General features: G+C 40.9%; 6 protein-coding genes across 9 annotated transcripts; 2 read left to right on the forward strand and 4 right to left on the reverse strand.

Annotated features, from left to right (window-relative positions):
* Positions 1–16,580: 16,580 nt before the first annotated feature.
* On the reverse strand, positions 16,581–20,927 carry LOC308078306 (galactose-specific lectin nattectin-like; the record flags this gene model as incomplete). Its single annotated transcript, XM_080419424.1, has 7 exons — positions 16,581–16,975; positions 17,513–17,624; positions 18,525–18,659; positions 18,892–19,001; positions 19,654–19,765; positions 19,893–19,974; positions 20,875–20,927. The coding sequence occupies 7 exons, from the start codon at positions 20,925–20,927 to the stop codon at positions 16,899–16,901; spliced, it is 681 nt and encodes a 226-aa protein (XP_080275550.1). The 3' UTR covers positions 16,581–16,898.
* Positions 20,928–43,232: 22,305 nt separating this feature from the next.
* LOC308078307 (protein disulfide-isomerase A6-like) lies at positions 43,233–44,240 on the reverse strand (the record flags this gene model as incomplete). Its single annotated transcript, XM_080419425.1, has 1 exon — positions 43,233–44,240. One exon carries the CDS (start codon positions 44,238–44,240, stop codon positions 43,233–43,235), a length of 1,008 nt encoding a protein of 335 aa, XP_080275551.1.
* Positions 44,241–46,858: 2,618 nt separating this feature from the next.
* LOC308078308 (protein disulfide-isomerase A6-like) lies at positions 46,859–48,220 on the reverse strand (the record flags this gene model as incomplete). Its single annotated transcript, XM_080419426.1, has 1 exon — positions 46,859–48,220. One exon carries the CDS (start codon positions 48,218–48,220, stop codon positions 46,859–46,861), a length of 1,362 nt encoding a protein of 453 aa, XP_080275552.1.
* Positions 48,221–50,500: 2,280 nt separating this feature from the next.
* On the forward strand, positions 50,501–68,093 carry cUnh2orf42 (chromosome Un C2orf42 homolog). Of its 3 annotated transcripts, none has more exons than XM_080419078.1 (14): positions 50,501–50,638; positions 53,081–53,289; positions 53,970–54,163; positions 54,971–55,106; positions 56,074–56,311; positions 56,817–57,056; positions 59,047–59,245; positions 60,518–60,640; positions 62,323–62,502; positions 63,485–63,589; positions 65,245–65,352; positions 65,898–65,998; positions 66,626–66,815; positions 67,321–68,093. In XM_080419078.1, exons 2-14 carry the CDS (start codon positions 53,132–53,134, stop codon positions 67,584–67,586), a joined length of 2,238 nt encoding a protein of 745 aa, XP_080275204.1. In that variant the 5' UTR covers positions 50,501–50,638; positions 53,081–53,131; the 3' UTR covers positions 67,587–68,093. The 3 variants fall into 3 exon arrangements, with proteins under 3 accessions (XP_080275204.1, XP_080275206.1, XP_080275205.1); XM_080419080.1 differs by having other exon boundaries at positions 66,626–66,811; positions 67,321–67,503; XM_080419079.1 differs by having other exon boundaries at positions 50,512–50,638; positions 53,084–53,289.
* Positions 68,094–73,261: 5,168 nt separating this feature from the next.
* LOC308078411 (butyrophilin-like protein 10) lies at positions 73,262–82,455 on the forward strand. Its single transcript, XM_080419564.1, has 5 exons — positions 73,262–73,388; positions 77,843–78,184; positions 79,321–79,602; positions 81,172–81,317; positions 81,465–82,455. The coding sequence occupies exons 2-5, from the start codon at positions 77,944–77,946 to the stop codon at positions 81,552–81,554; spliced, it is 759 nt and encodes a 252-aa protein (XP_080275690.1). The 5' UTR covers positions 73,262–73,388; positions 77,843–77,943; the 3' UTR covers positions 81,555–82,455.
* A 2,502-nt stretch (positions 82,456–84,957) lies between these two features.
* Positions 84,958–107,491, reverse strand: LOC308078343 (GRAM domain-containing protein 2B-like). 2 transcript variants are annotated; one of them, XM_080419469.1, is made up of 14 exons: positions 107,301–107,491; positions 104,172–104,330; positions 99,860–99,947; positions 99,581–99,650; positions 99,055–99,158; positions 98,379–98,474; positions 97,307–97,378; positions 95,597–95,680; positions 94,045–94,156; positions 92,985–93,080; positions 90,213–90,291; positions 89,429–89,518; positions 88,399–88,483; positions 84,958–87,461 (listed from the first exon to the last, which is right to left on the reverse strand). In XM_080419469.1, the coding sequence occupies exons 1-14, from the start codon at positions 107,411–107,413 to the stop codon at positions 87,423–87,425; spliced, it is 1,287 nt and encodes a 428-aa protein (XP_080275595.1). In that variant the 5' UTR covers positions 107,414–107,491; the 3' UTR covers positions 84,958–87,422. The 2 variants fall into 2 exon arrangements, with proteins under 2 accessions (XP_080275595.1, XP_080275594.1); XM_080419468.1 differs by having other exon boundaries at positions 89,414–89,518.
* Between the last annotated feature and the right edge of the window lie 10,821 nt (positions 107,492–118,312).

Raw genomic sequence — 118,312 nt, forward strand, 5'->3', positions numbered from 1 at the left:
TGTATATTTATTGAAGTGCACTACTCTCAGCCTAATCAATTGTATCTGAAGAGATCATTCACAACCCGTGATTTAAAAATTAGTAATAGTCAAATATATAATATCTGACCGTTACAACACTACATCTCTGAGTCAAATATTGTACTTTTACTCCACTACAATTATTTGAAAACTTTAGTTATTACTTTGTAGATTTTGATTGTAGATTTTGATCATTATTACAAACATACATTAACCACTTCAGCCCTATATACATTTCGGCAATTTGAAATGCGTCGCAATGCGACCCATTGTATGCGACTCATTATGAGCTTGTAGATATTGTCAAAAGATTTGTATATTTGAAAACTTGAAATGGGACATTCTGCACAATGATTACTTTTACTTTTGGCACTTTAAGTACATTCTGATGCCTGAATACTTTTGTACTTTTACCCAAGTACATTTTGAATTCCGGACTTTTACTTGTAACGGAGTATTTCTATATTGCAGTATTGATACTTTTACTTAAGTAAAAAATGTGAGTACTTTTTCCACCACTGAACGTCGCACTATGTGACTTTGTTGCATTGACTCTGTATGTAATTGTGCCGCTCGAACAAATATTTTATCTTTCTGTGGGAACGCGCCTTCAGAGTTACAGACCTGTAAGGGTCCATTTGGTTCCATTTGTACACTCTCACAGTTACAGGCCTGTAAGGGTCTGTGACGGTGACCAGGTTGTCACATTTGACTTGCCAGTTCTTTATTAGAATAATGGCACCTTTTACTCTCTCTTAAATAAATAGTTCGCATTAAACTCACAACAATAAAAATATCAATTGCACAATAAAGTGCGGTGCGTAATTATTGTGAGAATAATTAGAATCAATACTGCAACGACTACGCCACCTTTTTGTATGCGAGGTAAGGTCCTCTATAACACTTTATTTTATTTTCAGGCTATTCACAGGTTCGAGTTTACCCAGGTAAGTGTAAAACACTTTTGAATGAGAACAACACTTGTAAAATATCCCTTGAGAAGACTGGACAGAAACAGGTTTGTATAAAAAGGTAAGTTAAAGGTAGGGTAAGTGATTTTCTTTGGTTATAATAAGTGTTAAATAGCTCTATATTCTGATAGTACTCATTGCTATAGAGTGTTTGTTCAGTAAAAGGAGTCTCCTTGTCTCTCCAGCTCTTTATAAAACAGAAAATGCATTTTCGTTTCAGTTTCATTTCCAATTTTATCCAATCAGGATAGAGAACTCAATCAGGATATAGATTAAACAAGTGAAATTGGAAGTGATGACACTAAGAAATGAGCAGGCAAAATTGGAACTGGAACACTATAAAAATTAAGCTTAAAAATGGGTACTTTCTCCTGATTGGCTGAGATTTTGACACCTACCGGAACATTTATTTTCTATTTATTAAAGAGCTGGAGAGACGGGGAGACTCCTGTTACTGAACAAACACTCTATAGCAATGATTACTATCAGAATATAGTGCTTTAGCCTTTTAACAAAACACTTTTTGTTTTAACCAAAAAATATCACTTACCCTACCTTTAACTTTATTTGTCCTAATACAGCGGCATATGTGCCATAAAACCATTCAAAACATAAACACAAAATAACACTATACTAATAAAACCCTCAACCTCCTATGGCGCCCACTAACTAACTAAAATCCACAAACACAGGTCACTTCCAACAATAAAGGCAATAAGTCACAGGGCTTGTGCAAAATATAGCAAATAAATATAGCAATAAGAGTGTCTACTACTACTGAACCAGTAAAGTGACAGTGCTAATTTAAAGTGCTAATACTCATCACGGTTCACATGCAAGAGGTGGGAATGTCCATATATGGGTGTAAGGAAAGGGGTTAGGCCAGGAATCTCCGTCTCTTCTTTTCTTCGTGTGCGCCGTCTGCAATCATAGAAACTAGAACCAGTTCATCTGTTCAAAGTAGCTTGCATTTGAGGTTTAGGACCGTGGTTTTATAGAGATAACGTTGCATAGAAAGTTTACTTACTCGCGAGCCAGACAGTGAGTGTGAAGAGCGCGCAACGTTTATCGCCACTGGCCGTCTCCTCTGCTCCTTGGTTCCGTTCGTCTCACTGTTCCTCCCCGTCACTCGTCTGTCGCTGCGGCTTCTTGTCACTGGGAAGCGGGCACGTCTCAGCTCACCGTCCGCTGCTTGTGGCTGGCGTGTCTCGCTATATCACTTATTCCCCACCTCTGCTCCGTGGCTTCTCCTGCGCTGTGCACAACCTGTTCCCTTGGCTGTCACACTCACACTGCCCCTGTGTGCCTGTTCTCCTGTCTTTTCCTGTCTTTTCCTGTCTTTCATTTAAGTGGCCCGCGCTCACTTTTGTACCGGGTGGACCAGACCCTACTCCGTTCTCATTCGCTTCTCAGACAGCGTGACCTGGGGACATTGGCTGCATGACATTGACCGTGGCACTCCAGCCAGCCAATCATAGAGTTCAATGTCAAGTGGCTCAGGGACCGTGGGACAATACATGGCCATGTTAAAACATGCAGTGGGAAATTACAAGGAATACATTTAAGATGATGGTTGGTTAAGTGCATTATACAGGTTTTACGCATCAATAAAATAATTCAGAAAAATATTGCACCACTCATTTTTGACCCTGTCACAGGTCCATTTGGTTCCATTTGTATACTTTCAGAGTTATAGACCTGTAAGGGTCCATTTGGTTCCTAACTATCAATAATTTAGCTGGGGACCCCCTGGAACCCCCTCAAGGACCCCTGGGGTTGTTCCCAGGCCCCATGTTCAGAACCACTAGTCTATGTTTTATCTAAATGAAACCAGCTCGACTTGCGACAATGAAATCCTAAATATTGACGTTCATGAGTCAATCAGAGTAAGCTTGTAATACACCAACTGTCCTTGAAAAGGTCCAGTTAAAAATATCTAAGACAGTGGTTGCAGAACGCAAACCCAAGAATATTAGTGAACTGAAGGCCACTACACATGAGGTATGGGCTAAAATGCCACAGGAATGCTGCCAGTGCCAGAAGCTGATTCCTGGCTGTGAATCATATTTGCAGCAGGTCCTAATTGCAAAAGGGTGTACTACGAAGTATTAAAGACACTTGTCATGAACAGTTTGAATAATTCTGACACTGCAATAGTCATTAAAAAATGACATTTTGTGTTGAACATGTTGTGTTGTTTATTTCAGACAGTTGACAGTTTGTGAAGATTGCCAATAAACCAGATTTTCAGTGGTGTTTGAATAATTCCGGGTGCAACCGTATATAGTGCAAATACAATCGGACCAAGGACCGAACCCTGTGGCACACCCCGGTCCCCCACAGGAAAGGGGGACAGACTCTTAAGTGGGCTCACAGCCACTGAGAATTGTGTACCAATTCCAGGAAACTTCCAGTGACCCACCCGTTCTCTAAGCCTGTCAATTAAGACCATTGGATACTTTTAAAAGAGTACTACTGTCTCAGTAGAATGTTTTTAGCGCGGCTGGATCTCTTAATTGATCCCTTGGAAATTCGAAGGGGCTGTGCATTGAGTTGATTGATAGGGCCATAAAAGTGTCACCTTGTTAGCGCTCTCTCTAATCAATGAATGCATCACAGACAGCAATCAATTTGATACCTGTCAGAGAAGGGAGGGGGGAGGGGGGAGTGTGTGTGTTCAAACACAGATCTGCGAAGTTACCTAGTATCCCTTTAAGTTATTTGAAGCAAGAATTGTGCCAATCCTGTAGCAAACAATAAAGACCTCTGCAGGTCAAAAGTTGAATTAAAAGTGAACAGAAAAATACAAGAAGCAGATATCTAATTTTAATACATACTGCATGTCCTTGTAACATCATAGCACATCACTGATGAACATGTGAAATTATATGGCTGTCAGTTGAAGGTACATACGTCAGTAAGCACAATAACCTGTTTTGACAAAGAACAATACAAAGTGCACAAATAAATAAATGTTAAATTCAACTGCATCACATTGCTGTACACGTGGTTCCCTAACAATGGCTAGGGTCCCATTTTTCGGGCACGCAATCATTTGTATGGGTCATGACTCGCGAGTAAATATCCCTTGTAATGGTTATTTAAAAAATAAAAGAAAAACTATAGTTTGTATTATGTTTTAAAAAAAAAGAAAATCGGAAAATTAAAAAATGGCAAAAGGCAAAACAAAAATCTGAAATAAATCACAAACAAGATAAATGTAAAAACAAAAAGAGCTTTTAAGAAATAGTTAATAGCAAATCTACAAGCTCACAGCGTGTAACATTGTTACGCGTTTTGAGCTTGTAGATCTGCTATTTTCACAAGTTCATGATTTTTTATTTTATTTTATGGATACCGGGCAGATACCATCTTTTGGGTCTCAGCTGAAAACGTTTTGAAACCAGTGCTGCACAGAAGTGCTATTGTGTTCTTATTAGGACAAATGTAACAGAATGTTAAGCTTATATATTCAAATTATTCACCATGGAACATACTAAGTATTTATGTACCTTAGTCAAAATGGGTTTAAAAAAGTGACCCATGCATCACATATAAATGCAGCAAACATGTATGTAAACATACTATACATACACTTACACACACACACACACACACACACACACACACACACACACACACACACACACACACACACACTTATGTTTGCTTAAGTAAAAGTATCAATACTGTAATGTAGAAGTACTCTGTTATAAGTACAAGTCCGGAATTAAAGGTTTACTTGATTAAAAGTACAAAAGTATTGGTATCAAAATGTACTTAAAGTACCAAAAGCAAAAGTACTAAAATGCTTGAAAATAGCAGATCTACAAGCTCACAACTTGTCGCATCGCGACACGTTGTGAGCTCGTAGATCTCTAAAGTAACTAAAGTTTTCAAATAATTGTAGTGGTGTAAAAGTACAATATTTGCCTCCGAGATGTAGTGGAGTAGATGTAAAAGTATCGAAAATGGGAAATACTCCAGTAAAGTAAAAGTACTTCAAAATTTGACTTAAGTACAGTACTTGAGTAGATGTACTTAGTTACTTTACACCACTGATAAAAGGAAGAGTGAATATGAAAGGCTGAGTCTTTGTTTTCTGTCTCTACAAAATATTATGCAGTGTATGTCATTGAAGTACCAACACCTCGGATTGCGAGGCATTGTGAGCTTGCGGATCTGCTATTTTCAAAATGTTTCGCCTCTTACATTGTTTGACAATTTGGCCAATGTTTGACCAGTTTGTATCTAGTTTGTTGATTATTATTATATTATTACTTTGATGCAGTAATGGTCTTTTTTTCTTCTTTTTTTGTATTAAAAGTCCATAATCAGAATCAGAATCAGTTTTATTGTCACATCACAGGTTTACAAGGTAAAAAAGTGGGTGAAATTAGTTTTTGTACATCATTCCCATCGCAACGTTAATTCCATAGAAAGAAGAGGGGGGGGGAGAAGAAGAGGGGTGGGGGGCAAGTGGGAAGGAGATCAAAACAAGAGAACAACAGAAGGCCAGACAAGTTATCTACATATTTACAAAGTACCTGAGATAATAAAAACTAAGGTGCCTGAGCATAGCAGCAATGTATGTATACTGTGCATGATATATACTTATACTGTGCATGATATACTTATGGACGTTAAGGTGCTTCGGGAAAAAAAGAGCACAATAAAAAGACCAAAAAAAGTCAGTGCGTTATACACTTCACTGTCATCTGGATATACCCCTGTGGGTCTCGACCCACAGGTTGAGAAGATGTGCAGAAACATCCATGGAGATGCAGCCATTAATTTTTCAGAATCAGAATCAGAATCAGGTTTATTGTCACATCACAGGTTTACAATGGTAAAAAAGTGGGTGAAATTCGTTTTTGTACATCATTCCCATCGGAACGTTAATTTCCATAGAAAGAAGAGGGGGGGAGGAAGGAGAAGAGGAGTGGGGGGCAAGTGGGAAGGAGATCAAACAAGAGAACAACAGAAGGCCAAACAAGTTATCTACATATTTACAAAGTACCTGAGATAAAGAAAAAAAACTAAGGTGCCTGAGCATAGCAGCAATGTATGTATCCTGTGCATGATATATACTGGACGTTAAGGTGCAGAGAAAAAGAGCACAATAAAAAAAGACAAAAAAGTCAGTGCGTTATAGATGGGATTAAGGTGCAAAAGGTCAGTACGTGTCCACCTAAGGTGGACTGACCCTGGTATAATTCACAATTAGCTCCATGAGGGAGAGCAACAAAAAGGTCATTTGTACCTGGTGTAGTCCACAGGTATGTCCCAGGGGGAGCCTAGTCCAAGTCATTTGTCCCTGGTATAATCCAGGTGTGTTCAGGAAGAGCCAGAAAAGTCTGCGACCAGCTGGACAGTACCGTCTGTTGTCAGGCTGCTGAACAAGGCTCATGCCTCATTCAGCATTCTGACAGCAGCCGGATTAAAACTGCAACAGAACCTGGTGGTGGAACTCTCTGATACTCTCTGATACTGCGGTATAGGGCCCCTTGCCCGGCCGCGGTCGTTGTAGGGTTTTGAACAGTTTGTGACTTGGGTGGTGCTTGTCCTTGATGATGCGCTTGGCTTTGACCACGCACCGCTTTTTGTACAGTTCCTGGAGCGCTGGGAGCTCGCCTCCCATTATTCGCTCTGCCGATCGCACTACTCGCTGTAGGCTGATCTTTTCTCGGGCAGTGCAGTTCCCATACCAGGCCTTGACACAGCCTGTTAGGACGCCTTCAACCGAACTTTTGTAATACAGCCTGAGGATGCGATGTCCTACTCCGAGCTTAATTTTTGAAATGATGCTGGTTGAATCTAAGTTGTGAATGGACGGACACCATGGGCTAACCATAGTTTCCCCCAACTACAAGTAGGATAGGTCAGCAGAATTTAGTTAGGGCAGTGGTTCCCAAATTTAGGGGGGGTCCCCAAATTATTTTGGGGGTCCCCAGATAATTAGCTTAATGTGCAATATTGTTTTCTCACTCAACAGTACAAACAAACAAACCAACATACAGTATACGTGTATACAGGGTATCTGCACATTTCTAAAGTTACAATTTAATGGCTTTGAAGACCTTTTTAATACCAAATTGGCCAAGTGGTCAAACATGTCAAATATATAAGTAAGAAAGAGGCAAACTGAAAATAGCCGAAAATAAATTGGGTTGCGGCCTGAAAAGTTTGGGTTAGGGCATATCCCCCATAGTCTGTTCATTTCACCATTTATAACCAAATGGACCCAAATGGTCCATTTTGGTTTCATTTGGAAACTACAGATTTTACAATGGAAGCTACCATTGTTTTATGTTATCTGTTGTACCATGTTGAGAGAAGCTATACCCAGAATGATTAAGTCAACATTTATGGTTTACAAGGACACTTCGACACATAGACTGGGTGCTTCTGTATGACATTTGAAGGTGCTAATAAAGATTTAAGTCTGAAAAGCTTGGTCGCAATAGTCCGCCTGTTCTGTTACCGTTTTCATTCAAATCTCTGTTATAAAAATGTCAGTAAATAGAGCTTCACACAAGTCTTTTAGTCGGGGTAGAGTTGAGGATAACTGATACTGTTTTCTAATTGTCCAGTTTCATCTCCTAATTTATGCTGCTCTCTCAAACAGTTTAGTTTTTGTTGCTGATGTATAATCAATATAATATGATGACCTCTCAGCAGAGCGTCCCAGGTGTTATTAAACTCTAAAACTGTTCCAGTTTACCTTCTAAACTCTGTTTCATCTTGTAGTGAAGCATTCAACCACCACAAGGTGGGGCTACAGTACTTCTATTATTTCAATAATACCTGCTAATAAGGTCCATGCTCAGAGAATAATACTTAACATGCATGATTCAATGATTATTAATGTGTTTATAATGCAGTATAGACATCATCATCATCATCTGTATACATTTTATTTGTCATATAAAACATGCAGCTCAGTGCTTTACATTAAATAGATGAGAGGCAAAAACAGATTAAAAGGAAGCAAACAAGAATAATGAAGAGCTCATCATGGCTAACATTCTAAACCAGTTTCACACTGGCATCCCATGGCATCCCAGTTCTCTTTCTTTTCTTTCTTTTCGTCAATGTTTTCAAAATCTACATTTTACCCCAAAAATGTGAATTTATAGAACTTAAAAAAAATTAATAGATGTACAATAAATGCACGAGTGAGCTTGTAGATCTCGATTTATCTTTTGCAGTGGTGGAAAAAGTACTCAAATGTTTTACTCAAGTAAAAGTATCAATACTGTAATGTAGAAATACGTTACAAGTAAAAGTCTGGAATTCAAAATGTATTTGAGTAAAAGTACAAAAGTATTGGTATCAAAATATACTTAAGGTACTAAAGTAAAAGTACTCATTATACAGACATGTTTTCAAATCGTCTGAAAATAGCAGATCTACAAGCTCACAATGTGTCGCATCGCGACGCATTGATAGCGATCTGCTATGTTCAAATGGCCGAAATGTATATAGGGCTGAAGTGGTTAATGTTTGTTTTGTAATAATAATCAAAATCTACAAAGTATCTATAACTAAAGTGTTCAAATAATTGTAGCGGAGTAAAAGTACAATATTTGCCTCTGAGATGTAGTGAAGTATAAGTAAAAGTATAGACAATTGTAATTACTCCATTAAAGTAAAAGTACCTCTAAATTGTACTTATGTACAGTACTTGAGTAAATGTACTTAGTTAATTTACACCAATGATCTTTTGAATTACCTATTCATAAATTAGGGCTTAAAGGGATACTTCACTTTAGGGCCGGGGACACATTTAAAAAAAATATTAAAAATAAATGAAAAAAGTTATGGAAAATTCATGGCCCCCTCACACATTAGGGGCCATGAATTTTCCATAACTTTTTTCATTTATTTTTAATATTTTTTTTAAATGTGTCCCCGGCCCGAAAGTGAAGTATCCCTTTAAGTGGTTAATAATAAATAAATACATGAATAAAAATAAAATGTCTGAAAACTGTGAAATAGATGCATAATAACTGACACTTCATTAATCTACATCAAACATTAAAATGGAAATATTAGATTCATATTAGGCTCCCCCTTTAACTAAATAATGAAAATATGAATTGTAATGCAACATCTACAGTACCAAACACACAAACTACCACATCGTCACCTTCTTAAAATAATGGCCTACTTAATGTTTTGAGGAACATTATATTTTTTGCCTAAATCAGCATATTGAAAAGTATAATGGCGTATGTCAAGAGTGTGACCTAAGCCATTTTATGTTGCCCAAGTCAAAGACAATGTGGACTTGCCAATGGTTGTGAGTTTCGTGCCTTGGCCGTTTGGCATAGCCCTCTATATTGCCGAGTTTCGTAAAAAGCGTATGCACGGTTGGGCCAGAACTGCAAAAAGTAGCGGAAAAAGAGTAAGAATAGTAATAGCGAAAGTGTAGAGATGCAATAAGGGTCCACGGCCCTTTGGCCATGGCCCCTTAATAATAGCAAAAGTGTAGAGATGCAATAAGGGTCCACGGCCCTTTGGCCATGGCCCCTTAATAATTAAAGCTGCAAGCAGTGATGACCGGGCCCTCGATGCTCTGTCTATGATACAAGCCTGTATGGCAATCAGCTGAAAAGTTAGGCTAAATTGCTTAAGCAAATTCAGCCTGTCCCTATTGGCTGTCAAAGTGTACTTAGGTTTTCAATGCTGGGAACCGGAGTTATGGCTGTTTAAAGCCCAGCCAATAGGAACACAGAGGGGGTGGGGCTTAAGCAATTTCAGCCTGTCCCTATTGGCCGTCTAAGTGTACTCAGCAAATTGTGTAGGTATTCGATGCTGGGAACCGGTGTTATGGCTGTTTAAAGCCCAACGAATAGGAAGACAGAGGGGGCGGGGCTTCAGTAATTACAGCTCGTCCCTATTGATGGTCTAAGTCCACATACCAAATGTGTACTTTGTAGCATGCTGCGAACTCGAGTTATGGCTGTTTAAAGGCCAGCCAATAGGAAGACAGAGGGGGCTGGGCTTCTGAAATTACAGCTCGTCTCTATTGGTGGTCTTAGTCCATATACCAAATTTGTACTCGGTAGCATGCTGCGAACAAAAGTTATGGCTGTTTAAAGCCCAGCCAATAGGAATTGTAGATCGGCTATTTTCACTTTCTGTTTGGCGTTGAAGTTTGACGCTTCGCCACGGTCACGCCGTTTTACGAAAACTCAAACTTTTGATAACTTTTCATCTGTAACGTCTTTTGTGTACTCTGAGAATTTGAGGCGGATCCGATAATCTTTTTCGTAAGTCGGGACATGATACAAGTGTGTACCAATTTGCATGCATGTAGGTGAAACCGTATTGTCGGGCTTGAAGCACAAACTTTTGTAGGGGGCACTATTAAGCCATTAGGCCACACCCCCCTCTTTTTTTTTTATACGTACTTTTTTGCCACTGGTAATGTGTGTGCAATGTTGCGTAACTTTTGGAGTACACATTGCCCCTCAAAAACGCAATTAATTATCGGGAAAATAATAATAATCATTGCAGTTTCAATAGGGCTTCGCACTACTGTGCAGTGCTCGGGCCCTAATTAAAGCTGCAAGCAGTGATGACCGGGCCCTCGACATTATGTCTACGATAAAAGCCTGTATGGCAATCAGCTGAAAAGTTAGGCTAAATTGCTTAAGCAAATTCAGCCTGTCCCTATTGGCCGTCAAAGTGTACCTAGGAAGTTTTGTAGGTTTTCGATGCTGGGAACCGGAGTTATGGCTGTTTAAAGCCCAGCCAATAGGAACACAGAGGGGGCGGCGCTTCAGACATGACAGATCGTCCCTATTGGTGTTCTAAGTCCACATACCAAATTTATACTCTGTAGCATGCTGCGAACTCGAGTTATGGCTGTTTAAAGGCCAGCCAATAGGAAGACAGAGGGGGCTTCAGAAATTACATATCGTCCCTATTGGTGGTCTAAGTCCAAATACCAAATTTGTACTCGGTAGCATGCTGCGAACTCGAGTTATGACTGTTTAAAGGCCAGCCAAAAGGAAGACAGAGGGGGCGGGGCCTCAGAAATTACAGATCGTCCCTATTGGTGGTCTTAGTCCACATACCAAATTTGGACGGTAGCATGCTGCAAACCAAAGTTATGGCTGCTTAAAGCCCAGCTAATAGGAATTGTAGATCGGCTATTTTCACTTCCTGTCTGCCGTTGAAGTTGGACGATTTTTATACATGTAGGTGAAACCGTATTGTCGGGCTTGAAGCATAAACTTTTGTAGGGGGCGCTATTGAGCCATTAGGCCACGGCCCTTTTTGAGACGGTTTAAATACGTAATTTTTCACCACTAGTAATGTGTGTGCAATGTTAGATGTTTTGGAGTACGTATTACCCCTCAAAAACGCGATTCATTTGTGCAAAGAATAATAATAATAATCATTGCAGTTTCAATAGGGCTTCGCACTACTGTGCAGTGCTCGGGCCCTAATAAACAAAAGTATTGTAATGCTGGTGCTATGTTGTTCCTATGCCTCATATTATATATTATTTCACTATTTAGCTGTGAGTCATGTTGACATATAGTTAGTGTTACAAACTAAGTGATTCTCTTATATTCTTTATGTAATCTCACCTTGCTACCGGAATTAGGTGGATGTGGGGGTGGTTACATGTCGATGTCTCTGGCCGGAGATACAGTTTTTCCAGTTCATTGTGACGCTCACTGGCTTTGGTGTGGACCTACGTTCCTCTGCACCGGAGCTAGAGCGCACTGAAAACTGTGTAATAGTTATTGCCATTCTGACAAGTAAAGAGATCTTGAATGTTTCTTCCTCCTGCACGTAGACACTAAAGTTATCACTAAAGTTAGCTTGCATAATGCAGTGTCCATACTGAAATATGAACGTTATTACCTCAGAGCTAATTATAGAATTGAACGAGCAGATCGACCATTGTGTGTCTCATTATACATTTTCATGGCTACCGGCACAAAAGACAGTCTGAGCCCATTGTACTTCCCCTTGGGGTAGATGAAACTATCATTTCCCCTCCTGCAACATTGCCCCACAATCTCCATGTCGAGGGGGTGTGAGTTTGTTGTCAATGAAGGGATGTGTGTTTTCAATGAGTCTAACATTCATTAGAAGGACAATATCATTCACTAGAAGCAGGGACGTGTGTTTTCAATTGTTAACATGGTTAACATGGAGTTGAATGGGCAAATATAGGAAGGAGGCATGTGCACACAATCTATGGTGCACACAAAAGCCCAAGCACAGTAGATGTGAAAATTACCCCACAAGTGTTTTAAAGTGAAATACACCTTTACCACTCAATTCTTCATAACAAGCTAAATTCTGAACATTATGAATTAAAGATACAAAATGAATACTGGAAGTAACAATAATGTCTCTCTCAGATAAGCCCGAGATGTGTGGACTAGGGACTTGGACTCGAGACACGACTTGAACTCAAGTCACAAATTTGAAGATTTTAACTCGACTTGATCAACAAAAAAAACTTGACTTTGCCATTAATGCCCAATGACTTGTTGTGACTAGACTCGTCTTGAGTCCCAATGACTTGTGACTTTTCCTCGACATGCAAAATGACATTGTACGACCTCTGATAAGCCCTATGATTACATAAACATGAATATTTCCTGGGAAGACTGTTGAAGTGAAAATAAATGATAACTCAACTTTGGTCCATTTTTGGATTGCAAAATGCAATACTGTGCAACATCAACATAACAATATCAACTAGAAAAAGTGCTCCCACAGGCAGTTATAGGTAAAAACACGAATCGGGCTGTTACAGCGCCACCATGAGGCTGATTAGAAAAATCTCAACTGGGATTTCTTCCTCGGCCTAGTGGGAATGTGCGTGCAAAGTTTCACGGAAATTGCATGCTGTGTTAATAATTTGAGGCATTTTGTTCAAAACGAAGTAGTCCTGCAAACTTTGGAAGCCATTTTTAGCCAATCAGGATGTAATATGAAAAATCTGAAAGACGTGTTTTGTTTAATGACTATAGAGATACTGTGTACCGATTTGCGTGATGTTTGGACAAAATATGTAGGAGTACTGTGAAAAAATTTGTTTTGCAAAAAGTGGCCTCCTGGTGGCGCTATATCAGGGCCATGTGAAAAAAATGGGGCAGAGGTTCTGAATTGGCATCCAGGAAGTGTGTGTGCACAGTTTCGTTGCGATCAAGACAACGGTGAGGGAGATTAGCTGTCCACAGACGGACGGACGGACGGACGGACGGACGGACGGACGGACGGACGGACGGACGGACGGACAGGGGGTAAAACATACCCTCTCGCCATGCCTTTCGGCCTGGCGGAGACAATAACAAAGCTAAAGATATTAGATATAAAGCCCTATGAGGAATTACTACAGCTGGGGGGTAGCTTAGTGTGTGGATTATTATAGAATGTGCTATAAAACATAACCATGTAAACACATACCTTGTTTACATTGTACAATATTGGTTTGAGCAATCTGTACAGTAGGGGTCTTCAACAGGGGGTCCGGGACCCCTAAGGGGTCCTCAGAGTTTACAGGGTGTCCACCAAATATTTGTGTGATAGGGAACATTAACCGAAAATAGCTGATCTACAAGCTCACAACGCCTCGGTGTTGTGAGCTATTTTCTGAGAGTTGGTGGAGAGGGAAAAAGAGCAGACCAAGTACAGAGCCAACTGTCAAGTTGACTAAATATTGAGGGTTTAAAAGGTCTGAAAATACACATTGGCATGAATCCAACATATTAATATAAATGTGTGATGACGTGTGTCAAAAAAGTCTATGAAGCTATCTATAAAATGTATAAAAAGGTTTAATCTGCAACACAATTACAATATGTAGTGGGGGTCCCTGCTTCATCTCTCTCTCATCTAGGTGGTCCTTGGCCAGAAAAACGTTGAAGATCCCTGCTGTACAGGAAGAAGCTCTTCTTGAGAGCTGAGCCCTGTTTGAGACCCTTCAAACACTTGCCACTCCACATCTTCGCTAACTATGTGGTTGGTGTTGTCTGCCTCCATCTGTAACAGTGGTCTTCAACGTTTTTTTCTGACCAAGGACCCCTTAGCTGAGAGAGGGAAGAAGCAGGGACCCCCCACTACATATTGGATTCATTTTATTGTGTATTTTCAGACATTTAACGACTCTCAATACTTTGTAAACTTGACCTTTGACTCGGTACTTGGTCTGCTCTTTTTTTCCCTGTACACCAAACCTCTTCGCTGAAAATAGCCGATCTACAAGCACACTGCGCGTCTGCGGCGCATTGTGAGCTTGTGTGTTTGTGTGTGCGTGCGTGCGTGCGTGCGTGCCTGCCTGCCTGCCTGCCTGCGTGCGTGCGTGCGTGCATGCGTGCGTGCGTGCGTGCGTGCGTGCGTGCGTGCGTGCGTGCGTGCGTGCGTGCGTGCGTGCGTGCGTGCGTGCGTGCGTGTGCGTGCGTGTGTGTGTGTTGACGTCATAGTATTGAATTTCAAATAATAGCTTTTGGTCTTCAGATACAAGTTGTATTCCTTTGGAGGGAACAGTAACCTGAAGGACAGTGAATGGCCGAAATGTATATACTGTAGGGCTGAAGTGGTTACTGTATGTTTTGTGATAATAATCGAAATCGAAAAAGTAACTAGTAACTAAAGTTTTCAAATAATTTGCAGTGGTGTAAAAGTATAATATTTGCCTCTGAGATGTAGTGGAGTAGAAGTAAAAGTACTGAAAATTGGAAATACTCCAGTTAAATAAAAGATACCTAAAAATTGTACTTTACTACAGTACTTGAGTAAATACTTAGTTATTTTACACCACTGTGAAGACATGATTCCTATATTGTGTATTACACAACTTGGTTGGATGCTTGATTCTGATTGGTCAATCAGCGAATTCAGCAGTCTGTTACTTTTGAATAATGACCGCTGAACTCAATAACAGACCGTTGTCGAATCTCTAATCTAGACTCTCTAATGTAGACTCATCAATCTGTGTCGCTTGATGTCTGTGCCATATCCAACATGGCAGCTATGTTAACAAACACACAGGTCATTTACAGGTAAATAGCTTACAAGAATGTTTTTTAAAACATTTGAAGCGAGAAATAGACAAAGCCGTAACCACATAATTCTATTTTATCCACACTTCCCGTTGTTTTCCGAAGCGACTGGTTGCACCTGGCAAAAATTAAAGGAATAGTTCACCCCAAATATTGCTTATTTTCTATCAATTACACACCCCATGAAGCCTTGAATTCATGGAGATGTTTTAGTTTTTGATGCATTCCTGAGCCAATAATTTGATGACCGGGTGTATTTCCAGTAGGAGACTCAAAGAGACTACTTTGAGTGTCCCACCGGATCCATTAGCATCTTTCCACCGTAATCAAATTATTGGCTTAAGAATGTGACAAAAACAAAAAAATCTCCATGAATTCAATGCTTCATGGGGTGTGTAATTGATAGAAAATAAGTATTTTATTTTGGTGAACTACTCCATTAAGGGAATAAGCCTACTTGTATTACCTTAAGCATGAAATCTTTTGTTTTTGTTATTACTTGTGGGTCAATGTATTCATTTCTTTATAGCCGTGTCATAAGCGGTTTATTTCTCAATAGTGACCTGCTCCCCATTGATAATCAATTGCAAATTTACCTGAGTTGGCTACTGTACTTCATTATTATTATTTGTTAACATTTTTGCAAGCTGATATCTTTCACTCTACTACATTTAATATCAATTAGAAATATGTTTTTTCCACTATATTTCTAGGTAGTGACTTTTGGGACCCAAACTAATATATTGTATATTCATATAGAATACAATGTCCTATTTGTACCTATATGTACCTCATAATTTGTACTTTTGGATACTTTTCAAGTTTTCAGTTTACTTGAGTGTATACTTTGTCCACCACTGGTTGTGTGTACTACTATTTTTCATCATAGTAATATCATATAGTAGCTAGTGTCAAAAAGTGTGCTCCTCAGAGCACACTTTTGGTCTATGACCCTCTACAGATCTGGTCAATATAAATTACCATTGAGCAGATCTGTAGAGGGCGCAGTGGAGTAAATAAAATAGTTCCCGTTGGCTTACACATTTTATTTTCTGCTCCAAAAAATTCTGCCCTATTTTACAGAGAAGGTGGGGTGCTGAAAGGCTTCCCACCTCCAAGAATAGACTTTCAACAACACAAAACAGACTCTGTTTTGGTGAGTAGCAAAGTGGTTTTGTTGAGGAATGCACCTTTAAATGCATGTCCTCTTCCCAACTGAGGTGACTTTCGCTTCCCCCCTCCAACGCTGACCAGCGTGACTAAAGTGGAGTGATTAAGCGACTACAAAGGTATTTTATATTTTGGTGGGACCTTGCACCTTGAGACATGGAGGAGGGTCCATTTGGTTCCATATGTACAGTCTCCGAGTTATGGGGGTCTGTGGCCCAATGCATACCAAACAAGGGATTCTTGACTTTAAAAGCACTGGAATAGACCTTCTAGCAGAATCCAGTACAACAATGTACAGGACTTCAAAATTGTAGATTCACTATGAATGACTCAGCCTGAATTATTTCATGTATTTAAATGTTTTTTTTAATGATTTTATTGATGCAGGTAAAGACGTTCCAGTAAGCAGCTTACATCAAACCATTTGTTCCATTCACGTTCGTCTCATTATCACCACAAGACCAGATGTCGCTGTTAATGTCACCACAACATCTGTTAATGTCACTTGTCTCTTCATTCCTTCAGTAGGGTTACATGATAGCAAAGTAGTAGCAGTATATTGGACATGAGTATATTTTTAGATATAGGAGTCACACACACACGCGCACACACACGCACAAACACACAGACAGACGTGCAATAATGTGTAATAGTGTGTAATTGTGCGTGCATGTGTGTGTAATCTCCATGTTATTCACTGGGCTTCAGCTTGTTTTTTGCAGACGGAGGCACGTCTTGCCACACAAGCTTCATCGTCCCAAAGGTGGTCACCTGTTATATAAATGCAAAGATAAAGTTGAGCATTAAAATTGTTTACACACCACATTAAGTTATTATAATATATCTCTATTTCTCTATTATATTGAGTTGTTACTTAAAGGCGTTATTAGTGATATGATATGAGTGATATTTTGTTGAAAGGTTAAAGGTTAAGGTTGATGGGGTTGCCAAAAACATTCCCTCATAATATGGGGTCGTTGTATAAAAAAGTTTGAGAACCCCTGCTCTAAAGCAAATATTACCATCAGAATATAGAGCTATTCAACATGTATACAAAAAAGGATAAATATATATATATATATATATATATATATATATATATATATATATATATATATATATATATATATATATATATATATATATATATATAATATATATATATATGTATTTATTATTGTTATTATTGTTATTATTCGTATTATTATTATTATTATTATTATTATTATTATTATTATTATTATTATTATTATTATTATTATTTTTTTTTTTTTTTTTTTTTTTTTTATTCAGATTGTTGAGACTTACGTGACCAGTTCACAGCCATGCAGTGCTGTCTTCCTTGATAGTTGTTAGGTTCTCCCCTGGCCCAGTCAGTGAAGGTCATTGGGCGACCGTCACTCCACAGCCAAACACCCTCCTAGATGACAATATAATAATAATAATAAATCAATTCAATAGAACATGTCACCATTTAGAGTTCTCAACCGGCCTGAAACGTAAAAACATCCATGAATGGACCGTAAATATAAAGACTCACCAGTCATTACTAGGCTACTGCAAAGATCCAATCAGAACTTCAACAGTGCATGGTTTCCACATTGTAAAAAAGTGAACTTGAGCGAGCCCACTACTTATAATCCATTCATTCATCGGTTTGTTTTGCACAACAATCACGCACCTTTCTAGTCGTTATTATTATCAAAAGAATAATGACTCAAGTGAAGTAAAAGTAGTCTCATATGTAAAAGAATTAGAGTAGACACTTTCTTACTCTTGTAATAAAGTGTCTAGTGAAAAGTCTACTCACTGAGTTACTTCATAAGATCTGAGTTATTGTTTAAATAATCAGAATGTAATTGAAATTAGTAAAATATAAAGTTCTTGTCCAATAGAAGTAAACAAAATTGTCTTTCTGGGTGAATTAAAGGTAGGGTAAGTGATTTTCTTTGGCTAAAATAAGTGTCAAATAGCTCTATATTCAGCAAAATAAAAGCAAAAATTGAATTATTATTATATATTATTAAAAATATAAAAATATATAATAATAATTCAATTTTTGCTTTTACTCCATTACATTTCTAATAGTAAAAGTAAAAAATAAAATAAAAAAATAAGAAATCCTTCAGAAATACAGTATACTTCAAAACATTACTTAAGAAAATGCAACTGAGTAAATATAACTAATTAAGTCTCCCTCTGACAATGTCAGGACAATAGATACCATGTTGTGTTGTATAGTAGGTGTATGTTGACATTCAGGTATAGTATCGGTGTAATAGGAGGTAAAGTTTCATCAAACAGTGTATTGTTACTGTACCTTTGTTGCATCGTAGCCTCCAACCCACGTGAGAGGCCTTTTACCACTTGTGGAACGGATCAGGTCTTGAATGAATGTGAACTCTGCTTTGTTCTGTATGGATGCAAGGTTTCCCCCCTGAGACAAACACCTTTTCTACAGATCAGTATAAACAGAAGACAAGAATGACTATTAGTCAAATAGAATAAATAGATGGAGAGACAGACAGACAGACAGACTGACTGACTATCTGACTGACTGACTGACTGACTGACTGACTGACTGACTGACTGACTGACTGACTGACTGACTGACTGACTGACTGACTGACTGACTGACTGACTGACAGTTTCATGTATTTCAGAATATGTTTGTTCATTCTTATTACCTCTGCATCAGCCCAAGCCATCGTAGTTCTTTCAAATTTGTAACAGTTACCAAACAAGTCATTCCATCCATTTGGGCATCTTGCCCATCTCTTAACGACCACATGCTCTCCTGAAAAGACAACGGACACTTGAAGTCAACTGTTTGAAAGCAGCAACAACAACAACAACAGCAACAATAGCAATTAATTCCTAGTCCATAAATGCATTTCCACACACTGTCAATGACTACATATCCCATAGAACCACGGTATTGCATATCACGGTATATTGCATACTGTATACCGCGTTGCCACCCATCCGAGCTATGGGACCGTAACCGTGACTACATGATCTATGGCGTTGCCATCCATCCGATCTATTCTCACTACAGATCCTGTGGTGAAAATGCTGGGGTGAAAATGCTAATAAACAACATAATAAATATGGGGAAAAGTTACAAATAAACGTCCTCACTCCATGATATGCCAATGATCAGCACCCATGTGCAAGTTCAGATAGTTTGGTCAACCTATCTGAGTAGAAAAATGGATGACAACGAACGGATGGATGGCCCTTGCTCTCTCGCTCTCTCTCTCTCTCTCTCTCTCTCACACACACACACACACACACACACACACACACACACACACACACACACACACACACACACACACACACACACACACACACACACACACACACACACACACACACACACACACACACACACACACACACACACATACACATACACATACACACACACACACACACACACACACCTGCAGCAGGAGCAGCAGCAGTCAGAGCCATCACAGCACCTAGAAGTAGAGACACGCTCAGCACCCTCTTGTTCATGATGATGATGAAGATGACGAAGAAGAAGATGATTTCCTTCAGTAAAAGAAACAGACATGTTAGAGATACTTTTGAAAGTCAGAGGAGAGGAGAGGAGAGGAGAGGAGAGGAGAGGAGAGGAGAGGAGAGGAGAGGAGAGGAGAGGAGAGGAGAGGAGTCAAACCTTCAGTAGAATGATGTGTTGTGGTTCTTCCTGTGTTGAAGTGTTGAATATCAGAAACAGCAGCTCTTGTTGCTTATATACACTTCATGTGGGTGTGAAATTGGACACACTTTCACAAGATCAGAATACAGAGGGAATGCAGATGAGCAGGACATGTCAATTATATCCCTGGTGATTCTAACCATGAGAACATTTGGCATGCGTGACTTAAAACCTGCCAAGAGTTTATATGCAAAACCTACTTATTATCTTGATGGAAAACCCCACTCTGCCATTAGTTCCTTGTCACCATTATGGAACATTATGGAGTTGGAGGGAGTTATGTTTTTAAGTCAGTGAATAAAGAGTATGATGTGGACTGGATATAAACATAAACCTTGGTTCCATGACTGGATCTGATTATGCTGTAGTAAGTTTAGTAGAATGTGTTTTACATTTTCATGACAATCATATTTCTCTTAATGTGATGGCCATATAGTTTGGAATTTATTTTGATAGCATTTAACCACTCAAGTCCTGTATACCTTTGTCTATGATGAATAATGAAAAGGCCAATCTACGTACAAGCTCATGAGTCCTGTAGATTGACTTGTTTAACTTTTTGAATGAAAAGAAAATAATATTATTAAATGTTTTTTTCAAACAGTGGTGCCGTGAAACAAGGTGTGCTCGCCAAGGACAAAATGCCTGCAAAAAGTATTTTTGTGTTGTTGTTGTTGTTGTTGTTGTTGTTGTTGTTGTTGTTGTTGTTGTTGTTGTTGTTGTATTGCAGTAGTAATGTGTGGTTGTCACAAAATCCCAGGTACACCTGGTCTTGTAAATGTAAAATGGTGCAAAAATGATCCAAAGTGCTTTACATTAATCCATTCACACACTGAAGGCAGAGGAAACCACGAAAGGCACCAAACTGCTCATCTGGAGCAGTTAGGGGTTCAGTGCCTTGCTCAAGGACGCTTCGACACTAACACAGGGGGAATCATACCGTGATCGTTCCGGGTTCTCAAGCGGCCACTCTACCCCCTGAGCCACTCCCATCCCCGACTTATGTCGCGACACACCATGGGAACCACTGCTCTATACCAAACGTACTTTGTTCTATTCTATGGGCACACCTTAAACCTATCATTAGGCATTGAAAAATAAAAGCGAAATAAAAGCATTTTAAATTATTTTAAAAAATTGTGAAAAGAACGCGTTCCATCCTCCTCTCCTCTCCTCTCCTCTCCTCTGCTCTCCTCTCCTCTCCTCCCCTCTCCTCTCCTCTCCTCTCCTCTCCTCTCCTCTCCTCTCCTCTCCTCTCCTCTCCTCTCTTCTCCTCTCCGCACACAAACAGGCCTGCACAATCACGCACACTACTATGTGTCTGCATTATGAGCAAATGTGCAGTGTGCTGTAGCGATATACCATATCGTGCTGCCGTTTGCCGACCATGTGGCAGGCAGCCCCCTATTCTGATGGCAGACCATTGAAGAACGTTTGTGCCAAGTTTGGTGCGAATTGCAGCAACAGGAAAATTAGGGAAAATCTCAAAATGTCAATACAGTAATGCATTGATATTAAAAATAAATTGAACTTTGTAATATGTACTTTTGAACACTTACAGAAAGTTTAAAAGCTGGTACTTTTGAACACTTTTTTTTCAAAAGGTTAAAGCTCTATTATTCTGATAGTAATCATTGCTAAATAGTGTTCAGTAACAGGGGTCTTCAGGTAGGTGACAAAATTCCAGCCAATCAGGAGAGTGTACCCATTTATCAGCATTTAAAAAAAATAGTATTCCAGTTCCATTGAATCTGGAACTGCTAATTTTTTTTGTGTCATCAATTCCAATTTCACTTGTTTAATCTGTATCCTGTCTGAGTTCTCTGTCCTGATTGGATGAAATTGGCATCCCGACCGGAAAATGTATTTTCTATTTAATGAAGAGCTGGAGAGACATGGAGACTCCTGTATGAACAAACACTCTATAGCAATGACAATGTAATAAAATAAATGATTAATAATTTGGGGTATTTCATTGCAGGACAAAAGTTTAACACAAAACATATGTCCGTCAAAAGCAGAGAAAATAGCTGATCTAGAAGCTCACAACACGCCTCATCAAAATGTTTTGTTACTAGGTAACAAAGGAACTAAAAGAATGGGGGTTTAAATGTGAAAATACCAAAATACCAACAAGGAAATAAGTCCAGGTTTTGCATAATATACAATCAGCTCCTGGAAGGTTTTCAAATATGTCAAATGTCTACAAAGCTTGTAGATCGGCTATTTTTGCTACTTTTGTGTGACAGAAAGTATGGCATTAATTTACAAAAAAAAATATATATACGGAGATAGGAGCTTTCTGCCCAACAGTATATGCAATGTGGCCCTCGGAGTGAGTGTTGAAATATAGTGGCCCTCTCTATCATCAAAGTTGCCCACCCCTGCATTAAACTATTGTGACACTGCATTCAATTAAAATCCTGGCATTCATTCATTAATCACTCATCATGTACAAATCTTTTTTGTCTCGAGTTTCCTTGTTCCAGTGTTCCATTGGCATTTTATCCTTAACGTATCTGTGAGAAGCATTTGACATGTAATTATTACGTCTAATAAATCAAATCAAATCAAATGTTGCTTGTAGTGTGTGTCTTTGTTTCCATCGTTACACTCACATGCCTTGGACTTCCTCATCAACAGAGAATGCCTGATCACCTTAATGGAATCCACAACTACAGTATAGAAGCTACCTTGCCAAATCAAACAAATGGTTTAGCTTGTAGAACTTGATCTCCTCCTGTCCTCAAGACAAGTAACACTGTCCTTTGAAAAGCCAGCAATCTCTATAATAGCAATATGATGTGTAATACGCACCCACTCACCTTTGCAGCTAAGCAGCCCTTTTGCGATGGAAGCACTGTCTGGCCTACTGATGAGACGCAATTATTATTATCCAAAAATAATTTGGATTTTCATTTGGGGTGGTTAAGTGGCTCAGTAGTTAATGCACACATATTTGTGTACACACATGTCACATGAAATCATTGTGTGTGTGTGTGTGTGTATGTGTGCGTGCGTGCGTCCATCTGGTACCCCAATAAACATGACTCTTACTGCCTACACCATGGACAGTATCAGACCATAGAGTCCATGGCCCATAAATTAAACGGTTGTAATGTTTACAAAGGACTGTACATAGCAAGGCATGACAGAATTGTTGACATTATTACCAAAGATGTGTCACCCATGTTTGATTCCTCTGTTGTGTTTTACAAAAACTCTGTGCATGAAAAGAGGCATTAATGGGCAACTTTGGGCAATTGCAGTTGATCAGTAAACCCGCAGTTTGCTGGTGTTTTTGCACGTCATTGGAAATTTACAGTTGAAAATGTTTACTGTGAAATTTGTCTATATACATTTGGAAATCAGTGATTTACCGTTCCTCTGCCAGACAAAGACCCAGCAGGAGACTGGCCATTTCCTTTGACATTCAAATTCACTCTTTGTTTAAAGAGGGGGTCTCTCTCTCCCTCTCCCTCTCCCTCTCTCCATTGCCAAAGCAAAAATGGAACAAAACAAAAATATAAATTTCTATATTTTTGTTAAGGGCTTAAAAAAGGGCTTAATTTGGCAATGACGGCTAATTAGAAACAGTTGTATGATACAAAACAAGTCTTTATTTTGATTTGAACTAGAGAAAAATAAGACAATACAGTATAGTGCAGTACAGTATAGTACAGGAATGACATGCATACTTACTGGAACCTCATTTAGTCTAAATCTCAACCACTGTGCATAGTGGTATAACTACTGACACTTTCTCTTTGGTCTGGCTTAACTGCACAGTTGTGGCACTGTAAACACATCTGTTTGCAATTCTTGCAATGGGTAGAAATGACGGTGCACTATCTGTCTGTGTGCCTTGCAAATCCCATATCTCTACAGGCTTCCCAAAGAAATATCTGTCTGGATGAGGATGTAGCCACTTTACCTTTGCAACAACATGCTGATGAGTAGAAGCCTGTGACTTAACATTGACTATCAGAAACCTTTTCACAATCCCAGGGCGCAACTCAGCAGTTGGGTCCAACAGTGGTACCTCAAAGCTTGAGTTGCTAGAACACCACTTGGCAGAAATGCATGCAGACATGTCAGCCCTGCTATTAACAGAAAATGTCACTCCAAGGCTTCTAACTCTAGTGCACATCTGTACCAAACTACCTACATGTGAGACTAAACTGTGACTCTCTCTCTCTCTCTCTCTCTTTAAACAATCTAAATCTACAAAGTCATTTAACTATGGTCTTTTGAAAAGATCACATTGCAACGCTTAGTGAGCTAAAAAACTAAAGTTTTCAATTGATTGCAATGTAGTAAAAAGTGAATAAGAACATTTCCCATATCTGTTCACATCAAACAAATTTCTAAATGCCAAAGCTATTCGCTGCCTGCTTGTTCAGGGGATACATTGAATCTTGGCCATCAGGTCAGAATTTGTGTCAGATCCTATCTAGGTGAGACACGACCTTTGACACGATCCAAATGTCTCAATAGAAGAGCAGGGAGACAACATTCGACCACCCCAATGGTATAAGTTATATTGTATGAACATACTCTACCATACAGATTGGACCTTACATAAAAAAAAGTGACATGTGCCACTTTAAGTCAAAGCATATCAGTATACTCCTGGTCAAATCCACACTAAATCTGTGGCAAAAATAGCCAGTGTTCAAGATCACAATTAACGCATTGCAAACGCCCTACTTCTTCATACTACAGCGTCACACAAAAGCATCAAATGCTACTTTTGTTATTTTTTAAATAGAATCCTGAAAACTAACTGTTTTGGACACAAGTTTTTCAGAAAAACCCAATGCCCAGCCTGCAGGACCTGTGGGAAGACACTCAAAGACAGACAGGGGAGTAGGCTAAGCGAGCTTGCTTGAGGTGTGAAGGGGGATGGTGTGTGTGTGTGTGTGTGTGTGTGTGTGTGTGTGTGTGTGTGTGTGTGTGTGTGTGTGTGTGTGTGTGTGTGTGTGTGTGTGTGTGTGTGTGTGTGTGTGTGTGTGTGTGACAGAGAGAGAGAGACGGGTGATCATTTAGAAAGTCGAATATTTACAGCAGCACAGGTTATGTTGATAAAGGCTGGTGATGTTTGCTTTTATGCATTATTACACACTTAACTTAAGACAGGCAAGCCCATTGTATTTAGTATTCAGTTAGTATTTTATTGTTATTTATTTATCGTTTATTTGGTCAGGCATTTCTTAGGACGGCTAAAGGTCCTTATTTGGGCCCTTCCAGGACCCCATTGAGTCCCTTTGTTCACCAAATTCAAATCAGGAAAGGAGCCAAGCAGAGAGGAGTGAAAACTAAGAAAGTAAGTGGATTTACATGCTGTAGGCTACAGATCTCTTTAAAATGTAGATTATTGTGCATTCCTCTGTTTGATTTTGATTGAATACTTTATTAGCAGTTTGCTAAAAAAGCAAAGTAGCCTACAGTTCAATACAAGGTCTGCTTAGAGGATTTTAAACCCCAAAAAGCCTATGGCTTGTTTACATCAAGCTAAACACAAGCTAAACTTTATTTTCATGCTGTTTTATGCTGCTCAGTTTGGGTATTCTTCTTGCTTGTCTTGGTTGAATTATTATAGTATGCTAGCTAAGCTATTAGCTGAAACTTTTACATGTGCTACAACATATTTATTGATTTGTTTTATTTTATCAAGTAGGTAATTATGTTAGCCTTTCACATACAGTTCAAAAGCTTAAATGCTAGGTTTTGATGGAGGCTTTGAACAGTTCGGGGGTGGGGTGGAGGCGTCTGCACTCTGAAAATAAAAAAATAAAATAATATACATGTGATCAGTGATGTAAAGTAACTAAGTACCTTGACTCAAGTACTGTACTTCAGTAAAATGTTGAGGTATTTTTACTTTACTGGAGTAGTTCCAATTTTCAATACTTACTTCTAACCCACTACATCTCAGAGTCAAATATTGTACTTTTACTCTACTATTATTTGAAAACTTACTATAAACTCTACTATAAATTATTACATTATAAAACATACATTAACCACTTCAGCCCTATTTTATACATAGGCTATTTGAAAATAGCAGATCTACAAGCTCACAACGCATTGTGAGCTTGTAGATCTGCTATTTTCATTTTACTTAAGTAAAATATCTGAGTACTTCTTCCACCACTGCCGGTGATAAGCTTAGACTTTTACAGGGGTCAGTCACCTGTAGGTTCTCTTTTAGAGCGGTTTTGAATAGATATGGAATTGTGTTTTTTGTGTAGATAAACAACTAAATAAATCCTAATTGTATTTTCCTTGTATTTTCACCATCGTCTGGACCAGCCAGAGAATGCTGACCAGAAGATGATGATGAATGCCGCAATGAAGAGCTGACAGAGAAGATTGAGGGTAAGTTATATGGAACTGTTTGTAAGATGTTTTTTGTTTTACATTATGTGTTCCTGTAATAATGGTAATTTATTACATAATTTAATTGCTATTCTATTCTATATTTTACAGTTGATGACCACCAGGACTGCATGTCTGGAGACTGATGGAGAAAGGGTAGTGTGGCAGCATGAACTAATGTCAGATGAAGAGGACGGCATCGTAGATGGACGGGCGGTGTGGATTGTTTCATCTCCACCCGAGAGAGATGAGGAGCTTTCTGCTTTATGCCAGGTGCTTCAGGAGAGGAAAGACAACCGAAGAGATCCGCGTTCCCTTCATCACCCCCGCGTGCAGCGAGACACACTGGGACAGAACAGCTCCTTTTTAGCTCTCTTACACAGTAACTGTTAAGGTGTTCAGTTTGGTGGAGGGACTCCAAAGAGAAGCAGAGAGGCCGTTCAGCGAGACACTGCATGAGAGACAGAACTACAATTTCTTTTTGTTATTATTGTCCCCTTTGTGGGAGTTTTGTACAACTTCTGGGGGTCCCTGGAAAAAAACATTTTGAGATGGGGATTTTTTTTTACTGTTTTATATTTGTAGAATCCCTACAAACTGAAGATTGTAGAAGATCTACAATCTCACAGCGTGGCACTCAGTGCCACACTATGAGCTTGTAGATCTGCTATTTTTGAATAGCCAAAGTATAAAATAATGGTTAGTGATTACACTGATGCGTTCAAAGATTTTTCCAAATAAATAGCAGATCTACAAGCTCACAGCGCTGCACTCAGTACCACGCTATGAGCTTGTAGATCTGCTATTTTTGAATAGCCAAAGTATACTGTATACTGTTTTTATTTATCAATAAACACAATATACCTGACTGAGATTGTTGCCTATTTGTTTTCAGAATTATGTGTGTGTGTGTGGTATATAACTAACTAAATACATAAATAAATAAAAATATATATATACATAAATAAATATATATATAAATAAAAAAAGGGGGGGGGGCACCACCCCCCCCTAGATCCCTAGGAGGGGGGTCACCTTGTGAGCCCCCCCCCCCCCCTCACAATGTGACCCCCAAAATAAGGGATGCCCACCTAGGTCACAGCCAATTATAGGTGGCTTATTGCACATGCTAAGTATCATTCGAGATAGGGAGGAGGGGGGCCCCAAATTGTGGAAATCCAGGTTAGGGCTGAAGGTGTGATTTTCTGGCAGCAGCCCCAGCAGGGGGTCACGCATACTTAATTTGGTACGATACCAGTCTTTACTGACTCAGAAAACTTTGAGTTTTCCGAGTGGTTTAGCTCATGTAAATACAGGAATTTTCACTGAATTTACATCTAATTTTCATCTGTTTTCATAGCCGGAAACCTTGTTTTTTGCGCAGTTACTACTGCAAAATTTGTGTTGTTGTTGTTGTTGTATTGCAGTAGTAATGTGTGGTTGTCACAAAATCCCAGGTACACCTGGTCATGTAAATGTAAAATGGTGCAAAAATGATCCAAAGTGCTTTACATTAATCCATTCACACACTGAAGGCAGAGGAAACCACGCAAGGCACCAAACTGCTCATCAGGAGCAGTTAGGGGTTCAGTGCCTTGCTCAAGGACGCTTCGACACTAACACAGGGGGAATCATACCGTGATCGTTCCGGGTTCTCAAGCGGCCACTCTACCCCCTGAGCCACTCCCATCCCCGACTTATGTCGCGACACACCATGGGAACCACTGCTCTATACCAAACGTACTTTGTTCTATTCCATGGGCACACCTTATACCTATCATTAGGCATTGAAAATAAAAGCGAAATAAAAGCATTTTAAATTATTTTTAAAAATTGTGAAAAGAACGCGTTCCATCCTCCTCTCCTCTCCTCTCCTCTCCTCTCCTCTCTTCTCCTCTCCACACACAAACAGGCCTGCACAATCACGCACACTACTTTGTGTCTGCATTATGAAAAAATGTGCAGTGTGCTGTAGCGATATACCATACAGCCTGTGTGCTGTTTGCCGACCATGTGGCAGGCAGCCCCCTATTCTGATGGCAGACCATTGAAGAACGTTTGTGCCAAGTTTGGTGCGAATTGCAGCAACAGGAAAATTAGGGAAAATCTCAAAATGTCAATACAGTAATGTATTGATATTAAAAATAAATTGAACTTTGTAATATGTACTTTTGAACACTTACAGAAAGTTTAAAAGCTGGTACTTTTGAACACTTTTTTTTCAAAAGGTTAAAGCTCTATTATTCTGATAGTAATCATTGCTAAATAGTGTTCAGTAACAGGGGTCTTCAGGTAGGTGACAAAATTCCAGCCAATCAGGAGAGTGTACCCATTTATCAGCATTTAAAAAAAATAGTATTCCAGTTCCATTGAATCTGGAACTGCTAATTTTTTTTGTGTCATCAATTCCAATTTCACTTGTTTAGTCTGTATCCTGTCTGAGTTCTCTGTCCTGATTGGATGAAATTGGCATCCCGACCGGAAAATGTATTTTCTATTTAATAAAGAGATGGAGAGACATGGAGACTCCTGTTACTGAACAAACACTCTATAGCAATGACAATGTAATAAAATAAATGATTAATAATTTGGGGTATTTCATTGCAGGACAAAAGTTTAACACAAAACATATGTCCGTCAAAAGCAGAGAAAATAGCCGATCTAGAAGCTCACAACACGTCTCATCAAAATGTTTTGTTACTAGGTAACAAAGGAACTAAAATAATGGGGGTTTAAATGTGAAAATACCAACAAGGAAATAAGTCCAGGTTTTGCATAATATACAATCAGCTCCTGGAAGGTTTTCAAATATGTCAAATGTTATCACACGTCGCACTGCGACACATTTTGAGCTTGTAGATCGGCTATTTTTGCTACTTTTGTGTGACAGAAAGTATGGCATTAATTTACAAAAAAATATATACGGAGATAAGAGCTTTCCCAACAGTATATGCAATGTGGCCCTCGGAGTGAGTGTTGAAATATAGTGGCCCTCTCTATCATCAAAGTTGCCCACCCCTGCATTAAACTATTGTGACACTGCATTCATTTAAAATCCTGGCATTCATTCATTAATCACTCATCATGTACAAATCTTTTTTGTCTCGAGTTTCCTTGTTCCAGTGTTCCATTGGCATTTTATCCTTAACGTTTCTGTGAGAAGCATTTGACATGTAATTATTACGTCTAATAAATCAAATCAAATCAAATGTTGCTTGTAGTGTGTGTCTTTGTTTCCATCGTTACACTCACATGCCTTGGACTTCCTCATCAACAGAGAATGCCTGATCACCTTAATGGAATCCACAACTACAGTATAGAAGCTACCTTGCCAAATCAAACAAATGGTTTAGCTTGTAGAACTTGATCTCCTTCTGTCCTCAAGACAAGTAACACTGTCCTTTGAAAAGCCAGCAATCTCTATAATAGCAATATGATGTGTAATACGCACCCACTCACCTTTGCAGAAGCAGCCCTTTTGCGATGGAAACACTGTCTGTAGGCCTACTGATGAGACGCAATTATTATTATCCAAAAATAATTTGGATTTTCATTTGGGGTGGTTAAGTGGCTCAGTAGTTAATGCACACATATTTGTGTACACACATGTCACATGAAATCATTGTGTGTGTGTGTGTGTGTGTGTGTGCGTGCGTGCGTGCGTGCGTCCATCTGGTACCCCAATAGAGCACCGAAGTCCTGACGTGACTCGTTCATCCCCAGGTTTGCGGAAGTAATTTCTCTATGGAGAATAACATTGGGTCATCTTAGAATCGTCTCATATAAGAATTGTGGTCCAAAAATAAACACCGCGTGTCGGCGTTATTGTCAGGGAGGGGGTTCTGTATCGTTTATGATAGTCAGTCACTTATATTTGATACAGTCTGTTTCTGGCGAAAATGTAACTAATTTGGCGGAAGTAACATTAGCGTTTTTTCACCGTCAGTTGATGCTTCATATCCATAAGAGTCAACACGCCGGGGTCATTTGTTTATTTTTGGAACACAGTTCTTATTTGACGCGATATTAAATACGTCTATGGGATTCAGAACGGGGGTGGAAAACTGCGAACCAGGTAGACAAACAAAGGATGTGTAAATGACGTCAGACTTCGGCGGTCTATAAACATGACTCTTACTGCCTACACCATGGACAGTATCAGACCATAGAGTCCATGGCCCATATATTAAACGGTTGTAATGTTTACAGAGGACTGTACATAGCAAGGCATGACAGAATTGTTGACATTATTACCAAAGATGTGTCACCCATGTTTGATTCCTCTGTTGTGTTTTACAGAAACTCCCTGCGTGCGTGCGTGCGTGCGTGTGTGTGTGACTCCCATATCTAGCCTACAGTATGACCTGCAAAGCCAAAGTGAAAATAATCAAACTGATCAAACGTCTTTAAAGGGATAGTTCACCCCCAAAAATACTTTTTTCCTATGGATTAGTCACCCCATGACCGGCAGCGGTTCCGGTAGGAGACACAAAGAGTCTCCTTTGTGTCTCCTACCGTCTACTGGTCATCAAATTATTGGTTTAGGAATGCGACAAAAACTAAAAAATATCCATGAATTCAAGTCTCCATGGGGTGACTAATCCATAGAAAAAAAGTATTTTTGTGGGTGAACTATCCCTTTAAAGTGTTCAAATTTTTCAGTCAAAAAGATTATCAGTTTATCAGTGATATTGCAATAATTGTACATCTGTTCATGAGGTAATTGTTTATCCCCCAAAATCAAGACTGATTTGAGCTTTGAGAAAAATTCATAAGTCATATTGTGCCCAAAAATGCAGTTACTTTGGCACTTTGGCTTTTTAGGAATGAAGAGACAAGTGACATTAACAGCAGATGGACAGTGACTCTCTGGTGTTGTGGTGATAATGAGAGGAACATGGATGGAATAGATGGCTGGATTTAAGCAGCACAGAACTAGCTTTAATGTAGCCTACTTGCATCAATGAAAGAACAAATAAATCATCGCTGAGATATAATTCAGTCTGAGTCATTCAGAGCGGACCTCTGCTTTTATGCTGGTCCACTGTCATGTCCACCTACAACAACATTTTTAAGGCACAATGCACATTTTCACACGAGGCACGGCAGCGTAACTTTTCATGGGAAAACACCGGGAAAACACCACCAAGGTAATAAGTCAAGGTTTAGCATACAGTAAGCCTATAAGCTCTTGGAAGGTTTTCAAATATGTCAGATGTCATCATGGTTCGAAACACGAGGGAGAACATTGAACATGCACATTTCCTGCTCATCTGCATTCTCTCTGCATCTTGATTAAAGTCCAAACATTTCCACACCCACATAAAGGCCCTCATTTATCAAAGTGGTGTAGACCAAATAATGGGCGGCGAGATCAGAGCAATTTTCGGCATTTATCAATCTATCGTGACTTTGACATCAGCGTACGGTTCGCTCAGATCAAACGTCAGGTCTGACGGACTTTGGCTGCACCTGTTGGTTCCATCGTAGACCTGCGGAGCAGCATTGTCTGACCGACTGATAGGCATCTGGACACATATATCCACTCCAAAATGTCTAACACACTAATAATCCCTGTGAAAATATAATATTTTATAAAGACATAGGCTACATCATGGACACACATGTACGCCTTTTTTATTTCTAAGTGACAATGACAAGCAATTAAAATCTAACATAATTTGCAAGTTTACAAGTTAGGTGCTTAATCATTCACTAATTTAAACAAACTACTTTAACAGTCATTCAGACAATTCAGACAAGAGTGCAGATCTGGCTGCATTGGCTATTTGAAAACGGCAGATCTACAAGCTCACAACGCGTGCGTTGTGAGTTTATAGATCTGCTATTTTCAAAATATACAAGCGCTGGGTTAAGGATATAAACCCGCCAGGCTAGTTATTGTATTGTGTTGTGTTGTATAATTGTGATCTGGATGTCCCTGAGTCTGAAATAAAGATTTAATTGAATTGATATCTCTCATTAACGTGGCATCACGGCAGCGCGGGATTCACAGGGAATACATGATTGCTTTATTTTAGTGTAAGTAGAACACACTGCACAAGGCGCTTGGTAATGGGTTAAATTAATATATAAACGTATTCCATTCATGAAGATGTGACTGGTGTCATTCATGTGCTACTTGACAAAGATTGTACCGTCACAGAATACATGGTAATCCCACTGGCAAAGACTGCTGTTTCCACAGTGTTCCAAAATGCACACGCAGGTTGGGCTGGAAAGTAGTGCGCGCGCGCGTGGGTGTGCGTGTGCAATTAATGTTTTACAGTGTGTGTGTCCTCTTTGGCCCTAGGTGGTGCTTCAAATCATAAGCCAGATCATATAGGCCTACAACTAAGAAGATTAAAATAGAAGGTGAGTCTGAGAATGGAGAAACAGGAATTGAGTCAGGACAATGAATGCCACCGCTGGCAGCTCAGGAGGGCCTGTAAAAGGAAGTGTGACCATGAAAGGGTGAGTCTTTGTTTTCTGTCTGTACAAAATATTATACAGTGTATGTCAGTGAGGTAACTTCCTGTTTGTGTATAATTAATATTTGTGATTGTGACAGCCGAACAGGTGGAGGAAGAGGTGATTCTCTATTTTTTTTTATCTCTGCATGTGGGGCTGGCACTGGGTTGTGCAACCACTTGGTAGCCTTGCTGTACCAGGCAGCCCATTATTCAGAGAGTGGCATGTGTTATGGCCTGGCTCTAGGCCACAACAAATAAAGGGGAAATGAGAGAGAGTTTTAACAACAAAAAAAAAGTTTTTATTTACAAAAATCATAATAATAATGATAATGATAAGAAACATGCAACCAAAAAAAAAGGGAAATACATAATTTTGGGTGGTCCTTCACAGGAAAAGGTTTGAGAACCACTGATATATAGCATTTTCAAAAAACTGTCAGGATTTAGAAGACATTTGTAGAATCCCCGGGAGCAAAGATTTGAGTTACAAATGTTTGCTTAAAAAAATAAATATATATATATATATATATATATATATATATATATATATATATATATATATATATATATATATATATATATATATATATATATATATATATATATATATATATATATATATATATATATATATATATATATATATATATATATATATATATATATATATATATAGCCAAAGAAATCTGAAAATGGCGCAGACGCGTTCCCAGTCTTAATGGATTAAACAGACGGGTATGCATTCCCAACAGGCATTGTTCCCATTATTCTTCATTCCATCATTCCAATTGTTCCAGTACCCACCTCACTGGACCCGTGGCAATTTGCATAGTGTTAAAACAGATCAGTAGGCACTCGGGTCAGTCGGGTGGCACAGTGGTAAAGTGCCTGCCCACCACCTGTCTGGGGGTTTGAATCCACCACAGTGTATCCTTCTTTGCCGAACGCCTATACAGTATGAAAAAACCCAGAAGCCGGGCAGGGAGGGTGACATTAAGTCAACATTTATGGTTTACAAGAACACTTCGATACATAGACTGGGTGCACCTGTATGACCTATATGAAGGTGCAAATAAAGATTTAAGTCTGCAAAGCTTGCTGGCAATAGTCTGCTTGTTCTGTTATAAAAATATCAGTAAATAGAGCTTCACACAAGTCTTTTAGTCGGGGTTGAGTTGAGGATAACTGATACTGTTTTCTAATCGTCCAGTTTCATCTTCTAATTTATGCTGCTCTCTCAAACAGTTTTTTGCTGATGTATAATTAATATAATATGATCCTCTCAGCAGAGCGTACCAGGTGTTAAAACTCTCTAAAACTGTTCCAGTTTACCTTCTAAACTCCGTTTCATCTTGTAATGAAGCATTCAACCACCACAAGGTGGGACTAGAGTACTTCTATCATTTCCATAACGCTAATACCTGCTAATAAGGTCCATGATCAGAGAATAATACTTAACGTAATTACATACAAGTAATTATGTGGATTTGTTTTCTTAGTTCATAGCATAGAATTCTATCTACCACTTATAACACCTGTCATGCATGATTAAATGATCATTAATGTGTTTATAATGCAGTATAGACATCATCATCATCATCATCTGTATACATTTTTTTTTGTCATATAAAACATGCAACTCAGTGCTTTACATTAAATAAATGAGAGGCAAAAACAGATTAAAAGGAAGCAAACTAGAATGATAAAAGAGCTCATCATGGCTAACACTCTAAACCAGTTTCACACTGGCATCCCACAGCATCTCACTTCTCTTTCTTTTCTTTCTTTTCGTCAATGTTTTCAAAATCTAAATTTTCCCCCCAAAATGTTCTTTTACAAAAACAATTCCAAACTTTAAATTGAGACTTTTAATAGCGAGCTTGTAAATCTAAATCTATCTTTTGAATAACCTATTCATAAAACAGGGCTTAAGTAAGTAAAATATGAATATGAATTGTAATGCAATGCGTCTACAGTGCATACTGGGTAGAATTGCAAGGCAAGACAAACCAAACACACAAACTACCACTACCGTCACCTTCTTAAAATAATGGCCTACGCAAAAGTTTTGAGTAACATTATATTTTTGCCTAAAGTAGCTCTTCAAGACACTGGCCACCTTTGGTAAAATCGCCTATATGCTTATTGAAAAGTATAATGGCCTATAGAGTGTGACCTAAGCCATTTTATGTTGCCCAAGTCAAAGACAATGTGGACTTAGGCCATTTGTTTGGCTCAAGTCACATTGTCTTGTGACCAAAAAACAATGTCCTAAGTCTGGAGTAAGGCTTTGGGGTGACTAACTGATTGAAAAAAAAAAAACTATCCCTTTACAGTGTTTGTTGAAGTCTTACTTACTTACTACTTAAAATAATTTGGCCTAAGTCAGGTTTACAATTCCCTATGTCAAAACACAAATTGGCCTACAGTAAGTCATGTAATCCTTTTATGTTACATAACTGACAGACTGTTATTCACATGTGAATATATTGTTATAAACCTTTTGGGTGAAATGATTGTTTCTGGTTGTTTTGGTGACATATGCCATTATTTTAGCAAGGTGCCGACATGCAAGTCCAGCCATCATGTAGCTGTATTAAGGCACCAGCATTGGTACACTCTTTCACAGATCCAGTAGCTAGGATAAGAACACGCTATGTCATTCCATCCCCTTGGAATGCCAGCTTGATAGTAGAAATGAACACAGTCTTCTGTTGTATTGTTGATTCCAGTGTTATCAGGCTGATTATGGCGCCAGTACCTGGAGAAGTAGTGGTGTTTTAACATTTGATATACCATTTAGGAAAATGTATAGCAACGAGGAAATATGTTTAATGTACTTAAAGGGATAGTTCACCCCCAAAATGACTTTCTTTTTATCGATTAGTCACCCCATGGAGACTTGAATTCATGGATATTTCTTTGTTTGTGTCGCATTCCTAAGCGAATAATTTGATGACCGGTAGTGGTTCCGATAGGAGACAGAAATAGTCTCCTTTGTGTCTCCTACCGGAACCGCTGCCTACCGGTCCGCTGGTCATCAAATCAAATCAAACGGGGTGACTAATTGATAGAAAAGAAGAAAAAAAATGGGAGGTGAACTATCCCTTTAAATGTTTGTTGAAGTGAACAAGTCCTACATTGGTGTGGTCAGGTTTGTTCCATCCACCCACTCAAATGATCCTTCTCTCTCTCGGTCCGTCAAACCCAGCCACACTACTTTGTTTACACGTTCAACAAAGTCCTGGACACAAAGACTGGTTACTCATTAAAGAAATACATCGTCGCAGTCGGGAGGCAACCTTGTACTGTATGTCCAAAACCGTTACTTTTGAGGAAATGGAACTTACATTTTCAGAAATAGGGAAAATAGCAGATCTACAAGCTCACAATGCGGCGCATCGCATTGTGAGCTTGTAGTAGATCGGCTATTTTTACTACTTTTTCTTGACACTCTTGTATGACGAAGTAAGGCATTAAATGAAGAAAAAACATACAATGTTGCAATTTGGAGATACAAGGTTTCTGCAACGATATAATAGATGTCTCCACAAAGTGCACCAATGTGCGCGTGTGCACACACACACACACACACACACACACACACACACACACACACAATTTGTATATACTGTACCTGTTTTTCTTTGCTCTTTATGACAATCAGGTCTGATTGCTTGTCTCTACACCACTGTCTGCTCTCCTCCCAGCTTTTCTTCTCAGTGGAGACGTAATAACACAGACCATCACTAAATGTAAATCCATCCGATTCTAACAACAAAACAATTAATGTTTAGCATTTCTTCTCCTCTAATTAATGACAAATGATGAACAATGTGATATCGTCGGTGTCGGGTGGAAACCTCATATGTCCAAAACTGTTACTTTTCAGGATTCAAATTCAAAAGTAGTGTCATAATAATTACCCAAAGTAGCAGATCAACAAGCTCAAAATGCATCGCTTTGCGCCACGTTTCGAGCTTGTGGATCTGCTACTTTTGATCTGCTTTTATGTGATGCTGAAGTATGATCAAGTAGGGTGTTAATTTACGATAAAACACAAAAGGTTAAACTATGGAGATAAGAGGTTTTGCCAATCAGGATGGAATATGAAAAAAAAAATCAGAAGGAACCATCTTGATCACTTGACTATAGAGATAATGTGTACCGATTTGCATGATGTCTGGACAAAATTTGTAGGAGTAATATAGAAAAATCGGCCTCCTGGTGGCGCTATAATAGGGCAATGTTAAAAGGGTGGCATTTGTTCCTCAACGTAGTGCGAATGTGCGTGCAAAGTTTCACCGCAATCGGACGCTGCGTTCATGATTTGCGGCATTTTGTTCAAAACGGGCCACTCCTGCAAACTTTAGATGTCAATCTTAGCCAATCAGGATAGAATATGAAGAACAGTGACGTTCACTGACCACAGAGCCTGGCCTGTTGTAGTCTCTCATAGACTTTCTCCGTCATGAGCTGTAGATCGGCTATTTTTGACAAAGAGGTGTAGGTGAAAAAGAGCAGACAAAGTAAAAATTAAAAGAAAGTTTAATCTGAAACACAATTTTATACAATATAGAGGGGGTCCCTGCTTCCTCTCTCTCGTCCTTGGCCTGGAAAACTGTAAAAGACCCCTGGTATAAAGCAAGGGTTCCCAAACTTTTCAGGCCATGACCCCACAAAATAATGTTATATGACCCCCCACTCTGACAAGCACTTGGAATTGTAGGAGTTGAAGCATTACATTTAGTTTGACACAGATAAATATTGTGAAAATAGCCGATCTACATGCTCACAATTGCAAGGCGTTATAGATCAGCTATTTTCAAAATCTTTCTCTTTCTCAGGTAATATTTGACCATGTTTGACAATTTGGGAACCACTGGTCTAAAGCAGTGGTTCAATCAATCCCATTCCAGTAAGTTGCAATCACTTACTGGAATAGACTTCCACAATATTTAGTATTAATCACCAGCAGAGTTGGTTTTAAGAACAGACTGAGAAGAGATGTAATGCGGAAAGAGATTGTTTTGGAGTGTGTCTAATGTTTGTCAGTTTACTAATATTCGTCATGAGTTATGCCTGCATGGTTCATTTATGTTCTTTTGACCTATTTTGTTGTTGTTTCTGGTTAGTGTTGTTATATTGATACATGCTAAAAAAAATGATTGATTTTGTAGATACTTTTGGTATGCGGTCATGTTTAGGCCTGGCTCAGGGAAAAGGACGCCCCTGCCATGTAATAGTCCACCATGGGCACCGTTGGAGGTGCGACCATCCTTCTGTATGAAATAATGCATAACTTTTTCGTCATTTAGGATAATCGTTTTTGTCTTTGGTATGTGTGTGAATGTACATATTGTATTGGTTCTTTAATTGTTCTTTTATTTTTGCTTGTCATTTTTTCCTTTTTAAATTGCACTGTCATTTTTTTTATTGCACTGTTTGACCCCAGGAAGAATAGTCACTGCTGAGGCAGTCGCATAGGGATCTAAAATAAACAATGATCAAGTATGGGCTAATAGTGTTTGGAAAGTCCCTTGACTTCTGCTGTGGCTAATGTTTGCTTCATAATGGTCTCACGCTGAAAGGACCGTGGGATGTTTTGTTAAAGTTAAAGGAGTAATTCAGCCCCAAAAAAATCGTATTTTCTATCAATTACACACCCAATGAAGCTTTGCTTATACACGTTGCACTGAAGCGAATCGAGTTACTTTTATGCTGCTTAATGCTGAACGTAAAGTGTGAATCTTGTGGTGCTTAAATGCTAGGGTGTGAGGCAAGAGACATTCACTGGCGGAAAGATTATCAAAATAATAGGTGTGGTGAGTCAGATGAAGGAGAAAAACAGAAGGGTTAATGACGTGCATCCTGTACTTGGCCTTGTGAAGGCGGATTACCACACATCACACACAAAACTATTCACAAAGCTGATTCGGACATAAAAGAGGAATCTGACTATACTGTAAATGATTCATAATATATGATTGTAGATCTAATAATGAAATGGATGAGAAGTGATCTGTGATCTGATACTTATAAGAATGATGGAATTACTTGTTGGTTTGTCTTGATTATAGTCTGATGATAGTCAAACATGCAGTGAAAGTTCCTGAGAGGCTACCGCTAATGACGAACGAGCTAACGCTAGTTGCTTGTTTCTCTCCCAGAACCTGGCAACTTGGTGTTGCCATGTTGAGAAACAAGCAACTAGCGTTAGCTCGTTCGTCATTAGCGGTAGCCTCTCAGGAACTTTCACTGCATGTTTGACTATCATCAGACTCCACAATGAGTAGTAGTAGAGAAAAAAATAACTTTGCATCGGTTATAATAGACGAATTTCCCTATGACACGCGCTCCCATTATGACAACGGAGGAGGTTGAAAATATGACGACAGGGGAATATCTGGAAATAAACAATGCCACTGTTTACGTCGGTAGGTGAGTAACGACACATCAAAGATAACACTTAAAATGTCCGGAATTCTCCTTTAATCGTACTTCTGCACTGTTTATTGTTTGCAAACTGCAAACAAGTATTCAATCAATAAAAACATAAGACGCAGATGCACTCAGACAGACGGACAGACAGGCAGGCAGGCAGGCAGGCAGGCAGGCAGGCAGGCAGGCAGGCAGGCAGGCACGCACGCACGCACGCACATCTGAGCTTGTATATCTGCTATTTTTGAATAGTCAAAGAAATCTGAAAATGACACAGATGCGTTCCCGGTCTTAATGGGTTAAACAGACGGGTATGTATTCCCAACAAGCTTTGTTTCCATTATCGTTCATTCCATCATTCCAGTTGTTCCAGTACTCACCTCGCTGGACCCGTGGCAATTTGCTTAGGCCTACTGTTAAAACAGATCAGTTGGCACTCGGGTGGCACAGTGGTAAAGTAGCTTGCCCACAACCGCGGAGTCTGGAGGGGTGAGAAATGAGGAGGGGTGAGAAATATGGGCAGAGTCACTGCCCATATTTCGCCGCAGGCTGAAAACTCACCTCTTCAGGAAACACTACCCTTCCTCTCTGCCTGACCTACTTGTTGTTAACTAGTTGTACGAACGCTTGTTTTCTATTGCTGTATTGTTTATTGGATTATTGGATTGTTTATTGGATCTTGTTTAGTCGATTCACTTATTTGTTTTAGCTCATGCTCATTTGATTTAGCTATTTTGTCTCATCTGTTTAAGGAAATAGGTAGCTGATATATTGCACTTTTACCTTAGCGCTAGGTATACTCTTGGTTGCTTGTTTTTGCAGATAATGCACTAAAGACTTCTGGTGATTAGTAGTTTTCGTTCCCTACCTATGTTGAATACACTTATTGTAAGTCGCTTTGGATAAAAGCGTCTGCTAAATGACTGTAATGTAATGTAATGTAATGTGAGGGGTGATTTAGAACTGTGCGCTGGGTGAGCAACTCAATGCAAGTGGATGGGCGGGGATTTCCGGTGCCCTCTCTATTATTGTTAACTCTATGGTTCTCCTACAGCTACAGGCTGGGGCGGCACCTGTTGGGCGGGAGGAGTTGGACAAAGGCTCTGTCCTCCCCGGTGGGGGCTCCTCACTGGCAGGTGAGCCAGTAGGTTACAACAGCAGTGAGCCAGTGACTACACACAGAAAGGTGTATTGGGAGGAATCAATTGGCATAACGACTATACATTGCATTGGGGAGAAACAGGAGTAAGAAAATTGTGATGAGTTAAAAATTCGGAAACAAAAATGAAAACAATGTGTGGAGGTATTTCTGTGGTCTACACTGGCAGTGTGAACAAGATATTTGGTGCTGATTTGTCCAGCGGTTTGTGAGATTAGCTCCGGAGACACAGACAGACAGACAGACAGACAGACAGACAGACCCTCTTTCAGACGGATAGCCTCCTGCAGAGCCATGTCGTTGAAACCATAAACAAATGAATAACAACAAAAAAAGGAAAAAAAGATCAATCACTTTAGGTTGAACAAGGAAGTATCTGATTTAGTGCATAAGGAGCTTGCACACGCCGCTGTTGTTCGCCTGAAAGCCGTCGCACATAAAATTATGAAAATGAAAATAAATACAACCGCACATTTTGTCAATCTTGTTTACCCTCTGCTTCTGAAACGTTTGTCCATCGTTATTTTTGGGGGGTCCAGATTTGATTTATTGCATTTTTCACATAATCTTGTCTGTATGCAGAGTTTTGAGGATGACTACAGGCTCAAAAATTGCCTAATTCTATGTGACGCTTCAATCCCAATTATAATCATGATTATTGATACAGTAATGATTCTTTTTGTGGAAACTATTATTTTGTTACTCATTGTGCAGGTTGTTCAGGTCACAACTGGTTCTCAATATCTGGTCCAGGTTCCACCACGGGTCTAAACCTTACAGGTCTATAACTGAGAGTGTACAAATGCAACCAAATGGACCCGTGTTACGACCCACTGGGTCTAGGGGAGTAGGAACGCAACAAGGCAAGATGTTTCAAACCAAACTTAGGTTTTTATTACAAGTAAATAGGTTGTGGCATACAATCAGTGCAAACAATTCATAAAGAAGTGCTACCAGTGCAAATAAGTGAGCAGGGCTTGGACAGGAACCAGATCAAAGAAACCAAAAGAACAGCAATAAAAGACAACCTAACTACCTGACTACTCTACTCTTCCCTAATCAAATACAATGTGATGGAACCTGCCCTCTAACTGGTCTAACACAGTGGGATAACAATAGAATGAAATGCTTACTACACTACCTGCCCTGGATCGACTATAAATATGCACTCAGACTTGGTAGCAACTTTCACAAAAGGGGGGTTTAAACTGAACACAAACAAACTGCAAGTTAAGGCTCTATATCTCTCTTTCTACTCCAGTGGGCACGCTGTCACTGTACTCTGTATTGCGTCCCTGAACAGAGACGGTTGGTTTTGAAGAGTTGAGGGATGATGACGAGTGGACGTAGAGTGGTATATGCGCCAATGGAGGAGCTTGGCGTGGAATGCGGAGCTTGGCATGAAGCGTGTCAGCATTGATTGTGGCTGAGTCCTTGATAATGGGCTGGTATTACGTCCCCCTCTGCAGCAGAGCGTGCGGCTGCCCAATTCTGAGATGGTAAGAGAGTTGCATTCTCACCTCACTCTTCTTGAAAAAATCTCTCATTCGAATTTGGGAATAAGAGAGCGCATTCTTTGCAAATGAGCAAGCCTGATGAAAACGCTCTCTGAATTGACTAAAATAGTCCGGTACATTTTCCCCCGAATCTGGACAAGCAGACATGAATTGTTCTTCTAGAACTTTGAGAGGACCTCGAATAGTGTGGCCAAAAACAAGCTCAGCTGGGCTGAACCCCAGTGATTCCTGTAGCGCATCGCATGCCAATACTAATGGTATCCCCTCATCCCAATGTCGCTCAGTTTCCAGACAGCATTTATGCAACATGGACTTTAGCGTTTGGTGCCATCGTTCCAGAGCGCCCTGGCTTTCTGGGTGGTACGCGCTGGAGACCTTGCATGATCTTGAGTGATTTTAAGACCTGATTAAACAATCTGGACTGGAAATTGGTTACATTACATTACATTACAGTCATTTAGCAGACGCTTTTATCCAAAGCGACTTACAATAAGTGCATTCAACATAGGTAGGGAACAAAACTACTAATCTCCAGAAGTCTTAAGTGCATTCTCTTCTAAAAGTAAAACAAGCAACTAAGAGTATACCGAGCGCTAAGGTAAGATTGCAATATATCAGCTACCTACTTTCTTAAACAGATGAGACAAATAGGAAAATCAAATGAGAAATAAGAAAGATCGAATAAACAAGATCCAATAAAACAATAAACCAAAAGTTTGTACAACTAGTTAACAACAAGTGGGCAAGGCGAAGAGGAAGGGTAGTGTTTCCTGAAGAGGTAGATTTTCAGCCTGCGGCAAAAGATGGGCAGTGACTCTGCTATCCTGACATCAGTGGGGAGTTCATTCCACCACAGGGGCCAGAACCGAAAAAAGCTGTGACCGTGTAGATCGGCCAGAAGGACCACTGAGCGACGAGGCATCCAGTAGCCCTGTGGCGGCAGACCGAAGTGGTCGGGCAGGGGTGTAAGCATCGACCATAGCCCGGAGGTAAGAAGGAGCTGTTCCTTTCACTGCCCTATAGGCTAGCACCAGGGTTTTAAACTGGATGCGAGCCACTTCGGGGAGCCAGTGTAGAGAACGGAGAAGGATAGTTGTGTGGGAGAACTTGGGGCGGTTGTACACCAGACGAGCCGCAGCTTTCTGAACAAGCTCCAGAGGTCTGATGGCAGACGCCGGGGCACCAGCATGGAGGGAGTTGCAGTAGTCCAGCCAGGTTCCCTGATCTGCCTGCAAAAATGTTTGTAAACTAAAAATAACAAAAATAGGTCAGTCCCTGCCCTCTGATATTCTCTGCACATCCCTGTCGGAACCCATCCTCATTTGTCTCATAGCTCCACGTTTCTCAGGTCGTATTGTTCCACTAGAGGGAGCTCTCCGTCCTTCCCATCCCAGGCCTCTACTTTGTAGATCTTGGGGATGGTGAATCCTCCGACCGTAGCGGCAGATCCGCGGCCTGCGGACAGATCCCTGAGGAACTCCGTGATGCCACTCTCGCTGAAGGATCCGCGCAGCACGGCCGACTTCATCTTACGGGTGTTGGCGGCAGCCATGACGGGGTAGCCGAACCCGCCCACGCCCAGAGACGACTCCAGGTCCGTCTGGGTTCCCGCCTCGGCCCACAGCCAACCCCACGCCATCTTCTTGTGCTTCTCCGCCATCTTATTCACCAGCTCCAGATAGGCGTTTCTACCGGCGGCGCCGGAGTCCAGGATGTGAGGAAGGACGGCGATGACACAGAGCTGGCGGTCTTCGCAGGTCTTCCTCAAGACGTCTTCGCCCAGGATCTCCAGCAGCTCGGGAGGAGGAGCGTTGTGGGCGAATAGATCCATCGCCTTCGCGACGATGTCGGACCGGGACCGGCCGCCTTGGTAGTCCTCGGGCTCCGCTCCTTTACGGAAGATCTTGATGGTGGGGTATCCGTGGACGACGTAGCGGTCGGCAAGGCCCTGGTGGACCGTGGCGTCCACGGCTCCCAGGCGCACTTTGCCCTTCGTCTGCTCCTTCGCAGCCGTGGCCGCGGCCGCCCACTCGGGCTCCAGGTTCTTGCAGTGTCCGCACCAGGGCGCAAAGAACTCCACCATCCACACGTCGGCGCCGCCCAGCACCAGCTGGTCAAAGTTGCCGTCGGTGAGCTCCACCACGTCCCTCTTGCTGCTTCCACCGCCAGATCTGCCACCACCTCCAGAACCTTTAGATCCTCCAGATTTCCCACCATTGAGCCTGTCCTTCATCACTGTACGGACGGCGTCCCTGATCGCCTGGCTGCCATGTCCGCCTCGTCCGAGCTCAATCACGTCGTCACTGGATGAGAAGAAATCACCGTGGACTGCCATGAGCAGAGCACAGACCCACACACACAGTAAAATGCATCTCATGGTTATTATAGAATAAATGTATAATAAGAAACAATATATGTTGAAATATCACAGTTATTACAAAACCGCAAAGAGTAGCGCAGCACGCTGCTTAAAAAAGACAGCCTGATGATGTCATAGTGACAGACTGTGATGTCATATTGACTGCCAAATATGGTATTTGCCTCTCAAATGACTTCCGGTATAAAATTAAAGGTTTAAAATATTGTATTCAAGTATTTACTGCACTTCCTTTGCTTTCTGATTTGGAAGATTAGCCACGGACACACACACACACACACACACACACGCACACACACACAGTCTGGCACGCATGCACAGCCACACCCACACACACACACACACACACACACACACACACACACACGTGCGCGCGCGCGCACACACACGCGCGCGCGCACACACACACGCGCGCGCGCACGCACGCGTGCCCTGAGGGCTTGTTTCCATTGTGGTCCTATATTCAATTCATCAAGACATACTGTATAAAGACATATAATGAGAAGTAAAAGTACATTTCTAGAAAAACTGTCGGGGGTCATTTCTTTTGGCAAGCTAGAAGACGTCTAGGTCTAGTTGCAAATTGCGGACAGGTGCTATTTCATGGCGGTTTTGAAGGAGGGTAGGTAGGGAGTCACACTTTTTGATGGATGGTGGTGGTAGGGTATTCCACATTTTGATGGCATAATAGTAGAATGAATTCATCCCCATGTTTGTGCCGAATCTGGGGGGAATGAGATCAGTGGAGCTCCCTGAGCGTTTGTGTGCCCTGAGCGTTTCTCACTCTTTTGAAGTAGTTTGACAGGTACATGGGCACTGGTACCCCACTTTGAGAACCAATGGTGTCTATACAATATGAACACATTGGCCTGTGTTCGGGGGAAAGGAAGCCGGGCAGGGAGGGTGACACATGTGTACTCCTACAGCTACAGGCTGGGGTACCACCTGTTGGGCGGGAGGAGTTGGACGAAGGCTCTGTCCTCCCGGTGGGGGCTCCTCACTGGCAGGTGAGCCAGTAGGTTACAACAGCAGTGACAACACACAGAAATGTGTATGGGGAGGAATCAATTGGCAGAGAAACAGGGGTAAAAAAAAGGACACTTGTGATGAGTTAAAAATTATGAAACTAAAATGAAAATAATGTGTGGAGGTATTTCTGTGGTCTATACTGGCAGTGTGCACAAGTTATGTGGTGCTGATTTGTCCAGCGGTTTGTGAGAATAGATTAGGGACCGACAAACAGACAGACCCTCTTAGAGACGGTTAGCCTCCTGCAGAACCATGTCGTTAAAACCATAAACCAAAAAAATAGGAAAAAAATATCAATCACTTTAGGTTGAACAAGGAAGTATCTTATTTAGTGCATAAGAAGCTTGCACATGCCTCTGTTTTGTTCGCTTGAAATCCGCCGTCACACATCAAATTATAAAAATAAAAATAAATACAACCACACATATTGTCAATCTTGTTTACCCTCTGCTTCTGAAACGTTTGTTCATCGTTATTTTTGGAGGGGTTCCAGGTTTGATTTATTGCATTTTTCACATAATCTTGTCTGTATGTTGCAGAGTTTTGAGGATGACTACAGGCTCAAAAATTGCCTAATTCAATGAGACGCTTCAATCCCAATTACAATCATGATGATTATTGATAATGATTCTTTTTGTGGAAAATATATATTATATATATATATATTTTTGTTGCTCATTGTGCAGGTTGTTCAGTTCTCAATATCTGGTCCAAGTTCCACCACGGGTCTAAATGAAACCTTACAGGTCTGTAACTCTGAGAGTGTACAAATGCAACCAAATGGACCCGTTATATTGATTTGATATTTATATCAAACTGGGAGCCCTTTAGAGTAACAAGGTTGACAATGTCGGGATGAGTCTGGATCGGAACCCAGATACGTGCACACACATAGGGTTGGGATCCTTTAGGATTTTAACGATTCCGATTCCTTAACGGTTTCCTTTATCAATTCCAAAAGGGGGTTTCAAATGGACACTCTCAGAGTTATGAAAGTTAGAAATTAAAAGGTTTGAAAACCACCTGTTCTGTATAGTAATTATAGACGTGAAGCCCTGACAGTGTGATGAAACCGTTTCTGGAAACGGTTCCAAATGTGATGGAACCGATTTCGGTTCCTCAATACTGGCCCCCTGAAAGGGGGCTTGAACACCTGCCCTTTAACCCGTCTGTAAAAGGAGCCCTCTCTCCAGATCATTTATTCAGCTTTTACTATGGTGAAAGAAATGCAAATGACCCCTTTCCATGCCGTACCCGAAGGCAGCGTTCAAGAGCATTCCCTTTTCCAAACTCTGCTGAACTTGAATGCAGCATTTTATGTTGAAAGAATTGCCCTCCCTGTGTAGAAATCCATTCTGTGCGCCGCATCTCCAGTAACGGCTTGATTATACTTAGTTGAGTGCTGTGTCACGCACCAAAAATAACCGATCTACAAGCTCACACACAAAAAATGTCCGTCCAAAAGTGCCCTTTAACAAAGGTCAGTCCCACTCCCTGCCCCTCTGACATTCTCTGCACATCCCTGTCGGAACCCATCCCCATTCGTCTCACAGCTCCACGTTGCTCAGGTCGTATTCTTCCACTAGAGGGAGCTCTCCATCCTTCCCGTCCCAGGCCTCTACTTTGTAGATCTTGGGGATGGTGAATCCTCCGACCGTAGCGGCAGATCCGCGGCCCGCGGACAGATCCTTGAGGAACTCCGTGATGCCGCTCTCGCTGAAGGAGCCGTGCAGAACGGCCGACTTCATCTTACGGGTGTTGGCGGCGGCCATGACGGGGTAGCCGAAACCGCCCACGCCCAGAGATGACTCCAGGTCCGTCTGGGCTCCGGCCTCGGCCCACAGCCAACCCCACGCCATCTTCTTGTGCTTCTCCGCCATCTTCTTCACCAGCTCCAGATAGACGTTTCTACCGGCAGCGCCGGAGTCCAGGATGTGAGGAAGAACGGCGATGACACAGAGCTGGCGGTCTTCGCAGGTCTTCCTCAAGACGTCTTCGCCCAGGATCTCCAGCAGCTCGGGAGGAGGAGCATTTTGGGCAAATAGATCCATCGCCTTCGCGATGATGTCGGACCGGGACCGGCCGCCTTGGTAGTCCTCGGGCTCTACCCCTTCACGGAAGATCTTGATGGTGGGATATCCGCGGACGTCGTAGCGGCCGGCGAGGCCCTGGTGGACCGTGGCGTCCACGGCTCCCAGGCGCACTTTGCCTTTCGTCTGCTCCTTCGTGGTGGTGGCCGCGGCCGACCACTCGGGCTCCAGGTTCTTGCAGTGTCCGCACCAGGGCGCAAAGAACTCCACCATCCACACTTCGCCGCCGCCGCCCAGCACCAGCTGGTCAAAGTTGCCGTCGGTGAGCTCCACCACGTCCCTCTTGCTGCTTCCAGATCCGCCGCCAGATCTGCCAGCACCTCCACCAGATCTACCAGGACCGCCGTCAGATCTACTACCACCTCCAGAGCCTTTAGATCCTCCAGATTTCCCACCACTGAGCCTGTCCTTCACCAGGGCTCGGACGGCGCTCAGGGCCGCGTCCACGATAGCCTGGCTCCCTCGTCCGCCTCGGTAATCCTCCGGCTTGCTCTTGTCGGCTCCGAAGACCTTGATGGCAGGGAACCCCTTAACGGCGTACTGTCCACTCAGGTTCTTGTGCTGGTCCGCATCCACGGCCCCCACCTTGACCACGCCCTTCAGGGCGGCGGCCGCTTTCTTCCACTCGGGGGTCAGTTTCTGACAGTGGCCGCACCAAGGAGCGTAGAACTCCACCAGCCACAGGGCGTCGCTGTTTGTCACCTCGCGCTGGAAGTTCGAAGGGTTGAGCTCAATGACGTTGTCACTGGATGAGTAGAAACCGCCGTGGACCGCCGTGAGCAGAGCACAGACCCACACACACAGTAAAATGCATCTCATGGTTATTATAGAATAGATGTATAATAAGAACAGATTTATATCTCAATGTCACAGTTGTTACAAATCCGCACTGAGTAGCACAGCACTCTGCTTAAAAAAAACACAGCCTGATGATGTCATATTGACACACTGTGATGTCATACTGACTGCCAAATGGTATTTGCCTCTCAAATAAATGACTTCCAGTATAAAATTAAAGGTTTAAAAAGGTAAATATTTTATATTCATGGTCTACTTCCTTTGCTTTCTGATTTGTAAGATTAGCCACGGACAGACACACACACACACACACACACACTGGCACGCACGCATGCACACACACACGCGCACGCACGCACGCACGCACGCACGCACGCACGCACGCACGCACGCACGCACGCACGCACGCACACACACACACACACACACACACACACACATACACAGACAGACAGACGCACGCACGCCACGCCCTGAGGGCTTGTTTCCATTGTGGTCCTAATGGTCCTATATTCAATTCATCAAGACATACTGTATAAACACATACAATGAGCAGTAAAAGTACATTTATAGAAAAACAGCGGGAGTCATTTTTTTTGGCAAGCTAGAAGACTTGCCTAGGTCCAGTTGCAAATTGCAGACAGGTGCTCTTTTATGGCGGTTTTGAAGGAGTTTTTGATGGCTGGTGGTGGTAGGGCATTCCACATTTTGGTGGCATAATAGTAGAATGAATTCATCCCCATGTTTGTGCCGAATCTGGGAGGAATGAGGTTTGACAGACCACATGGGCACTGGTCCCTTGATTATCTTACAGACCAGGCCCATTGCAAGTTGCTTTACTCTATCCTCTACCCTGAGCCATCCCACCCTAGCATAATGAGCAGGGGTTAGGTGATAACACTTGTTTTGAGTGCTTCCATAGATTTGTATCATGTTCTGTTGAAAGGTGCAGCCACTAGGTGTGCTAAGCGCTAATAAGCACTTTACACCATTGAGCCTGGACAGTGACTGAATGTGAGCAGATGGAAAATACGAGTTGATTTCACACAAAAGGACTGTTGACTAATTATGATATTCAATTGTGTAAAGTAACTTTTTAAGGTACTTTTATTTAATTTTTTTTACCTTACAGGCGTATTTCCAATTTACAGTACTTTTACTTCTACTCCACTACATCTCAAAGGCAAATATTGTACTAGTTACTTTGCCGATATAAATTATTATATTATAAAACATACATTAACCACTTTAGCCCTATTTTATACATAGGGTATTTGAAAATAGCCGATCTATATAAAAATGGCAGATCTAAAAGCTCACAATGCGTCGCAATGCGTTGTGAGCTTTTAGATATGCCATTTTCTTTTACTTACTTTACTTTTGGTACTTTAAGTATATTTTGATGCCAATACTTTTGTACTTTTACTCAAGTAACGTTTTGAACACAGGCCTTTTACTTGTGTCAGTCAAAGTATTATTTCTACATTGCGGTTACTTTTAGTTAAGTAACAAATGGGAGTATATTCTTCCACCACTGATAAATTATCTGTAACCCTAACCCTAACCTCACAGACATAATGCCTAAACCTAACCTCAAAACCAGTGGGGTAGCAGTGGGAAGTAACTAAGTACATTTACTCAAGTTCTGTACTTAAGTAAAATTTTTTGGTATTTGTATTTTACTTGAGTATTTCCAATTTCCAATACTTTTACTAGTACTCCACTACATCTTGGATCCAAATATTATACTTTTACTCCACTACAATTATTTGATAACTTTTACTTTGTTACAAAACATACATTAACCGCTTCAGCCCTATATATATTTTGTCCATAAAATGTGTCGCGATGCGACGCATTTTGAGCTTGTAGATCTGCTATTTTCAAAAGATTTTTATACATTTGAAATCTTGTGAAATGGGACATTCTGCATAAGTACTCTTACTTTTGTACTTTAAGTATATTTTTATACCAATAATTTTTTACTTTTACTGAAGTAAATGTAGGACTTTTACTAAACAGAGTATTTCTAAATAGCAGTATTGATACTTTTGCTCAAGTAAGAAATGTGAGTATAGGCCTACTCTTTCCACCACTGCTCAAAAAACCCTGTCCGCCAGGGCGAAACACCGACCTGGGAGAGACGTCCATCCCGTTTAATTACAGCCAACAACGTAACGTCTAAAAAGAAAAACACCATTTCCCAGCATTCCGAGTTGCGGAGGTGGACTCCTCCTCTTTCCCCCCACGTGACTACGCCCTTAGCCAATGGCGAGTGTCGTTACAGACGCAGTGCAGTGCGGGGATGTAAGGAGGAATGGCGACGGTCGAGAGGAAGAGAGCAGAGCTGCCTGCCGCTTTGAACGTTGAAACACTGTTCTGATCACATTGTTATTGATCACAGCTTGAAGAAGAAACGCCGGGACAAAGTGACTGAATGTGAGCAGATGGAAAATACTGAGTTGATTTACAGTGGTGTAAAAAAAAAATACTCACATTTTCTTACTTAAGTAAAAGTATCAATACTGCAATGTAGGAATACTCTGTTACAAGTAAAAGTCTGGGATTAAAATGTTTTACCATGAGTAAAAGTACAAAGGTATTGGTGTCAAAATGTACTTAAAGTACCAAAAGTAGGAAGTATTCATTATGCAGAATGTTCCATTTGACAAGGTATCATTATGTATAAAAAATCAATTGAAAATGGCCGATATACTGTGAGCTTGTAGATCTGCTATTTTCAAATGGCCGAAAATGTAGGGCTGAAGTGGTTAATGTCATGTTTTGTAATAATCAAAATCTACAAAGTAACTATAACTACAGTTTTAAAAATAATTGTAGTGGAGTAAAAGTACAATATTTGCCTCTGAGATGTAGTGGAGTAGAAGTAAAAGTACTGAAAATTGGAAATACTCCACTGAAAGTAAAACAAATTCTTCAAAATTGTACTTAAGTACAGTACTTGAGTAAATGTACTTAGTTACTTTACACCACTGAGCCTGGACAGTGACTGTGAATGTGAGCAGATGGAAAATATGAGTTGATTTAACACAAAAGAACTGTTGACACAATTGTAATATTTTTGGTGGTAAAGTTTAGTGTACAACTTATGATAGATGAGCAATCTCAACCTCAAACTATACCCCAAATCACATTTGATTTGCAGGTAAAGATGGGTAAAATATGTTTGTGTAGTAACATACAGGGGGATAGCATGATCAAATAGTGGGATCTTAAAATAGGAAGTTTATTATCAGTGAACGCCAATTAAAAGACATTTAAAAGGAGCATCTATAGTATAAAACACAGTTTGATTTAATGATAACGACATGGGTTCATTGTTTACCTTGCATTCTTTAGTTTCAATGTGCAGACTATATCTTTTGACTGTAGACTATCTTGTTTAGAGCAGTGGTTCCCAGACTTTTTACCACAAGACCCAAAAGAGAACCCCCGGGACCCAGACTAGTGAAAATAGCAGATCTACAAGCTCACAACGTGTCGCATCGCGATTGTAGATCGGCTATTTTCACTACTTTTTAAACTTAATTTTTTTTTTAAATTATTTATGAAATTCCTTTTAAAAATGATAGATTTCTTCATGTATTTTTTTTTTAATCAAATTAAATGTTTTGAAAAAAATATATATGGATATAATAGGATATTTAGGATATTTACTCGCGACCCATACAAATTGGTCCCGACCCACTGTTTGGGAAACAGTGGTTTAGACAGATGCTGTGGGTGAGGTTAACTGTGATCCTATAGTTTACTGAGGCACTATTCTATGTACAGGCATGTGTTTACCTTGCTTATTGTATTAAAGTCACTCTGGTTAAGAGTGTCTGCTAAATGCCTAAATTGTGACAAGCGATGGGCAGCCTCTATGGAATGTTAATTTAATGTGGCAGAAATGTTAGTCTGGACTCATTAATGTTTATTATTGGTCTCCATATATGTTCATGTCTTGGGTATCTCTTTATCTCTTAAAGCTATTTCCATTTTAACTGCAGCTAAAGAAGTTCCCTACTGTTAACGGTTTAATGCCATGTGAGGTTAATTTAAAGGGATAGTTCACCCACAAAATGGCTCGATTAGTCACCCCATGGAAACTTGAATTCATAGATTCATGGATTTTTTTAGTTTTTGTCGCATTCCTAAGCCAATAATTTGATGACCGGCAGCGTTTCCGGTAGGAGACACAAAGAGTCTCCTTTGTGTCTCCTACCGGAAACGCTGCCTACCGGTCCGCTGGTCAATTTCTTTTTGGGGTGAACTGTCCCTTTAAGATGTGAGCCTTATAAGTTAGTCTGGACACTTTAATTTTAATTTTGATCATTGGTCTCCATGTTGTTTTCTCCATTTAAAGTGACTTTAAAGCTCCATATATATCTGATATATTTATATTATTATTATTATTATTATTATTATTATTATTATTACCCTTATTATTATATGTCTTAACTAGTTTTATTTTAACCACTTCATTTAACCCTCTAGACTTATTGAACTGGTCATGAGTTGGCTCTGTACTGCGTTTCTTCAGCCAATCAGGAGAGAGTGCCCAATTATCAGCTTAAATTTTATAGTGTTCCAGTTCACAATTTTGTCTGACTTCCAAATTCACTTGTTTATCCTGTGTCCTGTGTGAGTTCTCTCTCCTGATTGGATGAAATTGGTGTCCCGACCTGAAAATAAATTTTCTGTTTAATCAAGAGCTGGAGGGACAGCGAGACGCCTGTTACTGGACAGACACTAGTCTTTACCAATGAGTACTATCACAATGTAAAGCAATTCAACACTTATTTTAACCAAACAAATATCCCTTATACCTATTATTTTACCCTTTAATGTCAACCATTGGTCTCCATATCCTCACAGCAGTGCCAGGCTCTCAGTGCAGAGGGTTAGACTCCACCAAACATCCCCAGCATGGCGTCCACACAGAGCAGTAGAGACCATAGGAAACAAGCGCACCCCAGCAGCACGGCATCCGCACAGAACAGGGAGTACAGAAAACCAACACACCCCAACAACACGCCGGCCTTCCTGTCCAACCTGGGCAAAGCCACGCTGCGCGGAATCCGCAGGTAAGGCTGTTAGCCCTACAATGGCCGTGGTCATTAACCAGTGGTGTAAAGTAACTAAGTACATTTACTCAAGTACTGTGCGTAAGTACAATTCTGAGGTATTTTTACTTCATCAGCTTCAATTTAATGTAGTACAATTTTGTCTGCTCATTCTGCTCAGTCATCACTTCCAATTGCACTTGTATCCTGTATGAGTTCTCTCTCCTGATTGGATAAAATTGGTATCCCGACCTAAAAATGCATGTTCTGTTTGTTAAAGAGCTGGAGAGACAAGGAGACTTTTTACCGAACAAACACTCTAGCAGTGATTAGATAACTATCACAATATATAGTTATTTAACACTTATTTTAAAGGGATACAAATCTTATTTTCTATCAATTACACAGCCCATGAAGCCTTGAATTCATGGAGATTTTTTTGTTTTCGTCGCATTCCTAAGCCAATAATTTGATGACCGGCGGAAATATGCTAATGTCTCTGGTAGGAGAATCAAAGTTAACACTTTGAGTCTCCTACCGGAGCCACCGCCGGTCATCAAATTATTGGCTTGGGATTGAATGCGACAAAAACTAAAAAATCTGCGATCGATAGAAAAAAAAAGTCATTTTGGGGGTGAACTATCCCTTTAACAAAGGCACTTACCCTACCGTTGACTAAAACCGCGCCCCCCTACCCGCAGGTGTCCCCAGTGTGGCATCTACAATGGCACCAGAGGGCTGAGCTGTAAGAACAAGGCGTGTGGCATCGTCCTCAGAGATGGCAGCAGCTCCGTGGGGGGCAGGGGCAACAGGAAGGCTGCCATAGACGTGGTGAAGGTGGTGATAGATGGAGGTGACAGCGATGGAGAGGGGACGCCCCAGCACAGCGGTTCGGGTGAGCCTGGTACATCAGTGCCTCTCAAACTTCTTTCATGTCAAGGACCCCAAAATTATGTATTATCCTACTCATTCACGTATCCTCGAGAGCCTTCCGTTCCGCCGAGTCGGTGTGATGGCCGGTTGTCCAGCACCGCCGTTCCGACCGCTATATGTGCATGTCCATATAGGGCAGTGGTTCTCAACCTACGTATTATTATGGCCACGGCCCCATCTTTGTGCCAGGGACCCCCATAGAGAAGATTTGTGTTGAACAATTCAAAACCATTCAAGATTTTTCAAAAATAGTAGATGAAGCAATCCGGCTTTGTCGAGCGTCCACACGAACACAATTGGCCCGTGTTCGGGGGAGGGAAGCCAGGCGGGGAGGGTGATATTTGTCATTCAACATACTCCTACGGGCTGGGGCGGCACCTGTCAGCGGGGAGTGTTGGGCGGGAGGAGTAGGACGAAGGCTCTACATCCTCCTGGTGGGGGCTCCTCACTGGCAGGTGAGTCAGTAGGATACAACGGCAGTGACAACACCGACATTTTTTGGGGAGGAATCAATTGGCATAACAACTAAATTGGGGGGGAAAAGGGTTAGAAAATAATTGGCTACTCTAAATATAAAAATAAAAAAATAAAATAAATAGCTTTGTGCCGCGCTGTGAGCTTGTACATCTGCTATTTTTGAGAACCATTGTCTAAACCACTGTTCTAAATCCTAAGACTTTTCTCAAACACATTATGTTGCTATATATATAGCTAAAATGACACAGAAGCTTTCCAGGTTTTAATGGTCCAGTAACATTTTGGGTAACAGGTTCAGGTGGCGTGCAGGTGTTCTCCGTGGTCCAGGCGGCGGGCAGAGGGTCCTCTGCCCCCCAGATGGGTTTTGTGGAGCTGGTTCCTACCGATACTGCCATAGCCACTGGTGATGGAGCTACACTGTTGACCAGGTAGGGGGATGGAACTGTCCCATTGTTTTCTTAAAATGATTATGCTATCGGTTACCTTTTTTTAATGAAAAGAAACATTAAAAAAACATGTTTGATATACATTAAAAAAACAATGAACCTTTAAAGGACCATTTTATACTTTGTCACAAAATGCTGTCGTACAAAGATAGTGAAAATAGCCGATCTACCTTTGAGCTTGTAGATCTGCTATTTTCACAATTTTTGTTAAGTTTTTGAAATGTTTTGAAATTTTGTTTTGCCCTGCCCAAAAAAAAGCCATAACAGATTAACCACTTAAAGCCCACCATCCGTATTCTGGGGAAAACCTTCGCAGAAAATAGCCGATTTTGGAAGCTTGTAGATCAGAAAATAAACTAGCATAGAGCCCTGAGGGACACCGCTCAACAACATATGGCTCGTCGCTCAGTGGTCCTTCTGGCCGATCTACACGGTCACAGATTGTTTCTGTTTTGGCCCCACAGTGGTGGAATGAACTCCCCACTGATGTCAGGACAGCAGAGTCACTGCCCATCTTTCGCCGCAGGCTGAAAACCCACCTCTTCAGGAAACACTACCCTGACCCTTCCACTTAGCCTTGCCTACTTGTTGTCAATTATTTGGATGAGCTCTTGTTTTATTGGATCTTGTTTATTTGATACACTTATTTGTTTTAGCTCTTGCTCATTTGATTTTCCTATTTGTCTCATCTGTTTAAGAAAGTAGGTACAGTAGCTGATATATTGCACGTGCTTGTTTTAGAAGAGAATGCACTTAAGACTTCTGGTGATTAGTAGTTTCCTTAGTAGTTTCCTTGCCTACCTATGTTGAATGCACTTATTGTAAGTCGCTTTGGATAAAAGCGTCTGCTAAATGACTGTAATGTAACTGGTTAATCGATAATTTTATTAAATGATTGATTTATTTGTATAATTCACTAGTTCTAACAGTTGCACCCCTATCTAACCAGGATCAACCTGGGCCGCTGCTTCCTGCCTTCGTGTCAACAGGGCCAGAACTCGCGCCAGAACCCCGCGCGGAGCGCCTCGGCCCCGTCCGCTCAGAGCCACGCCCCCTCGCCGCACGGCCTGCTGTGTGGCCGCGCCCCCTCGCCGGACAGCGTGTGCGCGCACATCAGACGAGCCACGGAGTGTCAGAACCACGCCACGCCTCTGAGCGTGAAGAGCTCCGTACTGGACGCCCTACAGGTAAGGGATCCATCATTTTCTTGGCGACCCGGGATTCGAACCCGGGTCTCCCACGTGGAAATCTTTGAATATATTGTTTTTTTTAAGCAAACATTTGTAACTCAAATTCTGCTTCTGGGGATTCTACAAATGTCTTCTAAATTCTACTAAACAGTAGAAGTACTAACACAAATAACTTGATGTATATCAGTGGTTCTCAAACTTTTTCATGTCAAGAACCCCCAAAATTATATGTATTTGGCCGCGGACGCCCCCATCTCAAAATAGTTTGTTCCAGGGACCCCCTCAGAAGCAAATATTTGAGTTCAAAATGTTGCTTCAAAATATTATATGTATTCAAAGATTTGCATACATTTTCATGATTTTTCAAAAATAATAGAAGATCTACAAGCTCATAGCGCGGCACTTGTTGTATATCTGCTATTTTTGAATAGCCAAAGAAATCTAAAATGACACAGATCCGTTCCCGGATTGAAGGGGTAAAGTGTTGCACCCGTGTCTCCAGGTGTCTCTTCAGACCAGGGCGGAGCTGTGGAGACTGGCCACGGAGTCCTCAGGACCGCTGGTCCAGCGGGTCAGCAAAGACACTCTGGTGGTCAAGTGTCACACCGGCCCCGACCACCCGCTGGGCCTCCTGCATGTCACCGCGGGGGGCGCCACTGAGCCGCCTGAGGCCTCCAAGGCCGAGGCGAAGGGCTCAGAGCTGCCACACATCCAGCAGGCTGGGTTCCACTGCACCTGTCAGGTATACCACACAATAGACCAATTATTTGTTTACCAACATTGAGACTGGATGCACAGGTGATTGTTTCACGCAATCAATTCTCAACCTGTTGTTTTGGGGTGCGCCAAACCCCCTCTTGTGTGTTGGCTGGTGAGGCGCGTAGCCTCACCAGCGAGACTAGCGAGACTAGCGAGAATGTGTTTCATCGCGCGCATACTGGTTGCACGCATACTGGTTCTTATCACTGTGTCGTCGTCTGTTAAGGGGTCTATAGGCTCTATGCACAGCAGCTATTTTGGAAGGAAATTGGGCCTCTTCCTTACTTCCTTCACAGGTGTTACCGATGATACTAATGAAGGCTCTGTTCCATTTCGTGTGGCACAGTGGTTCTCAAACCTTTTAATTTCAAGGACCCCCATAACTCTGAGAGTGTACAAATGGAACCAAATGGACCCTTACCGGTCCATTTGGTTCCATTTCGTACACTCTCAGAGTTACACACCCGTAAGGGGCCATTTGGAACCTCCTCAAGGAACCATGAGGGTCCCTGGACTCCAATTTGAGACCCACTGGTGTAGCAGAGTGTTTCCAGTGAGCCAACATGTACAATATCAGCACCCTGACTATGTTAGACAAGAATGGAACAGAGCCTTCGTTAGTATCATTAGTAACAACCTGGTGGCCATATTGTAAAAGGTCTTTACAACATGGCTGCTGTGCATAGAGCCAATATAGGGATAGATACATTGTGGTTTGTGACACTAGATATCATCTGAGAGTTTGTCTTTTCCTGGTTTTAATCACTTAAAGGAGTTGTATGGTATTTGTTTTTGTTAAAATAAGTGTTAAATATCTCTATATTCTGATAGTAATCATTGCTATAGAGTGTTTGTTCAGTAATAGGGGGTCTCCCTGTCTCTCCAGCTCTGTAGTAAACAGAACATACATTTTCAGGTCAGGATACCAATTTCATCCAATCAGGAGAGAGAGAGATACAGGATACACTACAGGATAAACAAGTGAAATGGGAAGTGATGAAACAAAAACGAGCGACCGAAATTGGAATTGCAAAACTGATAAATGGTCTCTCTCTCATTGAATGAAACTGGTGACCCACCTGAAAATCGGTTTTCTGTTTATTAATGAGCTGGAGAGAAGGAAAGACCCCCGTTACTGAATAATTATCAACACAATATGATATTATTGTCACTATCGATATTATGATATTTGGTCAAATATCATTGGTGTCGGGTGGAAACTTCACACAAAAAAACAGATGTACAAGCTCAAAATACATCACATCGACGCGTTTTGAGCTTGTCGATCGGCTATTTCTGCTACTTTTGTGTGACACTGTAGTATGGCAACTCTTGACGAAAACCATAAAAAGTTAACCCATTAAGACCAGGAACGCATCTGTGTCATTTTAAGATTTCTTTGGCTATTCAAAAATATCAGATCGAGTGCCGCGCTATGAGCTTGTAGGTCTGCTATATAACATTTTTAACTCCAATCTTTGCTTCTGGGGGGGGGGTCCCTGGAACAAAATGTTTTGAGATGGGGGTCCGCGGCCAAATACATATCTAAAAAAGTTTTCAGTATGTTGCTATATCAGCGGTGCTCCAACTTTTTCATGTCAATGACCCCCAAAATGATATGTATTTGGCCGCGGACCCCATCTCAAAAATATTTTGTTCCAGGGACCCCTCCCCCCCCCCAGAAGCAAAGATTTGAGTTAGGCTACAAATATTCGCTTTAAAAAATATATGTATTCAAAGATTTGCACTCATTTTCACAAAAAAAAAAAAAAGCAGATCTACAAGCTCATATCGCGGCACTCGGTGCCGTGCTATGAGCTTGTAGATCTGCTATTTTTGAATAGGCAAAGAAAATTTTAAATAACACAGATCCGTTCCCGGATTGAATTGGTAAAAATATGAAGCTATGAGGATTCTGCCCGACGACAGCAATGAAATATAGTGATATTTGGTTTTGTCCACATCATCACCAGGTTAACGGCAGAATAGGCAAAGCTGCTACAGATGGTCCGAATCAGCCTGGGTCCAGGAAACGTGCTGCCGGTTCTAATTCTACTCCCAGTGCGACCGCTTCGGAGCCTTGCCTCCACTTCTATGCGTGTGTGTGTGCCTTCGCCAGTGACGACAAGATGGACTTCGATTGTTCCGGTCTGATCAACTACAACTTCAACGGTACAGTAACCGGCTAGAAGGTTTCATATATAGTTGGTGTCAGTGGTATTCTTTTGTGAAAATAAGTTAAGCATTTGTGTTAACCCATTCAAACCGGGAACGCATCTGTGTAACCACTTTATCCATATTTTATACTTTGGTTATTCAAAAATAGCAGATATACAAGCTGATGTATGAACTTGTAGATCTGCTATTTTTTTTAAATCTTGAAAATGTGTGCAAATCTTTCAATATATATATTTTTAAAGCAAACCTTTTTAACTCAAATCTTTGCTTCTGGGGGGGTCCCTGGAACCAAATTGTTTGAGATGGTGGTCCGCGGCCAAATACATATAATTTTGGGGGTCCTTGACATGAAAAGGTTTGAAAACCATTGATATAGCAACATAATTAGGATTTAGAAGACATTAGAATATATATTCAAAGATTTGCACAAATGTTCACGATTTTTCTAAAATAGACAAAGAAATCTAAAATGACAGAGATGCGTTGTCGGATTGAATGGGGTAAATGGCTCTATATTCTGATAGTAATCATTGCTATAGAGTGTTTGTTCAGTCACAGGGGTCTCCCCATCTCTCCAGCTCTTTAATAAACAGAAAATAAAGTTTCAGGTCAGGATACCAATTTCATCTGTAAATGAGCAGACAACTGGAACTGGAACACAAGCTGATAAATGATCGTTGAGGGGTTCTTTCAACTGCATTTTCTCATTTCTGTTTATTAAAGAGCTGGATAGATTTGGAGACCCCTGCTACTGAACAAACACTCTATAACAATGCTTACTATCAGAAAGCTTTAACTTAACTCTTTCACTGCCAGACTTATTTCTGGCTGCGTGCACCCCCAAAATATATATATATATATATTTTCTTTCAAAAACAAAAACAAAAGTCGTCATAAGTCGTCCCTGGCAGTGAGTGAGTTAAAAAAACTATACTTTCCCAGTTTTAACCAAAAATATCACACCACCTTTAACCACATGAACCCGTGCGTCCCTAATCTGGGCATGTCATAATAAGTGAACATTGGGACAAAAATAGCCGATTGGCAAGCTCGCAGCGCGTCGCAACGCCGTGCACGGTGGGCTTGCTAATCGGCTATTTTTGGCAAAGAGATCTGGTGTAGAGAGGGGACCAAGTACAGATCCCTGGGGGACTCCGGTCAATGAGGTATATAGGGTTTGAAGTGGTTATGTCAATGTTAGTATATGTGTCATTTGGTATAAAAAACGTCATATTGTTTATCCTGTGTGGCTTCATGTCTCTCCAGATGTTCATCAAAGCAGTGAGTCTAGACTCCTCTCTGCTCCTGACAAGATCCAGCATCTTTCTGGACATCCAGACGACCTCCAACACAACCCAAAGAGACACTGCATGGACCATTCTGTCACTGGTACAAAGATTCACTATGATACCAACACAAATACTGTATATATTAGATCCCACGAGAGTGTTGCTGGGACAAAGAAAGGTTGATAAAGTAGATTTTCAACTGATTTGTCTCTCTGAAAAAAGCCATTTTAGTGTCAAAATGTTCTGAATATTGTGTGGCTTGTGACGATCAGGTTCAATATTTTGTTCAGTTTACCATGGGGCTTAAGAATGGTTCAGAAGCTGTGTTCACGTTCACTCTTCCGTTGGAATGAATACACTCCAACCTGCTTCCGCTCTCCTAAAAAGGTGTCCGCCTACGTCACACACATACGGGAAGTAAACAGGAGATGGCATGTCTTTTCACGTCCACAACACCGTCGACGGAGGTTCTCAGCCACACATATCTTTGTCATTGTGACGTCACTTTCGCCACGCGGCACCTCGGTCGACACTTGGTCGCTTGGTCTCTTGAGCCAGACTGTTGGCTCACGCGATTTTCAAATGCTTCCACCTTAAACCAGAGGTTCTCAAACTTGTTTCATGTCAAGGATCCCCAAATTGATACATATTAGCCAAACTTGTCGAAAACATGATGTTTTGTAATCAGCTCATTGGACTGACCAGAAAGAAGAGGACATGTTTAGAGTGACACACTATGGTAGAATAGTGAAGTGCATCGCTCCTTTGCAGGAATTGTCGACGACCATACAAAGGAATCCTAAACCATTCTATTTGGGAAAACTATTTTAAAAATGTACTTGAAGAGTCATAAGATAAGCTCCCCACAATTTGAATAGATATTCAAGGGACCCCCATTTAAAATCTTTGGAACCTCAATCTACTCTGTAATATTCTTTGTGTTAATTTAAGTGTACAATTCGCATTCCTAAGCCAATAATTTTATGACCAGCGGACCGGTAGGCAGCGGTTCCGGTAGGAGACGCAAAGGAGACTCTTTGTGTCTCCTACCGGAACCGCTGCCCGTCATCAAATTATTGGCTTAGGAATGCGACAAAAAAATGAATTCAACTCTCTATGGGGTGACTAATCGAGAAAAAATATCATTTTGGGGTGAACTAACCCTTTAAATCAAATGAGTCCAAGCCATTATAGCTTGCTGCTTATCAGAATTGGAAATACAAAAAAAGTATTTGAAAGACATTTTAACTCATTGAGTGCCCAAATTATTAATATCTATTTCTGGCCATTACGATTTAATTTTTTTTATTTTTTCAAAGTAAAAAAAAAGTGCTTAGGAAGCGAGATACAGCCTTTTTCAGTTATAAGTTAAACAAGGAGTGGATGGAGCTGCAAATCTTCAGATAATGATATCTTGGGTTCTAAATTAAAAAAAAATTTAAAACACGTGAAACACGTTAATGGCACGTTGCACCATAGCGCTAAAACACGTGAAACACGTTAATGGCACTCAATGAGTTAACATGTATTTTTGTGAATGGAAATGACGAACAGATGACTGCTTCCATTCGCATATTATTCAGGAGGTGCAGTTACAGACTATGTTGCATTCAGAGATTGTGCAATAGTTGTCTAGCTTGAGAGACTACTTGTCGCTCAAAGCATAAATTGGCCTTGATATAAACATTTCTTAAGTGTGTTGCCTACATTTTATACTCAACTTATTTTATTTCCTCCCACATTTTCTTGTGTGCGCGTCTTCTTCTGTCGTTCTATCTCCAGCCTCCACAGTGGTGCTTCCTGTCGGCCTGGGGGCGGAGGTGACGCCACTTCCTGTCGGCTTGGGGTCAGAGGTGACGTCACTTCCTGTCGGCTTGGGGTCAGAGGCCGTGTCACCCCCCAGTCTGAGGAAAGCTGTTCAGAGGAAACTCCCTCATCATCCCTTTATGATGAAGAGCCCAGGTACTGTCTGTCGCACCACTGCCCCCCCACCCTCTTATGTCAGGGGTGTCCAAACCTTTTTTTCAAAGGGAGCCATATAATAGTTGAAAATATGAAACTAGCTTCACCCATTAAGACCTGAGGCTGATTCTACAAAATGTCTTCTAAATCAGTAGTTCTCAAACGGTTTCGTGCCAAGGACCCCCATCTGAAAATGTGTTGGGCCAAGCAAGCATGTGCATGAAAGGGAGCTCGAGCCCCTGCCCTTTTACCCGTCGGTAAAAGAGTGCCCTCTCCAGACTAGAAAAAAAAAAGAAATAATAATAATCTATTACCCCCCCTGGCGGCCTAACGGTAAGGCCGACGGAAATGGCAGTGGATGTGCAGGATGCAGCTCAAAGTGAACTTTACCCAGGTATCTAGTTTGTCGCCGTCCGACCTTCCTAGACCGTGTTATAGAAAACGGGCGACAATGGCCAAAACTCAATCGAAAACCGGCAGAAGTGGCCGTTTTCAAGATGTTTTGGCCATTATCTCTGGAACGGAAGGCCCAATCTGCTCAGTTCAAAGCTTGTTGGATGCGTGACTTTGAGGACATTACTCACGCAATGAGTATGTTCGGGTTATTTGGGTTTTCGGGCCTAAATAGTATGGTAATTGTTCGGTGTTTGAAATTCCAGCCCCTGCCTCTCCAAATCCCTCTGCACGTCCCTGGGGCCAGGGACCCCAGAAGAGAAGATTTGCGTTAAAGAAATTCAAAAACCTTTTCGAAACACTTTCAAGATTTTTCAAAAAATAGCAGATGTACAAGCTCGCAGCGCGGCACAAAGTGACGCGCTGCAGGCTTGTAGATCTGCTATTTTTGGAATAGCCAACGTTAAAATCTAAAATGACACAGATGCTTTCCCGGTTTAAATGGGTTTAAGGCCGACTTGGTCTCCTGTCATAATACTGTACCTTTGGACCGTAGCAAAGTCACATATACATCTTGTCCATCTTCCAGGGAGCAGCCAGGCAGTGGATGAACACACCGTATCCATGGGCTTCCACCAGTGGCTGGCTAGTGTGACGGAGAGAATCCACCAGACCATGCACTACCAGTTTGATGGTAAGACCGTTAATCACACATATAGGAATGATGAATGACAGCCTCACATTATTTAGGTATCTTGGCCAGACACTCTTATCCAGAGCGACTTACAATAAGCAAGGCAATTACATACACAAATTAAGTAAAAGTATCAATACTGCAATGTAGAAGTAGTTAGAAGTAAAAGTCCGGAATAAAAAATGTACTTGAGTAAAAGTACAAAAGTATTGGTATCAAAATGTACTTAAAGGGATACTTCACTTTCGGAACGGGGAAACATTTAAAAAATATATTAAAAATAAATGAAAAAAGTAATGGAAAATTCATGGCCCCCTCACGCATTAGAGTGTCCTACTAATGTGTGAGGGGGCCTTTATTTTGCCATAACTTCTTTCATTTTTTTTTAATATATATTTTTAATGTTTATTTTATGTGAAAGTGAAGTATCCCTTTAAAGTACCTAAATTAAAAGTACAACAATGTTTGAAATTAGCAGATCTACAAGCTCGCAATGTGACGCGTTGTGAGCTTGTAGATCGGCTATTTTCAAATAGCCTACACTGTCTACAGGAATGTATGCTTTGTGTCTAGTAACCAGCGAACTAGACCTCTGGCTTAGGCTACTATCTGAACTGTTGTTTTGTCTTTCTGTTTTTTGACTCTGAGCACTTCAGAGGCAAATATTGTACTTTTACTCCACTACAACTATTTGAAAACTTTAGTTACTATTTACTTTGCAGATATAAATCATTATATTATAAAACATGCATTAACCACTTTAGCACTATTTTATACTGTAGGCTATTTGAAAATAGACGATCTACAAGCTCACAACGCGTCACATTGCGAGCTTGTAGATCTGCTAATTTCAAACATTGTTGTACTTTTAATTTACAGTAGGTACTTTAAGTATTAACCAAACATCCCAAAATATGAACTCTATGACTGCGGGAGATCGATCTTACTGGAGATGAATATTCTAGGATTTTTCAAATGTTAGTGAAAACACTCGAAAATCGCTGGCAGTGGCATGGCAAATTACGTTTTATTTCTGGCAGTCAAAGAGTTAACCACGTGTGGAAGAAATTTTCAAAGTTATCATTACAATTACTACTTCAAGTTTGAATGTGTCCATGTGTGTTGTGGGTGTGTATCTCTACAGGAATGTATGCTTTGTGTCTAGTAACCAGCGAACTAGACCTCTGGCTTAGGCTACTATCTGAACTGTTGTTTTGTCTTTCTGTTTTTTGACTCTGAGCACTTCAGAGGCAAATATTGTACTTTTACTCCACTACAACTATTTGAAAACTTTAGTTACTATTTACTTTGCAGATATAAATCATTATATTATAAAACATGCATTAACCACTTTAGCACTATTTTATATATACTGTGTAGAGATACACACCCACAACACACATGGACACATTCAAACATGAAGTAGTAATTGTAATGATAACTTTGAGAATTTCTTCCACACGTGGTTAACTCTTTGACTGCCAGAAATAAAACGTAATTTGCCATGCCACTGCCAGCGATTTTCGAGTGTTTTCACTAACATTTGAAAAATCCTAGAATATTCATCTCCAGTAAGATCGATCTCCCGCAGTCATAGAGTTCATATTTTGGGATGTTTGGTTAATGATATTTTGGGTGTTTTTTTTTTGCACCAGGGAAGCCAGAAGCGTTGGTGTACCACATCCCACAGGAGTTTTTCAATGCCCTGCAACACCGTCTGTCTCTGGGATCCAAGAAGAGAAGACTGCCCAACACAACAACAGGTATTCACATCTAATACTACACTTAAGATCCAACCAAACACCTAACCCTGGCCTACACCAAGGGTCTTTAACAGGGGGTCCGGGACCCCTAGGGGGTCTTCAGAGTTACTTTTCTTTGTTTTTACATTAACCACTTGAACCCTAGCATCCCTACTCTGAGGGAAACATTAGCAAACAATAGCAGATCTACAAGCTCATCGCGAGGTGTTTGTGAGCTTGCAGATCTGCTATAGTTGGCAAATAAGTTTGGTGTAGAGGTAAAACATAGTGGCTAATGTGTAAAAATATATACTATAGTCTATGAAGCTATCTATGAAATCTACAAAAAAGTTTAATCTGCAACACAATTTTATTTTAGTGGGGGGTCCCTGCTTCATCTTTCTCTCAGCTAAGGGGTACAGTGGGTCCATTTGGTTCCATTTTCACACTGTCAGAGTTAAGGGGGGGTCCTTGAAATGTTAAAGTTTGAGACCCACTGCTTTAATATAATACAGTAAATGCAATGTGTTGCTAATATTATTTGTCTGTGCTCTCTGCTATGTCAGCATTTGTAAGGAATGACTCTCTACCTCTGGGCTCGTTCTCCAAATACACCTGGAACATCACCAACCTGATGCAGGTCAAACGCATCTTTGACACCCCGCAGGTACCCCACCACGTCCCCTTCCCTGTTCACTTCCTACTGGAGATGTTAATGATTAACCGCTAACAATAATATAATATAATACAAATGATAATCCATAATATCAGTCAAACAATTCATTTATTATAATGTTATTTTTGTCCATTACAAAGTCGGGCTACTATTTGCTAAACGTTGATTTTAAGTATATATTTTTCATCTAGGCTTATTGTCCATTTTATTTTATTGCGTTTACTGTGCTGAAGAGTAGCTTATTTAAAAGCCTGTATCCTCTGGTTTATACTGTAAAAATCCTAATTTCTTATGGAAAACTAAATTCATTGCATTTGTAATCTATTGAGTATTTGTTCAGTAACAGGGGTCTCCCTGTCTCTCTCTAATAAACAGAAAATACATTTCATGTGGGTTGCAAAATTTCAGGCAATCAGGAGAGAGTACCCATTTATCAGCTTAATTTTTTATAGTGTTCCAATTCCAATTTTGTCTGCTCATGTCTTTGTAACATCACCTCCCATTAAACACTTATTTTAACCAAATAAAATCACTTACTCCACCTTTTAATGTATAGTAAAAAAAAGTGTTATATTAAATATTTAATAAAACTTTAGTTCCATGTTTGGTGTTGTGTAGATGCCCCTGGAACTGACCCAGAGTTTTGTGAAGAACATGGACGGTTCCTACTCCCCGTTCCACCATCCAGACTGTCCCACCGACCCACTCCGTTCGGACAGAGCCGCCGATCCGCAGCGTCCGGACGGGTCCAGAACGGACAGGCCTCTGGCTATCAGACCCATGGAGCTACGCACCTTCCTCAAAGTGGGTGAGTGTCGAGTTTGTGTGTCGACGTTTTGGTTTGTGAAAGGATCCGCGGGGCACTTGCCTTGGAATGCCATGTACGGACGGGATGAGGAGAGAGTGGAAATCTGACATGGGAGTTGACCTCAGGAGACCAGGAACGCATCTGTGTCATTTTTCAGATTTATTTGGCTCAAAAATAGCAGATATACAAGCTCATAGCGCGGCACTTTTTGACCTGATGGTCAAGATTCAATTTATCCCCCGAGCAAGCAGGCAGGCTCTATTAGCTCAATGGTAAACATGTCAGCACTTGCGCAGGAAACCGGGTTCAAATCCGGGGTAGAAGAGGAAAGTTACGTAGTGCTGCTTTAACAAGAGCTTGTGACTAAATAATTGGATCCATTGGAACATAGATTATTTCTTCCATTTTCCTGAATAGTATAGATATGGGTATATATATATATATATATATACAGTACATGAAATCTACTCAGTGTAACAGAGGCCTCTATCTATATCTGTACCAGGAACCTTCACAGCAGATCAGAAGGAAGCCACTCCGTTTGTGATCGAGTGGATCCCCGACGTCCTCCCTCGCTCGCGGGTCGGAGAGCTGCGGATCCGCTTCGAGTTTGGCCACGAGCAGAGCGGCGGTCCGGCGGAACATGGCGCGGCATCGAACCCGAGGAGGAACGGAGCACAGAGCAGCGGCAATAGCAACAAGATGACCCCAACGGTCTCCATTCAACCCCCACACTCACAACCTGTTGAAGTCCTGCAAATCGTGCTGTAGATCAGTTGGTTCTCAAACTTTGTCATGTCAAAGGACCACCAAATGAATGTCTGTTTGGCCGCGCGGACCCCCATCAGGAAATATCTTGTGCCAGGGACCCCCATGCAAGATTTGTGATGTGTCCCAAAAAACAAAACAAAACAATCTAGGGTGGAGTCCAGCCCAACTCATATGAAGTGGTCAATGTTGTTGTTATTATTATTATTATTATTATTATTATTATTTACTATCTCAGCTGAGGCTTCATTTACATACAGGCTTTGTAATTCTTTTTATTTTATTTTAATTTGGAATGTGTGATATTTCCATGTATTTCTTGCAATGCCTCTTGTCTACCAGTAGGTGTCCTACCATACCCACAGGATACAATACAAGAGCAGGGAGACCAACAACCACTGCATTTATATTTTACTAACATACTTTACCATAACATAAAAGCAAACTCATGGATTGCGTTGTTAAAGGTCATTTTTATGTTGTGCTTCCATCTTATTTTTAATTCTTTAAGTATGACAAAATCACATATCACTCGTAACACCTATGTCTACATTGTCGCTGTCGGGCAGGAACCTTGTATCTCCATACTTTTTAGGTTTTTCCGTAAATGAATGCCCTACTTTAGTCACACTGCAGTGTCACTCAGAAGTGAAGTGAAAATCATTAAGTGTGTCTGTGGGTTGTATGGATATTGAACCAGTGAAAGTTATTAACAAGAGCTTGTGAATAAATAATTTGGATACATTGGAACACAGGTTTCCTGAATATTGACGGTTTTGGACACAAGGTCAGCTTATTCTCTTCAAGCCTCCTTTTTATGTTCTTTAAGAAAAATGACAGCCAGAATGTAGACGGCATCCCGGGAGCTATGGGTTGGCGCCCCAGCCTGTGTCGTCCGTGAGGAAGAAGCCAAACAAATCCACGGTGAGGCCTTTAGGAGGGCCATTAAAGCAAGCCGCAAGTGGAGCCTGCAGCACCACCACGGCCCAAGAAACCATCACGCCAGAAGGAAATGTTTGGATCGGGGGGAGTCTGGTGCAACGCTCAGGTCCTGGACCTGGTGAGACGAAGGAGGAGCCCGGCCAGGAGGCCACCCACAGAGCATAGTCCCTCCATGTGCCAGAGCCTCTCCTCTCCCCCAGTCCCGGCAGAGTAGTTCCGGAGAAGCGTACTGAGTGGCCCTGTCTTTCCCTATAGGACTGACCGTGGGTAGCTACTGGGACTTAAGTCGGGGCTTGATCAACCCCGGCTGGGTCACCTGGGCGAGGGTGTATGTTGTTGCGAGACCCGAAACACCCTATGACCCCAGGCTACAACACTGATGATACGTCCCAGGTGCATCCATGTGATGTTTTCTTTATAGTATGGCTGAGTTATATTTTGGATGTAATAGATTTAAATGATATATTTTTTTATTAAATGGGTTTTGACTTTTGAAATATTGAAGGTGTTGTGGCATAAGAAAAAGAAAAAAAGCTGTCAAACATTTGATATAGGTTAAAAACTACTTTGGTCAAATATCGTTGCTGTCGGGAGGAAACCAAATATGTCCAAAACTATTTTTTTTATTATTTTAAAAACATAGCCGATCTACAAGCTCACAATGCATCCTGATGTGACACGTTGCGAGCTTGTACATCGGCTATTTTCGCTACTTTTGTGACACTTGTATGATGAAGTAGGGCATTAATTTACAACAAAAAAAAGAACGTTTCTGATCGACAGCACAATATTCTCTTTACTCTGTTTGGAAACCAGGATATGTCACACTTATACCAAGCTCAGGAAGCAATGTCATTGGACAGCCAGGTGTCAATCAGCTCTCCTCTCAGAACCTTGGAGGAGCGACTAAAAAAAGGAAGAAATGGGTGTAAACGGAGATGTTTAAGTGCTGGTTATAAGTTCAATAATCTGTTGAATGTTATATCAGTGTGGATATAAATTAAAGTGTGCCTGTTAAAAACAGGTTAGTTTAGTGTGTTTGGAGCTGGGTTGTCACGCAGTATTTCTACCATAACAATGAAGCTGCCATTAATAACTACAAGGTGGGCTGTGGCTCGTCAACTAACACTCATGCTAGCCTTGCCCCAGTGGTAAAAAGTACTCACATGTTTCTTAAGTAAAAGTATCATATTTTCAAATCGGGAAAGTTTACAGTATAGAGGGCTGAAGTGGTTAATGTATGTTTTGTAGTAATAATCAAAATCTGCAAAGTAACAGATAGGTTGATTGATTGATTGATGTACTTTATTTAGTAAGACATGAGAACATCAGTACATGGAAGTACAAATTCACAATACAAGGTCTACTAAACTGGGAGACTCATAAGCACTAAGCTTCTTTAAGATGAGATCCCCATGCACACAAATCATGATGACATATAAGAGACAGACAGATATACACACTACTATACAGAATGTCATACAATCAGCTTACAGGTTACTGGTATGAAGAGTGAAAAAAAAATTACAAGAGAAGAAAAAGAAATAGGGAGGGTAGGTTAAGACTTAGACAGGGGCCATTTTCGAATTGCAGCCTCCTGAAGGTGTATCTTTAGGGCAGTTTTGAAAGTGAGTAGGGTTTTACACTCCTTTACTCCTTTTGGTAGGGCATTCCACATTTTTGATGAATAGCATGAGAACGAGTTCATTCCCTTTGTTGAGCCAAATCTGGGTTGCACATGATTTGTGGAGCTGCCTCTGGTGTTATGATCGTGGACTTCATTAACATTTAGGAAGTATTTAGACAAATATGCCAATGTTGTGGTGTATCTTGAAGACCAGGCCCATAGTAAGTTGCTGTACTCTGTCCGGTGGCATACTTTACTGGGTCTATTTGCAACACTGAATTTTTGTTTGAAACTGTATGCGTTTTAGACACCTTTTTTATATTGCAAGGTCATAATACATAAAGGTTCTCGGTTCAAATTCACTTGAAGCATTTTCACGGAGGCTTATTTGGGAAATTGTCTGACACTACAGTACATGTGGGAACTAATACTATGAGCACTTGTGTGGTCTGGTGGTCACATGTTAACTCCATGCAGGAAGCAGAACTTTATATTGTATACTTTACCGCAGTGGTTCTCAACGTGTGGGTCGGGACCCCCAGGGGGGTCACCACATGATTTCTATTTGGGGGGGGGTCCCCAGACAGTAAAGTGACAATTTAAGGACTTTTAAGACCTTTTTAATACCAAAAGAAATAAAATGAAAAAAGGCATTACTGTATCAAAAGTAAACAACAAACTATAGGAACTATAGGAAGAAATGTAATTTTTATTTGTGTGTTCCAATGCCAAAAAACACAATTCAATCGTTAATTGCAAATATTTGCGCAACAATTAATCAATTAAAGTACAATTTAATGATCGTGACAGAACAACATGTACTCGTCTTTATGTTGAGAACTCACACAAAAACTAATCTCACCCACACACAATCATTTGTTGATTCAACAAACAGTCAGTGTAGGACATCTATAACAGTCAGGTAATGATATAGAGGGCTTTACAGCGTATCATCAGGCCTTAATGTAGTGACCTGTTATGGGACATGAACAACCAGTTGTTCTAGAACAGGGGTGGACAGGTAAGTAAGTAGGTCGATCACACAGGGAGTTGTGGTCGCTTGTGGAGCAATTTGAAAACCCAGACAAAAACATCCATTCATATCATCCGACGTCCAATCACGTTCGGGTTTGCTGGATTTAATGTGGACCCCTAAAATCAAGTGAATCATATCAGGGGAGTAGTGCAGCGTGAATTAACACAGGAATGACCAGCATATTAACGGTCCAGGTGTGTCACCTGTTTATTACTAGGGTACTACTACTTTTTAAACCACAACTCAAGGCATCAGTAGAATGAGTTTGGGAACAGACGCATGAGGCAAAACACATATTGATATAATGAATTATATTGCCTGTGTTTTCCCATCATGTGTAATGGGAAATCTATTTGCCTTATCAGCAACAAATATGCAGCGATGGTGAAGAAAACTTCTAGGGCTATGAAAAAGAAAATGAGTGTTGTCAGCACAGCAATGAGAACTTGGCAGGACATTTATAGACAACCCCCAAAACAGTGTATGACTCGATTTTTCTAGACAATATTGAACTGAGAATAAGATAAAGAAGGAAGTGAAAACTCAACCATGAAACTAAAACTGCTGAACTACAGTACTTTGAGAGTCCTATTAATGTTGCTTTGTTTTATGTGCTTTACACTATTTCCATAATTCATCTTGCCTTTATTATTCATAGTAAAGGCATACTATTCAAATCAAATGAAAATGTTCTTCAATCATTTACTTATTTTATGTTTGCATTGTTTTGCAGCAGCCTATGAAGAAATAAAAGGCGTTAGTAATTTGCACTGTCTGGCGAATATAGATCTCACCAGTGTGTAAAAAAAAAATAGTTGCCCACCACTGTTCTGGTGCAGTGGTTTTTCATGTCAAGGACCCCGAAAATAGTATGTAGCCTACTTGTGGACTCACATCTGAAAATATTTTGTGTCCCCATACACGATTTGTATTGTTAAAAATGTTTCAAAGATATTCAGAATATGCCCCTTTTTACGATGTTTTCAAAGTGGGTCCCCGGGCCCCACTTTGAGAACCACTGTTCTAGAGCATACAGAAGGTCCAGAAAGGATAGTAACACATGAGCAGAGGCAATTGAGACGATTAAGACCCTGACCCAAAAGATGTCTTGGGACCCTTCTAATCGTCGTGAATGACCAGGCCCAGGTAATTGCCTACTTTGCCTACTTTGCCTAATTTGTCTGTGTGTATGTGTGTGTGTGTGTGTGTGTGTGTGTGTGTGTGTGTGTGAGTGAGAGTGTGAGTGTGAGTGTGAGTGTGAGTGTGAGTGTGAGTGTGAGTGTGAGTGTGAGTGTGAGTGTGAGTGTGTGTGTGTGTGTGTGTGTGTGTGTGTGTGTGTGTGTGTGTGTGTGTGTGTGTGTGTGTGTGTGTGTTGTTTGTTTCTGCCTCTGAAATTCAGGGTCAGGCTCTGGAACAGTGGGTCTCAGTTGGTCCAGTATTCTAGAGGGCCTCCCTGACCTTTGGGCCCCTGGGCCTGGGCCGACATGCCCGTTCAGGGATCCAGCTCTTTCTCCAGCATGTGACCAGGTAGTGATGGCATGTGAGATGCAGGTGATTGTGTACGAGTTTCTTAATGTAAGGTTAGAATCCATGATTATTCCAAGATATTTGAATTTTGATGACTATGTTTATCTTTTCACCCTTGGATGAAAAGCTGGGTGTGATATTTTAGGGTCAGCTTGCTCTGCCGTTTTGGCGCACATCCAACAGTGTCATTGGCATACATTTAAAAATTTATTTACTCTTGGGAAAGATCTTATGTAGAGGCTAAATAACAATAGGATCAGCCCACGGTTGATCCTTTTGCCCCATGAAAGTACTTGATTAACACACATAAGTGTGTCTTATTTGATAAATATGAGATTATTCATTTCAATGCACCAGGGGAAAATATAAACTTAGAGTTTATTATTTCAGTAAAATAGACGGATTAGAGTTAAACCCAAAAGAAGAACAGGACACATTCTGTTGGATGGGAACTGGGAAGTAAAAAAAACCATGTGACAAAAACAGAGAAGTAATAATAAAGTACATACGACAAATCAGACAAGACAGTTTTCCATTGTCAGAAAAGGCTGGAACACTACAGCTGATGAAGTGCTTAGGAATGATGGAAGAAATCTGACAAAAGAGACAATGCCTATGTTAACTGAATCTAGAAGATGGAAGTAATACAGCTGTTACAACACACCTGTAACAGGTATTTGTTTATTTTTTGTTTATGTTTAAGTGTAAGTTACAAGTTATTTACAGCTGTGTTACAGACAGGGTAGGGAGGGACTTCAAAAGTTTGTCGACGCACCATGACATGGTAGCTCATTTGTTGTAGAGAATGATCAAATAACATAATATTGCTTTTCATCCAATTGCAATTCACACTAATTCAATTTATTGAATTCATGTTTTTAGTTGCTAGGTTATTGAAATGTTACTACTATGTTTTAGTCATTTTATTTATTCCTACTTTTACCATGTTGCCTGATTTTTCTTATTTATTTATTTTTGCACTGCTGTTGTGTCCCAGGGCTCCCGAGAATTTTAATCTCAATGGGATTTTATTTCTGGTTAAATAAAGGTAAAAAAAAGAAAAAAAGAATTGATCACTTGTTATTAACAAACATATTGATACTTCTGATACTGATATTAACTTTTGAGGATCAATCCCCACCTAAAAATATTGACATCATCAGACGTGTGACCTAGCATGCATACGTCATGACATCATACATACGTTCGGCGTGGGACGTACACAGAGGATCAAACATGGCATTAGTCAGCAGTGTGCTGACTAATTATGCTATGAAATCATGTATCAGGATTTTCCTAATTTTAATATTGGGACACTGCAGCAACACTTCTGTAAAAGGTAGCGTTATGTTTACACATTACACATGTACAACTGAGGAGTTACAGACTGAGAAGGGAGGGATTGCAAAAGTTTTGTGAATGGCATAAACGCGTTACGACTTCCTGCTTTCTTGCTACTACTGTATAGTGTGTTCAATGAATTTTGAATAAAAATTCAACATTCTTTGAACTTCAGAGTGCTTTTTTAATTATACGATGCAGTTGGGAACCCAGTTGAACCTTATACCTTTCCAAGACTGTCAAAAAGCCCACTGAAGCTGCTAGCTAGTTTGCTAACACCTGCTACTCAAATTTCCAGATGAATTTTGCGACATATAGGACACATCATGCTAAACATTGGCATCATTAAGTGCACTTGAGAGCCTAAATGACAGAGTTCTTGCAAAGCTGCATGCAGCATGACCAATGAGCGGACAATAGAGATAGACAAGCTGCTAAATACAGGTCTGAAAGAGGCTTTTGGCTTTTGGGCCTTACATACACTGTGTTGCCGAAGGCTCTGGCCTGGCCATGACTCATGCACAAGACAGTGAAGACACGTGCTGAATGGTCCAGCGATTAGCTCACTTATGGCATGGGGCCCTATTCCCAGGGACATTTGAATAAACCACTAATTAGGGATTTCGGACTAGGCAAGAGGCGTTTCCCCGCAAAATTCGGTATTCTATGGCACCCCCCTCACCCGCCAAACACCTGAGCTACCCGTTACATTATGCATAGGTGTGGTTTGGGCGTTACAATGATAAAACCAATCACCGTGCCAGAAGCCATTGCCTTTAAGAGAAGACTGCGCTAGCCGTCATCCCGATCCAATATATGCTCTAGCCTATCTACCTGTCTGCACTGTTGCCTGGTCTGATTATTATAAGCCACATTGGGCTTGTTTTCCTTCTTTTTTTTTTTTTTATCCAAATACATTTTTATATTAATTTGTAGCCTATTGTGTTCACAATAAGCTTGTCATATTAGTCAGATCCGGAATAGTATATGAAAGCCATTTAAAATATGTATACTATTGGTACACACTGGCTGCTCCCAAATAATTAATTACATCATGTTGCGACAACGCTCCTACTGTACGTGGTACACAGACAAACAGTAGCACATGGGTATAATAAATTGGACAGTTTTAGGAAAGGTCTATAGCCTATGTACTCACGTTGGCTGTTATCGTTCTATTTCCACCGTTCTAATGGATTCCAGGGGTGTGTAAACATCTCTGAAGTTGCTCCATAGTTTCCTCTGAAGTGACGCAGTTAAAGTTAACTTACATCCATATTGTCCCCGTTATCTTTCATCATCCACCTTTGTTCAGTAATCCCGAACAGAGCTAAACTTTAAGTTTACATCAATCAAAGCCTCTCAAACCCAGACACATTGCTGCGATGCGTATGTGCGTCGCCTACCCAAAATAACAGACATACAAGCTATCAACGGCGCTGCGTCATGTCGTGTCGACAGCCTACAGATCTGTTATTTTGGACAGCATACAATGAGGCGCGCGCGCGCCACGGAGTAGCCTATCACTAAACCAAAAACATTACATTACGTGGTCAACAACATACTAGACATGTAACTTGCTTGGAGCTTTTAATGCAGTGGTTCTCAACCTGTGGGTCGAGACCACAATGGAGCACCCAACGCCTGGCGAGCTTGTAGATCTGCTATTTTCACAATATTTATCTGTGGAACCGAGTCAAACAAAATGGGGGGGTCCCCAGTTCAAATATGGTTATTTTGGGGGGTCATGAACGTAGCGTTTACGCGGGGAATATAATAATAATATAGGCTAATATATATAATATAGGCTATAATATAATATTCACCCGTGACCCGCAGCATGGGTTTAATGAGACAGCAGCCAAAATGAAAATCACACTATGATCCGATCATCTTATAAAAAATGTAAGTGCTTAAGATTTTAGCCCAAACCCAACGGGACCCGACCCGGCCCGTCGGCACCGGCTGAGCCGGGTCTAAGTTTTTTTTACATCCAAATAAATTCACATATTAATTAATTTGTAGCGTAGGCTATTGTGTTCACAATAAGCAACTTGTCATATTAGTCAGATCCCCAAGAGTATATGAAAGCCATTTAAAATAGTTATATATTCCTACACAGCTGATGCCAAATAATTAATCAACAGGGCAGCGCAACGCTAAAGTAGCCTAGGTCAAATCAATCACTGTCTTGTCATGACGCAGCAGTAGAGAGCTCCCTTTAAAGTTTAAACCATAACATGACATAAATAATGGATCTTCAGAACTTTCTTCATGTCTTTTTCACCTCAAAATAAATGTTGGATTATTTCTTCAAATGAAAGCACAGGCAGCGGCCAGAAGGTAACATTTGATGTGATTTCTCCATTGCAAAAATGATTACGGTTATTCTATGAAACATATATTTCATAGAATAACCATAATCATTTTTAAAATGGTTATGGGGCAGTGTATATATTTATATAGCCCTATTTGCTCCAAGCTGTTTTTTAAATAAAATATAGACTGTTAGGGTAGAATGACTCCTGTTCTTAACGAATTACCAAGATTTAATGAGAAATAAGGCTTCTTTAGAAAAATGACTGACGGGCTGGGCTGGGTCTAATTTGTCAATTATTAGTCGAGCCGGGCTGAAATATTTAGGGGATATGAAAGCTCTAGTTAGTAGTTTGAAGTGCTCATGTGGCCTTAGAGTTGCTTCTTTTTGTTTTCATAGACCTGCGGACTGCGGTTGCTTATTTCTCTCCAAGGCTGGCAACACGGCTCATGGTCCAACGCACAAAGCCATTGTAGTGTCTGTGTGCACTTGACGGGTGATTTTATAAACCAGCGGGTGCTTCTAGAATCCACTATCCCCCGTCCCCAAGCCGTACCCATGTGTGTCTGCAGAATTGCAATGTGGGGGATATAGCAACAACACGCCCACGGGCACACCTCCACGCGCAAATAACGGCGTCGGCATAATGGTGACGGGTAGAGCAGGTGCTAGAATAACCTATTGGGGCGGCGCAGGTCCATTATCCCGATTTAACGGGGAATTTTTGGCCTGAGAATGGGGCCCTTATGGCTATAGCGTCTTTCAGAGCCATGCTGTTAAAAATAAAATGTGATGATATTATACAACTAGGATTAATAAAAGTGCCGACATTTGTGCCGACACTTTTTACATTTCTACTGTGTTTTGCTGACTTTGATCTGAAGTTTATTCATTTCACTGTTTTATTATTATTGTCTTGTTGTCTTTTTCTTTTTTTTAATATGTACTGTATAGCACTTTGAGATTTGTTTCAAATATAAAGTGTGTTACAAATAATAAATTATTATTACAAATAAAATGTACAGTATTAGTGAAGATAAGAATAGAAATGGATCGTAACAGTGTGGATGTGGAAGTACACAGTCAGCCAACTTCGACAGTGTATCATGAGCAATATATCTGTCAGCAATCAAACATTTGCATCAGTGGTTAAATGTGTCATCAGGCTTATGGTTCATGCTTTTTTTAAATGTTATTTTAAGAATCAATCCAAACATGTTAGTAGTAATATCATTAAATATTTGTTGAACGTAGTTGAACAATTGAACATGTGTTTTATAGCAACAATTGTAGTTGCTGTTATGGACAAGGAAACAGCATAGGACTGTCGGGTCTCTGCTCCACATGTAAAGTGTCTTGAGACAACTTGTTGTGATTTGACACTTTAATGAAATTGAATTGAATTGAATTGAAATAAAGATGAAAAATTACAGATTACTATATTAACTGTATTTTTGTTTTATTTTAAGGAGATCCTCTTGTGATCGGGTCATCTCAGGATGTGCTGGCCAAAGTGGGAGATGACGTGACCCTTCCTTGTCAGGTTAAGCCAAGTGTCAACGTGGAGACCATGACGGTGGAGTGGTCGAGACCTGATCTAAGGCCGGTATACTTGAACATCCGCCAAACGGGGCATGCTGTTTATGACTTTCTGCACCCGTTGTACAAACAGAGGACAGACCTGTTTGCTGAGGAGCTGTGTCATGGTAACATCTCACTGAAGCTGTCCAGGGTGCAGATCTCGGACGAGGGGACGTTCAAGTGTTTCGTTCCGAGCCTACGCAGCCGCAGTGAGATCCAGCTCCTTGTTGGTGAGGTTTAGTTGTCAACAGTGGTGGAAAAAGTACTCAAATTCTTTACTTAAGTAAAAGTACCAATACTGCAATATAGAAATAGGCTACTCTGTTACAAGTAAAAGTCCAGAATTCAACATTTACTGGAGTAAAAGTACAAAAGCTTTGGCATCAAAATGTACTTAAAGTACCAAAAGTTAAAGTACAAAAATATTTGAAAATAGCAGATCTACAAGCTCACAACTTACAGCTTAACTTTTTTCGTAATTAATGCCGTACTTTTCCATTCTATGTCACAAAAGTAGCAAAAATAACCGATCTACAAGCTCAAAAAAAGTTTTGAGCTTGTAGATCTGCTATTTTATGCTATTTTTGAATTGGAATCCTGAAAAGTAACATTTTTATTTAATTTCAAACGCATTTAGTTATACTTATGTTAACTTTATGGACTTAAATACAAATACATTGGACATAAAAAAGACAATAGAATTTTAAAGGATCTACACCATGAATTAAAAAAAAATATTTGATATTTAATATCATATGGTGTATGTCCCTCAAACCTTTTTCAAAAGGTTTGAGCCTAAATCATCACTCAGATATACTCATCCCAAGTCAATTGTCTCTGGCTTATACAGCACTTTCAGCTGGAATACCAAAACGTCCTGTTGGGCAGGGGGGGGCTACTGAGCAATTCTGTCTGGCCAGCATCAATGCAATGGCAATGCAAGTGATGTCACTTGCATTGCCATTCTGAAATGGCCTGTTCAGACACGCCCATTCTGAAAATCTCTGAAATGAGAATGAATGACTGAATGTTAAAAAAAAAAATGAAATTCATGGTGTGGCCCCTTTAATACCTAATATAGACATTTATTAGACAATAATATATCAGTATTCCGATATTAAACTGCGGGCCGCATTAAGTGAAGGTGGGGCCGCGTGTGGCCCCCGGGCCGCCAGTTGCCCAAGTATGGCATATAGACGCATGGCTGGGCGGATAGATAGATAGACAGATAGATAGATAGATAGATAGATAGATAGATAGATAGATAGATAGATAGATAGATAGATAGATAGATAGATAGATAGATAGATAGATAGATAGATAGATAGATAGATAGATAGATAATCATGCATATTTGTTTTTGCAGGGGCTGTGTCTCAGCCAGAGATCTCTTTAAATGGACCAAAAGAGACTGGCTTATCTTTGACGTGTGATTCTGGGTGCTGGTATCCACAACCTGAGGTGTCTTGGCTGGACAGTGATGGAAACCTCCTCCCTGCTGAACGCTCTTTGACGCCCACAGGTTCTCAACACTGTTACATTGTCCAGAGCAACGTAACGGTGACGCGAGCAGGACGCGTGACCTGCAGAGTTCACCTACCACACATCAACCACACTATTGAGATCGAGAACGTCCTCTCTGTATCTGGTAAGTTCCATCACTCTTTAACACATTGACAGACCTCTGTAAATACCTTTGTCAAAACAAAATCCATTCAGTGTAACATGCTACGTATATACAGGTACATTCTGAAAAAACGTTTTTTTTTCTTCTGTAATGTAATTCAAAAAGTGAAACTTTCACACAGTCTAGATTAATTACACACAAAGTATTTGTTTTAATTTCAAGCCTTGTTTTGTTTAAATCTTGATGATTATGGCATACAGCTTAAATAAAAAAATCCAGTAGCTCAAAATATTAGAATTACTTAAAGGACCAATTCACCCATTTTCAACCTATATGTTCCATATAATAGGTCCCTCACTAATGCTCATGATAATATGGTACAATTTTTGTCTACTTGGCCTGTGTCTCAGAGGAGGGCTTTGAACAGTTCAGAAACCCGCCTACCAGTGACATCATCAATGGAATCCAAGCTAATAGAAACGGCAGGCTTTCTATTCCTGGAAAGTTAGCATGCTGTAATAGAAGCCATTGTTCTCGCATTAATACAAAATAATTTAAAAAAAACAATTTAAATTTTGTTTGAAGTGCCAATGATGTCACTGGTAGACAGGTTTCTGAACAGTCCACAGCCCTCTGAGACACAGAGTTGAGTAGACCAAAATGGTACCATATTATAATGAGCATTAGTCAGGACCTATTATATGAAGATAGGTTGAAAATGGGTGAAGGGGTCCTTTAACCCATGAAGACCGGGAAAGCATCTGTGTAATTTTTTTGATTTCTTTGGCTATTCAAAAATAGCAGATAATACAAGCTCATAGTGCGGCGTAGATCTGCTATTTTTGAAACATCGTGAACATTTTAGCAAATCTTTGAATATATATGTTTTTTTAACCAAACATTTGTTACTCAAATCTATTGCTTCTGGGGATTCTACAAATGTCTTCTAAAACAGTTTTTTGAAAAACCCAAAATAATATATTTTTGGCCGCGGACCCCCATCTCAAAATATGTTGTACCAGGGACCCCCCAGAAGTAAAGATTTGAGTAAAAAAAATTCGCTTTAAAAAATATATAGCCTATATTCAAAGATGTGCACACATTTTCACGATTTAAAAAAAAATTGCAGATCTACAAGCTCGTACCGCGGCACTCTGCGCTGCGCTATGAGCTTGTAGATCTGCTTTTTTTTAATCTTGTATGTGTGCACATCTTTGAATATATATATCTATATATTCTATCAAAGCAAACCTGGGCTTCCATAACACCTCAGTAATGCCACAGGCGGATCACCGCATGCCATGCTGCATTGATGCAGCATTTTGTGTAAAAGAAGCCCCATGCCAAGTATTGAGTGCATAATACATGAAGATACTTTTCAGATGGTTGACAACCATCTTAATTTATTATGCACTCATTCTTTTACACGAAATGCTGCATCAATGCAGCGTTGCATGGAGTTGATCAGCCTGTGGCATTGCTAAGGTGTTGTGGAAGCCCAGGTTTGCTTTGATAGCGTCCTTCAGCTCGTCTGTATTGTTCGGTCTGGTATCTCTCATCTCTCGACAATAACCCATAGATTCTCTGTAGAGTTCAGGTCAGTCGAGTTGGCTGTAGGGATTGAGGCTCCCACAGTGCGCGGACGGTGGGGACTGATTCCAGTGATTCCGCTGTTTGTCATGATCATCTTGGTGGGAGCAATGCTACGTGCTACCTGTGGAGGAGGATGCAAACTGGTAAGTCTTGACCTGATTTGTTCATTTATTTTTTCCATATTTTATATATCCATCTATCTATATACATATCTAATGATACCAATGTGAAGATCAAAATGATTAGTGTCTGCACATTGACCAATCACTCTGTCTTACATCTCAACTCAGGATGGCAGTAGCCTCGGTCCCAGCCTCACTCATCTGCGAAGAGAAGAGCCTGGTCACGACCTAAAGCAGCGAGTGTCTAGGAAGTCCTGAGTGGATAGGATTTCCGGCGTACACGTTTCCCCCGGAAACTATATTTTTTGACCAATCACAACACTCGTTTCATTCACGGAGAATGTTAACAGATTTGTAAAGCATCAACGTCATTTCCTTGGGCGGTACTTCCGCCAAATTCAACCATTTCCGGTTGTCAACTTCCTAGACAACAACCAACATCCCAGGTCTTGCCCAGGGTGGGATGGCAGTGGCTCAGGACGTAGAGTAGCTGCCACGTTGTGTCTCGATGGCTGTGACGTTGTGGCCGTTGATCAAGACTTGATCAACATCAACGGCCACGCGCACGGTCCACTCTCCCACTCGTCAAACCGTCACACAACCCACTGTGCCAATAGAGCTGATTGGCAGAGCTGTCGTGGCCGAAGTAGGCTAAGCCTACTAGTACACACTGTTAGGTCATAACAGAAACGTTACAGTATTCATGTGAATGTTATGTGCAACAATGTGAAATAATGTATTTGCTTTGTACAAAGTTGAACACAAGCAAATGTTATAATGTAAAACAATTAGCAGACGTTAACAGTCTTCCACTGTACAAGCAGCTTTTGCAATTGTGGTGAAAACTGGGAGAATTTGGTAGTGAATGTTGAAAACCTGGACATTATGGTAGCAAATGTTGAAAACATTTGAGTGTTTTACAGATATTTGTTGGGACTTGGGAGCCTGAAACCTGGCCAATCCAAACCGGCATAATGTGGTTATTGTGGACCTTTGACCTTTTTATGTGCTTTAGATTCAACACTTACTGTAGTATCAGCATCACAGCATCAAGTTCAACAGGTGATGTACTCGCACTCCTTACGGTGTGTGTGTGTGTGTGTGTGTGTGTGTGTGTGTGTGTGTGTGTGTGTGTGTGTGTGTGTGTGTGTGTGTGTGTGTGTGTGTGTACTACTTCATCACAGATTACAACCACACACGGACATTTTGAAAACATGACCAATGACAAAAAACTCCCATATCTGCTAGGCGAAGTACAACAATGTGCAAACACAGCAGCAAGATTCGTGAGTTGCTGTGATAGGAGAAGGATATCAAACGGAACACAACCACCCTAAAGACTAATCATTGTGTATATTCCTGCACTATACCTGCACCCAGTGATCTTGGTACATAGAAATTGATCTATTGAAGATTCTGACTTTCAAATGTACATATTTTTTGTTTTGATTGTATTTCTGTATTGTTGTATTGTGCTTTCTGCTTTGGCAATGTAAACGTATGTTTTCTCATGCCAATAAAGCCCTTTGAATTGAATTGAATTGAATTGTGTGTGTGTGTCAGGGTGCTCTTTATTAAATCGACGTTTTGGTCGTTAGACCTTCATAAGGACAAACATGATGTCTGTCCTGATGAAGATAAAATAAAGAGCATATAATAATATCATATAATTTAATATAATGTAATAACAAAATCACACCCAGTGTGAAGTGGGCGGTGTGGTCATCACAGTGGCCATCACAGTGATGGAAGCTCACTTAAAAAAAATGTTTTTTTTGAAGTGCATAGTCCTATTTATAGGTTATTAGTTTCATCATGTGTCTCGCTAGCCAATCACAGTGCTGAATAGAGTAAGTAAGTAAGTAAATTTTATTTATAAAGCACATTTCAAAACAAGGTTACAAAGTGCTGTACAATGGAACACAATTAAACAAAATTAACAAGTTAACAACAGAGTATAAAAGTATATAAATAGAGTAATAAAACAATACAACAACAAGGATTAAAACAAAGCAATTTGTCCGTGAAAGTCAGGTAGAGCTATGGGTAAAAATGCTTACGGAACAAATGTGTTTTTAACATCCTCTTAAAACCTTCAACAGACTCTGCATTTTTTATGGCCAATGGTAGGGCGTTCCACAGTGTGGGAGCAACCACTGCAAAGGCCCGGTCACCCTTTGTTTTGCGATTGGACGCAGGTATTTTAAGAAGGCCTTTGTCAGAGGACCTGAGGGATCTCATATTGTCCTTAGGAGGCAGTAGGTCCAAAATATAAGGTGGGGCCAGCCCGTGTAACGCTTTATAAGTGGTTAGGATAATTTTAAAATCTATTCTGGACCTAACTGGTAGCCAGTGCAGTGCGGCTAACACCGGAGTTATGTGTGCTCTGCGGTTGGTGTTAGTAAGGATTCTGGCTGCCGTATTCTGCACTAGTTGGAGTCGGGATAATGATGAACGGCTCAGGGTGGTATAGAGTCCGTTACAATAGTCAAGACGGGAGGAAACAAAAGCGTGCATGACTTTTTCTAGATCTTGTGAAGTGAGCATTGATTTAATTTTTGCAATATTGCGTAGATGGTAGAAGCATGACTGGGTAACCTTTTTAATGTGGAACTCGAAGTTCAGAGTCAGCCAATAGAGTCAGCCAATCACAGTACAGCTAATAATAATAATAATAATAATACCTGGGATTTATATAGCGCTTTTCTGAATACTCAAAGACGCTTTACATGTTGAAACTAAGTAGAGCAAAATAAAAACAAAACAAAAACAAAACAACTTTAATAAGAGAATCTAGAGAATAAAAAGTTAAAAGGCTGCAGAGGGCCAGGGGTGTACTAATGCTAGGGGTGTACTATTATGAGCCAATCACAGTACAGCGAAGGGTGTACTAATGAGGTGTCCCAACCCCACTTATAGGGGCGGCTACACCGCCCAAAAACCACATTGATTAAGTTTAGGCCAGTGGTTCTCAACCTGTGGGCTGGGGATATTGTTAGTGGGCTCCCAAATAATTACCAAAACACTTATCAAGGTGCCCAGATGTCCATATAGTGCTCACTTATCCTGTATACATATTGTATAGACCCCTTAACAGACGACGTCACACTGGTAAGAACCAGTGTGCACGCGCAGGCCAGCACCAAATGAAACCCATTCTGTCATGTCTCACTAAGAGCTGTTGAACTAGCAGCTTAACACCACAAGAGGGCAGAAGTATACAAAACATCAGAATGTCTGCTCGCATGTTAGATTTGTGTTGTAGTCGGATATGATTTGAAATATTTTAACAAATTGTGAAGCCTTTTGAAATAAACTTGTGAAATGGAACATTCTGCATAACTAGTACTTTTACTTTTGGTACTTCAAGTGTGATGCCATTACTTTTGTACTCGTATTCGAAGTAAAACTTGGCACACAGGACTTTTACTTGTAACAGGGTATTTCTACCTTACAGCATTGCTACTTTAATTTAAATAAAAATCAGAGTAGTTCTTCCACCGCTGTCTATATAGTACAGTATTGTATAGTAAACTAAGATAGGTGGTATGGTAGACCAGTGGTTCTCAAACATTTTCATGTCAATACATTTTGCTGAGGACCCCCTGGAACCCCATAACTGTAAAACAATGCAAAACAACCATTAAACTTAAGGCTGAAAATATGTATTAACATAATCATAAAGCAACAATCATTTACAATGCAAACATATACATATATGTTTACAGGGCTGGCTTCATCCCACAGCTAAATATTATGTATACAGACATCGTGCTGTTTCAAAGGAAAAACACAAAGCAATCAATGGTATAAACATGTCTATTATATGAAGACATCAAGAGGTTTTTGTAGATGCAATGAGATTACAGTTAAGTTTGAAGATGGTGAACTCTGGGCACCATTTTTCTTATGTTTATTTATTCAATATTGCATTTTATATTTACATTTTATAAATGGGGGGACCAAATACATACAATCACTTTTTAATTACATGAAGGCCTAATGTTTCTACAATTGCAACAAAACCTGTGATATCCAGTCATTTTGGGCACTAACAAGTTGAAGGTACATTTAGGTCTGATAATGATGTACCGTCTATGTTCAAATCATGTATACTTTACTTATTTCGTACTATTTTCCAAACCATGCATTCTTCTTTTTTTCCACATTTTGAAAAATATAGGCAATTTAACATCGAGGTGCCCACAATGTTTAGATACCCACTCGGAAATGTATTCAATGATATCACAGTGTTTATCTTGCATTTCAGACCACTGACAGACAAGCCTATATTAAATATCTACAAATATAATTTATTAGCAAATCATGATAATCAGACACACCATGTTGACCTTACTTGAAATGTTGAGAACAGCTTTGAAATGACTGCGTCTGTGGGACGCACACACACACATACATGAAATGTAACATAATTATAAAACAAAGCAAATCTGGCGTAAGCACTACTATGTCACTGTCAGGTGTCCAAAACCGTTACTTTTCAGGAAATCTAAAAAATAACCTTTTCAGGAAATCTAAAAAAGAACCCTGTGTTCCAATTATTTAGTCACAAGCGCTTGTTCATACTTTTCAACGGTTCAATATTTATTAAAAAAAACACAGACGGGCGGCCATAGTTGTGGTTAGTGAGCCCGCCTGGGAAGCCAAGAGGCCCTGGTTGTCCCAGGTTCGATTCCAGGCCAGCAATGTTTCGATGTGTGTCCTCGACCAAGACTCTTAACCTCTAATTGCTCGCTGCTCCTAGTTGTTATAGGATGGGTAAATTCAGAGGACAAATTTCACATGTGTGTATATAAATACAAATACATGTCCAAAAAACACCCCAAGGAGTGGGGCTATTCTATAGTAGACACACTTAGCCACGTTCACATACAATTATTAAAAAATAGCAAATAGCAGATCTACAAGCTCAGCGACGTGTTGTGAGCTTGCAGATTGGCTATTTTTGCGACACCGTTAATTTACCAAAAAACACAAGAAAGTTGAAACGTGGAGATACAAGGTTTCTGCCCGACAACTTGAATGTTTTCTTCACTAACACTAGCTGACGTTTAAGTTAAAGACTACCACATTATGACAGAACAAACATGAATAAAACAATGAAATGTCTCAGTTTACACCACATTATTGCGGAACAAACAATAAAAACAGCCCTGAGTGCAAAGGGGACGTCCACTGCTAATGCGCTATTGACCACTTAAACCCTATACACTTCATTGTGCGTCGATAGCAAAAACAGCCGCTCTACAAGCTCACAACACGTCGTGTTGTAATCAGCTTTTTTTTGTTGCTGAATACACCCCTATGTTCGCGGAATGTTAGTCTATTTTCGCCTATTATAACATGCTAGGGTTTGTGTGGTTTAACCCATTCAATCTGGGAACGCATCTCATTTTAGATGTCTTCGGCTATTCAAAAAATAACAGATATACAAGCTCGTGGACACATCGTGGACAAATAAATAGCAGATCTACAAGCTCATAACGCGGCACCGAGTGCTGCGTTATGAGCTTGTAGATCTGCAATTTTTTTGAAAAATCGTGAACATTTGCGCAAATCTTAACAAATGCCGTCTAAATCCCAAAAGTTTTTTGAAAAAAACGTGTGTCGTTATATCATTGGTTCTCAAACTTTTTCATGTCAAGGACCCCCGAAATTATATGTTTTTGGCCGCCGATCCCCATAAAAATATGTTGTTCCGGGGACCCCCCAGAAGCAAAGATTTGAGTTAAAATCTTTAAAAAATATATATATATTATGTTCAAAGATTTGCACACATTTTCACGATTTTTCAAAAATAGCAGATCTACAAGCTCATAGCGCGGCACCGAGTGCCGCGCTATGAGCTTGTATATATGCTATTTTTTGAATAGCCAAAGAAATATTAAAATGACACAGATGCGTTCCCGGTCTTAAAGGGTTAAGTAATAACTCCATAAAAATCTATAGACAAGTTCTGCGTATTCTTTGGCAACAGCTCTGCAGTACTGAACCAGTACTTCTAAAGAAGCTTCTGCCCAGCAAAGGGACTCGTGTCCCTCCAAGCTCCAAGGTGACAAGTCTTCTCTGATAGGTGACCGTTTTCTTATAGGTGACAGTCATCTGCTACGTCTCGCCAAGTAGCTTCCGCAGGTTTCTTTGTACCTAAGAACAAGACACGTACACGACATGTGAAACAACCAAACTCCCAAGTTTTGACTTGACTGAAATTGACACAAGTATTACATTACATTACAGTCATTTAGCAGACGCTTTTATCCAAAGCGACTTACAATAAGTGCATTCAAGATAGGTAGGCAAGGAAACTACTAATCACCAGAAGTCTTAAGTGCATTCTCTTCTAAAACAAGCAACTAAGAGTATACCTAGTGCTAAGGTAAAAGTGCAATATATCAACTACCTACTTTCTTAAACAGATGAGACAAATAGGAAAATCAAATGTGCAAGAGCTAAAACAAATAAGTGTATTGAATAAACAAGATCCAATAAGACCAACAAGTTTGAGAAGCCCTGGGTTCAAATAAAGTTTTATTCATTGAAATAAGTTACCGATTGCGGATTTAATAATGGGTATTACATCCTACTATAAATGCACGAAATCTGCGCAAAACATCTGTGCATCTGTAGTTCACGTACATCGATGGGCGGCCGATCCAACATATATGGGCCTGACCGACTTCAAACTCGGTCAGATCAGCAGATCTCCAAAATGCCTGACACGGAATTCCATATTGGGCATAAAAAGGACAGACAGACAGATACAGAAACTCCATATATAGGCATAAAAGAGACACAAGACATCATTCCCGGTTAGTTCAGTGCCCAATGGGCACCGGTCTAGTTGTATTTAATTAACAAGCTTGGTTTTGGGGGCAAAGGTCCTATTGAAAAAGCTGAACTGCTGTCCTTTCATGCATGGCAGCAGGATGTGACATTAAATGTCACCTATACAAACCTTTTCTTGTATAAACAGGTTGGAAGACAATGTAACACACCTTTTCTAACAAGTCAGTAGGCAGTGTAAAAGGTCGGTAGACAGTGTAACAGTTTAGTGGACAGGTCGGTAGACAGTGTAACAAACCTTTTCTAGCGTAAACAGGTTGGTGGACAGCTCTCCATACATCTGTGCGTTGAAGTCAGCCTGGGACCTGTGCTTCACCACGTTTCTACAACGAGACATGGACTCAATTAACATCCACACTCATAGCTTTTCATTCGCCTTTTGGTGTGCCTACGATAACAACTACACCCAATTAAATGGTATTGGAATATTGCTTAAAATAATAACAATGATACACATTCTACAGGATATAACAACAGTTTTGACAAATTGTAGTAATGGTAAAAACATATATATATATAAATGGATGTACATAGTTTCTGAGTTAAAGCTCCACTACGTAACTTTCCTCTTCTACCCCGGATTTGAACCCGGTTTGCTTGCTCGGGGGATAAATGTAATCTTGATCCATCAGGTCAAACCTTGTGTCAGATCTGGTGTCTAGGAGAGACATGACCTTTGACACGATTTAAATGTCTCAATAGAAGAGCAGGGAGACAAAATACAACCACCCCAATTATATAAGTTATATTGTATTAACATACTCTACTACCATACAGATTGGACAAAATAAAAATGTATTCATTAAAGGACGACTTCACCCATTTTCAACCTATCTTCATATAATTGGTCCTCACTAATACTCATGACAAAATGGTACAATGTTTTTCTACTCAATCTGTGTCTCATAGGAGGGCTGTGGACAGTCCAGAAACCCGTCTACCAGTGACATCATCGCTAAGCAGGATTTTTTTTCCCCCAACAAGATTTTGAATTTTTTATTACATTTTTATTAACGCGAGAACAATGGCTTCTATTATTGCATCGCAACTTCCCAGGAATAGAATTTCTTTTTTTTATCATGAGCATTAGTGAGGACGAATTATATGAAGATTGGTTGAAAATTGAGGTTGAAAAATGGGTGAAGTCGTCCTTTAAACAAAGTTACATAGTGCCGTTTGAAATTAAAATTCAATTTCACAAAAAGATGATACCTCAATATTTCAACATACATTAAGTTCAAAGAACATCTTACTCATGAAATACATACTCTCCCATGGAAACCAGTGAGTTTAGTCTCTGCTCCAGAGCCACTATCTTGAAGGCCATGTAGCACGAGGACACCAACAGAACACTGACTCTGCAAAGACACACACAAACTAATTAACACCAACAGAACACTGACTCTGCAAAGACACACACAAACTAATAAACACCAACAGAACACTGACTCTGCAAAGACACACACAAACTAATAAACACCAACAGAACACTGACTCTGCAAAGATGCACAAAAACACATAAAGAACATTGAAGCAGGGCTGTCACGATTATAAATTTAAGTTGACGATTAATTGTCACTCAAATAATTGCGATTAACGATTTAATTGTGTGTTTGGCATTGGAACATATGAATTTATTAATTTTTTCTGTTTGCCATTTAGGCTTCGTAATAAAAAGTTCCACAGTGCAGATATGACAACTTAAATATATACAAAGAAATTAAATACATATTTAATCATTTTATAAGCTTGTAGATCTTCTATTTCTGCTATTTTTAATATTCGGAAATGTGTGAAAATGTTTCAGCATGGAAACGATTATGACGATTATGCAAAAATAATTGCGATTATCTCAAATAATTACGATTAGACGATTATGTAATAATTGTGACAGGCCTACATTGAAGTCCCAAAGTTAGTGGCCACAGATCTGTCCCACATGCCTAAATGATGGAAATTCCCAGACAGTCATACAATACATGGTCTTGTGAGTGGTCTGAAAAGTGCAATAATAATCCGGTATCTAAACACACAATAATAAAGGTTACTCACAAGAATAAATAGATTAGCAGAAGGGTGTGTAGAGACATGGGCTGTGCAGATTTATCTTTGTGCGTTGTCTTCACCGGCCCTATGAGTGAATGAAACGATTAGAACACTTGGTAACACTTTACTTAAAGGGATAGTTCACCACAAAAAAAAAAAAATCTATCGATTAGTCACCCCATGGAGACTTGAATTCATGGATATTGTTTTGTCGCATTCCTAAGCCATTCATTTGATGACCAGCGGACCGGTAGGCAGCGATTCTGGTAGGAGACACAAAGGAGACTCTTTGCGTCTCCTACTGGAACCACTGCCACTCATCAAATTAATGCCTTAGGAATGTGACAAAAAAAATATTATCCATGAATTCAAGTCCCCATGGGGTGACTAATCAATAGAAACAATGTCATTTTGGGAATGAACTATCCATTCAAAAGGTTGGGTTTATAATGCATCATAAATCACATTTATAATGCACTATAATGCACTGCTAAGGCTTCATAACATTTATAATTATACAAGACAACTTAGAACAAGGTTTGCAAAGTATTATAAGTGCTGGTCGTAATTAATTATAATCTCAGGGGAACAGCACATCGCAACCATAACTTAGTTTTGATTGATTGATTGAATACTTTATTAACAGTTTGCAAAAACAAGGCACAGTGGCACAGATTTATACAAAATAATGTTAAAAAGATAACCCAGATAAGCCCTCAGGGCTTGTTTCCAATAAGGTCCAGCGTATTCAATTCATCGAGACATTTAAAGACAAACAATAATGTACAATATATATGCAAAAGAAACATCATATATATGAGTAGTAAAAAGAAAGAAAGATATGTACAGTAAACAGTTGGGGGGGCATTTTCGGTGACTTTTTACAGGGGCCAGTTACCATTTGCACCTGAAGGTGCTCTTTTAGAGTGGTTTTGAAGGAGGGTAAGGAGTCACACTTTTTTATGCCTGTTGGTAGAGCATTTATCAGTTATAGTCAGTTATAAAGTGTCTTTATACAGTAACTCACTAAGTTATGGTAGTTTATCGCTATAGCTTATGATGCATATATGAACCTTCATAAACCTTGTTATAAGCTGTCATATATGGTTATAAACATTAATAACAGGCATTATGAAGCCTTATAGGTGCATTATAATGCATAAAAAAATTGATTATGGTGCATTTAAGACCTGACCTTTAAATAAAGTGTTACCGGAACGTGTGCACCCTTTTTTTGCTGGGGGTCAACCCTATGTTCCTTCAACTCTATGTTCCCTCATCCCTGTTACCTGTGCTCTATGTTCCTTCAACCCTATATTCCCTCAACCATATATTCCCTCAGTTTAGGGTTGGGATTGGGGTCAAGGTTGAGGGTAGTGATGTGACATTCATGAGCAATTCGTTCAAAAATGATTCTGTCTTTGGCGTGAACAAGAACAAACTCGGCCACTTCCTGAAAATGTTACGTTCAGGGCAGGTGTTCATGGAAGTCAGGACTACGTGAGGACGGAGGCGGGCTGTTCTTCCCACGACAGTCTGCGGTAGACTTTTACACTAGACATGCACGCATTGCATTACAATTTGAATAGAAATAAAGATGTATTGTTCCTGGACAAAAGACAGCTATTGGCCAGTTAACGCCACATTATTTCAGTATGAAAGGAAATAAAGATGCGTGGTTCCTTGACTAAAGACAGGTGGTCAATTAACAAAAACATGTTAGTATGACAATAAATAAATATGCATGATCCTAGACAAAGGACAGGTATAATACTGTGACATTATTTATTGTAGTTATTACTTCTATACTCAGTATTATATTACAAAGAAGATTGTGCAATTAGAGTGTGAAAGACAGTACTGTGTTTCTGTGCAGTCACCATGCGCTCCGCCGGACAGCGGGACCAAAAGCACTTCTGAACAATGAAGGAATCATTCCGAATCATTTGAACCGATCTTTGTCGTGAGCATGAACGAGATGATTAGAACACCGAAATGAACGATAGTTCCCATCACTAGTCGAGGGAACATAGGTACGCTCCCATTGATTGACATCATTGTCGCCTCGGTAAATAAGAGTGTGTTTGTTGATGGTACCATTGTGCAGAGTGTGTCCGTGCTTAACTCTTTGACTGCCAGAGTATTTTCATAAAGTACTCCCCCAGTGCCAGCAATTTTCGTGTTTTTTTATTTTTATATTTTGAATTTTTCTCATGAAAATAATTTAAGGAGACATAATGTAAAGACCCAGCACAAATCCGCCACTAGAGTGCAGCACATGACAGCTAGATCAGGTCGTTGGGTCTCTCTCAGCCTTCTTGATAGATTAGACAGAGAAAAACATGAAAACGGAAGTGACGTCGTCCCAGATTGTTTTGATCGCCAAAATGCCGTCGTGATACACGACGGCGATGACTGATCGTCACCCAGACCATAGATTATAGAAGAGAAACTGTCCGTTTGTCCGTCATACCGTGTGAAAGACCGTTTATTTACCTATTTTGGACGAAAATGACTGGGGAAAAGAATCAAAAACCGGAAACGGAATCCAGGTCATGAAACCGGATGCAGATGTCCGTGAAGTAAGTGGAACTCGAGAATAACATTGAATATTAAGCAGCATAGCGCAATCAGAGATTAAACAATGAACGCGCGTCCAGCGCGTCGACGGCCAACTGGACAAAGTAGCACTTGACGCGTTATCGCGTCGTCCGCAGTCAAAGAGTTAAGGTTCATTATTGAACCCGTTGGTAAACAGAGTCTAGGTGTAGATGGTACCATTGTGGTTAGGGCTGTGCAGGTGAACGTCCGCGTGGACCGACATCTCTCCATTCTTCATAGTGTTCAGGAACTGGTCCTGCAGGCCCGCAAAGTCTGATCAAACACAGAAGAATAAACAGAACGTGACTTCCACAGGCGTAATGCTTGAGTCAACATTTTCACAACACATTGTACACTGCTCTGTCTGTAAATAGCAGTGTTGATTTCGTCGACTAAAACTATGACGGAAGATTTTCGGCGACTACCTTTTTTCACTGGCGAAAACTAAATAAAAACTAAGCTATGATGACTAAAACTAAGACTAAATATACTGACTATTTCGGCAACAAATAAAAACTAGACTAAAATGTTAGTGAGGGACTAGTGGAGAAGAGATCCAGTAGAACTAAAAGACAAGTCATTTTATGTTTGGTTGCGCTCGGGTGTTGTGCTCTGTGAAAATAGCGGATCTACAAGCTCACAACGCGTCGCAGCGCGACGCGTTGTGAGCTTGTAGATCGGCTATTTTCAGCATGACACCAAGTGTAAAATCAGTATGATATCTAGTCAACTAAATCTAGACTAAGACTAAAACTTTTCAGATGACTAAAATATGACAAAAACTAAATGGAATTTAATTCAAAAGACTAAACTAAATCAAAATGTGCTGTAAAAATCAACACTGGTAAATAGTACCATGGCACTCAAGCTAGTTGGAATGCTGAAGAAAACATTAAACCGACTGGACTGTTTAGGTCCCACTTATCTTACGGCCTTGTTGCTAAAATATAACCTTCCTTTCTTTAACCAGTTATATACTTACAACTTGAATACAGATATAAAACTATATACTTGGTCGTACAACGGACAGTGAAAATAGCTAATCAGTAAGCCCACAAGTTTAATTTCTAACTCTGTTATAAGGCCCTACACAGGGTCATAGGGCCCTACACAGTCTCCCAAGGCCGTAAACAGAGTCATAAGGCCCTACACAGGATCATAACACACCGAGTCATAAGGCTCTACCACAGAGTCATAAGGCCCTACACAGGGTAATAAGTGGACATGTGACACAGACCTGCCATTTTGTCGTAGTCTGGAGTCTGGGATCCAGAACTGCTGCTCTCCATCAGATCTCGTTGTCGCTGATGAACCACTCCATCCAGGTCGCACAGGTCTGCAGTGAAATCCTACACACGCAGAAAAAACACACACTTCACATCAGTGTTGATTTTGACAGCACATTTTGATTAAATTTTAGTCATATTTTAGTCATCTGAAATGTTTTAGTTTTTGTCTAGTTTTAGTCGACTACATATAAGAAGATTTTAGTCGACTAAATCTACAGTTGATTTAGTCGACAAAAATGAAAAAAAAAATTTGTGGGGCTTGTAATGGCTGATTTTACACTTGGTTGCATGCTGAAAATAGCCGATCTACAAGCTCACAACGCATCGCGCTGCGACGCGTTGTGAGCTTGTAGATCGGCTATTCTCAGAGCGCAACACCCGAGCGCAACCAAACATAAAATGACTTTTAGTTCTACTGGATCTCTACTGCACTCGTCCCTCACTAACATTTTAGTCTAGTTTTTTATTTGTTGACGAAATTGTCAATATATTTAGTCTTAGTTTTAGTACATCGTAGCTTAGTTTTTATTTAGTTTTCGTCAGTGAAAAATGGCAGTTGACAGAAATGTTTCGTCATAGTTTTAGTCGACAAAATCAACACTGCTTCACATGTTATTCACAGACTGTTATGGAGCAGAAAACAGCTATTTTTTTAGTGTTTTTAAAAGGAGAGGTTAAGTGTGTCTGTGTGTTTTAAAAATATTGAACCAAAGAAAAGTATTAACAAGAGCTTGTGACTAAATAATAACTACATTGGATTCATTGGAACACAGGGTATTTTTCCCCCCCATTTCCTGAAAAGTAATGGTTGTAGACATGAAAAGTTTCCACCAGACAGCAACGACATGGAGCACTTCTAGTCCCCCTAACGGCGCTCTAAAGCTACTTCAGAGCAAACGATTTGCAAAGAGACTAAACTATACACACAGTTAACACGCCCTGTACAATAACATCCTGTTAACCCTTTAAGACCGGGAACGCATCTGTGTGTCATTTTAAGATTTCTTTGGCTATTCAAAAATAGCAGATCTATGAGCTTGTAGATCTGCTATTTTTGAAAAATCTTGAACATTTGTGCAAATAATATATATATAGTTTTGAAAAGGAACATGTTTGTCTGTTACAACTTCTGGGGGTCCCTGGAACAAAATATTTTGAGATTATGATCCACGGCCAAATACATACATCATCTTTGAAAACCACTGATATTATAGCAACATACGTTTTTTCAAAAAACTGTTAGGATTTAGAAGACATTTGTAGAATCCCCAGAAGCAAAGATTTGAGTTACAAATGTTCGCTTTAAAAATATATATTCAAAGACCCACAATTTTCCCAAAAAATAGCAGATCTACAAGCTCATAGAGCGGCACTCGGTGCCACAGCTTGTAGATCTGCTATTTTGGAATAGCCCAAAGAAATCAAAAAATGACAGCGATCCCGGTTTGAATGGGTTAACAAGGTGTGTGTGTGTGTGTGTGTGTGCGCGTGCATACAGACCAGAGGAAGTGAAGAATGGCAGGTCTCTCTGAAGCTGTTCTCACTGGAGGAAACTGTGAGACTGCAGCTCTCTGGATTGTTTCCCTGAAAGAACAACACGGTCCATCAAACACATTCTAAACCATGTACACATGGTCATGTCAAGGATATATATTTTTGGCTACGAATCCCCATTTGAAAATAAATTTGTTTCAAACATATTTCAAAATTGTGACAATTTTTGAATTACATTTTCTGTTATAGCAGATCCACAAGCTAAACAACGTGTGAGCTTGTAGATCGAAGCGGTTAAACTGATTTTTTATGCTACTCAGCATATTAACATATTTTGCTGGGGACCCCTGGACCCTCCTCAAGGACCCCTGGGGGTCCCCGGACCCCACTTTGAGAACCACTGGCCCATGGAACAGATTTAAACACTTTCAACCTGGCTGTCAGCCCTGTTCTGAGAATAATAATAAAAACAAATGTATATACATAACAAAAATAGCAGATCTACAAGCCCACAAGTCACATGTTGTGAGCTATTCGTCATGCAACGAAGTATATAGGGCTTAAAGGGGCACGCCACCCACTTTCCACCTATCTTCATATAACTATTCCTCACTAATGTGCAATGTGCATTATAAGATGGCACATTACATTACATTACAGTCATTTAGCAGACGCTTTTATCCAAAGCGATTTACAATAAGTGCATTCAACATAGGTAGGGAACAAAACTACTAATCACCAGAAGTCTTCAGTGCATTTTCTGCTAAAACAGGCAACCAAGAGTATACCTAGCGCTAAGGTAAACGTGCAATATATCAGCTACCTACTTCTGTCAACTCATATCGTAATATCTTACAACATTTCGAACTTTCTTTTAAAATTATTTTTTTATTAATGTCAGAACAATGCATTTTATTGCTGCATGCCAACTTTCCGGGAAAGAGAAAGGCTGTAGTTTTTATTACTTGGAATCCCCATCGATGATGTCATTGGTAGGCAGGGTTCTGAACTGTCCACAGCCCACCAATGAGACAGCGAGTGAGTTGACAGAAATAGTGCCATCTTATAATGAGCATTAGTGAGGACCAATATATGAAGTAGTAGCAGTAACAAATGGCATCTGAACTCGTTAACATTTGACACAATCGGCATCTAAATTATGTCGACAATTACATCACAGACAATCTATCTTGGACATTGTTTAATCAATGCCTCAATTGTTTTTTTTATCAGAACTGTATTAATTAACCATAAATAAACAAAATAAATAATTAGAACTGCAGTCAGTCTATTCAGGGAATTGTAATTACAATGAAATCCCTTTAAATTATGCTTGCAAGTCTGACATTTCCTAGATTTTCCACAGTATGAACAAATTACATTTATTTTACACATTTAATTTGCATCTATCTTCACAAAATGTTATGAGTGTAAGGAAATCACAAACAGATAGCTGTGTCTTTTTGAATTATAATTATCATTCAAAATTATAATGGTCAGAATTGTAATCGTCTGCAAATTAATATTGAAATGGTCACAAAATCACTTTCTTATTTCACCCCAAAAGCATAATTTATTTGCCATCATAACAGCGAATCATTTTGGTTGTAAAAAAACATAAAAATACAAAATATTTCTTGATATCCTGCATTGATTGATTAGGATTGTTTGTACTTTAGTGTAATTATATAAAGTCATAAGAATAACGGAACTTACGTCTAAATGCACGCAGATGGAGTTCAGAAGTTTGTAGGTGGTGTCTCGAGAAAGGAACGACACAAACACATGCTGGAAAACAATGTATACAAAATGGTAAATAAATGGTGCATTTATATAGTGCCTTTATCCAAACGCTTTACAATGTGTCTCACACACACACACACACACACACACACACACACACACACACACACACACACACACACACACACACACACACACACACACACACACACACACACACACACACACACACACACACACACACACACACACACACACACACACACACACACACACACACACACACACACACACACACACACACACACACCAGAGGAAACCATGCAAGGCACCAACCAGCCAGCAGTTAGGGGTTCAGTGTCTTGCTAAAGGACAAATTCTTTCCTGCTTAATTTTGTTTCAGTGTTTCGACTGAAAATGATTTGGTTCAGAACCCTAAAAGTTGGTTCGGAACTGGAACCAGAACATACTTTCTTGCCCTGAACTGGGAACCAAAGTGGTTGATATAAACAGTGGCAAAGGCAAGCAAAAAATAACCCATCATTAACCCATTAAGACCGGGAACGCATCGGTGTACTTTTGAGATTTCTTTGGCTATTCAAAGAATGGCAGATATACAAGCTCATAGCGCGGCACCGAGTGCCACGCTATGATCTGTTATTTTTGAAAAAGCGTGGAAAATGTGTCCAAATCTTTGAATATATATTTTTAAAGCAAACATTTCTAACTCAAATCTTTGCTTCTGAGGATTCTACAAATGTCTTCTAAATCCTAACAGTTTTACCGGTCTGAATGGGTTAAACTGGTGGAAATGCAAGCCGGTACGCGGCCGGTTCCGTAAAAGCACCAAGGATCTAGAACGGAAACCAGTTCTAGTACCAAAGTTCTTTGAGTGGAAATAAAGGGGCCCCTGGACACTAACCCAGAGGGAGCCAGGGATCGAACTGGGAACCTTCAGATTTCCAAGCGCCAAGCGGTCGCTCTACTATACCTCCTGAGCCACTGCCTGTCAAAGGAACAAAAAAAGCCAGAGGTCTTGTCTTACCCGCTCACATGTAGTTGCGATCACCAGGGCGTTTGGAACTAAAATGGCCGTCTTAGTCTTTTTGATAAGAGTCACCGAGCGCACTGGAATTGCAATCTGGGAAAAATCAACATTAAGGTTATTATTGACAAGTAAATGCTATCGTATGATCACAATCTACAAGAAATTAATTAACACTGAATGTATTAAAGGGGCTGTAAGTAATACTACTTTTGTTAAAATATGAGTTAACTACTATATATTGTGATAGTAATCATTGCTATAGAGTGTTTGTTCAGTAACAGTGGTCTCCTTATCTCTGCAGCTCTTTAATAGGCAGAAAATACATTGTGAGGTCAGGATACCAACTCGATCCACTCCGGAGAGAGAACTCATTCAGATACGGTGCAAACAAGTAAGATGGGAAGTGATGAACAAAGAAATGAGCAGACAAAATTGGAACTGGAACACTATAAAACTGAAGCTGATGAGTTGGTTCTCTCTCCTGATTGAATGAAATTGTATTTTATGTTTACTAAAGAGCTGGAGAGACGTGGAGACCCCCTGTTACTGAACAAACACTCTATTTATAGCAACGATTACTATCGCATTAGATGGCTCTAACTTTTTAACACAAGGATTTTGTTTTAAAACAAACTTACAGCTACTTTAATCTTCTAAAGTGGCACAATCCTACCTTGGTGTCTCTGCCAAACACTTTAGAATGGAAGCAGATCCAGTTGTCAGAAACAAACATTTTCCCCTGATACAAAATGTCTTTCTGTAGAGCGCACGTATAGCCTGGTGGAGACACACATTCATTTACACATGGTTGCCGTCTGGCAGAAACCTTGTATTTGCATCTATTTTTATTTTTGGTAAATTAACGCCCTATTTCATCATACTAACTACAGTGTCACACAAAAGTAGCAAAAATTGCACATCTACAAGCTCAGAACATGTCGCGATGTGACACGTTCTGAACTTGTAGATCTGCTATTGTTTCTACTTTTTTTTTGTTATTATTTAGTCACAAGAGCTTGTGACTAAATACTTACTACATTGTATCTATTGGAACATGTTTTTTTTTGTTTTTGTTGTTGTTTTTTTTCACTTCCTGAAAAGTAACAGTTTTGGACATACAGTACAACATTTTCACCCAACACTGATGACATTTTCACAGTGAAGTAAAAATAAAACTTTCAAATATTTTTTGCACTTACTTTGTTTTAGAAACTCATCTTCACTTAATTCCTTGAATAACTTATGATACTGTGTGTTTGTCTTTGATATCTAAAAAAAGAAAAGAAAAATAAAGAAACATATTACATAACCATGAACCCTGGCATCCTTGGGTCTGACCTTTGCACAGGCTACCTTTCCCCCTTTCAAATGTTCACATACTTTGTACACATTGCAAATAAACAGTCCAATATTCACTTACATTTCAGCTTAGGGACACATGCTTTTTCCTAGTTTTCATAATTGACGAGTCTCATTACCTGGTTGGGTTGGACCTTCTTCCGTTCAAGCTTCCTTTCACTGTCACTTGGAACTAGAATGGGTGAAAGCTGCTCCGCGTGTCTAGATCTGAAAATAACAACACAAAGATAATATTAATAACTTATTAGCACAATGACTACATCCATAATTATCAAATCAAAGATAAAACAAATACATTGTTCTATTAAACTAACAAGTAAACATACAGACCAAATGTTATTGTCAGAACAGTCCTCCCATTGAGACTAGTCTAAATGTCCTAACAACATACAACACGGTTTAAGTTGTTAATGCACGTACAATATTTATTGGATTTGATTTAATTTAGCTTTAAACATAAAATGAAAAACCTGTGGAGACTTCAAGAAGCATCCATAGACTGCAGACAAAGAATGGCTTCCCAAAATAAATCCAATACAAATTTGCTGCCCATAAATGGCATAAATCATTGGTTCTCAGAGTGGGGTCCGGGGACCCCCAGGGGTCCTTGTGGGAGTTCCAGGGGGTCCCCAGTTAAATGATGGATAGTTAGGAACCAAATGGACCCTTTTGGGTCTGTAACTCTGAGAGTAAACAAATGGAACCAAATGGTACAAATGGTTCCATTTGCACACTCTGGGGTCCCAGAGATAGAAATGCCATTAAATGGGGGTCCGTAGCCTAATACATGTCAAACTGGGGGTCCTTGAAATTAAAATGGTTGATAATCACTACTAGAGCCGTAAAAATCTTCTCTTATGGGGGTCCCTGGCATATCTTTTCAAATGGGGGTCCGAGGGCTAATAAGTGTCAATTTGGGGGTCCGAGGGCTAATAAGTGTCAATTTGGGGGTCCGAGGGCTAATAAGTGTCAATTTGGGGGTCCTTGACAGAAACAAGTTTGAGAACCACTGGCATATATCACATGATTTATGGGCATTCTTTGGGCAAAGTTGTTCAACATGGTATAGGCTACACTACTGCATGAATTGAGTAAATAGCACACTGTAGTCCTACAGTGGGACAGGAGGTAGAGCGGCCGCTTGCGAATCACAAAGTTCCTGGTTCGATCCCCGGCTCCCCCTGGGTTATTGCTGAAGTGTCCTTGAGCAAGACACTGAACCCCTAACTGCTCCTGATGAGTAGGTTGGTGTCTTGCATGGTTTTCTACACAGGCCGTGTGTCAATGTGTTTGTCAATGTGTGTGGGTCAATGGCTGAATCTAATGCACACGGTAGCATTTGCTCCATTGCGTGATGGTTTTGCGCACAGAGGCTGAGAATAGCAGACGTACAAGCTCACAACGCGTCGCATCCGCAATGCATTGGGAGCTTGTAAGTCTGCTATTCTCGGCACGCGACTAAAGCGTGAATCAGGTTTAAAGTGCCTTGGATAAAGGCGCTATATAGTCCAGGGGCCAAGCCAGATTTTGGTACCACCTAAGGTGGCCGTACATTTTTGGTATTTTTGTATTCCTACATGTCTCTAGTTTATATTTTGGTATGATACATCTTCCAATTCAGTAGCTTAATGACAGTAATAAACAAGCCATATGAAACCGTGATGTGTGTGAATCATTTATATGGCTTCTAGACAATACTTTTTGGAAACCAATGGTCTTATAAACAGTTGACCCTGAAGTAATTATACCAGTAGAATCCATTTCTGCTGAGGAAATTCTGGTATTGTGCATATTTAATTAGATAATTTGCATATTTGAACACATTTGTGGAAATTACATGATGTATACAATTACAGTTAGATATTTAAAAAAGTGTAAAACATATGTATTCATCCATGCTGTGACTGGTTGTGACACGACTTCTCCGATTTTTGGTGTTTGCAAAAAGACATTAAGCTTGTAAAAGTTGACCTTCCTTCGGTCTAGTGGGTGGTCATAGCTGAATGGGTAGAGAGGCCGCATGGGAAAATTCAAGTCCCAGGTTTGATTCCTGGCCCCAGCTATGTTTCGAGGTGTCAGAGTTGATTGATGACATTAGGTGTCAAGTAATGACTGTCCTGTTTGGTGGAAAGTGCACAGATTCCCTCACAACAACGCAATCTAACACCTTCAGCAAGGAGGTTATCTCAGCTTCATCACTTGTAACGCTTGAACGTCTAAACTGAATCTGCCACCAAACTTCACTGTCGTAGAAGACACTGGTCTATCATATACATGGTTTTGATGGGGAAAAAGAGGGTGTGGGTGCCATGAACTAGGGGTGCAAGCTGCAGGATGATCAATCTGTCTTACTGTATGTCAATAATGCATGCTGCTCCAGAAGCATTCATTTTTGGAGTTCATTCATTGTAACTTCTCCACTGCCTACAAGAAACTCCGCTGATCTGGTAGAAGATATGGTCAACCATGTACTACTGTCTGTGGACTGTGTCAACTTGAGGAATGTCTCAATTCCACATAAAAAAAAGGAGTCAGAGTATGACGATGAATAGTGACTGTATACTAGCACCTGTTAATAACACAACAAGTGCCTATAATGGGCTATGGCTTACTGGATTACTGGACAACCCCATTGGGGTTATTCAAGTAATTTCAAGTAATTTCCTAAGTAAGCAATAGATTTATGCTTGCTTATTATGCTTCCCCCTTTATAGATTGAATAGTAATTGAAACATAGCCATTTTAAGCTCCTGGCAGCCATCATGGACGCCATCTTGAAAATGAGACTTTCTGCCTTTCTGGAAGTTACATTTTCCTAGATTATTTTTGTATGCTTATTTAGCATGCCCAATAGTAACATAATTCATAATTTGTATGAATTTATGGGGTGTTCAACCATATACTGAGCCATCTAATATTGGAGCTTCTGCATACCGGCCACTAGTGGGCCAGCCCAAGTTGTATGCAGGGCTTTTGAAAACCTTACACCCACACCTAACACCATGTCAAAAATCTAAAACCTGTCACTAAGTGCACAATCTTTATGAGTGTTGACATATTCCCTCACAGCTATTACAACTACAGCTTGTAGCAGTTTGTCCGAGCTAATCTCGCAAACCGTTCCGCTGATCAGCACCAAATTGCTTGTGCACATTGCCAGTAGGTCACAGACATATCTCCACTATTTTTTCTCACATATGTTTTGCACTTTTTGAAATATCGTACTGTAATTGTATTTATCATGTGATTATTTTCACAAATGTGTTCAATTATGCAATTATCTTATTAAATATGCACAATACCAAACTTTCCTCAGCAGAAATGGATTCTGCTGGTAGAATTACCTTAGGGTCAACTGTTTATAAGACCATTGGATTCCAAAAAGTATTGTCTAGAAGTCATATAAATGATTCACACACATCACGGTTTCATATGGCTTGTTTAGAGTGATTACTGTCATTAAGCTACTGAATTGGAAGATGTATCATACCAAAATATAAACTAGAGACATGTAGGAATACAAAAATACAAAAACTTTACGGCCACCTCAGGTGGTACCAATTTGTGAAAATATCAGTGTTGGCCCCTGGACTAATATACGTGTGTGCAGTGTTTATTTCGTCGACTAAAACTATGACGAAAAATTTACGTCGACTGCCTTTTTCCACTGACGAAAAGTAAATAAAAACTAAGCTATGATGACTAAAATTAAGACTAAATATATTGACAATTTCGTCAACAAATAAAAACTAGACAGTTAGGACTAGTGGAGAAGAGATCCAGTAGAACTAAAAGACAACTCATGTAATGTTTGGTTGCGCTCGGGTGTTGCGCTCTGAAAATAGCAGATCTACAAGCTCACAACGCGTAACGCTGCGACGCGTTGTGAGCTTGTAGATCGGCTATTTCAGCATGCAACCAAGTGTAAAATCAGGCATTACGACGTCATCAAGGCCCGCCAAAATACATTTTAGTCGACTAAATCAACTGTCGATTTAGTCGACTATAATATTGTGATATTTAGTCGACTAAAACTAGATGATGGATAGTTAGGAACCAAATGGACCCTTATGGGTCTGTAACTCTGAGAGTGTACAAATGGAATCCAACCCAACCAGGTAATGAGACTCGTCAATTATGAAAACTAGGACAAAGCATGTGTCCCTAAGCTGAAATGTAAGTGAATATTGGACTGTTCTACGGGAACGCAAACTAGTTAAAACTAGATAAAAACTAAAACTTTTCAGATGACTAAAATATGACTAAAACTAAATGGAATTTTATTCAAAAGACTGCCTAAAACTAAATCAAAAATTTCTGTCAAAATCAACACTGGTCTAGTGTCACTGGCCCAGTACTGGACTAAGTTCAGCTGAAACCCGGCCAAACACTGACAGGTTTTGAGACAGAGTAGTGTGCAGCCTACTTCACCTCAGGGGGGATGACGTCTTCCTCCTGGTCTCTGGAGGTTGTGGCTCTGTGTCCGTGGGGGTCTGGGGGTCCCTGGACGCCTGGGGGTCTCTGTCTCCTCCCTGCAGCCTGGCCCCGTTCCTCCACTGTCTGTCCTCTCCTCCATGCTCTGTCTCTGGTCTGAACACACACCATGATTCACTGAGACACAGCCTTATTACACTGATTCACTCACAGGTATGTCTTATACCTGACTCACTGGCACACATCCGTATTACCCTGATTCACTGACAAACAGCTTTATTAGCCTGATTCATTGACACAGCCTTATTACCATGATTCACTGTCTGACACACAGCCTTATCACCCTGATTCACTGACACACAGACTTATTACCCTGATTCACTGACACATGGCCTTATTATCCGATTGACTCACACACAGCCTAATTAACCTGATTCACTGACACAATAGCCTTATTACCCTGATTCATTGACACATAGCCTTATTACCTGATTCACTGACACACGGCCTAATTGCCCTGATTCACTGACACATGGCCTTATTACCCTGATTCACTGACATATACTGTAGCCTTATTACCTGATTCACTGACACACAGCCTAATTACCCTGATTCACTGACATATACAGCCTTATTGCCTGATTCACTGACACACAGCCTAATTACCCTGATTCACTTACAAATAGCCTTATTATCCTGATTCACTGACACAGCCTTATTACCTTATTCACTGACACACACACAGCCTAATTACCCTGATTCACTGACACGTAGCCTTATTATCTGATTCACTGACACACAGCCTTATTACCTGATTCACTGACACACACAGCCTAATTACCCTGATTCACTTACAAACAGCCTTATTACCCTGATTCACTGACACACAGCCTTATTACCTGATTCACTGACACACACAGCCTAATTACCCTGATTCACTTACAAACAGCCTTATTACCCTGATTCACTGACACACAGCCTTATTACCCCGATTCACCGACAAATAGCCTTATTACCATTATAAAACATTGAACAGGCGACTGACAGATTTCCAGTTCTTTCGATATTCGACAATTGTCAGAATCAATAAAAAACGAAATTTTGATAACAATGAATGACTAAGACTTAAAGGAGTAGTTCACCCACAAAATGACTTATTTTCTATAAATTGCACACCCCATGAAGCCTTGAATTCATGGATTTTGTTTTGTTTTTGTCGCATTCCTAAGACAATAATTTGATTCCCGTTTCCTACCGGCTAATGTATCCGGTAGGAGACACAAAGTAGATTATTTGTGTCTCCTACTGGAAATACACCCGGTCATCAAATTATTGGCTTAGTAATGCGAAAAAAAAAGTAAAAAGAAATCATGAATTCAAGGCTTCATGGTGTGTGCAATTTATAGAAAATAAGTATTTTGTTGGGTGAACTACTCCTTTAAGTCCTCAAACAATCTACTTCTTCAACCTGAATGTGTAAACAGACAACCATGGATAAGGTGGACTCCCTACTCTTCCATTGAGATAGCTGTCTGTCTGGTAGTACACCTACTGGACTGGTTGACAAGTAGGCTTATAATGCGGGTGCATTTCTCCTTTCCGACATGTCGCCTTTCCGACGTTGACGAACCCTATACCTAACCCTAACCCTAACCATAACCGCACGCGGAAGCCACTAGTCGGAGTGGTGAGATGTCGGAATGGAAGGAGCACCCCTTATAGGCTAACCCCCCTCTAGCATGAGCGGTAGAAGTTTGCGTTCAGGGTAGGACATGAAAACTGTGCATTGCGGCTTTAAGTCAGATTATGCCACAACAGAGAGAAAGCTGTAAGCTGTTTATCGTTAACGTTGAACAGAGGAGACACACACACACACACACACACACACACACACACACACACACACACACACACACACACACACACACACACACACACACACACACACACACACACACAATGTTATAATAATGAATAATGAATGACAAGAGCCAAAACAATCTACTTCTCCATGCTTGAACAACCATGGTTTATAAAGGAATTCTGCTTGGGTTTAAAAGCAGCATCTCTCTCTCTCTCTGTCTCTCGCTCTCTCTCTCTCCGTAACTGGCCTTGTTTAAAGAACTACTACCACGCCACGTGTCACTGTATATAAACATACATGATATGTGTGTTTTGTACATTATCGTGTAGGCTAGGCTGCATAAACATGAAACATATGAAAACGAGCCCAAAAGAAGCGACTAGGCTACAGCTATTTACAACAACAAAAACAATAGGTAATTTTGGAACATTTCCAAAAATGTTTGAGAAACACTGGTTTAAACAAGCCCAAATAAGCAACTACATTTTAGAAACAAAAAACCGCAACCACCACAAATTTCAAGCAATAAGTCGCTTATAATGAGCAGACATGGCAACACTGACAGAGAGACAAAAGCAGCGATTCATTTTATATTTATATTGCGAAAATAGCCGCAGATCTACAAGCTCAGTCACAACGCGTTGCGTCCCACTTGTAGATCTGTGGCTATTTTCGGCGAGTGACACCGCCGTAATACGGAGTGTAGGCCTATATCAAAGCGTAGTGTTCCTATAAAGTCGGACGCCAGGGCCTTTGAAGTTTGTTTTAAACAGTGGTGTAAATTAACTAAGACCATTTACTCAAGTACAGTGTACTTAAGTACAATTTTGAGGTATGTTTTACTTTACTGGATGATTTCAAACTTTCAGTAGGCTACTATAACTTCTACTCCACTTACAACATCTCTGGCAAATATTGTACTTTTACTCCACTACAATTATTTGAAGACTTTAGTTACTAGTTACTTTGTAGATTTTGATTGACCACTTCAGCCCTATTTCGGACATGTAGATCTGCTATTTTCAAAAGATTTTAATACATTCGAAATATTGTGAAATGGGGACATTCTGAGATTGCGAGTAATTTCTACTTTTGGTAGGCTACTTTAAGATGTATTTAAGAATACTTTTGTACTTTTACTCAAGTACATTTCGATTACCGGCGGAACTTTTACTTGTAACAGATTGCAGTACTGATACTGTTACTCAAGTAAAACAATGTGAGTACTTTTCCCACCACTAGAAGTTTTGTGTTAAACTCACATCGACTGAATCCCAACCAGTTTGACGTGAGACCTTGTTGCAAGTTGCTGTTGATCAGATGTCGATATGATCAGTATCGATCTGTTGTCCTGCTGATCGCTCATCGATACCATCGCCCTTTCATAGATTATGGATGGTAAACAATAACAACAACAAAACAACAAGACTTTCTTTGCTGCTGCCGGGAGATTTTTTTGGGAAGGAGGAGAGGATTAGCGTTGCCAGATTTTGCGTGAGAAATAAGCAACCTAGTCTAGGAAAACAAGCCCAAAAGAAGCAACTTTAGATCAGAATTAGAATCAGGTTTATTGTCCCATCACATGTTTACAGAGGTAAAAAAAAAAGTTCCCATCGTTCCCATTGATTGATTGATTGATTGATTGATTAAATATTTTGGACGCAAGGCCTAAAAAACAACTACAGTTAAACAAGCCAAAACGATGCAACCCGCAACTACCAATGTACAAGCTACTTTACAGAAAAAGAAGCCCAAAGTCGCTTATAATAAGCCGACATGGCAACACTGCATTAGAGGTGGAGCTGCTGGGATGAAAGGAGGAGGGAGAAGGAGGAATCACACTGCTTTACTTTTAAAGTAAACTCGATTTTGCTTCGCAAGGTTGCAGATCCGGTTCAGAGACGGATACGGAAACTGGTTTGTTGTTCTGGGTCTAGAACGGATGCGGAAGTGGTGCATGTAATGCTTATGTACAAATTACCGGATATTGAAGGCGGGCTCTGTTTGTAGATGTAGGTGCATGAATAAACAAGGCAAGTCATGCTGTGTCTCAACGCCGTGTATTCACAGTATGCAGGTAATCGTACAACTGATGTGGTCACGTGAGGCAGGTATATATAACACAGGTACAATACGTCCACAGGGTGGAGCTGCAACCTAGCCTAAACCACCCTGTAACATCTCCCTTCCTAACAACGCAGGATCAATACTGCCATTAAACTGTTGACCTTCAATCATAACATTAATCAAATTATTTCAATAACAAATAGTGCACATAGCAGAGACACTTCAATAAAGCCGGATCAGAACACATCAGCCATAAACTCCGAACAATCAATCACATTTGTTTTACAATCTCTCCACTTCCTTCTTTTTTTTTTTTTTTTTTTTTTTTTTTCACAATCATTATCGTCCATGTGTGTTTGAGTGCGCACTGTCCAAGCGTGCTTGAGTGTGCACAGTCCGAGTGCCTGTGTGTGTGTGTGAGTGTGTGAGTGTGTGGGTGTGAGTGTGTGTGCGTGACCTAGAGGTCAAGTCTGTCAGGAGGTCTAATCGTCCGTCCGCTCCGGGAGAAGACCCGGCCCTGTAACTCACGGCATGGTGTGTCCCCAGTCTGCGGGGAAGACGGCGACGACCTCTGGGGTGATGGCCTTGGAGACTCCTCTGGGACGCCGACGACCTCTCGGTAGCTCCCCCCACTCGCAGGCTGCTCCGGGGCCGATTCTGGGAGAACTTTCGGCTGGAGAAGGGCCGCCTCTGCTGGACGAAGATCAACCCTGTTGCGCCGATACGTGGTCCCCTCCACACCGACCAGATAGGACCGGAGTCCCAGCTGCTGCAGGCACACACCTCTCCTCCATCGGCCCGTCCTGTCTCCTGGGAGTGGCTTCATCCGTATGGGCTGGCCGACGTTCAGCTCTGGCAGATCCTTGGCAGATCTGTCATATGTCAGCTTTGCTGCTTGATGTTTCACTTTCAGCTTGTCAGGAACACCCGTGACGACCTGAGGCACCAGTAGCTGGTCGGCCACAGGGAGAAGGGTTCTCAGTCTCCGCGACATAAGCCGCTGTGCTGGGCTGCAATGCATACCCTCAGTGGGCGTATTTCTCCAATGCAATATGGCCCTCCAGGGGTCCTCTTTGGCACGGTCTGCCCTTCTGCACAGGCTCTTTACAATTTTCACTGCCGACTCCGCTTTGCCGTTAGCCTTTGGGTGCCTCGGTGAGGACATGACATGCTCAAAACCCCACTCTCTCGCGAATGCCCGGAACTCTCCACCGGCAAACTGGCCTCCACCATCAGAAATGGCCCTGTCTGGGACACCGTAGCGTGCAAACTGTGCCTTGCATCTACGGATCGTGGTGTCCGCTGATAGGTCAGGGAGCAGGTCGATCTCCCAAAAGTCAGAATAATGGTCCACCACGAGCAAGAAGTTCTGTGCTGCGTAGCTGTATAGATCCATGCTTACTAGCTGCCAGGGACGTGTGGGGAGCGGGTGTGACATCATAGTCTCTTTCTGTTGTTCGTGTGCATACTCATTGCACACAGAGCACTTTTGCACATAATCCTTGACTTCCCCTTGCATACCGGGCCAGTAAAGTGTATCACGGGCCTGCCTGTAGCACGCCTCGCCCCCCACGTGGTTGTAGTGGATCCGTCTCAGCATTTCCGGACGCATAGCTTTTGGAATGATGACGCGCTGACTCCTGAAGAGCACGCCATCCTGCGCACTTATCTCATCTCTGATGGCCCAGTAGTCCCTGACGGCTACAGGGGTCTCCTCTTTGTGTTCTGGCCATCCCTCTAGCACGACTGATTTAAGTGTTTGAAGACACACATCCTCCTCAGTGTGTGTCCGAATCTGTGCCAGGCGTTGGCTGCTGACATTTAAATAGTCTGTCTGCTGAATGGCCGCCGCGTCACATTGCTCCTGCTGCATGCTGCAGACCATTTCACGTTGGTACAGTGTGTCTGTTCTCTGTGGCGGGGTGGTGGCTCTGCTGAGCGTGTCACTTATGTACATTTCAGGGCCTGGCTTGTATACCACTGCAAGGCAGTAGTTCTGAAGTGTGAGGAGCATGCTCTGAAGGCGCTTTGGCGCACTGAGGAGGGGCTTGGTGAAGATGGACACCAGCGGGCGGTGGTCGGTCTCTGCAGTCACATCACCCCTCCCATATAGGTAGTAGTGGAAGCGTTGGCAGGCGAATACGATGCTCAGGCACTCCTTTTCAATCTGTGCGTAATTTTGCTCTGTTTGGGTCAATGCACGGGAGGCGAATGCGACAGGCTGTCCCCCTTGAAGCAAGCAGCAGCCCAGACCCGCCTGACTGGAGTCGCTCTGTACAGTGACTGGCTTGCGGACGTCATAGTACCTTAGGACTGGCACCGCCGTGACCAGTGCCTTGATTTCCTTCATGGCGGCATCATGTTTGGGCAGCCAGTGCCACATCACCTCCTTGTCCAGCAGTCTCCTCAGCGGCTCACATACCGCTGACAAGCGTGGCATGAATCTGGACAGATAGTTCACAAATCCGACACACCGCTGGACCCCTTTTGCGTCTGTGGGGTTTGGCATGTCCAGAACCGCCCTGATTTTGTCAGGGTCAGCCTTGAGGCCCTCCGCGGATAGTATGTGGCCGTGGAAGCGGACCTCCTTCACTCGGAACTGCAGCTTTTTCAGGCCCAGTCTCAGCTTTACTTCCCTGCATCTGTCCATCAGAGCGATGAGGTTTGCGTCATGGTCGCGATTGGCCTCGTCCTCTGTGTCCCCACAGCCGACTATAAGGATGTCATCGGCTATGGGCTCAATCCCTGTCAAACCGGCCAGCAGCTCATGCTGCTTCCTTTGATACAGCTCCGGGGCAACTGACACACCGAAAGGGAGTTTCAGCCAGCGTTTCCTACCCCACGGTGTCCAGAATGTTGTCATCAGGCTGCTCTCTTCATCCAAGCGGCACTGCAGGAATGCATCACGTGCATCCACCAGGGTGAATATTCGTGCCTTTGGCAGCTTATACAACACGTCATCTAAAGTGGGCATAAGGTAGTGGGACCGTTTCAGAGCACGGTTGAGAGGCTTCGGGTCAATGCATAGTCTCAATTTGTCTGGCTTTTTCACTATGACTAGATTGCTAATCCAGTCCGTGGGTTGAGTGACTGTGGTCAAGTGTCCCTCCTCTTCATATCGGTCAAGCTGAGCCTTAACAGCTGCCTTGAGGGCCACTGGAACGTTCCTGGGAGCACACTGCACCGGTGCCACAGTGCTGTCCAGCTCAAAGTGAATAACACCGGGCAGAGACTCAACAGGGCTGGTGAACACGTCGTGGTAGGTGCTGACAAGACACTCCTTGGTCAGGTCTCCCTTCCTGCAGTGCTCCACCTTATTCAGCTCCTCAGGAATGGTGAAGCGTATCAGACCAAGTCTCTCACATGTCTCACCCGAAAGCAAGGGCCTCTGGCCAGTATGCACAATCTCAAAGTCCAGTCTGTGCGTCTTACCCCTAATGACGCATTGTGTGCTGTACACACCTAATGAGCTCATCCACTCACTGTTGTATAGTTTTAGTCTGGTGAGACTCTTCAGAAGAGGCGTTCTAGGCGCCAGTCTCGTCTTGTCCTTGATGCTCATCACATTGCAAGTGGCTCCAGAGTCGAGCTGGCATCTCTGAACCCCACTTTGCAGTGGCAGGTTGACAAGCCACTTTTTACCTTGAGTGTTCACAGCCCCCACGCTCTCCGCTGTGTACACGTCTCTCTCATCGCTGTCCTCCAGTTCCCCTGGCAACGGGTCATCCACAGCATTCACCTGGCGTGCCTGCTGGCCTCTTTTCATGCATACTTTTGCAAAATGGTTAGCAGTGCCACACGAGCGGCACGATTTCCCAAAAGCAGGGCACAGGTCCCGCCCACGTTTGTGTCGTGTACCACAGTACTTGCATTCGCCAGCGTCTCTCATGCTCTGTGGTTGTGCAGATGTGTAGGTGGACTCGGATGGCCTGCTGGCAGACCTCCGTCCATATCGCTGTCCTTGTGTGGCATTAATGCTGTCCCCAGGCCCAGAGCTGCCCAGTGACATGGTTTTTAACTTGCTGTCCATGGCCTCTGCTGCACGGCAAATGTTAATGGCCTCTTCCATTTTAAGGTCCTTTTCCCTTAGTAAACGACGTCTAGCACCCTCGTCAGTTATCCCAAGAACAAGCCTGTCCCTTATGAGTTCATCTTTTATAGCTCCATATTCACAAGAGGCAGCCTTTTCCCTCAGCCTGGTAACAAACGCATCCAAGAGCTCTCCATCCTCTTGTTTAAGGTTGCCAAAAACGTACCTCTCAAAGATTACGTTCTTTGCGGGTGTGAAGTATTGCTCCAGTGCCAGTAGTATAGCACCCGCATCTTTTTGTTCGTCCGCGGTGAGTCCCAGGTTGTGTTTGTAAACATGGCGGCAGTCGTTTCCCATTAGCCTCCTGAGCGCAGCTGCTTGTACCGGCTTTTCTTTCTCGCTGAGCCCGGTCGCAAGCAGATAATCCTCAAATTCTGCTCGAAAGCTCGCCCAGTTGCCGTGGATGTCCCCCGCCATCTTCATAGGCTCCGGAGGCGGGATGCTGGATGCCATTGTTCCAACGCGACGCTAATGCTAACAGGCTAACTGAAACTGCTAAACCTCACCAAAATAAACAAACGCACTCTGTCTCAGCGACGGACAGTAACATGCAGTCCACAGCTGGGTCCTATTCGAGCTTCTGACACCATGTTTGTAGATGTAGGTGCATGAATAAACAAGGCAAGTCATGCTGTGTCTCAACGCCGTGTATTCACAGTATGCAGGTAATCGTACAACTGATGTGGTCACGTGAGGCAGGTATATATAACACAGGTACAATACGTCCACAGGGTGGAGCTGCAACCTAGCCTAAACCACCCTGTAACAGGCTCTAGACTGGACCACGCTGTTTAACTCGGAGTAGAAACTAGAGACGAGGCTTTCTACATAAATACTGTCATGACCATAGATATTAGAAACCTAGATACCTCATTGGCCTCTGCAGTTCATTGGGGCGACTTGTATCGCAATACACGGCGGCACTTCCGTCTTCCGCAGGGAACCTGTCACTCAAAGTGAATACTGGCCAATCACAGCGCTCACAGTGCGTTGACTACTAGCCAATCACAGTGCGTCTTTTCCGGGACTTGTCAGTGCAATGGTTCTCAACCAGTGGTCCGGGAACCACCAGTGGTCCTTGAGGGGGTTCCAGGTGGTACCCAGCTAAATGATGGAGAGTTGATAATAACCAAATGGACCCTTATAGATCTTTAAATCTTGAGTATAACATTTCACACTGTCAAGAGTCAAATTGTTAAACATCTGCATTACTTACTAAACAAGTACACAATTAGAGAACGTAAACAATTGTTATTTTGACAACATCTTATCGAACGATAACATATTCTACGTTTTGGGTGTGAGAGGCTAAAGCTTATCAAACGGTGTTCCGTGACTCAAATGCTGAATAAATAATGGACCTTGATATGAAAAAGGACCATGTCTCTTATTTGAATTTCACAAATAGAGTGTGGAGTTTGCCAAGTTCCAACTAACTAGATGCTGCGCACAGCTGTCAGCTGCTGCCTCTCAAAGGGTTAAGAGCTGGGTTAAGAGCTGGGTTACAAAAAGACCCGCCCCCACCTGCCTCTGATTGGCCTACCGAACTTCCGCGTGTGTGACGCACAGGCAGCCCTGCGGAAGCAGGAAGCGCGCCCGAGATACAGACGCTTCAGAGCCGAATGAGGCGTCTACCTTTATATGTCTATGGTCATGACAGTCAGCCTTGTTTGACCGGATACAGTAGGCGTGCTCTAGACCGGATCTGAAAACTATTTACAGCTGTAAGTTCACGACTTTGCCACAAGGCGGCAAAATGACTAAATCATTAATTTTATCCATTTGTAAAAAATGCAAACTCAGGATTTTACTGTGCAATTGTGTGGGTCCTAACTAATAACTAGAAGTAATTTCCCCATTAAGATAAAACACTATCTTACGTTTATTATCCTACAGCCTTTATTTAATTAAAGTGTTTAGTAGACTCAAACAAAGTCAGCCTATTGATTAATTGCCTAGCCTAAGACCACTAAAGCTTGAATTTTTCGTTAAGTATAGGCTAACTGGTTGTAGACTTTTGTCTCTATAGTATAACTTTCATCAAATGATTGTCGCATTACTTAATACTTTCCCGCAACTAAAATGCATTTTGGTTGCTATATCGCCTCGCCACCACCAGGGGTCAGCCGCATCAACATAATGAAATGCTCTATTGAAAGCTGCAGCCTGCATCACAGGGCCTTTTGACTGATTGATTGATTGAATACTTTATTTAGAAGTTTGCTGAAAAAAGCACATGAAAGTACAGTTCAAATACAAGGTCAACTAAATAGGATTAAAAAGCCCAAGAAAGCACAATGGCTTGTTTCAATTGGGGTCCTCTTGTACTCAATTCATAGTGACATTAAATGACAGACAGATATACACTACTATGTAGAACATCATATAATCAGTTTAGAAATGAAAAATAAGAAAAACAAAAAATATGTACTGTAAAAAGTTTGAAAAGGGGGGCCATAGGTTGTGCCTTTGAAAGGGGACAGTTTTGAATTGTAGCCATCTGAAGGTACTCTTTTAGGGCAGTTTTGAAGGAGAGTAGGGTTTTACACTCCTTCACTGCTTTTGGTAGGGCATTCCACATTTTTGTTGCATAGCAGGAGAACAAATTCAACCCCTTATTTGTGCCAAATCTGGGCTGGACGTAGCCCTGATACATGACTGTCATACCATGACAGTCATGGAACCGAAGGTTCCTGGTTTATCGGGAACCTTTTTATTTTATTTATTGCTTTTTATTGAACACTACGGGAGATACGGGTACTTATCGCGGAACCGATCAACTTGTAACATCCTTGGCTCGTGGGTAAGCACTTTATATTTGAAATCTGAACGTTTATGTACATGTGAGAGTTGTAAATGTAAAAAAAAAAAGGTTCCCGATAAACCAGGAACCTTCGGTTCCATGACGCTTGTGACAGACAAGCGTCATGTGAACCATGGCTAGGCTGGACGTGATCGGTGGAGCTACCTCTGGTGCTGTGATTGTGGACTTTTTTGAAGTACTTTGACAGGTATGGGGATCTTTACGTTGTGATGTATCTTGTGGACCAGGCCCATTGCATGTCCTCAACCCTGAGCCATCCGACCCTTGCAAAGTGAGCAGGGGTTAGATGAGTTGAAGGTGAAAGGCCAAGGAGCCTTACCAGTTTGTTTTGGGATGTCTGGAGCCTTGTTTTTAAGGCCTGAGTGGTGTTGTGGTACCATGAGGTGCGTGCATAGTCGAAGTGACCTTGGATGAGTGCCCCTGTTAGAATCCTCAAGGTATTCTTACTGACTAGAGAGGAAATCCTATACAAAAAAGTTCCATGCAGTTCCATGACAATTACAAAATAATCACATGATTAGATATATGATCCTTTTAAATTTATGATAATATATGGCATGTTTTGTTTAATGACATTTATATTTTAAGCACAGTTACCTACCTTTAGACAATACATGATGTTGACTGTGGGAGGCAGTGGAAATTACATGATTGACCTGTTTGGTTGGCTTTTCACTTTGATCATGGGACTCAATAGATGAATAGTTAGGAATATTTTATTGGCATCATTTAAAGCAAACAGTGCAAACATTAAAAGCGCCAAGATGGAAGTACAATTAATTTTAAATAGCATATTACAACTTTTCACAGTCTGACTCTTATCGGCTGATTTCACTATATGCGAAAAGTGGTTAATTCATAATATAAGAAAAAGTACAGTACTCAAGTAAAAGTATGTAGTTACTGTCCACCAGTGGGGGGAAACAGTTGTCATCATTCATTGCTGTAAGTATGCAGGAAACAATGCGAGCGGAGCTCCATTAATCATGTCTGACAGACAGGCAACCGCAGGGTTAAAGGTGGGAGCGCTGCCAGACACTCTGTTACTGATTTTATTGCCTTCTAATATGTGTGTGTGTGTGTGTGTGTGTGTGTGTGTGTGTGTGTGTGTGTGTGTGTGTGTGTGTGTGTGTGTGTGCGTGTGCGTGTGTGCGCGTGTGCGTGTGCGTGTGCACATGTATTACTATGCTCGAGAGGGCCAAATATCCCCTCAAGTATAGAAGAATTTGGTGAGGAAGTTGTTTTTGCTTTCCTTTTCTTCCATGGTATTTTCTCTTCCTTAGATAGATTTGTAATTGTATTGTATTTCTTGTTTTTTTGTCAATGTCATTTGATAAATTATAGAAGCAAGAAGGGGTAGGAAGTGTTAAACTTCTCCTTATTCCCTTTTTGTGCACTCTGGAGTTTGTTTTAGGTCTACTTTTAAACAAACACACAGCCGCACGCACACACACACGCACGCACGCACGCAAGTTTGACTAAACATCGGTGTTTGAGTGGGTTTGCTGTGTGTCATTAATCTTCCAGACACAGTGAAAAAAGACACACTGTAATGACTGTAATTCCATGCAGTACTCTGCATTCATTCTGCTTGGTACTCAATCTCTGTCTGTCTGTCTGTCTGTCTGTCTGTCGGTCTATCTGTCTCTCCCTCTTTCTGCCCCTCTTTATCTCCCCCCTCTCTCTGCATACAGCAGTATTCATTCCTGTGTGTGTGTGTGTGTGTGTGTGTGTGTGTGTGTGTGTGTGTGTGTGTGCGTGTGTGTGTGTGTGTGTGTGTGTGTGTGTGTGCGGTGCGTGCGTGCGTGCGTGCGTGCGTGCGGATGCCCGTCTGACCTCCGGCTGTCTTATGGCGTCTGCTCCGTGTCACAGAGGTCAATTAGAGTGGGTTGATATTCATAAGACGGGATGAATAAACGGTGAAGTATGAGAGAATGCATGCAGGGTCAGTCACATTCACATGAATAAGCAACCAAGTCTATGAAAACAAGCCCAAAAGAAGGGACTACATAGGCCACATGAGCACTTTAAACCTATATGCATCGGCTATTTGAAAATGGCCGATCTACAAGCTCATAAAGCGTTGCGATGCAATGCTTTGTGAGCTTGTAGATTTTCAAACAAATCTTGAAAAAAAAAGAAAGCGAAAGATTTTGAATATTTTCTGAAACATTTAAACAACACAAATCTGATACGGGGGTCCCTGGCACAAATATATTTGTAGATGGGTGTGTGTGTGTGGGGGGGAGATGTTTGTATTTGGAGGCGATGAGGCCAAAGAAATCAGAGTGTTTGACACAGAGACCAACTCCTGGTTGAGCGTGCCTTCAAGTTCTGCACAGCTGCAGCTGGAGAGCAGAAATCAGGGAGCCTTTGCCTACAATGGAGAGCTGTACATATTTGACACCTTCACCTTTGATGATCTGTGGAAATTCAATCCAGAGACCTTCTCCTGGAAGGAGGTTGAGTCCAAGGGGAAAGGCCCGTCCCTGATGCATCAGATGTGCTGTGGCATGGTGGGAGATTGTATTGTCGTCTTTGGTGGATGGCATACTCCCATTGGCCATTCCTCTATGCCCGATGACGTGTACATCTTGGACTTGAGTCCTAGACTGAAGACGTTATGCAAGCTAGCAGTTGTTCAGTACGGTCTGGAGTGGTCGGAACTCCCGCATGACATCAGGTGGGAGCTGGCAGCCATGACTGCCGACAACAACAAAAACGATGAAAAAAATTAAACAAAAAGAAAGACGCTGAAAATAGAACAAAATCGGGCGAAACATTGTTGTGGTTGTTCGTTAAATAAACGGGAGAGCAGAATATCGTGTGCGGACATTCCTTTCTTTTTCAGATGTTGTCCTTGAGGCAGACGTCCATGGTTACATAATCCATGGGTCAGAAACTACCCAGGAAACCAGACAAATTTGGTTTGTGCAAAATAAATATTACAATTTTCCCCTTGGAAATGCAGGTTCCACACAGAGATTCCAGACTAATATCTACGCAGTCCTGAAAATTTGTTCCGATATCCAAGTGGACTCGACATTCTTTTTTAAGAGACGATCCTATTTGTTCTGAGATATTACAGACCCGATATTTTATGGACCCGACATGCCTAAAATGCCGTTCTAACAGGCTAGATATCAGTTATACTCCATAATGAAAACTTAGCAGCTAAGTAGCAGCCTACAATAAGAGACAACGATGTTAAATTGCATGTTTTCACCTCGATGAAAAAGGAATCCATGATCGCACATGCCATGTGCGCATTTTGATACCATGAAGGTATATTT

The sequence above is a fragment of the Gymnoscopelus braueri genome (genome assembly GCF_963280865.1).
Source record: "Gymnoscopelus braueri genome assembly, chromosome: 22".
NCBI classification, from domain to species: domain Eukaryota; kingdom Metazoa; phylum Chordata; class Actinopteri; order Myctophiformes; family Myctophidae; genus Gymnoscopelus; species Gymnoscopelus braueri.

What these genes read in the sequence shown, in the direction of transcription:
- cUnh2orf42 (XM_080419078.1), top strand. Translation starts at nt 53,132, where the DNA reads ATGGCGTCCACACAGAGCAGTAGAGACCATAGGAAACAAGCGCACCCC. An exon ending in GGTTCCACTGCACCTGTCAG is followed by an intron (nt 57,057 to 59,046) that starts GTATACCACACA and finishes CATCATCACCAG; the next exon opens with GTTAACGGCAGAATAGGCAA. An exon ending in CTTTATGATGAAGAGCCCAG is followed by an intron (nt 62,503 to 63,484) that starts GTACTGTCTGTC and finishes TCCATCTTCCAG; the next exon opens with GGAGCAGCCAGGCAGTGGAT.
- LOC308078411 (XM_080419564.1), top strand. Translation starts at nt 77,944, where the DNA reads ATGACGGTGGAGTGGTCGAGACCTGATCTAAGGCCGGTATACTTGAAC. An exon ending in TGAGATCCAGCTCCTTGTTG is followed by an intron (nt 78,185 to 79,320) that starts GTGAGGTTTAGT and finishes TTGTTTTTGCAG; the next exon opens with GGGCTGTGTCTCAGCCAGAG. An exon ending in GAACGTCCTCTCTGTATCTG is followed by an intron (nt 79,603 to 81,171) that starts GTAAGTTCCATC and finishes GATTCTCTGTAG; the next exon opens with AGTTCAGGTCAGTCGAGTTG.
- LOC308078343 (XM_080419468.1), bottom strand. Translation starts at nt 107,413, where the DNA reads ATGGTATCGATGAGCGATCAGCAGGACAACAGATCGATACTGATCATA. An exon ending in AAGACGTCATCCCCCCTGAG is followed by an intron (nt 99,948 to 104,171) that starts GTGAAGTAGGCT and finishes TGTTATTTTCAG; the next exon opens with ATCTAGACACGCGGAGCAGC. An exon ending in ACCTGTTTACGCTAGAAAAG is followed by an intron (nt 87,462 to 88,398) that starts GTTTGTTACACT and finishes TCTTGTTCTTAG; the next exon opens with GTACAAAGAAACCTGCGGAA.